General features: G+C 50.0%; 1 protein-coding gene and 1 long non-coding RNA gene across 2 annotated transcripts; both read left to right on the top strand.

Moving 5' to 3' along the window:
* The first annotated feature begins 47,862 nt into the window (after window positions 1–47,862).
* LOC128901744 (uncharacterized) lies at window positions 47,863–55,462 on the top strand. The gene is made up of 2 exons (XR_008463520.1): window positions 47,863–47,999; window positions 55,298–55,462. It is a non-coding gene; the product is annotated as an uncharacterized LOC128901744 (long non-coding RNA).
* A 3,251-nt stretch (window positions 55,463–58,713) lies between these two features.
* Window positions 58,714–115,567, top strand: LOC128901743 (leucine-rich repeat and fibronectin type III domain-containing protein 1-like protein). The gene is given in 4 exon segments (XM_054183894.1): window positions 58,714–59,130; window positions 98,718–99,870; window positions 99,872–100,113; window positions 112,972–115,567. Coding segments are annotated over 3 exon segments (1,887 nt in total). The 5' UTR covers window positions 58,714–59,130; window positions 98,718–98,736; the 3' UTR covers window positions 113,483–115,567.
* Window positions 115,568–142,644: the final 27,077 nt, after the last annotated feature.

Here is a 142,644-nt window from a genome sequence, read left to right as displayed (position 1 = left end):
ATGATCTTCAAGGTTCCTTTCCAACCCAAACCATTCTATGATTCGATGTGGTTTACCATTAAGTATGTGAGGAAGCACAGAGCCGCCAAGCTCCCATGGGACCGTTTCCCACCCAGCCCAGCCAAATTAAGAGCATCTCCCAACTCCACACGAGCTGCATTTCTCGGCCTGCCAGAGAGCGCCCAACGAGGAGGGCAAGGGATCCAGGTTCAGCTAACAGAGAAGGATGAATTATTACTCGCATGCACCCTGATAAAAAGAACACAAATAGAGCAGAAATGAGCTGGCTCACTTAGGGAATGGAAAATTCACAGGGCAATGCTTCCATTTAAGTTTTCAATTTAGGATTTAATTTGCTCCTTATACGCGGGAGCGGCAAATTAGTTGCCGTGATGGAAAATTTGCTTATAGCAACAAACCGCTGTCTGGTTTTCCCCCTAAATATCTTGCCAAAAGGGATGATTGACTCGGATATTCCTGTGTCTGAAGTCTGCCTGCACCTGTGTCCCCTTCGCATATTTAGTGGGGGGGGATGAAATTTTAAGATATCGTTGCTCTGACAGGTATATCATACAACCCCACCCTACCAACACCACCATCCCAGCAAACAGTCTGAGACCTAAAAACTCCCTTAATTCAGGATTGCCGGGCAAACGTGGCAAGAAACGAGCTCCGCATGCTCGCCGAAAATTGGTATTCAGTTTACAAGTGGCTGCGCACTGACTGGCTTTATTAACATTTAATTATTGACTAGCCCACGTTGCCGTTGCCACTTGCTAGCTTGGGACTCTGCTCGGCCCAGCCAGGTTGGGTTTTAGTAGTGATGGAGACACGTGATGTCAACCTACAGCATGGAATTCCCTTTTTAAAACCACTTGCCTCCAAAAGGTACGGTGCAACCAAAACTATCTGTCTCACCCATAAGAGAGTCTTATTCAACCTATGAGGTCCATATAAGCAAGCCTAAAGATAAGATTCCGGTTCTCCTCGCCCCCAAACCCCTCTCTCACCGCGGAGGCAACTCCGTGTGGCCAACAAGTGAGTCCCAAAGCACCTACAAGAGGTCTCATTGCTCCAGATGGCTACCATAGCATGAGACAAGGATCTCTCCGTCCTTATGTCTCTCCTCTTGGCTGAGCTGAAAGCCGGGCATGAGGTCTCCGGCTCCTCGCTGGACCCAGAGATGTCCCAGTATACAGAAGGGATGGCAGTAAGAAACGCCAACCAAAGTCTCTGCCCAGGACTCTGTCCCACCTCTTACCCCAAAAGAGGTGCCTCCTACAGCGCAGTTCTTTTAGGGCAATAACAAAAGATCCATGAAAAAGTCCTTTCTCTCCTCCTTTTGTGCTGTGCCTGCAAGTGTCCAGTCCTTTCTGAAGCCGCCCTGAGGCACTAACGGCTCAAGTGAACCCGAAGTCCACAGTTTTTAAGCAAGAGACCTCCCCCTGAAGGTGCCCACAATATCTCCTAGGCCATCATCAGCCCTTAGCACACCTTTGAGCATCGACGGTCCCTTCCAGGCTACGGAAACAAGGAGGAGAGCACGGGAACCCTCGCACACTTGTGTGCGGCAGCTGTTAATTGCCCAGGTGCTCCGTTAAATGCAAGCGAAACTGCAATTACAGCTCCTGTTTCTCCTGCAAGGCCAGCGCTCGAATCCGTAATAACCTGTCAGCTTTCAGAACGAAATCCTGGAATTTTTTTTCCTCCGGTACAAAATAACATTTCATTATTTCACTAAAAGGGTTTTAATTTCTTACAATAATTGCTGCAGCAATCCAGCCAAGAATTTTTTCCCTTTTTCTGTAACCTGAGCTGATGGAAAATTGCTTTCATTTAATTTAATTACAGCTGTGGAATAATGCATTAAATGTGTGCTCCCTTTGTGTTTACTCTTATATTCAAGAGCTAGAATTAATTAGTCCTTAACTTTGAAAAATATCTGCAGCTAGCCACTATGTAAACAGCACAAACACTTCAGCGACTAAGTGTCGAGGGCTCAACACACACACACAATTTTTTCTCCCCCTGACTCCAAAGGAGAAAAAAATAATATTGTCAAAGTATTCTGCCTGAAAAGCAATCACATCAACGCCGGGCGACGCAATAGCACAGGCCCACGGACGCTCCCTCCAGCCCACTGCAAAACCGATTAAAAAAATAACAACAGTAAGAAAAAAACCCACCAGCTGAATACAGAAAAGGGAGAATTTCTAGCTCTTCAAACAGGCGTTCACGGGCCCTTTGTTTATCAAGAGTTTCTACTTGCATTATGCTAGGACCCAAGTAAGAGGTAGGCATAGCACGAGACAGCAAAAACCACCCCAAAACCAGCTGTGGAGCTCGGAGGCAGCTTTTAATGGAGGCACCAACTCAACCCTACGCGCGCCGGCTGGCGCTGTGTCACTGTCCTACACCAAGTGTCGGGTCGCAGAGGCTGCTGTGCTAAAAAAAGCCAATAAAATGTCCCCTCAGAGGCCAAACCACGACCTTTCGTGCTGGGAAAGTGAGGTTTGGGAGGAAGGGGAGGTGACCAAGTGGCTCAGAGAGACTCAGTGCTTCAGCTCCCACCTCTGCAGTGATGGGACATCGGGTCCAACGTTGGGGTTGGACACCTAACACTCACCAAACCGCATCTGGCACCAACCCAAGACCACACGAAAGACAACCTTATGTCCAAACTCTCATAGAGCTTTGACCACTGACAGCACTGCAGCTATTGGATTAATTAATCCAATGATTTTTTCATTTTCCCAGCACTGTGCCCAAAAGCACGCACTCGGATGTCTTCTAGAAGATGCTTTATTTGATCTCTCGAGCTCCTGAGCTTTTCAAACTGAGTTGGTTGTGCCTCTGGGCAGCCCCAGCTCCATTAAAAAACACCTTTTTTCCCCTTTCAAGTTTGTCTTGCTTTATCTTCCAAATTGTCAGATCCTGCTGTGTTTTCCTCCAGCGGGTCAGAGGGCTCTTTACACAATATTTTCCCCCTCAACTTCAAGCCATTCTGGTTTTTTTTCTTTTTTTTTTTTTTTGTTGTTGTTGGTTAAACAGATGGCGTTTCCGTCCATCTCTCCAGCCGTTTCTGTAAGCTGCCATGTCATGTTGGTGTTTCTTCCTTGCACCGCTTCCAATTTTTTCAGTATCCTTCTAAAAATGTCACTTATGTGCCAAGTGCAGCGTTCAGTGCTCAGGCGGTAAAACCACTTCCCTCTTCTCATCCGCTCCCGCCCATCACAGACAAGAGCTGCGCTTTTTATTCAGGTTTCTGAGATTTTTTTTAACTCATCCACTGCCCTTTCTCCGGTGCATGAAAAGGAGAACGGAGAAAGCCAGTCCAGAAAAAGCGGCTTTCAGGCAAAATCAGCACTACTTCAAATACCATCTCTACCTTAGTGCACACCGGGAACAGGAAACACGGTCATACATTATTGCTTAATTACTTACAAATGTCTGTAGACACTTTCTATTAACTCACTGTGCAATTTAGCCAAAGGCAATAGGGTTTACAAGGAAGGCAAGATACTTACCTCTTCCAATTAAAATCATCCTTCAGCAAAGCCCAAAAAACTTTGTAATTTGGGTACTGCTCCACTATCACCAGATGCAACCTACAGGCCACTAAAAGAGGGTGAAAAAAAATGCTTTTTTCTATATTAACAGAGCCCACAGACCATTTTTTTCCCCTTCGCCAACAATTTGCAGATAAAACAGCAGCTAGCAGGGGGTTTATTGCACAAGAGCCGCATATGCGGCGTCTCATTAATCTAATCAAAAGAGGAAACAGCAAAATACCTGCTCGAATGCGTCTTGCAAACTAAAATAGTCCAACAAGACTAATGGCCCCAAAAGACCGAACACACCAAAATAATTCTATAATGCTCAAAGCCCCGTTGGGTTCACTGCTCTAAGTTACTGGGAGGCAAGCTCTCCGCCCTTGTGGCAATGTGATATTTTTGTAAGTGCTTCTAATTGTGGCTGGGCAGAGGCTGCTAATTCAGTCGACTTCTCGGGCACTGTCAGCTGGACTCGATTTCAGAGTCAAACTAAGAAATGTCCCCTTCTGAGAACCTCGTGATGATACGTCTACACCGGCAAAGGATGCAAGTCAATAGGAGCCATTCTATCGAGCCAGAAGTACCCGTCCTGCATGGTTTATTTCACACTACTCTGACCCCAGTTGGGTCCGTGAACTTGGTGTCCATCAGCACTGAGGAGCACGTCTTCTGGTGTAGTCTCATCTTGAAGGACCCTCTCTCCTGCACCAGGAAAGGACACAAACCCAAGACACCCCTGATTTCTCGGTCTCTCCCTATTCACTCTTAAAACAGGACCAGAAGGACCAGGCGATGGGTCTGTTGTTGTAGAAGGAGCTCTTGGCACGGCAAAAGCATCGCTGCTACATCTATCAAACTCATGACCACAGCAACGTGGCTGCTGCTTGACATTTATGGCAGCAAGAAGTTTCCTGCCCGAAAACAGTGGGTCCTTGCTCAAAGCCGGTGGGTCCTCACCCAAAAGACAGTGGGTCCTCGCCCAAAACCAGTGTGTCCTCGCCCAAAGACGGTGGGTCCTCACCTTTGCCTACCTGTTGCCCCCTCCTTGAGGGGCACCTTGCAGGTCCTGTGGCTTTGTGACCTCCATCCTGAAGGCCTGAGATTAGGACGGCATTAACGGCCACATCGTCACGACCCTCCTGGCTGGTGGGAACAGGGGGCAACAGGCGGGTGGCTTAAAACAGCTTAGTCGTGGGACATGGCAGCAATGGGGACAGAACTAATGCTCCCCAGGATGCCACCAGAACTGTAGCGAGAGGGCATATAATTAGCCCACTTGGAAGAAGTTCAGTTGGGAGGATGAGATGCTGAAGGACGAAATTAATTGCTTCGAGATCAAACAGAAAGGAGCCGGGATGGGAAGGCGTCGGGCGCATTTGAATGAGTTGGAGGTTAGCAGCGCGTACCCCCCGAGAGCACGAGAGCCGAGCGTTTGCCGAGAGAAGCTTGCGTGCCAAGAACAAACACGAAGCCAGCCTCCACCTCTCGCTCTCCTGGGGGAGAGGAGCCTCAGCGCTGCCTGCGATCTGGCAGAGGCAGCACTGCAGCGGGAAGGCGGAGAAAAAGCTCTGCGGCGGAGCTGGTAAACACCACCTCATGTCTCAAAGCATCCGAGTTCAAGGGGAGAACCGGCCACCAGGTCGCCCAGATGCTGCTTCTGCACACGGCAGAGCTTCGCACCCCCAAAGAGCGTGGTTTTATTCTGCTTTCCAGAGTATTTTATTCTGCTTGTCAGTTTGGAAGAAACTGTTTGACAAAGCCAAAAAAAATCAGTGAAAAAAATCAGTGCCCCATAGCACAGCTGCTCACAGATCTGAATCCAGGGAGCAGAATCCATCCCAAATCTATGTCGGAGCAGGGAATGGCTCTTGGCATCTTTTCTGAAGGCTGGTGGAGCCTCCTGACCTCGGCCAAACTCAGACGTGTCCATGGAGGATGGGAAAAAGAAACTCATCGAATCTGTATCTGCTTTTTTTTTTTGCTTTTCGGAGAGGCTTTTGTCTTGTATCCCAGAGGTGATCAACCGAGCACGAGATTTCTTTGTCTGCTCGCAGCACCCTGCCCAGCCTGGCATCGTTGGTGCCGTGGGCTTTCCAAAGATGAGTTTTACACCCAGAATTCAATTACAGCTCTACCTAAAACATGGAAAAAAGGCTTAAAACTCAAAGGTCTGTGCCTTCCTTGAAGGAAGAAGAGAAGCTACGCGTGCACATCCACTTCGGGGCATGCCACCCAAAACACAGCTTAGATCTCGGGCCAGCTAGAGCTCCTCAATGGTAGTTGAGAAGAAAATCTTCTGCACCTTCCTCGTGCTGTCGTGTCTGCGGGCAGCCAAGCCTGAAGCAGAGATAACGCTTGCGCTGGAGCAAGCCTCAAGCTACAGAGATCTACCAGCCATAAACGCTGGAGCTGCTGTAGAGGATAATATCGACTTGTATTAGGCAAGGGAGCTGCAAATACAGCCGACGTCTCGCAAACCTTTACAGCTCCTTCCTTGAGCACTGAAAAGTCCCTGGGTCTGGGCGACAAGGTCGGGGTCCAACAAGAAGCAGGTTATAAACAGGCAGCATTTGCAAGGCAGCCTGAAATACCGTTGCAATAAGCAGTCCATCTTCAAGGCGATTAAACATGAGCTGACGTTTGGGGTAATATCTGAGGCTTGATCAATGTGGAGCTGCACTGCAGAGTAATGCTGATTTTCTTTAAAGGGGTTACACTGAAAATCCTTGTTTTAACGCGCGTCTTGCCTTTACATTAAAAATCAACAACAACAACAACAACAACAAAAAGCCTGCAGAGCAAGAGATAACCCAGCTACATGGTTTATTTCAGGCTACCCCGACCCCAGGTGGGTCCATCAACTTGATGTCCGTCAGCGCCGAGGATAAGAGAATAGGATAAGAGAATAAGATAAAAGAATAAGAATAACAAATAAGAGAAGGTACTTGCTAGAGACCCCAGCCCTCGTTAGTACGAATTCATCCAAGGTCCTCAAGCACCTTGAGGAACCATGGGACCAGACAACGAATGAGAAGGGGATTTTTTCTTTTCCCCCCTGCAGCTGCTTTCCCATCTGCCTTGAAATGCCCACAAAACCACGGACTGATTCCACTTCTAGCTGCAGCTTACCTATTCCTGGCTGATTTCAAGATGAGAGGTAACACTGCTGAGGGGAAAAACAAAACAAAAAAAAAAACAAAAAAAAAAAAGAAGGAAAAATAAATCGATGAGGGCCAGTATGAGATGCTGCAGCAGGTCCAAGAGGCAGTCTTGCAGCTTCGAAGCAAATTAAGGGAGAATGGATCTTTTCATTACCTGATTGACACATACTTAGCGGTGCCATAGACCAGCACACTGATTTATTTTCAAGCGGCTGGAGCAGCAAGACAGCAAGAAATGGCTGCTCTTCCCATGGGAAAAATTGAGTGCTACCCTCACCCCCTTCCCGTTGCCCCCGCCCCCGCCCCCGAAGACGCGCGAGATGAAATATCCTTGTGCCAATTGTTATGGTTTTGTATAACCCTGTTCAAACAAAATGCCTTTCTAAGCCCACTTTCTGCTCTGATCGGGAGTCTGCACCCCCAAGCTCGGCTGGGAGACGGTGTCACGCTTGCATGGACCCCCTCTCCCGTACATAGCAGATGGGGACAACTGGGCGGTGGATATTGTCCTACGAACACCAGGTGAAGCACCCGCGTAAAGAAGCGGTTTGGAGGACGCACGACGCCGAGCTCTTATCTAGATGCTATTTCCTTTGATGATAAGGGTTTTACTCTGTTGATATCACCTTGCGCTGGCTCTCGGCAGAGTTTTGCGAAGCTCATCACAACGTTTCCTCAGGAGAAACGAAAGTGGCACAGTCCAACATTTAGAAAAAATGACTACCACCGGATTAGGTTATGCAAAACATACTGTTTGGACAAAAAAAACCCCCATGAAATTACCCTGCGAGGCTGACAGATGTATTGTTAACCTTATTTTACGGCTTGGGAGCAGGAGCAGAAAGCAAACCCTGGACTCCCGAATCCCCAGCGCGTTCAACAGCTTAGAGGAATTATTTTGGAGAGGCTGGGTCTTTGAACTGCCAACTGCGGCAGGCTGCCTGACATGCAGCATTGAAAACACCAAAAAGCCTCCTTCAAAACATCTGCGTGCTGTGGCAACCCCCCCAAAAAAAGCAACTTGCCCCCCTTGGAGCCCTCCTATATCTAAAGGAGGGCTGGGGAGGTGGATAGACCTTCAAGGAGACGTTCAAGGTGAGGTCTGCAAAGATTGTCACCCAGAACAGGCTGCCGACAGCTTCCGCACAACTGCTATTAATAAGTCTTGCATTTTATACGCTAGTTAAAATGCTAGCTTTATTTCTTTTTTTTTTTTTTTTTTAAACCTACACAGGAATATGGTGTGACAAACAGGCACTGAAGACCAGAAAATTATATCAGCATCTCTGCTGTGCCTTGTAAGAATCATTCCTTCTTTAAATGTGCTCCTGAGGACAATATTTATTTAGAATTAAAAGCCAGCAGTAGATATTTCTCAGGGCTTTTTTTGCGGTATTGATTAAAAGCCTGTGTTTAAGCTGAAATGGGACAGGTACTATTTTCCGAGACAAAAATGCCGAACTCCAGAAGTATCGGTAGAAACGAGGCAACGTTGGCACTCGAAGATGTGTCCCAGTACCTAACAACCGTGGCATTTCTCATCCCAGCCTTTGAGTGGTTTCCAGGCGCTTGCCTCAAAGCTGGCACAGAACGCTCAAGGTTGGGTGGGACCTCTGGAGGTCACCTGGTCCAACCCCCCTTGCTCAAGTAGGGCCACCCAGAGCCAGTTGCCTGGGACACTTTTCAATGTCTCCAAGGATGGAGACTCCAGAACCTCAGCAGTGGCCTTACCAGTGTTGGGTCAAGAGGAAGGACCACCTCAACCCGTTGGCAACCCTCAGGACACTGGTGGTCTTTGCCGCAAGTGCACATTGGTGACTCGTGGTCAACTTGGTGTCCACCAGGACCTTTCCTCCAAAGCTGCTTTCCAGCTGGTTGCCCCCAGCACGTCCTGGTGCGTGGGGCTGTTCCTCCCCAGGTGGAAGAGGAGGAACATCTTCAGAATATTTGACCCTAATTCCAAACTGAATTCGCCACAGCAGCTTTTCCACACGCCTGGCAGGTCTGGAGCGGATTCTGAGAAGCACAGAGAAGGTGATTTAATCCTTTTTTTTTTCCCCACCCTAACCCTGTGGGAGTTTATTATTATTTACAATAGATTCTCTACGTTAAAGATGATTTTAATCTGAATCTTAGAAAGAACAATAAAAAGGCTGTTAGAACTCTACCAGAAATTCAGAGTTGCATTTAATTAATTTGCTGGGAGTTAGTACTATAACCGTTTCAAGTGCGATCAGAGTTCTGCATAAATACGCACAGAACTTGCTGGAATTCTCCAGAGAAGATTTAAAACCAGATTTAAAACAAATACATTAGCACTAAAAGCAGAAGAAATTGTTCTAAGCGCAGCTTTCGCCTCCTGCAGCCAACTCCGTAAATCTCACGCAGTTTCGTTACCAACAGACAAAAACTCAGCCTGTGGAAGACACCCTCCCAGCTTTCTGGGAGGGAAATAAAGTCCACTTAAAGCCTTGCAGAAGTGGGATGGTCCCACCAGGAGGGTGAAACCGAGGTCTTTCAGCTTCCACTTGGTTCTTAACATTTCCCGCTGGAGACCAGAAGCATCGACTGGTTTACGACTCCTTGCCGCCGTCGCTGGCAGGCACGCTCAGTTATTTCATGTATTTGTTATTTGTCTTGATCTATTCCTCACCTCTGCTGAATAAACGCATTAGGAGCAGGGAAGGCAGCGTGTCAGGCAAGCCAACTAGCTACCAAAGGGCGGCAAGATCAGTTCGGGTTTAATTATTGTGTTTTCGCATGCAAATTCTGGGACGCTGCAGGCAGGTCTGCAGTTTTGAACAGCCCAGAGAGAAAAAGCGCTGAAGGGCAAGGATTTGAGCACCTGCTTTTAGAAGGAAGCCTCGCATACAAAAGGTGTGAGCGCTATTCGGCACAGATACCCAACAAGCACTCGGCAGAAAAAAACAGCCAGCCGCCCGGTCATGCTTTGATAATTCTCGCTCTCCTTTCTGCCGGTAGTCTGTTGCCTCCAGCCCTTGGCAATAAGCAAACACATAGAGTTGTTAACGGTGAAAAGCCCATTACCTGCTCCATCGGTAGCAGCTATAATAAGCAACTCCAGAGCCATGGCAACTGAATATCCAAAAAAACTCGGTGTCACGCACATAGGTGCTGTTATTACCAGACGGCACCCACAGCTGCGAACGAGCGGCGTGACTCACGTGCAAACCGACGCATTCGTCAAGGTTACCGCACACCGTTTTGAACAGTGACCTACATACGCCCTAAAGTCGGGCAAAATCACCCTGTTCCCCAAGGGTTTTTGGAAAGCATGACATGCCATGCTGGTTTTGCGGTGGGGTGGGGTCTTCTCAGATATTCCAGTCCTGGCAGAGACACAACCCACCCGTGCGTCCAACCCACCCTTCCAGCAGTCCTCCCCAAGCGCCGGCACTCCTCCAGTAGAATCAACCATTTAAAGGTTGGAAGAGACCTTTAAGATCACCGAGTCCAACCGTTAACCCCGCACTGCCGAGTTACCACTAAACCATGTCCCTCAGCACCACATCGACACGTCTTTTAAATCCCTCCAGGGATGGCGACTCAACTGCTTCCCTGGGTCGTACCTGCCCAGCCATCTGTGCTCCGCCAATTTGTTCTTACCTCAAACCCGTCTCACGGTTCATTTTGTCCCATCTGTGTTGCAGCAGGTTGGTGGCTCCACCTTTGCAAGAAGACCTCACATAGGCATCCAAAAACCCCCCAAAACCTCTTGAGGAAGTTCTTAATTTTTCTAAGTTCAAAAGTAAGTCGAGAAGGCACCAAGTGTCCTTCGCTAGAGGACCTGGTTCAACTGCAGCAGCTCTGAAGTCCAGCTGGCACAAGGCGCAACAGCAATCCTCACCCCGTAGCAAGAGATGAGTTTTGGCTACCTCCGGTTCTTGAAGTTTTTAAAGCCGTGACCACCCAAAGGCTTCTTCCCATTGGATCTCAGAGCGCAAAGGCTTGCACCACAGCTTATTGGCCAATGCTCCCCCTTAAAGGGGAGGGCAGGCATTCATAAGGGTGATGTGATGTGCCACAAGTGCCAAGGCAACTCCCAGTCTCACTGGGAAGGGTGAGTGTCCTACAGCATCCAGACGACGACAACCAGCTCCCACACCTAACGAAGATAAACGACAGTATTCATTTAAAGTGCACGAATGGGGCTGCATCTGCGGTTCAATTCAACTGAACAGGCCTCCTGTCGTCGTCGGTACAACGTCTTCTCTAAATGATTCTGTAGTTTCAAACCCAGAATGATTAATTTTAATTTATTATTATTATTATTATTATTATTATTATTATTATTATTATTATTATTAAAAAACTCACCCAAGACTTGGAAATTAGCATTGTCTCCTTGTCTGGAACGAGGTTTTACTTGGTAGAGGATGCAAGTAGATCAGAAAAAACTCGGGAATGTCTTTAACCCAGGTGCTTTGGCGAAAGCAAGGGCCTTCCTAAAGAGGTGCAGCACTGGAGACACTCAATTAGTAGCACCAACCAGACCTCAAGGTCAGAAGCTGCGTCACCAAGAAAATTAAAATTCCAAGATAAGGCAAAGTAAAGACAGTTATTTACTCCCTCGATGCCAGAATTATTACAAGCAATATGGAAAAAACTGAAGAATGGTTAGACCTGACCACTGTCTACCATGCTGGATGCAAGAACAGCTAAAGCTACCCCAAATGCAGAACCTCATGTTTATCCTAGAAGAAAACTACCCAGACCAAGGCAGTTTCTCCTCCTGTCCAAGGAACAGCTCTGACACCTCCTGTATGATACAGCCACACCACAGCAGGCATAAGGGTAAGCAGGTTTTTCCTGGAGAGGTGCGTACTAATGCCTAAAGGGCATGAACTGATGGAGAAGTTGCCGTCCAGAGGGACCTCGACAGGCTGGAGAGGTGGAGAAGTTCAACCAGGCCAAGTGCAAGGTCCTGCACCTGGGTCATGGCAACCCCAAGCACAAATCCAGGCTGGGAGGAGAACGGCTGGAGAGCAGCCCTGAGGAGAAGGACTTGGGGGTGTTGGTGGGTGAGAAGCTCCACACGAGCCGACGACGTGCGCTGACAGCCCAGAAAGCCCCCCCTATCCCGGGCTGCATCCCCAGCAGCGTGGGTAGCAGGGCGAGGGGGGGGATTCCGCCCCTCTGCTCCGCTCGGGGGAGATCCCAGCTGGAGTACTCCCTCCAGCTCTGGGGCCACTAACATCAGCAGGACATGGACCTGTTGGAGTGAGTCCAGAGAAGGCCCCGGAGACGATCAGGAGCCCCTCTGCTGTGAGGACAGGCTGAGAGAGCTGGGGGGGTTCAGCCTGGAGAAGAGAAGGCTCCGGGGAGACCTCGGAGCCCCTTCCAGTCCCTAAAGGGGCTCCGGGAGAGATGGGGAGGGACTCTGGAGCAGGGAGGGGAGCCATGGGACGAGGGGGAATGGCTTCGAACTGAAAGAGGGGAGATTTAGGCAAGATATTAGGAGGAAATTCCTCCCTGTGAGGGCGGTGAACCCCTGGCCCAGGTTGCCCAGAGAAGCTGTGGCTGCCCCATCCCTGGAGGGGTTCAAGGCCAGGTTGGAGGGGGCTTGGAGCAACCTGGTCTGGTGGGAGGTGTCCCTGCCCAGGGCAGGGGGTGGCACTGGGTGATCTTTAAGGTCCCTTCCAACTCTAACCGTTCTATGCTTCTATAAGTTTTCCATCCATCAGCAGAAGACTCGTCACCAGCCAAATCCTGAAACGCACGTCACGCGAGGAGCAGGGGCCAGTGTTTGTCTTGGCCCCCATCAGGAAAAGAGAACCAGGAGAGCGTGTGGTCACCAAAAGGCACAATCAAAGAGACAAACCTCCACCTTCGTTAGTATTCCAGGAGCATGCTTGCACTGTTTATACTAAACACTAATTATTTCATTTACTCAAGGATGACTGTGTAATTAATAGAGGAAGAATAGGCTTGAGAGGCAAGTAACAGGGAGAGCTGGCAAATAACAAGATGAAGAACAAGCAGGAGGTGCCGACCCCAACCTTTTCACCTCCCCACCCTGAAAGAGGGAACCCAGCGAGAAGAGCAGCGTATGAACACGTCACGCCAGCCGCCGGGAACTGTCTGCCGGGTGGAGACACATCACACCTACAAGGAGGCAGAAAGGCAAAGGACAGCCGTCCTTTGCAGACCTCCCTAAAGACACATTTGACACCTCTTTTATGGTCAAAGGAACCTAACGGCAACCTCCAGGCAACCTTCTCTCCTTCTGTGACCCTCAAGATCCCTGCCAAACCAGTAAGAAAGGTCTCCACCCACCTGCCAGCCATGCAACGACTCACCCTGAACTTCAGCAGCCCTCAGGATCCAACTTACCATTCCAGCCATCCTGGAAATCTGCGGACCGTACTCTTCCTAAACTGATGCAAAATCTGAACCTACTGCCCTTGCACCGCTGCTGCCGCCCTCCTGTCCCCAGGACCAGTCGCAGGCACTGTGGAGGCTCATCTCACCCAAGGTCACTGGGCAAAGCCGTGGTAGGCTGGTACTACCTCCCTACAGCGTCTCAATTTGGGCTTCTCGGTCTTGCACTGGGGCAACGTGCTTCGCTTTTTGTGCATTTAACGGGGAGGGGAAGGCGCTGTGTGCCGCTTGCTGCTCCGCCTGCGTTTGCTCGTGTAACTAAAAACGGTTGGAAAAACGAGAGATTAAGAGAAAGTACCTTAAAGGTAGGCCTGGAGGGGAAAAAAACCCCAAGCCCACAGTCAGCATCAGGCAGCAAGAATACTGGTGGGATGACACAAGTCCCCTTGTTCCCAGCTCCTTTTTACATATCTAACACCAAATCAGGCACCTCACCCACGAGCGCTTCTGCTGCGGCAGATGTGGCTCCGTTTAAGATCTGCAAACGGAGGGGAAGAAAGTAGGTCAGCATTACTCGAAGCTCCGTCCCCAGCTGCATCGCTTGGGATGGCGGAGACGCGGGGGGTTGTTAGCATTCCTCTTTTACGCATTCGAAACGTTAAAGCCCGATGCTGCTCGTTAGAGAGCGAGTCGGAGGCTGACGCTGCTCAGCGCAGCTCACGAGAAAGCCACGTTTCCTAGGGAGATAAACTGCAGTCTGGTGCCCCGAGCAATAGAAATAATGGGATAAAACGTCCAAGAACATCAGTGCGGGTGAACGCTGGCTTCCGTCTTTATGCTTCCCATTGGCCGTGACAAAGTCCTTGGCCCCCACAAGGCAACGAACAGGCCGATTTATTCCCACGGCCGACACCACCGCTAGCCACAGCACGAGTACGGGGTTTCAAGCCGGCAATAAACAGCCAAACAACACCCAGGAGCCCTGAATTTTACATTAGCTCCTTCCTCGTGTTTGAGGATGCACTGGGATCACTGGATGAGTAATCTTCCCTATATCCCTGCGTAGGGAAACTGCAGAGAGGGCACTCAATGCCGTTTATCGCGGCCCTTCCAGCAGCAATTCCAAACCCAGCTCAGACTCCGTCCAGGTCAAAGACGATCCTTTCCTGCAGATTTCCCTAATTCCCAGGGCGCTCGCAGCAAGCCGGCTGCTTTCTCCTACTTTCCCCCCATTTATACTCTATCCAAGTGCCTTTTCCCTTTCCTCTCTTTGTCCCTGCAAGATCCCCACACCTGCGGCAGAAAAAAAAAAGCATCCTCTGCACTTTCAGTCAGAAAAAGGTTAAAGAGCACCTGAAAACTACACACTCAAGAGATCTAATTTATAGCCGTGGTTATCAGACCAGAAGATGCAGCCAGCTGGAAAAAGGAAGAAAAAAAAGTAAAAACACTTGGCAAAGCAGGTTCAAAAAGTCTGAAAGTTGGCCTTAACTTCTTCTACCGCAAGGTTAGGAGAGAAAAGGCTGATTTTGCAGAGCAAACAGAAGAAAGGTAGAGCGATTGCGGTCCCCGTAACACCGCCATAAGCATTTGGAAATCTCCAAGAAACCATCCCAGGTTTTGACTTGGTCTGCGGCGCAGAGCTTTGTAACAGAAGACAACCTCCAGGTAGCCTTGGGAATCAAAATGCAAGGAAAACAAGATGATCTAACTCAACTGTCCCCCCAAAAAAGTCTTTTTGAATGCCATAAACCCTCAGCAGGCAGTCGCCAGAAAAAAGCACACACTCAGCTCAGCCTGTGAAATAAAAAAGCAGCCCAGAAATGAAAACAAAACCAAAACCAAGCTGCCAGTGAACCACCAATCCAAGAGAAATATGACTCTCAAAATTTATTTGCGGCTGGCTGTTTGCCCAACAGCTTCTGAACAAGACAGGGTAAGAAATCTGAACAACACGGCTGTTTTATTCTCTAGGCTACGGCAGCCTGAAAACCTCAGCCTTCACTTTGGGAACGAGGAGACTGTCCGTGAAGAGGCTGGGAAACCGCCAACGGCACGCTCCTTAAATTAAAATATCACCAGCCAGCCCCAGGAGCGTGGCAGCACCCTTTCCATTAACTCCTTCCTCTTTTTTAAGTCTCTGAAGAGAAAAACGCTCCTGCCCTCAGCCAGACCACGCAAGGCAGAGTCTAGCCCCAAATTCTACGCCATCTCTTTGACTCCTATTTTTGTTTTTGCACTGAGCGTAGAGAGAAAGAAGCGACAGCACTGCCACGTAAGAGCGCTTACAGTCAGGCCCCTCTGTATCCTGCTGCCAGCTCAGCACATCAATTTTCCGTACGATTCGCAACCCAATCAGCTCCCCTGCGCCTTACGTAGGTCATCGGGAGTTGTCACACCCGGAGACGTGACACAGGCATAAGACGTACAGGTGTACGAGTACCACTACATACCACTCTGAGCCCGAATTAGAATCACAGGATGGTTAGAATTGGAAGGGACTTTGAATACCATCTAGTTCCAACCCCCCAACCTACCTTCCACTAGACAAGGTCGCTCAAAGCTCCATCCAACCTGGCCTTGAGCACCTCCAGAGATGGGGCATCCACAAATTGCGTGAACATAGAATCATAGAATGGTTTGGGTTGGAAGGGACCTTGAAGATCACCTAGTTCCAACCCCCCTGCCCTGGGCAGGGACACCTCCCACTAGACCAGGTCGCTCCAAGCCCCGTCCAACCTGGCCTTGAACACCTCCAGGGATGGGGCAGCCACAACTTTGAGGGATGGGGCAGCCGCAAATTCCATGGACAAGGCATAGCTGGAGTTGCAGATTTGCAACAAAATCTCATGAACTACAGACAGGGTGCAAGGAGGAGATCATGCTGGACGTACCAAGGAGGCGACCTGAGCTCCTTTGAAAGCACCAGAGTCCAAAAGCTTGACCTCATCAACAACGGATGCATAAGCAGAAAAACACCGAGAAAGCATCAGAATATAAATCAACAGAGGAGTCCTAAATGAGGCCAGCACAGCACCTCTTCTAGCACGCAAAAGCAGAAGCTCAAAGCACCACAGGAGAGACTTTCCTCCATGATATTGGGAGAGCTGAGCTGCAAAAGCATCTCTGCAGCAGTGGACAACACTGAGCTGAAGTCCCAGTAAGTGCACAGGTATTTTAGGGACTAATCGAAGGGGTCGACTGGTCTGAAGACGGACAAAAAATATCAGAAACAACCAGAAGTGGGTGCAGGGAGTCAAAAAGTCTTGCGTGAAATGACTCATTGCTGCCTCCTCCCACTCTGGAGGGTCAAGGTAGGGTTTGGGATTGGGAATTCTTAGTTTGCCTCAATCTGTTTTGTGGCAGAGGGTCCCCGTCCATGGAAGACACCCCAAAAGAGCAAGAAAAAAGAAGGGGGGGGGGTGGGAAAGGGAAAGGAAAAAAAAAATGTCTTTCACTTGAAAACAGGACCTTTATAGGAAGAACAGAATCCAGTTTCAGGCCCACATTCAATTCTTCCCCTCTCCTTTGAGTGCAATAGCCTGGGCTGGACCGAGCTCTCATTTCAAAGGTGTTACCAAAAGAGTAATGCCAATGCGGGTTGTGGTTAAGCCTCCCCATTCCTAGGCTGAATTAAGCCAACGTAACACGGAGAATTTGATTTGCCCTAACAGAGAGCCTAGACAGGAGCTTTATCTTATGCCGTGTGAAGGCGCTGCGTTAATTTTTGTGCAGGATCCAGAAAAAAAAAAAAATTAAAAATAAAATGAACTTAAGCCAAGCTCGTACTTCTGGGCAAACTGCTCCACGTTGTGAAGTCACCGGCGAGTTGCAAATATCACTGCCTGGCATGGAGGCATCACCATCTGCCGCTTTGCTGAGGAGGACCCTTGACTGAATGAACAGAGAGAGGCACGGCAGGAATTTGCCTACTCACCCGTGAGCGCGAGGGCCGTGCCAGCGTGGCAGGAGGCACGGTCCCGACGGGCAGCCAGGTCCAAGAGGCATTTAATAGCCTGGCTGTGCTGGCTGGCGTGGGACGGGCTTGGCACGGGCTACTCTGCTCCGGCTGGAAGAAAAAGCGACCGCTTGGTCTCCGTGCATCGCGCAATTCACCCCGAGGTACCGCTTAAAGAACGAAAGGTCTGCAGATAAGCATCAAGGTCAAAAGTCAAGTTTAAATGCACGGATAAGGATGTTATCCTCAGGTCTTTTTAAGAGGCCAGTAATTAAGCAAAACTGCTATTTCTCACCATCACCAAGCACGCCTCACCGCAGTGAGAGCTTTGACAAACACCAACACACGTACGCAGGGAACAAACAGATGGCTGCGTCCCAAGGAACAGCAGCCCAAGGTGAACACCAGAGCAGACCAGCGACGATGAGGATCATCACACGGGGGTTGGACAGAGGTTTTTCCACTTTGCTACAGCCCTGGGGCTCGCAAACCTCTGTTCTTCATCCTCCAGTGAAGCTCACAGCATTATAGACTGGTTGAGGTTGGAAGGGACCTCTGAAGGTCATCTGATCCAACCACCCTCTCAAGCAGGGCCACCCAGAGCGAGTTGCCCAGGACCATGTCCAGACAGCTTTGAGTATCTCCAAGGATGGAGCCTCTCCAACCTCTTTGCAAGCGCAGATCAACAGGGCTGAGGTCAGGGTCTGCTGACAGGTCCTGTGCTAGAAGACAAGAGACAGGTTATATTAATTTTGGGTCTCTTCTACCAAGTAACAGGTGACAGGACAAGAGGAAATGGTCTCAAGTTATGCCAAGGGAGGTTTAGATTGGATATAAGGAAAAATTTCTTCTCTGAAAGGGTTACCAAGCATTGGAACAGGCTGCCCAGGGGAGTGGTGGAGTCACCCCCGCTGGAGGGCTTTAAAAGATGGGTGGATGTGGTGCTGATGGACACGGTTGAGTGGTAACTTGACAGCGCTAGGTTAACAGTTGGACTTGGTCTTGAAGTTATCTTCCAACCAAAACGATTCTACGATTCTATGATTCTAATTTCATTCTCATCCGCTATCACTCATAAAAGACGCATCCTCAACACTTTGCACATCTTCTTGCTTTCCCAAAAGCCAAAAAAGTGTGCACTCACCACCCTTCCCAGTTGCTTCACGCGTTCAGTACAAGCCAGCCTTGCTAGATATGGCTCCACTGCTGTAGCCATGCCAATGTCACACCACCACCTTCACGCCACCAGTTCGTCTTAGACCTCTCCTGCTCTGATGAGCATCTCCATCATGACACAACGTTCTCCCCAGCCCACCACCCAACGGGGGACGCTCCCTTTGCTTCCCCCTCTCTGATCAACCAAGCTTCTCGCTAAGATATGGGTCAGGTGGACTCAGGATTGGGAAATCCCCTTCGAAGGGACCCCTTTGAAGACTGTGGCTCGGGATAGATTTTGGGCGAGCTGCTGGATGAGTAAGATTCCCTGAAAAGCGAAAAGAAAGAAGCCTGGGTACCCCATTGATAAAATTTCTGTTGGTATGCTAAGAAATGGTGTTATCTGTGCGCGTACCCATGGGAAGATCATTTCAACCTCTCTTGAACTACTCGAGATTCACGCTATCTTGGTGTCCCCCCCATCCAATTTACGTCATGAGGAACCGCACACCAGGACTCGATTTTCAGCACCTATTTAGGACCGATGTTGCAGAGGCAAATATCTACCTTTGGCAGCTGCCTTTTAAGCCTACACCCCGCGGGTGCAAACGGCAGAGGAGGGAAGGTGAAGCGTCGCGGCTATGTCCCATCTGCGGAGAGGCACCTGAAGCGCACGAAAATTTCCCAGGTACCCACGACGTGACCAACATTTTTTTTCAAGGATAATGCGATTTTTCTCTCGAAGCTTCGGATGAAAGCAGACTTTCCTTGCCTCGGGCAGAAGCCAGTCAGGTGGAAAGGGACAGAAGGAACAAACCAACGGAGCAGAACATGGCTTGGAGAGAAGTTCAGGGTTTGGTATAGAAAAGAAAAAAAATAGTTTCTTCTCACTGAAAGCAGACAGATGCAAGCTGTTAGGCTCGCTGTGCTAGCCCAGCCCTGCATAAACCACCACCCCCCCCTGTCTGATCGTTTGGTCTCATGTTTATCAAAGATATCAATGGCTTTAAAAAGGCAGGGCCTGACAGCTTAGCTCTCCTCTTGCTCATCTAAGCCAAGCAGGCGATTCCTGCTTTGCACTAAAAATAACAACACCCGAGTCCCACACGTTTAAACTTTCTCTCGCTCAGGTCACTTTTATGAGCTGAGGACCGCAAGGCAAACTAGCAGAAGCAATCTTTTTTTGTGAATCCCGCGTAAGGGTGACACCAGATGAACAGTTGTGTTTGCTGTGAGCACAGCCCTGGTCAAGCTGGTGGGAATCTCAGCTTCTAAAGCAGCTCCACAACGCAACAGGCGCCAAGCAGAGCCACAAGCTCTTTGGTGCCAGCTACACCCTCGCATCTACTGGCACCTCAACTGGTGACCCTCAAGGAGAAGAGATGGTGACCTACCTCCTTTCAGCTTTGTCTTCTTGGCTTTGACCGAAACTGTTGAAGTAGGAAGACCAAAAACCCATCCCTGGAGACATCCAAGGTCGGGTTGGATGGGGCTCCGAGCAACTTCATCTTGTTGAAGATGTCCCTGCTCATGGCAGGGAAGGTTGGACCGGATGGCCTTTAAAGGTCCCTTCCACCCCAAATCCTTCCATGATTAGACATCATCTCCGCTTCATACCTAAAATATTTTGCTTGGAACAACCAAAAGCTGCGAACCAGTAAATAAAATGAAGGACACAGGAGGGGGAAAAGGGAGCAAGACACACCAAGAGACACGAGCGAAAGACATATTGCCAGTTAGTAGGAGCAGCGGTAACAACTTGTCTGTGCCGTCACTCATGTTTCAGATTTCTAGCCTTCTCCTGATTTTTTTTTTTTTAATTAAAAGTGTGACTAGTTCCCTAGCTGCTACCCAAAGAAATAAATAAAGCTGTTGCTGACAAATAGGCTACAGCAAGCAGAAGCTGCTGGCTCAATACAAAGCCCCTGAGTGAGGTCCTATGACCCCTAACAGGTCGATGTGGGGATCGTCACACTGCTGCTGCCCTGAAATACATCTGCGGAGTTACGAACACTGCTCATTTTGTCTTTTTTTCGTTTTTCTCCTGCCTTCTGGACACCTCATGCACATTTGTTGGGCAGCTGAGCCCAGCACCCCGCAACAAATCACCCTGGGGCGTCTTTCCTCCCCGGCTCCTGCCTGTGAGTCCCTCCTCCGAGAAGAGGGAGAAATCCTTTCATCGCCAAGGAAAATTGTCCCCGAAGCTGGTTTCAGTCTGGCAGGGAGCAGATTAATCATGCGACGGGGCTCGGAGCAATGACAGCAGAAGCCAGCTAGTGTTTCGGAAGAGGTAGCTCCAGGGCCACGGCCTTCTCACGGAGCATGTGGGTCTAGTGCTAAGCCCTTCTATTTACAAAAAAAGGCCTTTTTTTTTTTTTTTTTTTTTTTACATAAAACAATTCCTCAAAACAAACAGCTCGTTACGGAAGGATGTGATGAGGGGCTACCCAGAAAGCCTCTGCGTACCATAGGAATGTGTTAGTGAAAACCCTACAGCTCCATAAAAACGCTATGACATAAAAGTGCCATCTGTTTCTTTGCATTTGCCTTCCATCTGGGTATTTTATTGAGAGATTTTATAGCCTTTTGCACTTTTATAAATCTTTTTTTTTTAAAAAAAAAAAAAAAAAGAATAATAAAGGGGCAGGATAGCCATTCAGAGCTAAGGACAGGAAGGTGGGGAGCCTGGGAAGGGATGAAGAACTTGGAAGATATCCTTGAGACGTTTCAGTTATCAAAGACCGACACCCCAGCAGCGCTGGATTCCTTCCTTTTGCTGTTTTTTTTTCATTTTTTGCAAATGGCAGGTGACTTTACAATGAAATACAATTTGTTCCTCCTGTTTAATACACCCTCTCCCTCCAGCTGAGCGAAAGAAAGGATAAAAGAAGCAGCAGCTGTTTGGGATTTAAAGGAGCATTTGAAAACTTAAATCCTGCTGGAGAGGGCAGAGAGGGGGCTCTCATCTCACGGCACAGCGAGGGCGCCGCGACTATGACATTCTTCCCACCACCAGACGCAAAGATAAAATAATAAACAAGACAAAAGGACGGCAAGTCTCCTTTGTGCCGGCGTTGTGCTGTGCCAGCACATCTCCAGAAAAGCCTACAGGCTTGCGACGCCATTGTACTCACTTTTTTCCCCCTGTTTTTTTTTCCTCTTCCTGGAACTGCAAGAGAAAAAAAAATAAATAATAAAAATAATGCTATTTGAATGCAGTTCACAACTGCCCCAGGGCAGGCACCGCAGTGTCACGACGAGACACAGAGGAAACCAACCCACTGCTCTCCCCCACGTGCAAAATCAAAACCTCACATCAATACTTAAAAGTTGCCCCCCCCCTACCCCCCAGCCAAGCTCATACAAGTATTTCCTTAAGAGAACTGGATCCTTCGGTGAGCTACAAACGCGGTATCAGTAAAAAAAATGATGCCGCAACAAACCCAAGGGGGATAAGCAGCCCGACACGCCGTCTTCTGACTCCTCTTACGTCCTCAAACAGTCATTGACGGACACACGCAGAGCCAGAAACCCTGAAATCTCTGTTCAAACGGTGCGGCCGCGACACGCTTCTCCGTGTCCACCCACAAATGGGCTCGAGCTCTCACGCCACCTCTCACGCTGCCCCCACAAAAGCAAACACACCCTCCCCCCGCCATCTTTCATTTTTTTGGCCTCCACGCTGGCATAGGGATCGATAATTCCAGACGCCGTGATCCTACTTCATGCCTAGTCATTTAAAATCCTTTATTCAGGGGCTTTTCTCCCATGTTTCTCCCAAGGAACTTATTACTATAGCCATAACTAGTTGAAAATAGTTGAAAATAAGGGGCAACAGCTGAAAACAGGGGACAACGGCTGAGACCAGGGGGCAACAGTTGAAAACAGGGGGCAACAGCTGAAAATGGGGGGCAACAACTGCAAATGGGGGACAACAGCCAAAAGTGGGGCAACGGCTGAAAATAGGTGGCAACGGCTGAAAACAGGGGGCAATAGTTGAAAACGGGGCAACGGCTGAAAACAGGGGGCAATGGCTGAAAATGGGGGACAACAGCTGAAAACAGGTGGTAATAGTTGAAAACAGAGGGCAACAGCTGAAAACGGGGGACAATGGCTGAAAACAGGGGGCAACGGCTGAAAACATGGGGCAATAGTTGAAAACAGGGGACAACGGCTGAAAATAGGTGGCAATAGTTGAAAACGGGGCAACAGCTGAAAACGCCGCAAGATATTACGCAAGGAAGAACTTGTATTAAAGCAACGCGGGGCTGGATCCAAAGAGACAGCAACGGTAGACTCGGAGCTTGATGACTGACAGCTGTCACGACTATTTCCTCCAGGACAATCTGGCAAGTAATTAGAAGAAAAAAGACAGGCACTTCTTCAAAAGCGGAGTCCTGACTTCCCAGCGGGGTGCAGGGAGCTGGAAAAGTCACACTCCCCACTTTATAACCCAAGGTGACAAGTGAAGTTGCAGGAGGTGGCCAACGGGAGAGTTTCTCTTGCCCCGATGGGTCGCTTGGCCACTTGAAGAGCAGCTGCAGAGCCATCCTTGTCCTGCCACAGCAGATTAAGATAACTCTCCAAGCTCCTGGCGCGCCTAAAAGACGCTCTCAGTTATCCCACTTGCCCACACGTGTCGGCTGGTGAGGACCAAACGCTAAGGGAGATCAAGAAGTGATGTGGTCACCTGGCCCTGCAGGAATACGGAGGTCATCTGGCTTTGGCAGCGGACATCTGTGTTTGCTGCTCGGCAGAGGATGCTCCTGCGGCCGTGCTATAAGTCTTATAACACTTATAAATACTTCCAGAGGGAGTGTCAGGAGGACGGGGCCAGGCTCTTCTCAGTGATGCCCGGGGACAGGACAAGGGGTAACGGGCACAAACTTGACCATGGGAAGCTCCACCTAAACATGAGGAGGAGCTTCTTGACTTTGAGGGTGGCAAAGCCCTGGCACAGGCTGCCCAGAGAGGTGGGGGAGTCTCCGTCTCCGGAGACATCCCAAACCCGCCTGGACGCGTTCCCGTGCCACCTGCTCTGGGTGACCCTGTTCTGGCAGGGGGTTGGACGGGATGATCTCCAGAGGTCCCTTCCAACCCTATGATTCGATGATTCTATGCCTGAAGTTAGACAAGAACGTGCCAGCTCCAGCGATGCTTCCTCTACTCCCCCGTAACATCTGTCCTGAGAAGATCAGCGCTTTTAAGGCTGAAACCGCACAGCTTGTAAAATGCATGGATCACCTCATTTCTCTTGGGATAAGCCTGCCGACCCCTCTTTTAGGTAGTTTTAGCACTTTATTAGAGCTCCGGGATTATTTTTCTGTAGGTTCTCTTCTACAACGCACCTCTACGTGGGCAAAGCTGACATCAAAGTAGAGCCTCCTGCTTTTGGCACGTGGAGGAAGGAGAAAGGAGGCGGTTGAAGAGGCAGAACAAAGCCACGTCCAGGCACCAGGCTTACAAAAAAAGCCTTTTCTGCTTGGATGTGAAGAATGTCACCTGCACCATTTATCACACAGACAACCCAGAGATGACTTGATTACAGCGCATAGTATCTTAAAGAGGAGAAAATACCGGGTATTAAAGGATCTTTAAAACCAGAGGAAGGAGCTGTGTTGCAAATCAATGGCTAGAAGCTGCGGTCGGTGATTCAAATTAGTACCCGAGCTCACGCTCTTAACGATAAGCAGGACTGAGCTTTGCAGAAAACTACTGCGGGAGTTAAAGGATTTGCCGCTCGTGTCTCGATACCCAGATGAGGTGTTTCTGGAAGAGTTGTTGTGCTCCAATTTATTTTTTTTCAGAGACAGCTGGCTGTCATTTAACAATCAAAGGGACAAAAAGCGTCACCTGGGAACCCCCCTTTGTCATGCTGAGGGTCGGCGCTGGATCCAGTCAAAATTTAAGTGGGCTTAGACAAAAGGTAAACCCCCGCTTTGAAAGAGCGAGCACGCTATAAGGAGGCATTCAGTAAGAACGCTCAGAGGAGATGCCATTCAAATGCAAAGAAATACCACGTGAAATGAAGCAAAGCCCTTACCCAGAAAGGTATTTCAGGTGGGAACTGACTCTTCGTGCAATACAAATGACGAACAGGTTTTTTTTTACCTTCAAAAAATGGGAGTTCCAACTGAAACGCCAGGCGGGTCAATCTGGAAGACTGGCCACAGGTAGTAACACGGTATTACCTACTTTTAGATCCCAAAGGAGAATCTTGCTCGTGAGGTTAGTGATAAGTAAGCTCGGAGGAAGAACCCCTGATTTTTGCAGTTGTTAATATGGCAGATAAATCAGTTGGTTTTAATTATCCTTGGGAAAAGCTAAATCAGCTTATAATAAGTGGGAGCATATGGTCTTTCCTTGTCCTGTAAGCACACTTAATTAAATTCCATTAAAGTTATCAACAAACAATCAGATTTTAACACAAAACTTGGAAACGGACATGAATTCCCATCCACTCTCCAATGCAAGACGCGGCAGCCAATTCCCATTTACACCCTGAATATTTTACAGACGCTTAAATACAGGGTTGCATACCGGGGGAAAAGGCGTGCAAACTCCTCTGGAACTAACGGTTCGGGTTTGAAGTATATCCTTAAAACACTTCTCTTTGTCATATTACGGTGCCTGTTGCCTTTAACAGTCTCTGTATTAAGCTATTTAAGCAATAAACCACCATAACCTTACACGGTAAGAGCTTTTGAGTAAGAAATAAACATCCATGTCCATGTTTTACCCCTGATTTGGAAATCCATTTCCTTTTAATACCATGACAATCAGAAAGCAATTGATTTAGGGGGATGAAGATATGGATTTTCAGCTCCGTATTTGCTGTTTGCAAATGTCCTGGACTTAATTCAGCCACGTGTGGACGTTCTTGCCGGGAATAAAACTGAAGCGAAACAGTTATTTAATACTGAACAGTCAGTAAAATTGCTGATTTCCCAGGTAGCAGATAGACCAAAGGCTTTTATGCCGTAAACAGGCTAAAATTGTTCAGGAATACATTTCTGGTCGTCATTTGCACAGGAATCCAAGCTCCATTACGATGCTACAATACCAAATATTAAACAGACAAAAGAGCAGAAGTCAAATATTTTGATGAAAACCAGCTAAGGGCAAAAAGACACCGGGATAATAACAGCCCAATGAGCTTTCATCCATCGTCCAAGCCATCACTTACTTGCGGAAAACCATTTTATAATAAGTCTGACCCTACAGAGCTGAAGCTCCCTTCAAAATTTCTCATTTTCATCAGGTTTGGGAACTTTTTTTCCATTCGAAAAACGTTACTTGCCACCCCCGACGCCACGTAGCTGCACCGTGGGCGGCTAACCTGCCGCATCCCCCATCATTTCCCAAAGTCAATGAAAATCGACGCCTGCTCCTAAATTCTTGCTCTTTCCACTCGGCTTGAATATTCATGGCACAGCTGATTTTTTGGCTCGTGGGGAATCTCAACCCTGGTAATTATGCCAGAGACTCTATACATGATGAAAAATTAATTAGATTTTCTACTAGTTCATTTGATGTTTTTACTTTTTTTTAAAAAAAAAAAAGCGCTCTGATAGAAAACCATATTCGTTAAACTGTCGTCACGTGGGGAAAAGACATAATTACTCACAGCTACTGCGCACCGTTCAACACCAAAGCCTTTGCAAAGCCTTTAAAATAATTTGTAATGCACTGGAGCGTGGAAGAAGCTTGGACTCCAGTATCCAAAGTTAAGATGAGTAATAATATAAAGAAAATACAGCGGAAGTAGGAACTAGTTTACCCAGTGAAAATGCCAGGAAGGGGGAAAACCTTCAGAAAAGTTCAATAGGTTCCCCTTGCAAAACAGCTCCTGCTGTGTGAGCAATGTAACCCTTTTGTTAGTGTTTTGGAAGAAAATCCAACCAAAAAAAAAAAAAAAGTCAGTATCGCTATTTAATGAGGAAGAGCCCTAAGCTTTTAAATATTGACGGTACAAGTTCAGAAATGAAATTAAAAATGTATTTTGCGGATGGCAGTAGAGGGAGGAAGGGGGGGAATGGACATAAATAGCTCAAAGTCCACTTGGAAATTCAGCAACAGCCCAAATCGCTTTAAGTAAAGAACATCACGCAAATTCCTCATCAGCTTGACTTAGACACCTCTCTTCTTTTTGGAGGACGAGGATGAAAGCAGAAGACCACCAGAAGGTCTTTCACTGTTGACTGCTATGAGAGACCGTCAACCCAACGTCTACAAAACACAGGACTTTAGGCCCCATTATGAAATTTCAGCGAACGTGGTAAAAACTTGTAGCTGTCGAGAGAAGGACACGTCATCCCTCAAGTCTTGAAGCACCCGGGGTTGTCGGGTATTCATTTTGAAAAGCAAGTTTGGTCTTATATGCAGGACCTTGGCCAGACCTGGTGACCGTTCCTGTCCTACCTGTCTCCCACAACAAGGTGTTTAATCCCTCTGTATGAAAAGCTAATTAAAATAATCCAGCTGGTTACATCCAGAAAGCGCAATATGGAAACCCTTGCGCTTTTAATCCTAGTTGTAAATCTAATTTTACTTAAACCCTACCGGAAATAAAGCAGGACGTCTACGTAAGTCGTGCTCGCTTGACGGAACTATCTAATTAACCTAAGCGATAAGCGGTTGCTGCGTTATTACGGTGAAGTTGCCTCTTTTAAATTAAGGAATAAGATATTAATTTTAATTTTTTTTTTGTATTTTCCGTTCCTACTGAAACTAACTTGCTTTTAAGTTTATGTAACGCCAATAAAAGGGGCTTTGCCCTGCAGTGGTGTGCTGGGAGGATGTGCTGAGTGGGCTTTTTCTGGGCATGTGAGAAAGTGGATTAATTTACCAAAAAAAACCCCCCACTTTTCTCAGCCCCCTCCCTGCTGCAGTTCAGCTCAGGACAGGCCGTTTTCACAGACCATAGGATGCTTCTCTGTATCCAAGGGGCGCTCAGCAAAAAAAAAAACCAAACCCAACACCAAAACCCCGCGATCTGCCGAAATATAAAGATATTCTGTGAAAGTGGGCGGGGGTAGTGGGAATGAGGTTTGGGATGCTTAACGCTGCTATTACAGAAAGCCCAGTTTTTACAGAAACAGTACGAAAAAAAAAAAAAGATTTTTCTGAATATTGGCAGGAGTTTTACATCGGTTTGGCCACTTCATTTCTTTGGGCTACACTGTCACGCAGGATTAAGATCCAGGCTGTCTCTTCCCTAAGTAGACAAGACCATCTAGTCTTTGTAAGGCACGGAGAAAAAAAATAACAGGCAAATAGAGCTCACACGCGCTCATGCCGGTGTCTCAAAGCCGCTCAGAAGCTCCGACGCCGCATTTTTTTGAGCATGCAACTCGCAGGAGACGGGATATGCACTCGCTATGCCTGCCCTAGTTTTCATTCCCTTTACGTTCCATGGCTGCGAACGACGTGAAAAGGGTTTGGTTGTTTTTTTTTTTTTGGCATGTCCGTGTTCTTCATCGACCATCCAGTAGACCCCCTTTACTCCATCCTCTCGAGGCCGAGCATCGCTCCCGCTTGGCGAGAGCAACATTAAAACTTCCACGGGCGGAGAAAAATAAACCCAAGAAGTTGTTGCCCGTGTTAATCCCAGCGAGAGCCACCTTCCTCCTCCTCACTGTGCTTATCTTGGATGAGTTATCAAGCAATAAGATGGAAACACTAAATAAAACCCTCGAGGAAAGAGACGACAGGGTAAGTGTTCAGAAAAGAGCTGTAAATGCTGTCAAAATAATGTATGTCAAGAAATAGAGCCCGGTCTGGGGTATGTCTTGCTCCTGTCAGGTTGTGATTTTTCTTGGGTTTTTTTGTTTTTTTTTTTAAAAGCCTTTCTTTTAATTGATATTTGGAAGGAAATATTTTGTAGTTTATAGAATTTACCTCTCCTCAGGAAAAAAAAAAAATAAAAAAAAAATAGTGCAGCAGCAGGGTGTTAAAAATAGAATAACCTTCAGCATCAGAGTGAACGCCTCCTGCATACAAATCGAGCCAGAAGAGGCAGATTAAGAAATGGTTTGTGTATACTTCGTTTATCAGGAATCTGTTCCTAAAGCTATGGCCTATGCGAGTGCCGTAAATTTCCTTCTAGACTCATTTCCTTTGGAGGGAATCTTCATGTTTACCGTCTTAACAATGAAAAACAAACCTCACGCGCTACTCATTTTTTTCGACCATCCTGATTCTGTGCAGACCGTTATTAACTCTGGATAAAAAAAATGGCTCAGGGCTGTATCGCATCACCCAGCAAACCTGCTACGTCAGCAGAAGCATTTATTAATTCCCACGCAACGTGTAACGAACACGAAATCAGACCAGGGACGACTTCAGTGTTCTGGGTCACGTCATAGGCTCGTTGCACATTTTATTGTAAAATGAGATTTAGTTTAATCAAATTTTACTTTAAATAAGTCTTATTTTAAGCAAATCTTATTTAAAATAAAATTCAGATTTCATTAGAAGGCTAATTTGAGCTTTGTACGCGGATACACCCAAATCGAAGTTACCTGTAATTGAATTTCTCTCCTGCAATTGCGCAGGACACCAAGAGAATATATGCCGGCTTCCCCCAAAATGATGCAAAAATTAAAAGCTGGGAAAAGGGCGGTGAATAGATTTCTTCCCATCCTGACCTTCCTACTGGATTTTTTTCCCCCCTCGTTCGATTGATGGTTTTTACGTACCACCTCCAGACTGCACACGTGCACGGCGCTCACAGACTTCAAATGAAGATCCCTGGCAAGGAATTAACGCAAACATCTGCGGCTCTGCGGGTTTTCACGGTCTAAATTTCAAGGACCAACATTATGAACACTGTTCTGGTGATGTGCGTTGGTTTTTTTTTTTATTAGTATTTTTTTTTTCTTTATTTTTAAACTGCTTGAATAAAAGTACATTTCTTCCACATTTTCAGGTTGAGAGTTTAACATCTGACACTGAGGCTGAAGCGTTCTCTCTTTTGTGTCCTTAGAGAAAGAAATATATTATTTTTCCATTGCTGCAGAAGGCACTCCCCCCCTCCTCAGGTTTTCTCCTTCATTAACATCAAAGAAAAGACCTCGTAGCCCGGACATAATCCAGCCGTAGGACTGACATACCAATGAGATGTTCTGGGGTCCAGGAAAAGTTACTGACGTTGCTCTCTAATTCAAGAAAAAGACCAAAAAAAAAAAGTATGTGCACGCGCGTGTGAATCGATATGCATATTCACCCCCCTGCTTTTGACAACTTCATGACGAGATAAGCTGGGGAAAGCCATCCTGAAGAACACGTTATCATCAAGCAAGCCTAAAATCCCTGGACTTCTCCATCCTCCTTTGATGCCTCCCCAGAGCCGGCCTACAACATTTGATGCCAGGTGGACGCTTGAGAGCCAAATGCCTCATACAAACACCTCAGTCAAAGCAAGAAATCTGTGCTGGAGGCCAATGGCCAGCAGAACCTACTCTGTGATGCCGCGAAATGCTGAAGTTAAGACTCCATAGCCTCTGTGACTATTAAGCAGGCATTCTTTATTGCGGCGCCGGGCGCAGAAGGGATCGCTCCACCCAATGTGCGCACCGACCGATTCAGACGTACAGTTTAAATACATACTCTGTGCGCGCATTCACTAGTTTTCCAAGAAATGACTACCTATTCGTTAACTCGTTATTACAGGTTGCTGCCCACTCCCGCGCGCGCACTAGAGTCTCTCGGTGGTCTTCAGAGACATCCAGTGATCGTTTACGTCCTCCACTCCTCTTCATCGTTGTGACCTTCTGGGTGAACTGCAGGCCTCTAATTTTTTATTCCTGCTGGTGCATCAGAAGTGTTAATTTTGACTAGTCTCCGCATCCCTCAGTAACCCTGGGCCCCTTGTTTTGAGAGATAAGCTTCTACTACAAGGTTGTATTGACCTAAAGCATTCTTTGCTAAAAAATAGAAGTTCTGACATTTAGTACTGCAACTGTTGCATCTGCTCTTTGCACAGCCTTAAGGCACCCAGTCTCCTAAATTAAGCTCCTACTCTAATTTACCATTCTAATATATTAAGCACCTACTTCAATTAGTTTACAGCTTTAATATATTAAACCCTACTTGACCTGCAAGACATGGAGCACGTGCTGGTCACTCAAAGCCCAGGGTGTGCATGTCTCCACCAGGATCTGAAAAAATTTGGAATCATAGAATCATTTAGGTTGGAAAAGATCCTTAAGATGGAGTCCAACCATAAACTTGACACTGCCAGTTCCACCACTAAACCATGTCCCTAAGCACCACGTCTACATGTCTTTTCAGTGTTTCCAGGGATGGTGACTCCATCCCTTCCCTGGGCAGCCTGTTCCTATCAAACACTGTGACTATGTTTCGTGGACTTTTAACGTCTAAGCTGAACCTACTCCCTTCATCCTGTGGCAGCAGATGCCACTGTTGTCATAACTCAAGAGCTTCTTTGGGCACTAATGACAATTTTTGCACTAGGGGATTCAACTGCATCTTCACCATGAGTCATTCTCGCCACTGGGAGCATTCACCCTTGAAGACTTCAAAAGGAAGCCTCTTCCAGAACGTAGTTGTGGACCTCTTCCACCATGGAGCAAATCTTTCCCTTCTTCCCATACGTACAGGAATACTGTAGCTCTGTAGTCACGCCACAGACCGCCTAGATGTCTGGATTCCCTTCTCCTGCTTGGATTATTTTGGAGACATTCATGTAATTTTGTCTTCACAAGGGCGGGCAGTACATTCTTCCTTCACAAGGTATATGCTCCCTGCTTTGCATAAGCTGCTATTACCAACTATTATACAAATTACTTAAGCTGCAGCTATTAGACTAAAAATACAAGATGATCCTAGCTATAATGATAAAAGAGCAAGGAAAATATCTCTAGGGCATCAGACAGTCGCAGGAAAGGGAAGCTTTACAACTCTATTTTCCATTGCTCCTTCAACTAATGCTCATAATTAAGTAAAAAGGGGGAAAGTCTTTTTGCTCTGCGTTTCTCTTTCTCTCTCCCCCATTAAACTATTTCGTTAATCAAGTTGCTTTCAAAGTCAAACTACAACAAACAGTCTCCTCTAGGAGACGCGTGACCCATTACTAGTCCTTACTTACGCACTAACCAACTGAAAAGCGGCGAACAAAGAATGCTGGAGGTCAAGTTGTACATACGTTTATGTAAGCCTGGTCCTTGTTCATTTAAGGACCCTGTTGATGAACACTGGGGAAGAGTGGAGCAACCCAAATCTAGATGCAAGAAGTCTAATTTAGGTTGGTTAGGGCCTTTTACATCATTCCGGCAGCATAAAAAGTAACTAAACCGTTGTGCGCTACTCATTTTAAAGGTGAGAGTGATATAACATTATCTTCACATCCAGAGAGTCGAGCAGCCCTACGCTCACCAGGAACTCAAGAAAAATGCACAGTTTCCTCCAGTAAACTCCTCTCTCTGTTTCTCAGGACTTCCCTCAGGCTTCACTTTTGCGGCTGATGTAACTACAACCAGCGCTTTACGTGCAAGTCGGGGTTCTGAAAAAATCTGCTGATTGAAAAGTCTGCCACAAAGCTCTAATTTTACCAGGAACATGAAAAGGGTCTTCTCACTTCTGGACTGCAGGTGAGTGGCTAAATTGAACAGGAACCGAACAGTCAATATCTCTCTCTCCAGTGAAGGAAAAAAAAGCGCACTTTCAGTTCACTTTCAAAGGTCTTACACCGTGTTAACGTGAATATTCCATGAATGCACAGAAGTCACGTCGCTGCTGCAGCCAAGTGAGGTGTAACCATCACCCTGACTCTGACTGTCCCCAGGTGGTCCTGAGGGACTTGAGTACTGGTGTCTCTGCCCATCCCCACCCCATTTCGACCTGAACCAGACAAGCGTTGGTGTTATTGAGCACAAGTGGAAGGGAAAGGGCGGAGGTGGCTTTTCTCCGTTTGCTCTTGCTTGAACTCACAAGACTTTAGCAAGATGTGTTGCCTGCTGGATGGCATCCTATCCCGCCCCGGCAGCAAGCTCTCACTCCCACTAGGTATTTTTATTGAGGGAAGTCGTGGCTAATGCTATTATGCCCATTTCTAAGCAGATGAATAACAAGATCATCAACGGGGAAAAGATTTCCACAAAGCACCATTGGCACTGCTGCCTTTTCTCCTTATCATCAGTTGCACAGGTTTTTCTTCATTTTCTACTGATCATTACAGTTTCTTCTCAACTGCTGCCCCAGGAAAGCCATTTTCCAGAACCTCCCCTAGACCAGTCACTGCATGGCTTTGGGACCTGCATAATATGAAAATGGTTTTCTTTGTCCCCAGCTGCTGGTTTTCTTTGGTTCTTTGGATGAGAGTGAAGAGCAATAAGTGAGACATAAGGCAACATAAGAAGGACAACAGCAGAACAACATGGACCTGTTGGAGCAGGTCCAGAGGAGGCCACGGAGATGATCAGAGGGCTGGAGCCCATCTGCTGTGAGGACAGGCTGAGAGAGCTGGGGGGGTTCAGCCTGGAGAAGAGAAGGCTCCGGGGAGACCTTAGAGCCCCTTCCAGTGCCTAAAGGGGCTCCAGGAGAGATGGGGAGGGACTCTGGATCAGGGAGGGGAGCCATGGACAAGGGGGAATGGCTTCGAACTGATAGAGGGGAGATTTGGGCGAGAGATCAGGAAGAAATTCTTGGCTGTGAGGGTGGCGAGCCCCTGGCCCAGGTTGCCCAGAGAAGCTGTGGCTGCCCCATCCCTGGAGGGGTTCAAGGCCAGGTTGGACGGGGCTTGGAGCAACCTGGGCTGGTGGGAGGTGTCCCTGCCCAGGGCAGGGGGTGGCACTGGGTGATCTTTAAGGTCCCTTCCCACCCAACCCATTCTATGAGTCTACCACAAGAGGCAGGGATGCACAGCGCACATTCATGGCAAACCCTAAAGCCTTAAACCTCACTCTTCAACAGCAGAACCACCATCTCCCATTTTCAAAGGAATTCAAAAGTTTGCTCGTAAATTCTCTGGGTTTTGGGGTTAAGCTCATGTTGGAAAAAACCAAAACCAAACACCTCCAAAGCAAGCAGTTTTGTATTTCATGGAAGGAAATCATGGGAGTTTTTTTTGGCCTCTGTTACAGCAAACTGACAGACCGTAATATTAAATGATATTGTGTTACACAATCCCGAAACTGAGCTCGTTGAACATTATTTCAACTCCTCCTAAGTCTCCACCAGCCTGTCGTTTCCATTTGTGGCAAGTTTTTGAGATGTTTTAATAATTAAAGTCATTCTTTCAACACTTTGTTAGAATGTGATATTCAAAGGTGATGATTGAGGCAGCACAAAAAGCGGGCAAGGGACAACATACAACCAAGTGACGAAAAATAAAATAAAATAAAAGGGAAGCCTCCAGGAAAGGAAATTAGTGCAACTACGGATTTAGCAGAAAAGGAAAAGCAAAATAAGCTTAACAAATGGCCCTGCAATTTCACTTGGTATAACTTGCCAGGAAGGAAAATAATCTGATCTTTAAAATATTAATACAAAAAAAAAAAATCCGAACCCCTGGAACTGTAGTCCAGCGCCTTTTCTGAGCACCAGTCAGTTAGTAATCTTTGGGTCCATGTTCTCTTCTAGCCCCAATCATTGATAAGACAAAAATCACAAGCCTACCTCTCCAGAGCTTTTCAATACCATGCAGAATTTTTCCACGTCATGATTTTCTTTCTTTTCTCCAGGAACGGTCCCCATCTCCTGACCGCGGGAGGTTACATCCCGGAATATTCCACTGCTGGCTAGAGTACCTCCATCCACTCCACAGCAACCCGTTCCTAAAGCGACTTCTGCCCTGTTCAAAAAGAATAACCAGGACTGAATCAACAGTTTCTCCAATTATTCCGGCATATTACTGTAAAGAATGTGAACAGTAGCACAATGCATGCGGCAGTTAATACCTTAAACGCTTACTTGATTGGAATCGCTGGCACAAGCCGTGTTTGCAATTACTTTCCCTAAGTGTTACTTAAATACCGAAGCCACAATATGCCACCACCAGGCCCCCAACCTTGCCTTCTGAAAGAAAAATTAAAACAGCTTCCACTGAGAGGGAAGATTATCACTTCAAAATCCCATTTAAAGACAATTCCACCTGCTCTAGGGTTGATGCATGAGCCTGTAAATCCTTCCTGACCGCTTCAGGGCAGCATTAGAGAAAAATTCCAATGCACAACGGAATTTATTTTGGGCAGCACATCTGATAATCAAGACAAACTCCGTGATATGGCAAATAAAACCCATGAGAGTCAGTAAAAACGGTGCTGCCTGTGAAGGAGCCCATGCTATTTCCTCCACCAGCTTTAAAGGGGTGACTCGGATCAGAAGGGGAATAAGGTGCTTCTGTGTTGACCGATGCTGTTTGCGGCAGGACACCCTGCAGAGGTGACAGAGGCAAGTAACCCCGGCGTATTACTAAAATCCCGGGGGTTTTGTACACATACAGCAGAGCCTGATGCTTGAAGACTTGGCCTTAACCACCTGCATTGCACCCTCCCGGGAGACGCGTTAGATGAGTTTCCACTTCTCGGATATTTCACTGCAGCAGAACGAAACTCCCAAACATCATGTTTGCTGCTTCCCCTGCTCCCTTTGAAATAAAAATCTTGCTGCCAGCCACGATGCGCTAACTTTTACCGCGTCCTCCGAGGCTGCCCCAGCATGAAGACGTGTCAGGCGCTTTCATGGCTTACCATCTTGAACACCTGTCCAAAGTCACCTCCAATACATGTTTGGGTTTGGAGAAGAACTTAATGGGGGTAGAAAATTTAAATATGAATGTTAGGGGCACAAACGCTGCTAGTAAACATACTCCTGCCTCTCTTTTTTTACAGCCTGGGGAAAATAAACCCGTTAATAGTGGTATAGCTCAGGTACTTCGGGGTGTACTCATAGCCAACAACAGCCTGAATGAACATTAAGCAACAGCTGTTAGCAAAGAACCACGAACAGCACAATCCTGTACTGATGCAGTTTTTATTAAAGAGAATCTGAAGTCACCAGGTGTGATTTTATTATGAAGGACACGTCTTACAAAAGTCAGGCGAGTAGTTTGTCAAGTCAACCTGAGCGGGCAGCGTGTAGCAGCACAAGCAGCAAATAGCCCAGCTGGCTTTCAAGGGAATTAAAAACTCAACTTGATGGAAAAAGCGCCAAAAGCCGTAGCTGTTGGCCAGGGTCAACCCACAACTTGTTATTGCCTTTCAATAACAAAAGGTCAGAAAACTTAGTCCCATTGCATGCAGAAGTGTTATTCATCACGTACGGACTTCACTGCTGTGCGCCGGGCTACAAGCAATAATAGAAGATTAATCCTGATGCCACCCATGCAGGTGGAAGTGGCTGGGTTGGGCACTTTTTGGAATTTAATAGGAAAAAGTTCAGTCAACTCTGCTATTGAATTATTTCCTGACTTTAGAAGAGAGTTAACTAGCAAAGTTCCAGCTGTGAAACGAGAAATCCCTGCCAGCATGATTGCAGATGTTTGCTTTGTTACCTACAAACTACACAGGCGTCGCTACACGAGCACAAAGACGCAACGTATCACGTCTGAGCAAATGCGAAAGGAAAATGAACTCAATTTTTGAATAGCAGGCAAAATTTAAAAAATAGTTTAAGCTGAGGGGGGGGTCTTTTATTTCCGCTTTCTGGATTTCAAGTGTTTGGAATAGGCTAGACTGGACAAGCCTTTAAGTGTCACTTATTATTTCAGCAATCCCACCGAAACCAAGGACCACAGCAAGACGGAGTGTGCAGAAAGACAGAGCTCCCATGAACACTGTCTCCTTGGGTGGAGATACATCTTCTCGTGGGTAGCTAGAACAAGGCCAGAACACAAGTGAAGAAGAGTATTTCATTAGCAGAATTACCCGGGTCTTCTCCACCTCCAATCTCTGCATTCCTTCTTCGGTTTGTTTTGCTTCTGCGATATTAAACATGTTGGGTCGCACGGTCATGATCAAAAGCCAAACGCGGTTGTGCTTGCACATACTGCTGGGCAAATTAAACAGGGGGAGATGACTAATTCAATTGAATTTAATAGCACTAACAAAGGAAGTCAGGCACTTCCCGCTGCTCCCGTCTTCTTGGCATCTTGGCCATTATCTTGGGGCTGGTTACGTGGCAAAAGCCTTTGTAATGAAGCGACAGGGGCAAATGACCCAGACCCCACAGATGAGCTTTGATACAAGAGACGCCGCAGACTGAATGCTCAGCACGTTGCTGCTAAGTGGTGCTCACCTGCCTCAGATATCACTCAGATGACCCTGAGAGACCTAATTTGATTTCTAGAACAAAACCAAAGCCTAATCTTTCCCCAGCAGGTCTTTTCCCCCCATCCCAGCAATACGCAAAGAGCCAAAATGAAGAGGAAACACCCAAGACCTAGCCAAAATAAAAATGTGCAGCACCTCAATGAGACAACTTGAGGGTGCAAGTGGTGGGTCTTCTCAGGAGACCCCACTGTCACTAACAGCTCTACATAAATCCCTGGCAAACCAACGCAAGTGTCATCTAACCCACGTTAGAGTGTTTTCAAAGCCTTGGGTCCATATTTACCTACATCACTACCCGCAACAGCTTCTCCAAAGAGGCACGGACAAAGAGGATCACACGTGCATGCAGAGATTTTGCCAATTCGGTCTTCATATGGCATTGCTTCCCCTTCTGGCAAATACTGCAGTTCCCTACGAAGGAACACAGCAGAGAAGAAATAAAACTCAAAGGCTGGATATAGAAGCAACCCTCCACCAACATCTGAGCATCCCCAGGAAGAAGCAGGCTCAGTGCAATGAAAGAGCGGTGGCAAGCGAGATCAATGGACTTCATGTACCTACCTTCTCTCCTTTCAATAGGGGAAAAAAAAAAAAAAAAAAGAAGAAAAAAAAGGATCATTCGGAGGTTGACATGGTAACCAACTGCAATGTGGTATGCATGTGGCACTTCACAAAGGGACAGCCCCTATTGAGGCAAATATACGCTGGAGTCCGCAATGCAGCCCCCACGTGCGTACAGCAGGACGGCATTAACTTGTAAGGTCTTGAAAGTTGAATTTATTTAAGTCCAAGATGAATTTTGTTGTTTGGTTGGTTGGTTTTTTTGCAATAACTTCAAACTGCAACATATCAAAAAAGGCAATAGAAAAATACCGAGTTCAAACCAAAAGAATGGAAAGTACGTAACAAATCTCAACATGAGAGAAACCGAGGAGAAAAATAAAGACAAAGAAAAATTTAAAAAAAAAAAAAGAGCATCCTAATAGCGTGAAACAGGTTGGAGAGGGTGCCAGCACCACAGCAAGGACTATGGGGAAGGCTAGAAGAGCATGAACGTTTTTTGGGGGATCTAAAGCAGTTGGATGTAACGGCTTTGCAGCATCACTGTCACACCCTCCCACGTACCAGAGCAGGGGCCAGTTCTCAGAGGCAAGAGCTGCCTCCCAAGAGGTGTTTGTGTCTACTGAGCCACATTCCTACCCTGGACCAAACACCTCTACTCTTGTTAGCAATTATTTCATTCGGTGAGGAGGCCTCTGACGGTAGAGGAGTCTTTTGGAAGAAAACACCCCCGTGCAACCTGAGGAGCTAGCACCATTCCAGGGTGGTGTTGATTCCACAGCTCTTTGGGACTCTCAGAGTTGCCTGGAGACTCAAAGCAGCCATTGGGTTGGGTCAGGAGGCCAGTCCACATCCAAAGTCGGTTCCAACAGGAATCAGTCCTTGGAGAGGAAAAGAACAGGCTCAAGAGATGGTGAACGAGGGAAGATGTTCTCAGCTAAACATATGCCCTTGTGGCCAAGGCGGCCAGTGGCATCCTGGCGTACATTGAAAAGAGCGTGGCCAGCAGGTTGAGGGAGGTCATCCTCCCTCTCTGCTCTGCTCTGGTAAGGCCACAGCTGCAGTACTGTGTCCAGTTCTGGGCTCCCCAGTTCAAGAAGGACAGGGGACTACTGGAGAGAGTCCAGCAGAGGCAACAAAGATGATCAAGGGACTGGAGCATCTCTCTGATGAGCAAAGGCTGAGCGATCTGGGGCTGTTCAGCCTGGAGAAGAGCAGACTGAGAGGGGGTCTCATCAATGCTGATCAATATCTAACAGGCGGGTGGCAAGAGGATGGGGCCAGATTCTTCTCAGTGGTGCCCAGTGACAGGACAAGGGGCAACAGGCACAAGCCAGAACACAGGAAATTCTGTCTCAACATGAGGAAAAAACGTCTTTCCTTTGAGGGTGCCAGAGCCCTGGCTCCACAGGTGGTGGAGTCTCCTGCTCTGGACATACTCAAAACCCGCCTGGATGTGTTCCTGTCCAACCTGCTCCAGGTGCACCTGCTCTGGCAGGGGGGTTGGACTAGATGATCTCCAGAGGTCCCTTCCAACCCTGACCGTTCTGTGATTTACTTCTCAACGTGGATAACACCGACCTCAGCAAGGCTTCATTAGCTCATTGCAAAATAACCCAAGATCCTCCAGAGAAGGTACAATGTCATCTTTTATGATTGTTTGAATGGTCACCTGGTTATTTCTTCCAACATAGGAAGAACCTTTTCTAAGGTCTTCTTGGAAAACAGCAACAAAGAAAAATCACTAGCTACAGAGAGACACCTCTAGACCTACAGAGCAATCGAATTATTAGACTGAACTGAAAACAGCATTTCTAAAAGTAAAGACATGCCCTCACTTAAAAGAAAAGCTTCGCAAGGAAGTGACATCTTGAACCAGCCCCACACCAACCCCTGCCTCCTCCTAGGAGGAAATAAAACACCAGGTCAGCAGAGAAGTCCTCTCATCTGAAAGCAGAGAGGCTCTGCTGGGGCCAGGAGACGTGGATGTGGTCAAAAAGGAGACACTTGAGGACCAAAAGGTACATCTTGACCTCCTTATGTTCATAAAGAGCCACCAGAGGAAGAGGAGGAGTAGGGAATGTTGGCAATCGACTCGCCCAATATCATTCTGTCTTGGTAATATAGAATAAAGACCCCAGGACTCGAGGTAAGAAAGGATTAACCAGAAATAAAGGGAACTAAGGGGCAGATGACAAGATTAGGATGTGGGCAGGCGCTTTAGAAAAACCCTCAGACTCTTGCTCTGGCATGCGAGCCTCTAACGTTTAAAGGCTGCCGGAGCCTTAGCAGGGAAGGGTGCTCTGATCTGCGATGATTCATAGCGTGCGGGAACACAGATATGATATCCAGCCATCTCTAGAAGGAGGTGTCACAATGCATTTCCAAAAAGCCGCTCTCAGTCTGTTATTAGCTCAAGGAGACAGCCCTGAAGGCATGGCAACAAGTGTTGAAATACATTATTTCACTGAAAAGACTCGCCAACTCTTCTTTCCTGAGCTTCAGAGAGTTACCACACAATTGGTTATCGCAGTGACAATTCCGGCTTGACGGAGAGTGGGCGCCGAGGGGATGAGTTAAACCTGTTATTCAACCTGGCTGTTTGGTCTAGACGGGCATCAGAAGAAGCGACGAGATGCCAATGGTCCTTCGTCAACCTGTCTGGGGAAGCACACATCCCCTTACGCAGCAGGGAAAGGTGTATTGCCCCTGGGATTTAGATGGGATATCGGGAAGAAATTCTTTGCTGTGAGGGGGGTGAGCCCCTGGCCCAGGTTGCCCAGAGAAGCTGTGGCTGCCCCATCCCTGGAGGGGTTCAAGGCCAGGTTGGACGGGGCTTGGAGCAACCTGGGCTGGTGGGAGGTGTCCCTGCCCAGGGCAGGGGGGCTGGAACTGGATGGTCTTTTAAGGTCTCTTCCAACCTAAACCATTCTGTGATTCTATAAAAGCGGCCACAGAAGTCCCTCTTGCTTTATTTTACAGGTGCAGAAGGGAGTTTAAACCAGCTCGTGTTCAGCCTCGAAGACTGAAGGCACAAAGGTCCTTCCACTGTGTGTTTCAGAGCTGTGCCTCTGAGGGTCAGATGCAACCAGGTATTGAAATGAGACATCTGAAAAATGGAAGCCACTTAACACCCACTCAAAAGCCTTGAAAAGGAAAAAAAGAAGCAAAACTCAAGAAAAAAACCCCAAACCCCGTTGTTTTTATTGCAGGTATTCTGAACTGCAGAAATTTCCCTTTCGTAGCGGGAACGCTGATGTGCTTTTACCTCCCCAGGTCTCTACAGCAGGGCACCTATTTTGTTTCGAGTGTTACAGCAAGAATACCTTGCTTACTTGTTCCTCCATCAAAGGATTGTTTATTAAACCAAAGGGCCTAATTTGCAGTTTTCCACAGGCAAGAACCAAGCTGACAGGTATTTAAGGTTTATATTGGATACCTGATGCCAATGGAATATTTTGGGCTGAACAAGGCATTTGAAAATCCTGCGCCGCCTTCCTCCCGTGCAGCAAAAACCCCCCACCTTTCCTCCAGACGACGAGCTCCAAATCCATTATACGGGAGCCGCAATTGCGATTCTGCAGTGTCTGCTCTCCTCCACAAAGCCAATAACCGCTTCTAATTTTGAAGTCATCAGTGATGCAAATAAATTCAGATTGCAGCTCTGAGAAATACGGTTCTTCCCAACTTCAAATGCCTCCAGCCTACAGACATTAACAAATACATATTTTCTTGAACTTATTCTAGGACAACACACAACCGGAGAGGGGAAAGAGCTGGCGGCGCTCCCATCAGACAGCATCCGTAAAGCCGAATCCCGACCTCACCGGTTCCAAAACAGGTCAGCTGGGCTGCGGTAACCAGGGATAAGCGATGTAGGGGGCAAAGCCTGACTCCGAAAGCAACCTGAGCGCCTCAAAGCTACTGTTTAACTTTGCTACCTTCAGCCTCAAAGTCAATCGGCCACCATGACGTACCTTAGAAATTGGAATTTTTCACTGAGTGAGAACAAAGAGCTATAAAAAGGGTTAAAAAGGTCTTGTGGAGTTGCTAACGAATATACCCTTGAAGAGGAACAGAAGGCTGATAACAAGGGAACATCCCTCCGAAGGATGGGTTTCGGCCAAAACTGGCCGAAAACCGCTGGACTGCTAAAAGAAGCATAAAGTCAACAAAGATCTGCGGTAACTGGAGGAAAGGTAAAGGCGGCAGTGGGAGATCTCGACCACCAACTCAATTAAAGACTGAACAGACCTTTATCCCCCCCCACACCCCAACACTGTATTGGAGCACGCACACATCAATCAGAGGACACTACGTGAAAGCCAAAGACTGTACTAACCAACGGAAATGGTTAAGAGACGGCACTAACCAATAATTGCAATTAAGGGTGCGCATTTCTGTGTTTGGAACCGTATAAATATCCCGAGGAGGTTGTAGGCCGCTGCGCCAGCTTCGTGGCTTACCACCTAGCACCCACCTCTGCAGAAACGACTTCAACAGGTACCTCTGCTCTGCGCGTACACTGGCGTCTTGCACGCCGGGTAAACGACGTCCCGCTTTGGGACAACATCCACAAAAAGCTGGTTCAGGTTCAACAGGGAGGCTGGCTGTACATTTTACAAAAAAAGATCACCAGCGTCAGTTGGAAAGGATTGCTCCTCAGCCTGTAGTAATCAAAGATTTCTAAAAATAGAATTTAAAAAAAAAAAAAATAAATATAACCGTGAGCTGTAAACCATACTTGGATGGCAATTTGTCTCTGCAATTCATAAGTTGTATTTTTACATCCCATTGTGTCTAGAAGTCCCTTCTGTTTTCTTCCCTTGGCATTTTTCCTACCTGGATGCTTATCACACAGATGTTTGCGCTGCTCGCTGCCAAGGCCCTGGATTTGACACGTGCTCGCTTTCATCGCCGAATTCACGCGGTTATGCCGTGGCCAAACAGCAATCCCTGCTGAAGTTCCTAGCGAGTTTTTGGCAGGCTGGTAAAGGCGGTGGCAAGCGCCTCATAGCATCGGTAACAGCGTGACACCTTCCCATATTATTCCAGGAATCAGAGTAGTGGATGCCCTTTCTCGTCGCGCGATTCCATATGCATCCAAATACCCTCATTTGGAGATTAGCTCTTTGAAATCAAGAGGGCCTGAGACCCCGGACTTGGGCAGAAACTTGCTGCACACACTAAAGAAGCCAAAACCCAAATTGCTCTGATAAATCACGTTCTCCAAGGCATTCATAAATACGTAGAGGTGGGCAGTTATGTTGTTTATCTACACAATTGCATTATAGACGGTTAATTATTTATACTCTAGCTTTCTTCTAGCAGATTCCTGATGGATAGAAACCACTTGTCATAGCGTCAGCCTAGAGCTGCATCTGAAGATACATCAGGATCGTGCACCCCAGTTTTGGAGGTGAGCTTGACACCAGGACCTCACCAAAGTCTTGGTTCCTCCTGGAACTGCATGCACCAGGCTCATATTGACCATAGTCAGCTGGCCCAGGTTGCCCAGAGAAGCTGTGGCTGCCCCATCCCTGGAGGGGTTCAAGGCCAGGTTGGACGGGGCTTGGAGCAACCTGGGCTGGTGGGAGGTGTCCCTGCCCAGGGCAGGGGAGTGGAACGAGATGATCTTTAAGGCCCCTCCCAAAGTAAACCATTCTATGATTCTGCGATGGCGATCCCGTACTCCATGGGACCAACACAGCTTGGTCCTAGGGCGATTCAGCAACACGTCTTAGCTGCTTTCTGGTCCAGGTTTCTGCCACAGTGTGGGTCCACCATCACCCAGTACCTCCGATTCAAGCCCGGCCCCGCGCAGGATGAGCTAAACACAGCCATGAGCTGCCCCAGGAGAGAGACCAGACACCACCAGCTCAGGTAGCCCGTGGAAGAAAAAACCAGTTGAGGCTTCCATTTCTGCAGCCACCACACACACAGATTTTCCAGAGGCCCTTTCAGATCCGCCCCAAGAAGTGATTGTGCGCTCTCCACATCGCAGCGTGGGATTACCCCCTTAGTTTTCAGAGACTTCACGGCCCACAGCAATAACAAAGGCCTTTCACCGAGCTTTAGCACCTGGAAGCAACATCCGATATGAGCACAGACCTCCTGGGATTTGCTTGGCAGGAGCAGGGAAGGAGTCAAGAATGCAGAGCTGGTACCCACAGCATCAGGCGTCCCGCGATCTTAAAGACCAGGAAGAGAGAGAGAAATGGTGATGTAGGAAGGCCTCAACATCCTTTTGTTATTTTGGGGGTGGAAAATACAATTTCCCTCTCTCACCCCCTTGTCAGCTTTGGTATCAGTGTAAAAAGAAGACTCTGCTGGTGCATGCCCCCTTCAAAGAGCAGTGTAGGATCCCACCAGCTCATGTTGCGCACGTGGAACGTTACGTACTGTGGAATTCTTGATTTTTTTCCGTGAAAGTAACGGTTCTTCAGCAGCGTTTTGTCTCCATGCATGATTTAACGATGATCCCCTGCACAGTCAGGTCAGAAACACACAGATGTGCATAGACACATCTACCGGTCAGAAAAATCCCTTTTTCCAACAAAAACAGGGCTCAATTTCTCTTCAAAATATATTTCAGTATAAGAACTATGAGAATTAGGAGCTGCAGGAGCTCTGCAGGGCAGAGAACAGAACCAGAGCTGATCATGGGTATTATAGTGCTGGAAAGCTCAAAACACCTCCCAGGGATCTCCTCCGGGAATCACAGAGCAGTTAGCTGGAAGGAACCTTGAAGATCACCCAGTTCCAACCCCCTGCCCTGGGCAGGGACACCTCCCACCAGACCAGGTTGCTCCAAGCCCCCTCCAACCTGGCCTTGAACCCCTCCAGGGATGGGGCAGCCACAGCTTCTCTGGGCAGCCTGGGCCAGGGGCTCACCACCCTCACAGGGAGGAATTTCCTCCTAATATCTCATCTCAATCTCCGCTCTTTCAGTTCGAAGCCATTCCCCCTCGTCCCATGGCTCGCCTCCCTGATCCAGAGTCCCTCCCCATCTCTCCTGGAGCCCCTCTAGGCACTGGAAGGGGCTCCGAGGTCTCCCCGGAGCCTTCTCTTCTCCAGGCTGAACCCCCCCAGCTCTCTCAGCCTGTCCTCACAGCAGAGGGGCTCCAGCCCTCAGAGCACCTCCGTGGCCCTTAAGCCATGAAGATGACAACTTGGGCTGTCACCACCTCATGCTGCTCCTCACCCAACAAAGCACAGAGCACATGGGCAAGGACCATCACAGGTCAGCCCCGAGCACGCCGGAGACCTTCAGCTTCCAGAAGAGGTCAGGAAGAAGAGTCACGGGGTCCAACTAATTTTTGAACGCCCAACCCCAGCCCTCCCAGATAACGCCTTACGTCTTCACTTCCACACTTGCCAGCGTAACCTGAATTTCCATCTGAGAAACCGGCTGCTTCATCAAGACAAAAATACCTGGAGGTACTGCCCCGGAGAGGTGGGTCACCAAACTCTACCTGCCTCGTCCCTTCTTTCCTTTCTGCTGCACTTATCACAGACCCAAAGGGTTGAGACTGGAAAACAGTCCCACCCCCATCTTATCAACTTCTCTTCCCCACCTTCCAGAGAGATGAATTATTTTTGCTGCTCCTCAACAGGTAGCCCATTCATTTCCTCTGGCATTTGTATTTGTTATCCCAGGTAACATCGTTTACTTTGTCAAGGTCCTGCGGAGAGTGATCGAGCCAGCGGAAATTGCTCTGGCGTTAATTACACCCAGGGTCCTCCGTGGCAGTCACTCCTAATGAGACAGCCCCACACGGCAGATACGCCACTGATTTAGTGAAACTTTCAAAAACTCGAGCAAAGTGCTTAAAAAGGAAGGGCAACCAAGAGCCTGGTCACAGTCAAGCTGTTGTTGCTCCATACCTGCGTTTAAAGCTCTATATTAACAGCAAAAAAAAAAAAAAAAAAGGAATTATAGTCCCAGGTTTGCTGTATTATCATGTATTATCTCTCCCTTGAGAAAAATCTGAGGAGAAATTGCCTCACCCCTGCCGCTTGTACGCAATTTAAACGAAGACTGAGCATCCTTGGCCAGAAGCCCCATGGGATGATCATCACGGGATGACCATGAAAGGCACCTCAGTCCTGGGAGCACACGATCCCTCCCATAAAATTCCCATCCTGGGAACAAGCAGATGCAGAGAGAAGTGGCTGAGGAGCATCTTTAAAGGACACCCAGTAAGTTCACGCCTCTATCGTTGATCCTGGCCCACGGAGGCAGAAATACTCATACCCAGGTGGACTAAAAAAATTCCCTGGAGATGAAGCAGGGAAAGGCCTTTGAGTTTCAGAGGGAGGTAGAGGAAAAGAGAAAGAGAAGACTCCTTACCACTCATTAATACAGAAATAATGCTGCAGAGCAGTGGGCTATTCCCAGAGAAGCCAGAATACAGTCCTAAGGCCGTAGCTGTTAAAAAAAAATATTTTTTTTATATACATATATGTATATATTGAGAGGCTGCAAAAGTCTACTAACCCAGAGGTCTCTTACTGGATGGAAAATTAAGCACAAGAGGGGAAACGAAACCCAACAGCTTCAACTTCTTGACCCACCTGCTGTATCCTCACCTCCCCTCTGGCAAATTCCTTCCTAAAAACTTCGGGAGTTATTAAAGAATTGCCACCAGAACCCACAAAGTGGCTTAAAACCTGCTGTAAGACACTGGTTGGATAGAGATGATCAGTGGAAGGTCCCCGCAGGAAGGAGGAGGTGGAGGCACGAGCCCCTTCACGCTCTACCTCCTGGAATATTCAATATGGAAACTAGAAAATGACTCGCAGCCACAATTTAATCAGATGCAATAAGTATTTTCCAAAGAGAAGAAGCCTCAGACCCAGTTTTCTTCCACACATACCTACCTGGGGACTTCTCATCTCAGCCCGAAGCTGCGCTCCCCATGCAGTTATTAACATCAGGCATACACAGATTAGAGTCATTAGCATCTCTACGTGGAAAACGTTGACGTGCAAGCACACGGCTACCTCTCATCACGCAGGGGAAGATGCTACTTGCCGTAAATATTATAGTCTGCCCTATTCTGGCCTCCTCAGGAGCATGAATCACGCCTCCAGATATTTTTTGTACTTGGTATTATCGAGGCATGAGTCACAGGAGAGTAGCGATACCGCAACAATTCTCATTCCCCAAACCTTCCACGGGGCAGGCTGAAATCCGTTTGGATTCCTGTGATGAAGTTATTTAGTAGCCCAGTCCGCTTTGTGGAAAGCCATTATCCATGTCAACAGAGAAGGTATTGTCTTAAAACAAAGAAACCCCCCCAAAACACAGTCTTTACACCCATTATGCTTAAAAATCCCATGGGACGAAGTAAGGAAGGGGAGAGTTTGCTGTTGCTTTGACTGAAGATTCCTCCAGCACAGCGAGGGGAGGATTTCACAGGGTGTTTTTCCCCCTTGCTTCCATGGATTTCACCACCTGCTCCTACATTTTACACCCGTGAGAGCGGGAGGCAGTTTCTCGCTACGAGAAGCCACTTCTGCAGCTTGAGGAAAAAAAGCGCGGCAAGACCCTGGGTACCGGGAGGGGGGAATCCGCTCAGCATCCCACCCCACGGATGGGCCCACAACGGCACCGCACCACACTCGTGCTCCTCAGGGCAAATAAAATACAAACCAAACCAAAATAATCCACCGAACCCAACGTGACCCGATACACGGGGTGGTCCAAGACCCACCAGCCTGGCCCTTCGAAGCCCCTGAGATGCTCTGCATCAGAGTAGGATCATAGAATCATTATTCAGCCTGGAGAAAAGAAGGCTCCAGGGAGAACTTAGAGGCCCTTCCAGTACCTAAAGGGGCTCCGGGAAAGACGGGGACAAACTTTTAAGCAGGACCTGTTGTGAGAGGACGAGGGGTAATGGCTTTAAACCAAAAGAGGGAAGATTTAGACTTAGCTACAAGGAAGAAATTTTTTATGATGAGAGTGGTGAGCCCCTGGCCCAGGTTGCCCGGAGAGGTGGGAGACACCCCATCCCTGGAAACATTCCAGGTCTGGTTAGACAAGGCTCTCGGCAACCTGGTCTGGTTGAAGATGTCCCTGCCTGTGGCAGGGGGCTTGGACTAGGTGACCTTTAATGGTCTCTTCCAACCCAAACTCTTCTATGATTCTAATCATTTTGGTTGGAAAAGACCCTTAAGATCATGAAGCCCAACCATAAACGTGACACTGCCAAGCCCACCACTAAGCCACGTCCCTCCGCGCCACATCTCCACATCTTCTAAACCCTTCCAGGGACGGTGGCTCCACCACTGCCCCGAGCCGCCTGTTCCAAGGCTTGACAACCCTTTGGGTGAAGAAAAACTTCCTAATACCCAATTCAAACCTCCCCCGGCGTGACTTGAGGCCGTTCCCTCTCATTCTATTACTTGGGAACAGAGACTGACTACCACTCACTGAGGCATCCCCAGTACCTAAGGAAGGCATTTAACCCCCCTTTTACCTTTTATTTCCTTTTTTTTTTTTTTAAATATCTGCACCTGCCAGTGCTTTATAATTAACAACCAATTAACAGATACCCCTAATTCCTCACCTGGCCCTGGTTGCCCATCACCGAGGGCGGGGGGGGGGGATGCTGGTGCTCTCCAGCCCACGGGGAACGGGATGCTCTGGGGGTACCCACCATGGCGGGGGGGGACACACACACACGACACCGCGTCGACCCCTCCCCGTCACCGCACCGGGGCTGCGACCGTAGGGCGGGGCGGTGCCGCCTCCTCCTCCTCCTCTTCCTCTTCCTCCTTCTCCTCTTCCTCCGCCGCCGCTGGGCGGAGCCGGGGCGGGGCGGCCCCTGCGGCAGCGGCTCTGCCCGGCTCCGCCGGCGCGGGATGTTCCGCCGCTGCGGGATGTTCCGCCGTTCTCCGGCAGCTCAGCCGGCCATGGAGGGCGGGGGAACGGCCGGAGCGATGCCCCTTTAGGCTCGCCGTGGGAGAGGTGAGCGCTGGGGATGGGGGGGTTTCACGGAGGGGGTGGTTTGGCGGCTGCGTCGCCGGGGGAAGGAGCCGGTGGGGTGCGGGATGCGCCGATCCCCCCCCCCCCCCGGCATCCTCCTTTTACCGGCATCACCGGCGGGCTCCCACCTCCCCCCCCCCCCCCCGTTTGCCCTCCGGACTTTTTGGCTTTTAACCCTCTCAGCACCGTGTAGGGTATGAACAACGCGCGGAGGGACAAGCTCAGGGCGACGGTTTGGTGATTTATTATTATTTTTTTCACCCCCCCCCCCCCCGGAATAATTCTTGATAAATTGAAAAATTCCAGGCCAGGTTGGTTGGATGGGGGCTTGGAGCAACCTGGTCTAGTGGGAGGTGTCCCAGCCTATGGCGGGGGAGGGCGGGGAGGGGGGGGGGGGGGTTGGAATGAAATGATCTTTACGGTCCTTTCCAACCCCAGCCCTTCTAGGATTGTATTCTCTGAAATTGCAGTGTCATTGTCAGATGTGCCTCCCGCCGCCGCCGCCACCGGGCTGGCTTTTAAGGCTTCGCCCCGAAGAGAGAGGTAGGATCCACCCTTCCCGCCGCAGGCACGCGTGGATCCCGCAGGATGCCGCTCGAGCCACCGCATTTGAAGCGCGAGGTGGCTGGAGCGGATTTTTACGGGGCAGAGAGGTTCCCAGTGGGCAGTTCGGAGTCATCGGAATGATGGTTATTAATGCTTTCATCTGGCTTTTTTGCAATTTTTTTTTTATTTTTAATTTTTTTTTCCCCCCCCTTCGCTTCTGGACGGCGCCGTACGCCTACTGGCGTTCGCAATCCCATTTATTTTTTTTTTTTAATTTTTTTTTTTTTTTTTTTTTTGGCGGGGTTGTGTTTCCTTTACGCGGTGCCACAGCCCGAGGACGGGCATGTTGCGGCCGGGCGCGAAAGGCCACGGCGAGCTGGCCGTCAGCAAACCGGTGTTTTAACGTCGGGAGCGAAACAACCCTTTTAGGCTGGTTCGGTCCCCGGCGTGGAGCGCCGGGCGCTGCGGTTCCAGGGGAGCGGAACCTGTCGCGGTCGGTCGTGGCGGGGTGACAGCGTTGTCATTGAGACCGGTTAAGGTGATTCTCTGCAAGCCAAATAGCGAAAAGACTGCATGGACCGTGGAGCCGGACTGAGTTTGCTCAAGCAGGAGGAAACCTCCTCTGAGAGCAGTAGAGGAATTGGGGGAATCAGTTGGAAAATGGGGTTGTGTTTCAGCAAAGGAAGATTTGGTTCTAATAGAGCCCTAAAATCTCCTCTCGTACCTGAATTTTTTTTTATTTATTTTTTTTTCCTTGCATTCTGCAGCTGGAGGTATGCAGGTGAAAACTCTCGCTCTGAAGCGTGTTGGGTATTTAATCTATTTTTAAACCTTAAAAATACCTTCTATAGTCTTAAATAAAAAAAGCAGTAGTGGAGAGTGGTTGCACTTAATGCTCAATTTTTTAATGTGCCTGGATGATCATAATTCACAGGCAAGTGGCCATTATTTCCCCCTCCCGTCTTTTAATGATTTAGGAAGAAATTATATGTTTTTAATCTTCTGTGTGATTTTCCAGGTTGGTAACCCGGGCGATTCGGAGATTGCCAGCCTCGCCGCAGGCAGTGCAGCATTTTTTTTTTTAATTTTTTTTTTTTTTTTCCCTTCTGATGCCGTGGCTGGAGGATGTTTCTCCAGCACAGCGCTTGCTTGCCGCGCTTGCCGCGAGAGGGCCCATTCCACGCCTGGTTTTGGGGACGTGCACGTGGGGACGGAGCGGGACGCTGGACCCACGCTTTCCCGGGGTTGGGGGGGGGGGGGAGGGGAAAGGGCGTGTGGCATCTTATCCCCAAACCTGGCGTTCGCGCTGCCGCTCCTAGGGCTGGTGGATCCGTGCTGGTTTCAGAGCTGTCAGGATGTTTTTAGAAGTGGATTGTGCTATGGGAGGTGTGAGGAGGACGTGGACCTGTTGGAGCGGGGCCAGAGGAGGACCCGGAGATACTGGGAGGGCTGGAGCCCCTCTGCTGTGAGGACAGGCTGAGAGAGCTGGGGGGGTTCAGCCTGGAGAAGAGAAGGCTCCGGGGAGAACTTAGAGCCCCTTCCAGTCCCTAAAGGGGCTCCTGGAAAGCTGGGGAGGGACTCTGGAGCAGGGAGGGGAGCCATGGGACAAGGGGCAATGATTTCAAGTGAAAAGAGGGGAGATTTAGATGCAAATTCTTGTCTGTGAGGGTGGTGAGCCCCTGGCCCAGGTTGCCCAGAGAAGCTGTGGCTGCCCCATCCCTGGAGGGGTTCAAGGCCAGGTTGGACGGGGCTTGGAGCAACCTGGTCTGGTGGGAGGTGTCCCTGCCCAGGGCAGGGGGTGGCACTGGGTGGTCTTCAAGGTTCCTTTCCAACCCAAACCGTTCTGTGATTGTTATAACCCTAATGCTTGTGGCGGAGCAACGAATTGCTGGAAAAAGTCCCACGCTCCTGTAGCTGGGGTTGCCAATGCTTTTGTTCAACACCTTCTATCGGAAACGAGCGGCGTGTTTAGGATGCACGTTGTTGCCATGGTAGGTCGTGTCCTATTTGGAGCTGGCAGGTGTGAGCTTAACAGTGAGTTATGGGCATCATTAAGAAGGCATTCCTGCCGGCGGGTTGGCGTGCGATGTTTGCGCTTCCAGTTTGCCGGTCGCGGCTGTGCGCCGTGGAGTTTTTGTTCTTGCTCCAAATGAGGCGTTCAACATGGGGTCATCAGGGCCGGGGGAGGCGGAGGAGGAACTGTTAGATTAGAAAAAGGACTGTTACGATCATCTTGTCTCTCCTGCTGCCAGAAAACTCCACCAAACAGTTTCTCCATCAAGCTCATTGATGCTGATGAGGGTGGAGGACTGCTCTTCAGAAAGAGATCCATGATCCTGGTCTGCAGAGCAAGGGAGAGGTTCCAGCGTGTCCTGTGGTGCCAGATGCTCCTGTCGACCTGACAAAAGGCCTGGATGGCTGCAAGACAAAGGTCTCCAGGGGTGCTGGGCTGTGGATGCCAGGAACTTCGCATGGCAGCTGGTTTGAAGGCTAAATTAGTGACTTTACAGCCTGAGGCATAGCTGGTGTTGGCTCCTGGCAGAAGCAGCACATTCAACTCTCTTGTTGGCCTCAAGAGCAGAACTTTCTGCTTGGGTAGAGCAGGTTCTGCCGTTCCTGGTAGCGACACGAATAGGCCGGGTTGCTTCTTGGAAACGTGCTCCCAAACAAGCACGGACCATTCTCACGTCGTGTTGTCTCATTGTGTCTTGGCCTTTTTGGTGATGGAAGGTTTTGGGTTCTCTCCCAAGCAGATGGTTTGGTGTGGGTTTTTTTTTTGTTTTGTTTTTGGTTTTTTTTTTTTTGGATGTCTGAAATTCAGCTTTGCAAAGGAAGCGGTTGTACCCACCAGCGTCCCCCACCTTTGGACAGGAAAGTTTGTTCCAGAGGGTGGTTTGTTCCGAATCAGCCCTTTTCCACCACTCCGAGGAAAAGGACCCCCATAGCTGAAGCTCCTGGTATGGCTGAAGGGAAGAAATTGCAGACTTCTGTTACTTCTTTTTTCCCCAAAATGGAATTTACTGAAAATTACCCTGTCCTAACTCCTGGGTTTTTGTTTTTATTTTTTGCGTCTTTCTTGCGAAAGCTTCTTTTTCGTTAGAACATCCAAAAAAATCAGGCAGGGGATTTCAAGCTTTTCCCATCTCTTTTCAACCAGCTCTACTCCCCAGTTCTGGCGGTGGGCGTTTGGAGTGGGTTTTCCTACAGGCTGTCAATGAAATGCCGTGGTGACAGCTTCTTGGCCCATCAGGCTGATCAGGTTACTCCTTCCTTGATTAAAAAGTCATACAATTTGCTCGAATTAATTGGGTATTAAATGATTTTTTTTTTAATAGCTATATTATTTCCTCCTCCCCCCCCAATATTTTCAGTGCGCACCAGCTTGGGAGGCTGCGAGGAGACACTGAACAATCAGATGATGCAGGTGGCTTTCCAGGTGGGCTCCTTGTTTGGTCTTTGGATGACGTAGGAGGCGGATGGACAAAAGCGAAGCGCTTCCTCTTGCATCTGCGGCTACAAGACCAAGACCATCAGCCTCAGCTGATCCCTGCTCCCCATCACAGGAGAGTTTTAGGGAACGATGGTCGTGGTTGAAACGAAGGTGAACTTCACAGCGCGGGCCAAGTAGTATTTTATTTGCTGCTTGAGCTCCACTCGGCTGCAATGGGACTCCTACTTGTTGCTCCTGCTTTTGCCGTTGACTGGGAAGGGTTCGCGTGTTGGTTGTCCCTTAGAAGGGATAAAAATCAGGCTTCTGGCAGAACACGGCAAGACGAACCCCTCTCCTTGGGGTTCACAGACAGGCCACGCAGCGATCCAAAATTGTGATTTCTGTTGATAACTTTTTTCCCCCCTTCCAAGTGCTGGTTGCCAGCCTGCTCCTAGGTTGCCTAGGGCAGAGAGCATGAATTCACAGCAGATGTCTCTCATTTCATTTATTTTAGAAGTTGGGGGGGGGGGATGGAGGAGTGGGAAATCATTCTCATCTGCATGAGACATTTCTCATTCACGTAACAGGGGAAACGTTCCCGTGGATTGAATAAAGGGAGTTTTGTTGCAGTGGGAAGTACTGGACAAAGGAAAAGGCTCTGTAATCTCAAAAGAGAAGAAAGCCTTGCTGATTTTCTTAGAGTTTTTTTTTAAATTTTTTTGTAAGAAAGAAAATCTCCGCTTCTCTGATCCAATGCTAAGCTCCGTGTCCTTTTCTAGAAGAGCAATTAGTCTGGGAAAAGTGGCGACACTTGGCCCCAGAGTGACAGGAGTTCACCGTGAAGCAGACTGCCTTTGAAATACGTGCGTATTCTTTTTCTAATGAGTAACAATCACACTTCCAGACAAATTTCAGGGATCACTGAACCTCTGCTGAGCCCCGCCGTGTGCACTGAGCACAACCCTGCAAAGACCTAATCTCTCCTCCGTTCGCTGGCGTTTCTGCTTTCGCTTTTCTTATTCAAAGCTCCACTGTTAATATTCTTATGGATGCTCCGCGACACCCAGCTGGCTTCCACCAAGCTTTGTGGTATAAAAGTGGGAAGTTTTTGTTAAACTTCAGCCTCACCCAATCTTAGCAGCTTGTTATTGTCTAAGGTGCTTGCATACCCTTTACAGGGTATCTAAAGGAAGGGTTTTGTGGTACCTTTGTGTGATTCACATCTTTAAGTTTATCGAAGCGATTGTGCTTGACTTCGTGACTCTCCTTAGCGTTCCGAAAAATCTCAGCAATATCAGAGCAGGTTGTGGTACTTGGGCACATCACAAGTTGGATGTTTCCTGCTAGGCTGGTCTTTCAAGAGTGCAGGTGAGGTTGACCTCCACTTGCCTTTGAACTTCACGAGTTGGGAAGTTCTGGAGTTGCGGGAAGGAGTGGGAGTGATGGGAGGTGGGAGGGAGACAGACAGGCAGCTTATTAAAAAAAAAAAAAAGAAGATTATTAAATTGCTATACTAAAAGAGTTAATAGCTTGTGCCCCACATCGCTGACGGGTTGTTGGTGGTTTTTTTTGGTGTGTAACGTGAGGTGGAATCAACTCTTAGACACATGTGCTCTGGACTTTGGAGGTGTATTTGCCCGTCTGTTTTCTGGGATGAATGCTGGGAGCCCTGGCGGTGACGAAAATAACGTGTATTGATTGGAAAATATCTTCTGGGGTCCAATTTAGCAAAGTCGGCAACTTGATTTCAAGCACAAGTGAAATCCGCTTACCACGGTGGACAAAGAGTAAATGAAATATGTGTTGGTGCAGAGACACGTGTTCTCAAAATGCACCGAGCGGGAATGTTTCTGTGGGAATCGGTGTCTTTCTATTCATAGTGCCTGGAAAACACCTTCTGTCTATCCCAGTAAAATGGTGATGCAGCTTCTGCTTTGACTCTATATCTGCAAGATAGAGATGGAAGGTGAAGCCTGACTTTTGTATTGGAGGACGACCTTCCATGTTTGTGCTGAAGTCTCTCTCTCTGTGTTGCTGGCTTAGATTATTTTGCCAGATGACCTTTAGGCTCAGAAAGAGCTTCTTTCTCCTTTTTTCCCCCTCTTTGAAAGTGGTTCAGCTTTAGCCTATCACTTTAGGTCATGCCTGAAGCCAGAGAGAAGCACGATTTGGGGGTTGGACTTAGATGACTCTTGGAGGTCCCATTCCACCCTAAGTCATTCTGTGGATTCGTGGTGTGTAACAGCCATTAAAACTTCAAAGCCGTTAAAAAACCCGTTTTCTTGGCGCGCGCTGTGCTAGGCTTTTATAATTCTGCATAATAAATAACGATGGGAAACATTGCTTTTTGCGATGCGTTTGCCTGTCCGTGCTGGTTGCAAGCCAAGTCTGGGCAGGAGGTCGTGTAACGACATGATCCGAAACTCAACCTGGTGTGACAAAGAGTGTCCCCGAGCATGGTGCTGGCTGGGGCTAGGACTGCCCCAACCCCGGCTGGTGGGTCCTGCTGGGAAGCTGCTTCGCATCCTTCCGCTGTGTAACAGGGGGAGTCCTTAAAACTGGACTTTGTGAGCGTAAGCCCTGCCCCATATATTGGTTAAACCTGGAAAAAGGGCTGAGAAAATGGCATTTGGCACCAGCTGATAACCTCCTGCAAGCCTTGGAACTGCTGCCCTGTTGTGCCTGGAAGTAACGAAGGTTGTTCTCCAGGAGAAAACCCCGCAAATAAAGGCCGGGGCCACTTGGCAGGAGGTCTGAGGTGGTTGCAAAGCAGCTGAGCATCCTTGGGGAGCTGCGAAGTTCAGCAGCAAAAGGGCAGCAGGTTCCCCCCATTGGGGCCTCGCAGGCGTTTCTTTGCTGTGGAAAAAAACCAACAGGGTCAAACAACCACATATTTCCTTTTCTTTGTGGTTTTAAAACACTCATCTATTTCGACTCGTTGCGAGAATCGAACCTGTTTCTTTCTACTCCCTCCGCCACCACAAGAGACGTGAGGTGTGGAATCGCTCTTCATTTCCAGCTGGAACGAAGCACGGTTCCTGGCACGGGTTCCCTGGGTGACGTTCTCACGGATTCGGAAATAGCCCCGCTTGGAGCCGCCGCCGAGGCTAAAATACGCACAAACCCTCGTCTTTTCAGTGCGAAGAGAGCATGGGTTCCTTCCTGCTGAACATGCTTGAAACAGCGAGGCTGCTTTGAGTGGTTCTTGTTCCCCTGATGGCATGTCAGGAACACTATTTTCTTATTGGACAGGGGTCCTTGGAGCAATGCGATTTCCATTTTTTTTTTTTCCTTTTTTTTTTAGGCTGAAAAATGAGGCGGGTAGGATGAACTCCTGTATGTAGAGCTCCACGCTACCCATCAAAGGCATCGGGGGTAATGCTGTCTTGGAGAAGGCTGTTCCATCTACCAGAGGCTGATTATTTTCGTCGCTTCTAATGATTCATTAAACCAGAGCTGGAATTTAAGAGGAAGTTGTTTGGGAGTTGGTTTTTTTTTTTTTTTTTTTGGTGGGTGTATTTTTTTTTTCCAGTGCTAATGGGAACTTGCTCGAGGGTTGATGTCTGCGTGAAACGCAGCTTCACGCTTTCTTCAGGCAAAGTGGGTTACAAATGCTTTCGGTCTTCAATATCGGGTGTATAAAATCACTGAGCAACACAGAAGAGCGTGGCTCGCTCCTTCTTTCCTGTGAAATACCTTCTAAGCGTATGGAGAAGGTGGATGCATTTTTGGGCTTGTCCTTTCAAACTGACCAGGCGCGTGGCAGCCTTCGGATGCGAATGGAGCCTCTTAGCACCTACAAAAGAAGACAGATTATTTAGTTGGGTTTTTTTGGTTGTTTCCCCCCCCCACAGCTCTTCCTTCTCTGGCTGTAATTAGAAGCCATCTCTGCGTCTGAAATTACAGACTCTTCAATTCACAGGAGAGCAGATCCCTTTCGCTGAATTCCCCAGGATTATTTATTGCCGTCGGCGATGGAGAGAAATCCTAGAATAGTGTTATTGCCTGGCACTCTGAGATTATTACAGAGCTACGGAGTTTGCTGTGATGGCACATTTTTCTTCTTATTTTTCGGTCGTGAAATGCAATCTCCATAAGCGATGCTAAGCCAGGTCAGGAGCATTGAGTTGTCTGTGTCTGTGCCTGCTTAGAGCTGCTTTTCTTTGTTATTTTAAGCCCAAAGTGTGTGTTCTTAGTTTCATATGATTTGTTTTGGGGTTTTGGTGGGTTTTTTGGTGGTGTGTTGGGGGTTTTTTTTTTGTTTTTTTTTTGTTTTTTTTGGCATCAAAGGTGTGGTCTAAGGTGGCTAGATTATCCTTATTGAAGAGGAATTTCAGCTAGATGGATATAGAGGTTGAATTTGTGGGTATTTTCTTAATAGGCTGAGCACCAATGAGCAAATAAACGTTAGAATTTCTTATTTATTATTTATTAGGCCCAGTGCTTCCATCTAAAACACAGCCCCGTAATCCTTTGAATTCCCTCGAATAGCAGGATGCCCCAGGGCTGGATGTGTACCTACATGGCTTCCCCCTGGTTTTGTATTTCCCAGGGATATTATTTGCATGAGAAGGAGTTAACAGCCCAGCATTTTTGTGCCGGGATTCCTGTGCCAGAATGAATTGGCCTTTATTCAGCGGAGGAATGCGAAGAAAAAGGAGAGCCATGGCTGCTTTCGCCTGGCGTTGAAAAAGCCAAGGCCGTTTGACCGTGGTCTTGACCCATTGTTGGCTGGGATGTGTAGGAGAAGGACCTTTGGCTGCGCCTGCCCTGCTGCGCTGAGAAAGCCGTTGCCTTTTCTTGCAGCTTCTTTACCTTTTGGCTTCTACTTGCTTCACCTTTTTGACCGAAACCTCCCAAAACTTCTTGCTTACGGATGGCCGCAAGCCAAGCGTGGCACGGCAGCGCTGCCCGACCGCGCGTAAATGTTTGGCGCCCGTTCCGAAATACTTGGAGCCGTTTCGTTTTTGCCTTAATGCCTCACCAAACGCTCAGGTTACCGCATCGCAGGTCTGAGCGTCCGTCTTTTAGATCAGGTTTTACCCCTGAAATACTTTTCTGGAGTTGCATTTTAGGATGGCTGATGTCAGCAGCAAGTGATTTGTTGAATTTTGCCTTTTTTTTTAACGTGGAGCGCCATCTAGGTCAGAGGGTTGCTAAGCTGGATGTGTTGCCCAGAAATTACTTGTATTAAGGAAAAAAACCCCACACTTATAATAACGAAGAAAAAAAAAATAAATAAAAAGCTTGGTAAGGCTTTGGTTCTTCATGCCACCACTCCTATTCCAAGGTACCTTCAAGGGTCTCCTCAACCTGCAGCTTGAGGCCCTTGTGGAGGTTTAATTCATTCTCATTTTGAAGACTTAAATTTGTTCCTTTCCTCCAATTCTTCTCTTTTATTTTTTATTTTTTCATTTTTTAATGAAAGCGTTCTTCCCTGAGTCACCGTAACTAAGATCTGAATTGCAAATTATGTTCCATCAGAGAAAAAGAGGGGGTTCCCCAACCCCCCTGACTAATCATACCCAAGCAGAGGAAATCAGTAGTGCTATTAAAGGAGCCAGAATGGGAAAAACAAATGAGACTGGGTGCTTTTCCCGCATTAATGTAACTGAAAAGCAGGGCTTAGCTCGCTCACTCGCTTTTCTCTGAAATAAAATGCCTCTTCTAGGAATATTTTTATAATAGCGCTGGGCTGCATGCAGTTTCTGAACTCATTCCTGTTGGCTAATTTCATAATTTCTTCCCCTGAACTTCCAATTTAGCACCCACACCTTACTAATTAGCAGCACTGTGAGCGCTGACGGGGAGCTCTTTGGCAAACTTGGAGATTTCAGACAAGTGTTTGGCTGAAAGGGGCGGAAAAGTGGAGGATGCAGAAAACGGAGGTACCGTGAATTGTTCAAATGGCATTTAGGGGTCCTATTCCTCCTCCTGCGCTTAATTAGAAATGAAATCTGCTTTTATACCACGTATGTTATGTATGTTACTTATATATGCACCACTTAAGTGGTACCTTTCTCTGCCAGAAGGTTACATGTCACTTAGCAAGCCACCTTGGTTATTATTTTGCAGCAAGATAAAAATCCCCCAAAACGAGCTAGGGACGATGACGAGCGGCCCCCAGGTTGGAGAGAAGAATTCAAAATCTGAGTTTTGTTTGGGGGAGGATGGGCACAGCGAGAGCTGGATACAGGCGGTGGAGGGAAAGAGCCTGTGGGGTGTATCCGCAAGAATCGGCGGTTTGATCTGTTTGACCTTGTGGCTTTAAAAACGTAGATTGGCCCCGAAGAGTGAAAGCTTCCGTCCTTGTCCTGCTGGGTTTGGGGGAAGGGCTGGGGGGGTTTTGTGGGATTTGGATTTTTTTTTTTTTTTTTGGGGGGGGGGGGGGGGGAGGTGTCCCTTTTTTTTTTTCTTTCCTTAATTTACTTCTCTTTCTTTGTGAGGATGTGTTGGGTGTGCAGTGGATTTTGGGGTTGGGTTTTGGGGTCGGGTTTTTTCCTATTTGTTTGTGGGGTGGTTTTTTTTTTGGTTGGGTTTGGTGGGGCTTTTTTTTTTTTTGTGGTATGGGTGTTTTTTTCATGTTTGTTTGTTTTTTTTTTTAATTATTTTTTTTATTATCTATATCTGCAGCTGCCCTACATAAGCTGCTTAACTTTGCAACCAGAGGGTAGGCTGCATCTTTCCCCGGCAGGGCCTGGAAGCTGCCTATGTCCGGCCACGTATTTGTTTCTTGAAGGAGGAATGAGCTAAGTTTGGCTTTACCACTTCACGTGCTCCCCAAAACGAGTAAAGCTACTCCAGGTCTGGTTCCGCTGTGCAACGCGGCGTGCTGCAGAAACCTCAAAATTATTTCTGAAGCCAAGTTCAGCTGTGTCAGCGTGCCGCTGGAGGTGAATCAGCCCTGACGGAGCCAGAAATAATTAACCTCGGGTGCAGAGCTGTGCTAACGCAGCTGCACCTCAGTGAATTTACGGCGTGAGCAGCTCTGTGCCTGAAGAAGATATTTTCTAGCCCGTTTGGACTTTGCGAATCCTGTGCTCCGCCGGGGCTGCTGGAGACGTGCTGGTGAAGGAGGTGAGGTCTCGCAGGAGATGCTGTTCCCGCTCAGACCTCCCCACCCCAATTTGAAAGGAGGTAATGCTGCTCGGATGGCCTTGTGTTCTTTGGAAAAGTCTTTCTGCACCAGCAAGCGTTGGCCAAATGGGAATTATTTGGCCCGTTGTTTCCGAGTTTGGTGGTAGGAGGAGAGGGAAGATGTTGAAGCCATTGGCGTGATGGTCTTTGAGCAGTGACTATGCGAGACTGCTGCAAGTGGAGATATATAATATATATATATAAAATCTTGCAAACTTGTTTGGGACCTGGGTGGCTTCTACACTTGCCATGGTGCTAGAAAAACATAATGTTACCTACAGAGTGTCAAAGTGGACCTTCAAAGCTTTGTTCATGTATCTGGAGACCTTGGAGCACCCTTGCTTTGCTGCTTGGCATAGTTCATGGATGTACCAGGGCAAACTGAATGTGCCAAACCAGTGGTGATGCGAGACTGGGAGTGCGTGAAGGCATATTGGTGGATCCTTAGCCACCTTATCAGTGGATAAGGAACTGGCTGGATGGCCGCACTGAAAAGTTGTAGTCAGCAGCTTGATGTCCAAGTGGTGACCAGTGATGAGTGGCGTTCCTCTGGGGTTCCTCAGTGGGATCAAGGGCACCCTCAGTGAGTTTGCTGATGACACCAAGCTGTGTGGTGCGGTCAACCTGCTGGAGGGGAGGGATGCCATCCAGTGGGACCTGGACCAGAGGAACCTGGACAGGTGGACCTTGAGAGGTGGGCCAGTGCAAACCTCGTGAAGTTCAACAAGTTGTCGCTGCCCCATCCCTGGAGGGGTTCAAGGCAGGTTGGATGGGGCTTGGAGCAACGTGGTCTGGTGGGAGGTGTCCCTGCCCAGGGCAGGGGGGTTGGAACTAGATGATCTTTAAGGTCCCTTTCAACCCAAACCATTCTATGACATGGGAATGACCTCAGTTGCCACTGCAAGGTTAAATGAAGGGGATGATGCTAAATTTCCAGAGAAGGCTCTTGTGGCCGCCTTCATACCGTTCAATGGAAGCAGAGTGCGGTCTTTAAATGATTTTGCCGACTTTTTCTGCTGCCTGTGAAAAATGTTATAGCAAATGAAACATCCGAACGTTTTGTTTTCTCAGCAAAATTAGATATTGAAAGGTAAGCGGCTCTTGGGCCAGGCAGTCAGAGACCCAATTAAATATACGGCTAACAGATTGTATGGCCTGATAGCACACCATGGGAGGAAATAATGGGCATCAGCAGATGTGGTCAGCTTACAGCTAGACATGTTAAAGATTTTGCCCTCTGGGAGGAAGTTGGGTAATATTTCTTCTGCGGTGTCTTTGTTGTGGCTTTTTTTTTTGGGGGGGGTGGTGGTGGTTTGTAGGTGGGTCTGGGGTTGCACACAAGGGATGTGCAGGCTTGGAGACCAAAAGGACGCGTGTGTCGGTGGCACCTGGAGCATCCCACTGAGGTGCACTGTATAAATATGCAAATAGCTCGCGTGGGTGCCGTGGAGAAGGGCAGGTGGAGACGGGCATAGGTAAAGCGGCTCTTCCTGTAGGTATGCCGTAGGTAGCTGGGAAAAGAGTTTATTTTATGTGGATATGTGTCTTTCTGGTGGGTGCTGTGGGTCTTGTCGCTGCTTTGTGCTTACTGGGTGGACGCTTTCCCTGCACGTTTAGCAGGAAATTTCCTCTGTCATAGAATCATAGAATTGCTGAGGTTGGAAGGGACCTTTAAGATCATCGAGTCCAACCTTTAACCTACCCTGACAAAAGCCACTTCTAAACCATGTCCCTCAGTGCCACATCTACCCTTCTTTTAAACACCTCCAGGGATGGTGAATCCACCACCTCCCTGGGCAGCCTATTCCAATGTTTAATAACCCTTTCAGTGAAAAAATGTTTCCTAATATCCAATCTAAACCTCCCCTGACATAACTTGAACCCGTTCCCTCTCGTCCTATCACTTGTCACCAGGGAGAAGAGGTCAGCCCCCATCTCTCTACAACCTCCTTTCAGGTAGTTGTAGAGGGTGATAAGGTCTCCCCTCAGCCTCCTCTTCTCCAGGCTAAACACCCCCAGCTCCCTCAGTCGTTCCTCATAAGGTTTGTCCTCCAGACCCCTCACCAGCTTTGTAGCCCTTCTCTGGACACGCTCCAACACTTCAATGTCCCTCTTGTAGCGAGGGGCCCAAAACTGAACGCGGTACTCGAGGTGGGGCCTCACCAGTGCCGAGTACAGGGGGATGATCACTTCCCTAGTGCGGCTCACCACACTATTCCTGATACAGGCCAGGATGCTGTTGGCCTTCTTGGCCACCTGGGCACACTGCTGGCTCATATTCAGCCGGCTGTCAACCAACACCCCCAGGTCCTTTTCTGCCGGACTGCTTTCCAGCCACTCTGCCCCAGTCCTGTAGCGCTGCATGGGGTTGTTGTGACCCAAGTGCAGGACCCTCCGGAGTCTGCAAGGACATCTCTGGAGGGAGTGCATTTGACAGGGTAGTCGTTTTCCGAAGCGATGTACCCCTCTCCTGGAAGGCGCTTGGCGTCAATCCGCCACGGCAGACCTGAGGATTGCAGGGCTTTCTGGTGTTTTGCCGGGAATGCTTTGAAAAATAGCCGCGTTTGGTAGCGGAGGCAGGGAGAAGGGCCGGGAGAGGCTTATCTGGACTGGCAGGTTGCGAGCTGCTGATGTACCTTTCTCCCTCATCTTGTGACGGGGTGAGAAATAAGTCCTGTTAAGGTGATAACGCTACTAAACCCAGACATGTCAGCACCTGGGGAAGAGGCCGGAGTGTTTATCAAAATGCGCTTAAATGTTGTCAGCCTCCAGCCTCCGCACCACGGTATTGGAGAGATGCCTGCCGGTAATTCCGCATCTACAGAATTTGGACAGCCCATAGGCGCCGTGAGTGACGGCTTACGGAGCCTATTAATTACGCAGAAACCAGATTTGCCCTCTGGGGTTGATTTGTCTTTGGGCAAAGCTCGTGTAGGAGGAATTCATTCCTTCAGAGCTTTTTGGAGCCAACCAGCCAGCCGTGAGCGCTGGCGGTAGAGGTGTGGGCATGGAGGTGGCGTCTCTTCACCTGGTCTGGTGGGGTCAAGGCGTAGGGAAGCCCTTGCACGGTTCATTGCTTCCTTGGGTTTCCAGCAGCCGTGGGAAAACCGCTTCAGCCCTTTGGGTTTGCCAATAAGATCTCCTGAAAGGGGGAAAAGGGGAAGGTGCCGCGTCGCTTGGCAAAGGCAGCGACTGGGATCCAGTAAGGGCTACGGACACTCAGCAGAAAATCAATTGTACGAGGAGCATACGGGAAAGATGGAAGCAACGAGGCAATAGCAGGACCAAAAAAATTCAACGGGGGCCGTGCTGCGTCGTTGTGCAGCCCCACAAATGCTGCAGAGGAAGCTTTCCGCGCGTAAGTCTTAACCTGCTGGAAAAGTGGCACAATTTTTCTTCTGCTTTAGCGGTTTTTTTTTGTGGGGTTGGTTTTTTTTTTTTTTTATTTTTTTTTTTTGGCTCGGCACAAGGCTTACCAGCTACAGTCTTGGGGAAGATTGTCGCTTTGAGAATAAGGTCAGTTCAAGAGGATTCTGGCTGTTGAAATGCAGCTAATTCAGTCAGACGCGGCCACCCTGGGGTATCAAGAAGCTTCAGCTCTTGTATGGTAAATCTCAGTGTCAGAGTCTTCATTACTTTTTACTCACTGGAATATAATCCTCCCCTAAAATGCTCTGAGAGATAAGATCGTGCCCAGACTTTCAGGTCTGCTTTTACATTCGCATTTTCTCTGTGGCATATGCTCTATCAGGAGCTATTTGCCTTTGTCTGGGCGCTTTTTGGGGGGGGGGGAAGACTTTTCTGCATCTCAAAGCATATTTGACTTTAACAAGAGGATGGTAATGCCTTTCCTGATAGATGCTGCATCTTTTAAAGTTGCTTTCTTGCGTGTATAATAGTCATTATTTCTCTATCTCATTTTCTTTCTTTTCAGCTGTTTGCAAGGGTTTTTACAAAAGCTGATTCACCAGCGGCTGCCATGTAATACAATAGTTGCTGCCTTTTAGATGGTGTTAAAATGAACCTTTAAAATTGTGCCTATAAAACACCAATTTATCAAATCCTCCTGAAAAAGAGACTGTCAAAGCAGGGGTTTTTTTTTTAACATGTTTATTGTATTATTATTAAAAGCTTGCAGAATATATGTTTATACTGGGTGCTTCTAGCTTGCATCCGCATCCCTCAATAAAACGTCTGAGGGAATTTCAGGGATTTTAAATTTTTTTTTTTTCCTATTTTTTCCCTTTTAGATTCCCTCCCTTTTTTTTTTTTTTTTCCCCTCCTCCTTTCCAATCCGTTTTCTAGTGGCGTTCGTGCGGCTTTTGCTGCAAAAATTCAGCACTAGGAGTATTCTGTCAAGGTGCTCGTTAACCTTTGAAGCAGGATGAATTCTAAGGGGAGGCGGGGAGTAAGTCACGAGCTGGGACCCAGAGGTTGTCGCCAGCTGCAGAGACTAACCAGGCTTGGCGCAAGCGGGATTTTGTTTGCAAGCGCGTTGCTTTCCCTTCCTAGGAGGGGAGAGAACAAAACGCGACGCCGTTCAGCAACGCGTGCTTGCTGCGAGCGTTCGAGCTATTAACTGTGGTAAGCGTGGAGTGAAAAGCGTGTCTTAGACTCCCTGGAAAAGCAAAAGGAAATAGTAGAAGTAGTTTAATGGTAACGGCACAGTTGCCGGAGACCCGTCGGCTCATCCAGCTAGCGAGGATGCAAGACTTGTCAGCTCCCCGAAGAGGACGACTCGCATCCTGATGGTGCAAAACCTTGCCTGGGGAGAGGTCTTCAGAGAATGGTTTGGGTTGGAAGGGACCTTTTGAAGGTCATCTAGTGGAACCTCCCTGCCCCAGGGACCTTCAACTAGATCAGGTTGCTCAGAGCCCCGTCCAACCTGGTCTGGAATGTTTCCAGGGATCTATAACCTCCCTGGGCAATCCGTGCCGGTGTCTCACCACCCTCAGCATAAAACACTTCTTCCTTAGATCTAATCTAAATCTTCCCTCTTTTATTTTAAAACCGTTACCCCCTGTCTTATTGTAACAGGCCCTGCTAAAACGTCTGTCCCCATCTTTCCCGTAGGCCCCCTTTAGGCACTGGAAGGGGCTCTGAGGTTTCCCTGGAGCCTTTCTCTTCTCCAGGCTGAAAAACTCCAACTCTCTGAGCCTGTCCTCACAGCAGAGGTTTTAAAATAAAGAAACATAAGGACTGCCACGAGTTTCCAAAACGCTGGGGGGAAGATGGAGCTGGAACTTGGGCTACAAGCGCATCCTACGGCTGGTAGGGGACTTAGGGGCCTGTCAGTTTTTACGTGAACCCGATCAAGAACTTGGGACATCATCCCCTTTATGGTCTTCTGAGATGCGCAGAGCAAGAGGGCGGCTTTTGCGGCCGTAAATGTCCGAGCCAGCTTTCCTGGTTGTTCTCCGGCCGGCGCCATGGCTTGGTGCCGCGCATAGCTTTGGCAGCAGAGCCGTCCGACAGCAGGATGCTCTGATGGCCAAGTTGGGGGGTGCACGGTCTCCTCGCCACGCGCGCGTCATCTCTCCTGGCCTTTCTCGCTTCCTGGCTCAAGGACGATGTTAGCGAGCATCCTTTCCTTAGACATGCCCTTTCTTACCGTTTACGGGACGTCTCTCGGTGCGTGCGGTTGCGTATCAAAACGCAATAGAGAGTTCTCCAGTGGTTTGGGAATGACTGAATTGAGTCAATCTGCACGCAGGGGGAGGAGAATGGAAAAGTTTGGTATTTTAATAAGGTAGATGGGAATAACGGTCTCAACTGGGTTAATGCGCCAGGAATTTGGGTTATATTGGTAGCTTTGACACGAAATGGTGGATGTAAAGCAGAGGTGGAATGGCAGGGCTGCTTCTCTCGATGCGAACTTATCTTGCTTTGCAACGTCAACTTTCACAGCTCGGCAAATCACAGTGATTCCCATAGAGGTTAGCTGTTTTCTTTGGTCACGTATATTTTTTTTTTTTTTTCTTCTTAAGCCAACAGCTTTGTGGCATTACCTAATTGGCTTTAACTTTGAGGGAGTTAAAGCAAAATAAATCCCCAAATGGATGACTTTGTTCAGAATGAAAATGCGTTCAGTCATTATAGATGAGCGGAGTTGGCTAATCCTGATTTGCAGCCCCTTAAATTGGGATTAAAAGTGGTCACACGAGGATTAAGTGCAGTTTAAATAATCTACTAGGAATGTAATTCAGATTAAAAAGCTTGTGTTGTAAAGGCAGTGTGTTTTGGGTTATGGCACCCCTGCGTGGCATGCCCTTCCCTTTGCTTTTCAGAATGAAAAGTAAAACATTGCTGTAAGTCACAAACTGAGTAGTCATTCCCTGGCAGCTTTTTGTCTTTTGTATTTTTTTATTTATTTTTTTTTTTCTTTCCTTTTGGATTGCGCTTTGTGATGTGTGTTTAAGGCATTCCACGTTTCTCTACATTGTAAAAAGAAATCTGTAAAGAAAACGTTCAACCTATTAGATAATCTGAAATCCAGCCTTGGTTGGGATGGAGAAAAGTAAATAAACTAGGAAAAAATTATTTATTTGTTCTGTGTGCTAGAAACTGTGTTATTATTCAATAATGGGACATTACTCATCCACACAGATGGTGAAGTAAGATGAGAATAGCAAGTGTTTTGGTACTGAATGGGGATAGAATTGCTGAAGATGCCTTCTAGTGGGTTTGCTGGGAATTCAGACTGAGAAGACCTTCCACATTGTCATTCCAGCTGGAAAAATATCTCCTCGCAGGCTCCGGAATGGATGTCATGTGGAAGTATTCAATTCCATAGGCATATTTTTTTCACTTTCCTCCAGTGCAGCGACTTTTCGTGTGCCTCAGAACTTCTCTCCTGTATTTCACGCGGAGGGATGCTGTGATTGCTGATGCTGACACATACGCTGAGAGCCTAAACTTGCCTTGGTGCCCATCTAGTACACTTGGCAGCCTCCTGAATTGTCTTCTGATTCATTTTCGTGCTTAGGATGTGCTGGTTCTAAACCAGCTTCAGAGATTTGGGGGTCTGGGCAACAAGGATAAATCGTGATGCCCTACAGTGATGTGTTGAGAGACGGCCAGATGATGCACCAGTTTGTCATCGTGTTTTTTCAGAGGAAGCTTGCTAGCTTGCCAGATTTATGATGTGTGTCAAAACTGTGCAGTCTCTCCATTTTTGAGGCAGCCCCTTTCAACCCCAGCGGGTCGCGCTTGTCACACGGACGTGGGCTTGGAAGAGACCTTGGTTTTACCTTGCCACCTCAGTGTAGGCTTCAGCTGGTACCACGGGGGAGAGAGTGATGGTCAAGAACTTAGATGGCTCTCATTCGTCACTGTCGTGGGTTGTTGGGTGAACTGACATGTCCTTCAATGACAAAGAGAAAGGATTTAGCTTTACCTGATGCACTGTTTTCTCTGCCTGGGAGAACAGAGGAATTTTGCTTCAAGGGTTTCATTAACACTTCTCAAGGTGATATAATCATTTGTGTGAGAGCAGGAGAACTTGCTAAAGGGCTTTTAATGAGCCCTCTCTCCTGTAATTTCAGACTGCAGCCTGGATAGTGCTTTCCACGTGCTAAAGCAGCGCTCTCGATCCCAAATTAGCACCTGGCTGTGAGCTGAGGGGTCATTTTGCACCACAGCGAAATAGCAGAGGAGCCCCCAGAGCTTTCCGGCAGGTGACATAGGTGTTACCTGTGGTGTGGACTCCCCTGCTGAGCGTGGGCAGTCGGGTGTGGGTCTGTCACACTTGTCACATACTACCCTACAGCGTCATGCCCTTCTCTTCCCATTTATTGAGCCTCCTTCAGCTGTAGCACCCTCCATGCACTCCAGGACTGTTGCTTTGCCCTCTTCATGTGCTCGTAGCCTTGCCCTCTTCAGCTGCCGTAATTATACACCACAAATTGCAAATTGGGACCTCTCCGCTGTAGTGCATGTATTCTTTGCCTCGGTCGAAGATGTGACTTGGATGCTTCTCTCAACAGAATGATGAGAGAGCGTCTATGTGTCCTGCTTCGGCCTTTGAACTACCCTCTGCTTCCCGGATCATTAATCCATTATAGTATTTAGATAATTCATCTCGCCCTTGGCAGTATGATATTAAATATTTGACGCTCTCAGAACTGAGGACACGTAAGCATCGCTCAACAGAGGGACGATTTCTTTGTCAATGCAAGAAAAAATGTGCCTTGCGTGACATTCTGCAGCGGGCTTGAGATCCAGCATTGGTGGCACGCTCCGAGTGAAGCCCTACCCAAGAGCAGCAAAGCTGCACTGGTATCTCTGGTATCTCTTTCCCAGTCAACGTCTGGCTTTTGCCTTTTGGAAGCTTGATAGCAACCTGCGTTGCACGTGTAGCAGGCGCTCTGCTTCCCAGCAAACCAGCTGAGCTTACGGTAGCCCAGGAGCAGGAGAAGAGTCTTGTGCCAGTTGTGTCCTGAATGACTTGACGTTGGAGATTTTAGCTAGGTCAGCCTCAAACTAGGGTCCACCAGGGATCTCACAGAGTCACAGAATGGCAGGGGTCGGAAGGGACCTTTGGAGATCATCCAGTCCAACCCCCCCTGCCAGAGCAGGGTCACCCAGAGCAGGCTGGACAGGAATGCATCCAGGTGGGTTTGAGTATCTCCAGAGCAGGAGACTCCACCACCTCTCTGGGCAGCCTGTGCCAGGGCTCTGGCACCCTCAAAGGAAAGAAGTTTTTTCCTCATGTTGAGATGGAATTTCCCGTGTTCCGGCTTGTGCTCGTTGCCCCTTGTCCTGTCACTGGGCACGACTGAGAAGAATCTGGCCCCATCCTCTTGCCATCTGCCTGTTAGATATTGATCAGCATTGATGGGATCCCCTCTCAGTCTGCTCTTCTCCAGGCTGAACAGCCCCAGGTGTCTCAGCCTTTCCTCGTCAGAGAGGTGCTCCATTCCCTTGATCATTTTTGTAGCCCTCTGCTGGACTCTCTCCAGCAGTTCCCTGACTTTCTTGAACGGGGGGGGGGGTGCACAACTGGACGCAGTACAGCAGCTGTGGCCTCACTAGGGCAGAGCAGAGGGGGAGGATGACCTCCCTTGACCTGCTGGCCATGCTCTTTTCAATGCACCCCAGGAGACCACTGGCTTTCTTGGCCACAAGGGCACACTGCTGCCTCGTGGTCAACTTGGTGTCCACCAGAACTCCCAGGTCTTTCTCTACAGAGCTGCTCTCCAGCAGGTCAGCCCCTAACCTGAACCAGTGTATGGGGTTATTCCTCCCCAGGTGCAGGACCCTGCACTTGCCCTTGTTGAATTTCATTAGGTTCCTAACCTCGAGAGTGGACAACTTGTTGTCCTCTTTCTGCTGAGCCCACAGTCAACTGGATGGCGGTTGCAGTTGGATTTGTGTTTTGGATGAATGCTCCCCCCCCCCCCCCCCCCCCCCCGCTTTTTCAACATCTGTATCTTGTGGAGTTGAGCTTAGTTAGCCCTGAGTCGTCTCCTCTGACTCTTAACCACAGGGAGATGTTCGTAGTATTATTGTGCCAAGTGCTTTTCTGGTTTGGTTTGGTTTGGTTTTTTTTTTTGCAAAGGATACTGTTAGAAGATAAATGTTGTTTAGGAGATATTCACTGCAATTAGAACTACAACAATAACCTAGATTTACTGGAGCGGTGCAGCCATTTATTAAGCCTAAGTGTGCAGGTCCTTAATTTCCTGTTGGGGTTTTGTTTGTCTATCGTTCTGTTTGTGCTCGGTGTAATACCAGGAATGGGTTCTCTGCCAGAAACGATTCAGAAGATATAGTGTTCCATCCATGAAAACTTCAAAGAAAGGGTGTTGGTTTTTTTTCCCCTTAAGACAAAGTACTTGGTGAAATAGCCCCTGGTTTTCTGAGAGACGCATTTGAGTGTCTAAAGATGTGATGAAAAATGTCTGATCTTGCTTGATCTTCAAATTGCAGTAACTTCATTTTTCCTCATTGAGACACGAGCCTTCAGACTAATTTAGTACATCTCGCTCCCTTAACAAGCTACGCTATTATTACTTATTTTGATAGCGCCGTGGGGTTCTGCTTGCCTATGCACAAAAGAGACGGGCCTTGAAGGTAAAACAAGGTTATTGCAATGCAGAAGATTAACCCAAGCGTTTTTCCATCTGAGCAAGGAAGGGGGATAAATACCTGTGCCATGCGCAGGACTCGAGCACCTGAGTGGTCCTCCAGTCTGAGATCTCTAAATCATCTCAGTGCAAATTTTTACAGGTCACATCCAGCAAATATTATCTCGAGATCCTCAGGAAACCTGCTAGCCGTGAAAGACTTGGGTTCCTAATATTAAAAGTTTGTATTCTTATTTCTCTGTCCGTCCCCTAGTTTTATCCTTGCTCCTCGGGATCATCTAGTTTGACAGGTAGATATTTTCCTCTACATTTTAAAACTTGGGGGGATTATTGCTTACCAAAGTAGAAGACGGCCAAGAACATGAAATCAGTTGGCTTTGAGAAGTGTTTTAGTAGCACTTCGACGCATAAAGAGCTGTAGGTCTGAAGATCGTGTGCCGAAGGAGCATGAAGTCTTGAGCGTGTGCGACGTTTAGGGGAGGCTTTGTTGGGTGCTGACCGTTAATGGAATTTCAGACTTTCTCCACAATTTCTGCCTTCTCTTTGTGTGCCTGGGTTGCTGTGTCTCCCATAGAAGAGTTTTGGATGGAAATCGTTATTTTGGATAATTCTATTGGTTTACTTTGACCGTCTTAAATCTTTGTGGTGCTCACAAAGGATGACGCGTTAGTGCAAAGTATTTCTGGACTTGAGTATGACTTTCGGGAAGGAAATCACCTTCAGTGCTACTTAATTCCTCTGTAATCTCATCTCGCTGTGGACCTCAAACTCAGTATATTTTTCTCAAGCTCTTACGACCTCTTCATCTGAAACATTTCATTTTTCTTGCTGGCAGTCAAACGATTTGTTTTGTGTGAGTCTTCTTGCTTCGTTTTAATCCTTTTAATAGAATTAGAGTCCGGGTTCTTCAGATCTACAGAGCTGTTACAAGCCCTTGTAACCTTGCGAGTCCCACCTAAACAGTTACCAGTAGTGGACAGCAGAGACCAAATGTTAACGGCAGACATAAAAATGAAATATAACTTTTGGGAATTAGCACAGAGGATGTGCAGACGATTTGCCTGTGGTCTTGGGGGATAAACTAAGGATAACTCTTTCCCCCTGGATGTGATCTTAGAGATAACTGTCATTTTCTAGAAGGTGACTTGCGTTTTTTGGGTTTGCTTAGCTTGTTCACAAGCAGGTTGGGAAATGCTGCACGCCACGCGTTTCCTGCCGACTTAATGAGCTGCGTCGTTCAAACGGTGATTTATTACAGGCTCTGTAGGTTTGAAAACGACGAACAAATATAATTTTTTGAACCACTGCTGGTAGTAAGGTGAAGTTTCGGTGGGGTGTAATGCACTCCCCTCTCCACGAGCTGTAGCGATGCCACGGTACAGTTGTCCTCCAGCACCTTGCTATTATCAAAATTCACATTAGTGTCATTGCCAAGCACAGATGTGGAGGAGTTGGTGTGCTTGAGGCATCCTGGCTCTGCTTTCTCCACTATTTCATCCCCTTTATTGATAACGGTCAAACCAAGCAATAAGGTGATGCCGTAGATAGGCGTATTTTTGATTATTTTTTTTTTGGAGTCTGCCTTCCTCTTCCTGATTGTCCTGGTCTTGTTCGTTCTTCTGAATCTTGGACTTTAAATTCTGCTGCTGCTCGGTTGTTCCCAGCTCAGGCCACCCACTGCAGTTCATTGGCTTCCTTGGCAAGGCAATTAAACGGTCTGTCAGCCTTCGAAAAGGCCGCCGCTAAAATTTCACCCTGTTCAGATACGTCAGGAGTTTTGAGACCGGCAGATTATTGTTTTGTTTTGGTTTGGTTTTTTTTAAGACGTTTCAAAATTCTTCCGCATTTCTTGCCTTCCCTGTGGCTGTGGTTTATGTTGCCATCTAGCTGTTGACTCGTGATAACCCTTTCTGCATCTGCTAAATGGTGAAACGTCGAAGTTACATTGCAATTAAAAAATACGCAGCAGCCGCTCAGTGTCGGGGAGCGGCAATAGGGCTGAAAGTAAGTTCAAAATTGCGACACTTAATGCATCTGTGGTAATGATCCCCTGCAGTGGTATCTTGACGCTAATTAACCTTGCATTGAACTCACATTACTGGCAAAACTCTAAACCAAACCAAGAGACGAAGGGCGCAAAATCCCCGATGCGGCAGGAGGCTGTCGGCAGTTTTTTAGGATGGAAGTTTCCTTTTTCTTTATTTTTTATTTTTTTATTTCTTGGGGCTGTTTTGGTTGTCTGGGCACCTCCTTCCCAAGAGAATGGATGCCCCATCCCTGGAGGTGTTCAGGGCCAGGTTGGACGGAGCAACCTCTTCTAGTGGGAGTTGTTCCTGCCCAGGGCGGGGGGATTGGAACGAGATGATCTTTAAGGTGCCTTCTAACCCCAACCGTTCTGTGATTCTGTGATAGTAGGAAGAAATTCCTTTGCTGTGAGGGTGGTGAGCCCCTGGCCCAGGTTGCCCAGAGAAGCTGTGGCTGCCCCATCCCTGGAGGGGTTCAAGGCCAGGTTGGACGGGGCTTGGGGCAACCTGGTCTGGTGGGAGGTGTCCCTGCCCAGGGCAGGGGGTGGGAACTGGACGATCTTTAAGGTCCCTTCTAACTCTAACCATTCTATGAAAACAGACAGGATCAAGGCTGTTGTGTGCTTTGCTGAACCCTGAAAGACCTGTAGGACCTGCCTCTGCAGCCCTTTGGGGTTAGGATGATATTTGGCAATTGACTTCTACTTTTGGACAGTTTTTGGTTTATTAACAGATTGTAGATGTTCAGAACCATGATTTCTACCACCCCTGTCCCATAACGATGAAGCACTGGAGTTTTTCTTCAAGTTTCTGGCCCGTGTATGTTCTCCTGGAGAACTCTTCATTTCTGTAGTAGCATAAAACTAACAGAATCACTGACTAAATTCCCAGAGTTATACGCACAACAAGATGAGAAGGAAAACAGCTTCCAGGGTCCATAAATAAAAGTGAATCTCTCTTGCTGCGCTGTAAGATGGTGAATGGCTCTGTCTGCTGGTGGCAAGGTGAAGATTTTTGTTGCCTGCAACAAGCGCTAAAATCTCGTTGCTTGGCATCTCCCTTAGTACTGATTTTAAAGCAGCCCTCGCCAAGCATCAGATCATTAATTCAGCTAGTAACTTCCCACTTTATAACCCTTAGGACATTTTTTTTTTTTTTTTTTTTTTTATGTCGCCCTACCAAGACACATGATGCGAAGATAAATAAAGCAGAGGGATGAGCTCTGTTTTTTTTTAAATAACTTCAAGGGAAGCAGGAAGGAAGAAGAACCGGAAAAGTGGGAAAGAAATAGGGAAACTGTTACGTGCTGTGAGTAGTCCCCAAAACCCAAGTCACCATTCACACCATCAGGTCCAGGTGTGACTACAGCCGCCCATCCGCACCGACCACTTGTCCCTCAACGGGAAGGAGAAGGGACAGATTCTTTTGCACGGAATTGCAGCTAAACGAGGAAATTCCCACCTCGAGGGCCGCTGCTCCGTTAGAAACCAGCTCCGCAGAAGTCTCGAGCATGATTTAATTTCTGTTAAGTAGGTACAGCGCTTTAACTAGGCCAGTACTTCTGGATTTTGGGGAACGTTGGTCCAGGTTTGCTGTCGAACAGAATATACTACTTCCGCGTGATACCTGGCGGGATGCTGAATTTTGGACCAGAGAGACTCCAGCACTTCTCAGGTGTTAAATTGGACGGATTCTCGAGGGAAATGCCCAGGTACTGGTTAGTTTGAAATATAGTCAATGTAATGGGGTTTTGTACGGGCAGAATAAACAATATAATTCCTGCTAATGGGAATGGGACCTATTAATAGCCTGGCATTCGGAGCTGGTTTATGAGTGCTGGTGTGCATGGTGTGGTAGATCTATATTCATTTTATCTCCTTAGCTTTCTCCTTGGGCACTTGGGGTACGTAAACTTGTTTTATGTAGGGCTGGAGGGGACCTTTGAAGAGCAACTAGTCCAACCCCCCTGCCGTGGGCAGGAGACATCTTCAACTAGATCAGGGTCGCTCAGAGCCCCGTCCAACCTGACCTGGAATGTTTCCAGGGACGGGGCATCCACCACCTCTCTGGGCAACTTGGGCCAGGGTTTCACCACCCTCAGCGTAAAATATTTCTTCCTTATATCTAGGCTAGGTGTTCGAGCCTGTATTGCTCTATCCGCAACTCTTAATTTCTGGAGAAAAACAGTCAACAATTTTTGGCTGGTTTAGAAGAGGAGCTTCTATGAAGATTACGCTGAGATTGGGTACCCTTTCTAATTTGCTGAACCATTCGGTGTTCAGTCCTTGCAGCTGCTGCCTCCGCTGCAATCTCGACACTCCTAATGCTTCCGACAAAGTGCAATTCTGGAAGAGAACACAACCTCTTAATTTCAGGATGGATGGCCTCTTCGGTATGTCCATGGCACTGCGTTGTGAATCTGAATGGATTCTCCATCACCTTGAGGACTCTGTATTGAAGTGAACCACTAATCAGCCTCTCCCTTATGAGGGAAGGCTGAGAGAGCTGGGACTCTTTAGCCTGGAGAAGAGAAGGCTGAGGGGAGACCTTATTAATGTTGACAAGTATCTAAAGGGTGGGTTTAAGGAAGATGGAGCCAGACTCTTTTTGGTGGTTCCCAGGGACAGGGCGAGGGGTAACGGGCACAAGCTGGAACATAGGAAGGTCCGATCAAATATAAGAAGAAACTTCTTTATGGTGAGGGTGACGGAGCACTGGAACAGCCTGCCCAGGGAGGTGGTTGAGTCCCCGTCCCTAGAGGTATTTAAGAAACGTCTAGATTTGGCACTTCAGGGCATGCTCTAGTGGCAGAGATTGTAGATTGGTGGGGTTTTTTGTGTGTGTATGGTTGGACTCAAAGGTCCTTTCCAACCATGAAGATTCTATGATTCTGTGTGCTCTGGGCAATCCTGCTTTAGCAAGGGAGTGGGACTAGATGATCTCTAGAAGTCCCTTCCAACTCTGAAAATTCTGCGATTCTGTAACGAAAGTGCAGGAGACTCCCAAAAAGCAGCACAGAGTGGTACAGGTTCGACGCTCAACTTGAAGGTCACTTTGAAGGAAGAAAAGCTTAAGCCTCCCCCCTTTCCATTACGATAGGGGCCCTTTTATATTTAATTTAGGTGTTAGAGCTGTGTTCTCCTATTTGGTCTTCCACACAAATTAAAATAACAGTAAAATCCCCCTTAAAAAAAAAAAAAAGTTTCCACTGTTCCGAAACTACTGTCTCTTCAGTTTCCAGGGATGGGCGTTTCACAGTTAAGTTCATATGAAAGAAAACAATCTCCCTTTAGAGCAAGAAGGCAATTTTTGGAGAACCGGGATGTTGACCTAAATAGCAACTGGAACACACAAAGCGCTTCAATTAGAAAAGGCAATAGCCACCACAGCCAGGATGAATAGTCCCCTAGACTAATACTGTGTTAAGGTCATCTACACCTATTTTGTTGCCATCAGGTAATGAGATTTGGCATTTTGTGTTTTAATATTTGCTTTCTGTGCTCACAGCGTTGCTTCGTTTGGCAGCGTGGGTTTTTGGGAAGTTGTCAGTAGGTTTCGTGGTGCAGAAAATGGCTTTAAAAAAAACCCTCCTGTGTTCTCCGCCGGGTATGTTGGGCAAACCTTGCCCCGGCGTATGCAGGTCTCCAAGGGAAACGCCGCTTCGCGGCGAGCAAACGGGCATGGTTGCAAGGGCGCTTTGTCAGCGGTGACACGAAACTGTGTTATGTACAGTCCTACCTGCCTCATCTTGGGTGCGGATATTGTAATTCTTCGGGAAAGATGCTCCAGATGTGGATAGAAGGCGGCTGAAGTCAATTAGAGCAACCTGCAGCAGAAATTCCAGGAAAAGTTCATGCGTCCAGTGACCGAAATGGGTTGATATTTGGACTCTTTCCCACCTTCTATTTTTACTTGCGTTTCTGGGGGCTTTGTGTGCAAAGGATTTACACGCTTCTCTGGCACGCTCACCAAAACCTGGGAGGGTGTACGTGTTAGGTACCGCAAAGGAATTGAACCATGAATAATTCAGTTTGTTATTCATCCCTTACTCCAGTTTGGGGTAATCAATTCACCAGAATGGACTTCATTTTACAAAATCGTCTCAATAAACCACCAGAAAAATTACTACCCCGGTACTGTCTGTTAAAAATCTGCGATCCTGCTAAAAATCTGCAATCCTACAAGGTTTGGAACACCCCTACAGAGCGTTAATGAAAGAGGAAAAGTTTATGCGTTCTTAGAGGCTCTGGTCAGACGTGGTACCTGCAGGTCACATATTCCATCCGTGAATAAAATATACCTACAAGTTTCGCGCTGGCAGTTGTTGCAGAAGTACTGTGTCGTTCTTTGGATTTTCATTTCAAAGCAAGATGGATCAAGGACAAATGAATTAAGTGAGAGAAAAAGACAGCAATGGATTCCTTAAGCTTATTCCCAAAGGAGCGCCCCACACTTCACTGCGTTTGGCTTTTTTAAGTTGCTGCCGCTGCTACTTTTCTGACCCTGGGGAGCGCGTGTTGCTTCAGTTCCTGGTTCTTCCTCCAGTTAAATCTCAGCAATTATGCATTTGTTCACCGCTTCTAATGCACTCCGTATTTCTGCTCTGCAGAGAGGGTTAGGAGTGGTTTTTTAGAGCCTCCAAGACCACAGAGTGTTAAAGATTAATTCATCAGCTGGTTTGGGTGTTTTGTTGTTAGCCGAAACTCTTGAGAATGTTTAGGAAATTTAGTTAGAAACCTGTGATAGTTGGAAACCTGCATAAAAGCTTAATTTCCTAATGTCTGCTAAACTAGAGTTATCTGGACTAGCACAACAGAATTGTACGTGAATAGAGCAAAAAGGGGCTGGAGCTTTCTGATTGTTATCTCGCAGCAGTGAGCAGCTCGGATTTCCATAACGCTTTTCACAAAGTGGAACATCTTGTAGTGCTTTGCAAAGCATTTAATTACCAGTGATGCTGACGCTTCACTTCTCTGGCCTGGCGTTTAAAGGTGGTATCAGAAAAAAAAACAACACTATTCTTTATGTTTTCAGTAGTAATGTTTGGAAAACTTTGAGCTTCCAAGAGCCAAGCCTAAGCTTCTGCAAGGTCAAAAAATCCCAGAGGCATTTGCGGTTGAGTTCAACCATACCCTTGTATTCCTCTAGCACTATTTTAATTAGGGGAGGAAGGTTATGATGAAGTATGCTTTTAACGGCCAGTCTCTGAAGTGCTAAAACACTTCTGCGGGAAAGGGGGTTGTGTTGTCTGCGCTTTTCCCTTTTCTGCTTTCCAGCGTGAGGATTAAGAAAGCGGTGGCGTAAATACAGCAGGCAGTTTGTGCTCAAAAAAAAACCCCCAACACCACCAAAGTGTTGCGCTGTAAAGCCATGGAAAGGAGAAACCTTAATTCGGCATTGGGATCAAAGAATCACAGAATGGTTTGGGTTGGAGGGGGACCTTTGAAGACCATCTTGTCCAAGCCCCTTGCCATGGGCAGGGACATCTTCAACTAGACCAGGTTGCTCCGAGCCCTGTCCAACCAGACCTGGAATGTCTCCAAGGATGGGGCATCTCCCACCTCTCTGGGCAACCTGGGCCAGGGGCTCACCACCGTCAGAGTACGGAATTTCTTCCTAATATCTCATCTCAATCTCCCCTCTTTCAGTGTAAAACCGTTCCCCCTCATCCTATGGCTCCCCTCCCTGATCCAGAGTCCCTCCCCATCTCTCCTGGAGCCCCTTTAGGGACTGGAAGGGGCTCTGAGGTCTCCCCGGAGCCTTCTCTTCTCCAGGCTGAACCCCCCCAGCTCTCTCAGCCTGTCCTCACAGCAGAGGGGCTCCAGCCCTCTGATCATCTCCGTGGCCTCCTCTGGACCTGCTCCAACAGGCCAATGTCTTCCTTATGTTGGGGGCCTTCTATTTCGACCCACTCCAACAGGACCATGTGTTTTCTGTGCTGAGATCCTGCTCATCTCCATGTGGAATATAGCCAGGAGAGGTTGAACGTCTCCTTGGAGGAGGCAGAGGGTCCTGCTGGTCTCTACCACCCCGCTGGTAAGATCTGGTGTGCTGCCGTTGGCTACGCGATGGCGTCAAGAGCGGTGCAGAGAGGTTTCCTCTGATACATGAGGTTTTGAAGGTAAAAACCAACACCTGTCAGGAATGGTTCAGGCGTAGTTGATCTTCCCCATGCATAAAACCAGACCTTGTCAGCGAAATAAAACATTTATGGGGAAAGGGAGAGAATTTACAAATACCATGAGAGCCATACAGCAGCGTACTTAATGGCCGAGAGGTGGGACAGACCTGCTGTGCGTTATATGGCGGGCAAAAGAGTGTTTCCCAACGAATGCCAGTTCCCTGTGGGTGGGAAATCTACTAAATAATGATGCCTGCGGAGCCGGACTCGCTTTTGCCTGCCAGATGCTGGAGAGAAAATAGAGCTTCCTGGTGCTTATGTGGTCTTTGTGTGCTGGACAATTCCAGATCGTCTTCTGTTTTCCATGTCAATCCACGTACCGTAGAGTCTTTTGGGAGAATGAGAGTGTTGAGACCCTCATTCAATATTTATAGCGCTGCTTGCTCTTGCCCTGAGACAGCAGCTCATTTTCCCCTTGGATTAGGTAAGTTCTTGACATGGGAAATCATTGTGTATTATTATTTTTTTTTAATGTTGTGGATTATTTTTTTTATTTTTTTTTTTGGTGGTGTTGACTACCTCTTCCGATTTAACTGGAATAAGGTGTTTAACGGAGATGACTTAGATGTACTCATTTACGCACAACATAAACAGCTTTAAGGTGTACCTACAGCTAATTTCTAGAAGAACCAGGTGGGGCATGATGTAACCGGGGGATGTTAAGTGAGAGGCCCTCTCCATCTCCTTTCTGAGGCGCTGGCTTGACCTCAAATAAAGAGAAGAACTATGTCGTGTTTAAAAAAAAAAAAAAAAAATAAGTAAGTGAAAGAATAAGCCTGTATTTGGATACAAACACTTGTAAACCACGTTCAGACAGGCTCACTGAGCACTGATTAAACATTCACTGCCGACGTTCAGCAGCGCGCTTCTCATTTCTATAAATACTTTGTCTCCAAGCGCTCTCATTTAAGGAATTTCTCTGGTGGTGGTGGTGGTGGGGAAATAATAAAATAAATCCCTTTTAGCTACACCGGAGCTCTGCAGAAACAGCTACTGTAGATGGCGGGTGATTAATTAACCGCTTGAATCCATCCCGTGCTCCTGCGAAGGGTGGCGATCAAGCGGGTTTCAGTCGGCGTTTCTTAGCCCTGTTCTGAGATGGAAGCTTTTTTATTTGTTTATTACCGCTCGGGTCGTAAAGACAAACTACCTCATCGCGGAGAGGCTGCCGTCCTCTGCTGCAGAAATCAAGATAAGCCACAAACCCAGAGTTAATTTGCCCTTGTAAATAGTCTTCCTTCCCTGGCGGCTCCTGTGGTGCGTATTGTGCACACCAGCAGCAAGAAGACATTATGGAATTTTATAATCCAATTTGAAATAGTTTAAAAAAACCCAAACAAACAAAACAAAAAAACCACAACAAAGCCCCCAACAAAACCTAAACCGCAGGTTTTGTTTTGCCTTTCTTTCTTTTTCAAATCCTCTTCCCGCTCCTCTCGTTGTTTTTAATTCTGGTAGTAAGCAAAGCTCTGGCAGACTAGAGACAACACGTATCTCCTGCGTGATAAAGTCGGATTTGAGACCGGTCTTTTTCTGGCTGCTCTGGAGTAAATTTTGCATTTCAGTAATTTATTTTATTTTAATTTTTTCCTCCCTCCAGTTTTTGACGTTGTTGGTAGGACCCCGTTGCCATCTTGTCACATTTGCAGGACGCAAACGGACTTATCGTCTGGCAATCTCGACTTTTACCGACGTCTCTCTCCACTTCAGTCCTTTTTGGAGGAGCAGGAGCATTTCGCACACGAGAGGCTCTCTAGGGGCCAAGAGTGAGTTGCTTTTCTAGCCAGCGTTGGGTTTTGTCTCCTCTAGAGCAGATGCTCGTGTGATTAGAGAGGCTCGTTCCCTTTCTGTGGAAGGCAGCAGATCTTGCCAAATGTCTGTCCATCTGTCTTGTCAGAGCACTCGAGTCTTCTTGTGTAGGAAGAAAGAAAAAAAATAAAAAAATAAAAAACCCCACAGAAAACCCCCTCTTAAATCTGCTCTTCAGCTGCAAAGCCAAAAAATCAGCATTGTATCTGAGGGATGCTTAGTGGTCAGGAATTAACTGTGATACAGACCTGTCGCCTCTTCTGTGGTAGGGGGGTCATTTGCATGGGATTCATATTTCAAAAAGGAAAAGAATAGCCTTTTAAGCAGATTATTGTCTAATTAAATATTTAACATTTATTTCTGAAGGGAGCGGTGGTAACTTCTGACGCTCAGTTTGCCACAGCCTTTGAGGAGCTTGATTTTTTTTTTTTTTTTCCCCTCCCCCAAATGCTTCCGAATCCTTTATCTACAAAGGTCAAAGTGACACTTCACATGCTAGTTTCTTTTATTTCCCCACTCTGCTGTGTCTTTCGTGTTTCGAACAAAAATGTCAGTCTAGATTAACTTTTGGCATCCTCTTTGTCCTTCAAAGGAGGCTTGTTAGCGTTTCAACATGCTTTGGCCAGTGACAAATGCAGTGTAAGCTGGGACGAAACTCACGCACGCCACCCGCGGGGGAACATTAACTACCTTCTTGAAGGTTTTTAGTTTGTATGGATGTCTGAAGTGTGTGTTAATTGCCTTCATAAATTTTTCAAACTAATATATCATAGAACGGTTAGAGTTAGGAGGGACCTTGAAGATCACCCAGTGCCACCCCCTGCCCTGGGCAGGGACACCTCCCACCAGACCAGGTTGCTCCAAGCCCCCTCCAACCTGGCCTTGAACCCCTCCAGGGATGGGGCAGCCACAGCTTCTCTGGGCAACCTGGGCCAGGGGCTCACCGCCCTCACAGGGACGAATTTCCTCCTAATATCTCATCTCAGTCTCCCCTCTTTCAGTTTAGAACCGTTCCCCCTCGTCCCATGGCTCCCCTCCCTGCTCCAGAGTCCCTCCCCATCTCTCCCGGAGCCCCTTTAGGGACTGGAAGGGGCTCTGAGGTCTCCCCGGAGCCTTCTCTTCTCCAGGCTGAACCCCCCCAGCTCTCTCAGCCTGTCCCCACAGCAGAGGGGCTCCTGATCATCTCCGGGGCCTCCTCTGGACTCACTCCAACAGGTCTATGTCCTGCTGATGTTGGTGGCCCCAGAGCTGGAGGGAGTACTCCAGCTGGGATCTCCCCCGAGAGGAGCAGAGGGGCGGAATCCCCCCCCTCGCCCTGCTGCCCACGCTGCTGGGGATGCAGCCCGGGATGGGGGGGGCTTTCTGGGCTGCCAGCGCACGTTGTTGGCTCGTGTGGAGCTTCTCACCCACCAACACCCCCAAGTCCTTCTCCTCAGGGCTGCTCTCCAGCCGTTCTCCTCCCAGGCTGGATTTGTGCTTGGGGTTGCCATGACCCAGGTGCAGGACCCTGCACTTGGCCTGGTTGAACTTCTCCACCTCTCCAGCCTGTCCAGGCCCCTCTGGATGGCATCCCCTCCCTCCAGCACGTCGACCATGACACACAGCTTGGTGTCATCAGCAAACTCACTGAGGCTGCTCTTGATCCCACTGTCCATGTCGCTGACAAACACGTTGAACAGTGCCGGTGTGCGTGTTCGTGGGTGTATATATGTCTCCAGCAAGCTCCATTTGGATCAAATTGCTTCCATGCACATCTTTGCCTCCTGCAGCAGCCTTGCTACAAGGATTTTGTATCTGCGGCACAAATATTCTTCTTGAGCACCATCTCAGTTATTAGGGCAAATTAAGAATGCTGATAAAGGCCGTGCAATACGTTCCACTTGTAGCATGGGCCGATTAACAAGCAGCACACTGGATCATGAACGGTCTCTATAGCCTTACGTTAATCAAGGGAAATACTCCGTCGCTTCATGGCACGGTGCAGTTAGGTGGTGAGATGCACTTAAACGCAACAATTTTAAAGGACTTTTTGATGTCGGGCTGGTCTGAGGCAAACGGCAAAGTGCCGCGTGTAGGAGAACCGAAGAGGTTTTCATTCCGGCCATCCCGGGACAATTGCTAGAAGGTATTCGCCAACCCTCTGCGGTTTTGGGCTAAAGCATTTGGCAGTTGAGGAGAAAATAAGATGAGTGCGCAATTATCACAAGGGCTCCCCTTGCGCTTTTATAAGTCTTAATTTTAGACTTCTGGGTAGGGGACAGTGTGGTGCCGGTATTCGTATCTGCCCTATGTCCATGTTTACAAGGAGCTTGTTTCTTACTGCTGTGCTGGTTGAGCTGGCATCCCCTGACACGTGTGCTCAGCCAGGAGTTTTTCCTACAGATTTCAGCTTTTTGCGGCACCTGCAGCTTTCTGATTTGCTGCATTAACCAGGGAAGGTGGTGTGAGAGAGAGAGAGAGATTCTGCTTCAAGCTCATAGAAGAAATCGTGAGCCAGGAGGAACGGAACACACCGTAAGCATTGCACGATTGTTCTCAACAATTGCAATTTAAAAAAAAAAAAAAAAGAAAAAAGGCGTTAATCTTGACGCAGAGGGGTTTATAAGTCTCTTTGGAAACTGCTGCGTGCTGGGCAAGAATGCTTGGCTTTGTGATAGCGTTTCATTACTTTGTGCCGCACAGGACCAAGATGGGCTTTTTGTTTTCTTCTCCCAGCTCTCCTGCCGATTTCAGCCCCAACAGAGGGTAGAGGTGACGGGGAACCGCCGAATAAAGCCCGAATGTTGCGCTTGTGTTGGAAAAGCGGAGTCCTAATAACATGTTGCGTGCGTTTTGCCGGTTATCCTCCACCCTGCCTTGCCTGCCGCGCTCTCTGCGGGCGGTGGATTCTCTCTTCACGGCGGCAGTAGAGCGTTGTGGGGCAAAGCGAGTAGGAATTTGGGGTGCTGCTTTGATAAAGACGTTATTACGTGGTTTTCCTTAAGCAGAAAAGGAAGACGTGGAGTGGTACAAACTAAGCAGTCATCTGGCTTATAGTCAAAATCTTTGCTTGTCTCTGGGCCGGTCGTGCCTGGGCCGGGTCCCAAAGCGAGGTGCACCCAAAGCGAGCACCCGACGTTCAGAGGAAGGTGCTTCGCTTCTACCTGATACCCTTTCCAGCCCCCAACAGTGGTTCTCTCTAGATACTGCCTCCTCAGAAATGCTCAGAGATAAAGGCGGGGGTGCGTGCTCTGGAGGGATGCAACAGCAATTGAGAGGGAGAGCAGGAACGTAGTGCTGCCGGTGTTCAGCAGGAGAGACTTCCCGGTGGCTAACGAAATGGCTCTCAGCGATGCGTCGCAGGGATCCGCTGATAAAGCGCGCTTCATTGGATCGCAGGAGAGCCTTTCCATCCCCCTAGACTGATTTTTTTTTTTTTTTTTTTTTTTCTCAAATATACCCCTGTCAGTGCCAGCAACAAGTGAGTTGTTCAAATGCATCAATACTAAACGAATCGGAACGTTCCCATAAATTCCTCAAATGCAAATGCGCAGGACCGCAGTGTAAGCGTAGGAAATTTTCTTCCCTTTTAGGCAAAGACATTTATTTAAAGTCTTGCTAAAATGGTTTAAAGCAGCCTCCTTGTTCTTAAGGACTAAATTTTGGCCACCCACAGAGGGGTAACTTGATTTATTTTGCAGTGTGTAAAGATGAAAGGAATTGCATAAAGGGGAAAAAAAACAACAAACCAAACCAAAAAAAAACCCCAAAACTTGATGTTATGTTGATGTCAGCTCCCAAGTCCGGAGTTGGGACGGAGGAGAGTTATTAGCTTTACAACCATTGCACTGAGATCCATTGCTCAGTGACTAAGCTTCCATCAGCTACTGGGAAGAAGGGAAGTTTGGGAAGAACGGAATATTTCTGTGGAAAAAGAGACATCTTTTCCTATGCAGCCCGCTTTCTTCACATTGAACCAAAAGGTGATTTTCATCTGAATATTATTCTTTTGTTAACGCACTGTCTACAAATACTATCATCTCTTTGTCAGAGTAATGACATACCTGCCTGCGTACGTACCGAGCGTGCAATTTTATGCTTGTTAGACTTTGAATGGTGGGAACGGTGGTGGCATGGGATTTGTAATGAAATTATTGTCTGCCAGCCTTGTTATAAGTGTCATTAGCTGTCATCAATTGTAAAACATTTTGGGCTGGTTAAAGAGTTGAAACAGTGGAGTTGGTAACACTTCGTGTGGAACATCTTCCCGTAGCAAATGCCTATTAGTAGTAGGTGGACACTTCATTACTTGGTGTTTCGCTTCATAAAAATCCCACTTTTCCCTCTTTCAGTAATGCGAGAGAGAAGGGCTGATGCGTAATGGTTTCTTGTTGAGCAGGCAGCACCGTGACACCTACTATCACAATCCGACGTTGATTCAACAGTGACTCAAAGCGAAGAGCGCTCCAACCTGAGTCATCCGCAGCATCTCCTACAGCCGATCCTTATGTTCATCTCGGTGGGTTCCCATGCGCGCTTGGCCGCCGGACAGGGCTGTTTGGCTTGAGGTTGTAACTCACGTGGCACGGACGCCGTGCTGACGCTTTAAGGGGACGCTGGGAATTACTGAGAAATGCTTTCTAAGTAGAGGCAGCGGATGGCACTGGGAGAATTATAGAATCGGAGGGTTGGAAGGGCCCTCTGGAGATCTTCTAGTCCATCCCCCCTGCCAGAGCAGGGTCACCCAGAGCAGGTGGCACAGGAACGCGTCCAGGCGGGTTCGGGATGTCTCCGGAGACGGAGACTCCCCCACCTCTCTGGGCAGCCTGTGCCAGGGCTCTGCCACCCTCAGGGTAAAGAAGTTCCTCCTCATGTTGAGGTGGAACTTCCCATGCTCAAGTTTGTGCCCGTTACCTCTTGTCCTGTCCCTGGGCACCACTGAAAAGATCCTGGCCCCATCCTCCTGACACCCCCCCTTTCAGTATTTATAAGCGTCGATAAGGTCCCCCCTCAGCTGTCTTTTTTCCAGCCTGAAGAGACCCAAATCCCTCGGCCTTTCTCCATCAGGGAGGTGTTGCAGTCCCCTCAGCATCTTGGTAGCCCTTTGCTGTCCCCTCTCCAGCCGTTCCCTGTCCCTCTTGACCCGGGGAGCCCAGAACTGGACCCAGTGCTCCAGGTGCGGCCTCCCCAGGGCAGCGCAGAGGGGGAGGATGACCTCCCTCCACCTGCTGGCCACGCTCTTCTTGATGCCCCCCAGGATGCCATTGGCATTCTTGGCCACGAGGGCACATCGCTGGCTCATGGTCATCCCGTTGTCCACCAGGACTCTCAGGTCTCTTCCCACTGAGCTGCTCTCCAGCAGGTCATCCCCAACCTGTCCTGGTGCGGGGGGTTATTCGTCCCAGGTGCAGCACCCTGCACTTGCCCTTGTTGAATTTCGTAAGGTTCCTCTTTGCCCAAATCTCCAGCCTGTCCGGGTCTCTCCGTATGGCGGCACAGACTTCCGGTGTGTCAGCTTTGTGTCATCGGAGAACTTGCTGAGGGTGCGCTCTTGTCCCTTCATCCAAGTCATCGATGAATCTATGGAAGAGGACTGGACCCAGTACTGACCCCTGGGGAACACCGCTCGTCGCTGACCTCCAAAGTAGATGTTCTTCTCTTCCCAGCAGCAATTGCAGTTTATAGTATCTGTGATGCAAAAAGTGGCTGGGACATGGTTTAGTGGTGGACTTGGCAGTGTTAGCTTTACAGCTGGACTCAGCGATCTTAAAGGTCTTTTCCAACCTGAATGATTCCATGACTCTGTGATGCTCCAGGATTTTTAATGCCGCTGAAGGGGCCCGCAAGTAAGGTCAGCGTTTTTAGTATTCCATTCTCAGTCCGTCGTAGTATCATTTAGGGTGTCAGTCTTCTCCAGATCGTTTGCTTAACGTCGCAGCTGAATATATTTTCAGATAATAGCAAGTCACACGATGGCCGTGCTCTGGTTAGCGCGAATTAATGGCCCGTAATGATGACAAGAATGGGAAAACCTGCAGAAGCGGTTTCAGAAAGTCGCATTATGTGGGGAGAAATTGCTGTGGCATGTGCGGTGGGTTTTGGTGGTTTTTGTTTAGTTTGCATTTCAACGTTGCGGTATTATCTGCAATATGAATGTTTATACGAGTAGTAAGCAAGTAAAGCCAAATTCCTGGTATTTCTTCTGCTTTATCCTGGAGCAGTGTCCTACTGGGGACCACATGCGTGTTGTTGCACAACTGTAGCTGCACACCTGAGGTTTCATCTTAGGGTCGTGTAACACAGCCCCAGAGCACAGGCACAGCGCAGCCACTCCCAATCGCGATGCTAAAGCTCTTTCCTGTGCAGGAGGTTTTATTAATTCAGAATCGTAGAATTGCCCAGGTTGGAAGGGACTTTTCAGATCATAGAGTCCAACCATCAACCCAACACTGCCCAAACCGCCGCTACCCCACGTCCCTCAGCGCCGCGTCTGCCCGGCTTTTCAGTCCCTCCAGGGATGATGGCGACTCCACCACTGCCCTGGCAGCCTCTTCCAATGCATGACAACCCTTTTGGTGAAGAAATTTCTCCTAATATCCCATCCAAAATCACGAATTATCACTGGAAGGGAATTATAATTGATAGAGGACTTAGTGTGATGAAATTCGTCCTTTAGAATAGCTCACAGAAGGCCTAAGTGCTATCAAAATCCCACAATTAATAAGTCAGTCCTTTGAGCGTGGTTCGGTGAACAGTAAACGCATTTTTCCATTTGTTTTGCAGAGAAAATGGGTAAGTTCTTGCGATTTGAAGAATTGTCTCATATTCAAAGACTGAGTATTACATTTCTAATAGCTTTTTTTTTTTTTCCCCCCTTCCTCACGTCTGACATTCTCTTGACCTCCTGCCACTGCTTGTTTCCACTCTTTCATTAAGACTGCTTTAAGGGAATCTGTGAGTCCCTCTAACAGCGTAATAGAGCTGTCTCAACGTATTTCCTCCTACAGAATATTTTAGAAGAGTGCGTAGCTTTTCAGTGGCAATACTGTAATTACGAGTGTGTAGCAACCCCAAAGGAAAATGCTGCTCCAGCAGTCTTGACCGACAAGGCGAGATGACCCAAGAGGTGCCGGGAAACTTAAGTGCTGGGGCAACTTCTTCTTGCGACCAAGATTGGAGTCACATAAGCTTTTGCAGTGAGCTGTTAGAGTATTTGGTTTTGAATCTTTGTCTAAAGTTCTCCCTGGGTTTGTTTGACACGGAGCGGCGCAGGGGGTTGTTCCTCCCCGGGTGCAGGACTTTGCAATTCTTCCCCTTGATGAACTCCATGAGAACTGTCACCCTATTTCTGCAGCCTGTCAAGACAAACAGCCAGTTGCGCTGAATTAATCGACACAAATGTCAGAATTTGCTTTTGTTCTGTAATCGTCTTTTGGACTAGAGCAGATAATCTCATAAAGGGGAAAAAAAAACCCCATAAATAAGTTTCTTAATTATTTTTTGAAGGACTACAATAGTCTTATAGTCTAATATAGTAAGCACCCAGTGAGTTGTCCTTGCTGATAATTTTGTGGGCACTTTCACTGATAAACGCACTAATATCAGACTTCGGAGGTCTGTGGAAGGAAGCCGTCCCTCTGCGTCAGATCACAGAGCACGGCACGATGGGCACTGTGTGTGTGGTTTGTGGAAGGTAACGGAAGTGATTTTGGGGGCATTTCATGCAGGTTTGGCTGAAACGGTCACGAGGCAGTTATAATCCCTCGCAACGGTTGCACACCCCTCTTTGTGGTGTTGACATGGAAGAAGGCGGCTATCCATTATGGTTTGAGGAACCCACAACAATTTATCACCCTTTAGACGATTCTTCTATCACCGGATGACCCCTCCCCGCCCGGGAAGGGCAATCACAGAAAAACCAAGGAAACCCAAGGGTTGAAATATAAACAGATTTAATGGAATAAGACTAGGTAATTAACATTATCAATACTAAAGAATCAGTATTGATCCCGATACCAATAGAAAATGCACAAGGACTATTCCCAGCCCATTCCATCAGCAGAAGCCGTGCACTCCCCGCAGGGACAGCCAACGTGGGACCCTGCAAGCGCTGCGGCTTCGGGAGGAAGGGAAGGGCTCAGGGCTCTGGCACCGGGGCGAGGAGTTCTCAGGATGGCAGCCATCAAGGGAGAGAGAGAGAGAGAACTCCTCAGCAAACTTCCTAATTTCTACTGAATGTGCCATTCCTGGTACAAAATAGTCTTGTTGGCAGCTTGGGTCAAGTGCCTGGGTCTCGCTCCTCCTCATCCTCGCACCCCGTGAGCTCGAAAACATTGAGACCTTGAAACCCGCATGCTCTAACTGGCAAGAAAGTAAATTTTTTCACAAATTCAGGCTCTAGAGCCTTCTAGAAGTGCAGTTTTCCCAGGCATTAGAAGAGAAATTAGCCCTGTATCGCTAAAACCAGGACACTCTCACCTTCTCGTTACACCGGCGTAAGTAGGAAACGCGAATGCAATGCGAAGAGTTTTGTCGCACAGTTCTTTGTCTAAGGGCTGCCACAAAGTCCAGTTGGCTGTATTTCATCCAGCTGCTGTGTGGGGATTGCTTCAGTGGAAGTCAGAAAACCTCGTCTTTTTGTGCAAAGCCGCGGTATCTGGCTTTGAAGCCCGCGGGGAGACGCGCCGTCTCTCGCAGGTACGCTTATCGGGATGCCGCAGCTCCCGGCACTGCGGCACTTCGGCAGCGTGCCATTCATAATTGGCCCCTTTTTGCTATTTTTAGCACCGGCGCCTTTAGATCGCTGGCTTCTATGCAGAGACTCATGGAGCTTTGGGCAGTCCCTTCTCCCTCTGTGCGAAGAGCAAGTGCATTAACAAAGCTTCATGCCGGGGGTTTTACATACACATGCAACTCTGCATACCTTTTTTTTTTTTCCTTTCTTCTCTCTTTTTTTTTTTTTTCCCCCTTCTCTTTTTGTGATGCGATACCTGCTTTGGTTTAATTTTGTTCTATCTAGCGCACATCTCTCCGTATCCATATTGCAAAGCCTTTATGAAACCTGCAGGTTTAGGTAGCCCAGCTGAAGCCAGGGCACCCCGTTCACAGACGTCCGCCGCTGGGGATTTAAATCATTGCAGACCTGAGGGCAGGCCGAAAGTCATTCTCTTTCCTAATTTTTGTGATCCCGGAAGCTTACTCTTGGAATGCGCAACCCTAAGGATGATATTTATTTGCCTGGGCTTTTTTCCCTGCAGAGAAGGACCTGGGAGTCCTGGTGCACAACAAGTTGCCCATGAGCCAGCAACGTGCCCTTGTGGCCAAGAAGGCCAATGGTCTCCTGGGGTGGCCAGCAGGTCGAGGGAGGTCTCTGCTCTGCCCTGGTGAGGCTACAGCTGCAGTACCGTGTCCAGTTCTGGACTCCCCCCGTTCAAGAAAGACAAGGAACTGCTGGAGCGAGTCGAGCGGAAGCAGCGAAGATGATCAAGGGACTGGAACATCTCTCTGATGAGCAAAGGCTGAGAGACCTGGGGCTGTTCAGCCTGGAGAAGAGCAGACTGAGAGGGGATCCCATCAATGCTGATCAATATCTAACAGGCAGATGGCAAGAGGATGGGGCCAGATTCTTCTCAGTGGTGCCCAGTGACAGGACAAGGGGCGACGGGCACAAGCCGGAACACGGGAAATTCCATCTCAACATGAGGAAAAAACTTCTTTCCTTTGAGGGTGCCAGAGCCCTGGCACAGGCCGCCCAGAGAGGTGGTGGAGTCTCCTGCTCTGGAGATACTCAAACCAACCTGGACACGTTCCTGTGAAACGTGCTCTGGGTGACCCTGCTCTGGCAGGGGTTTGGACTAGATGCTCCCTTCCAACCCTGACCATTCTGTGTTTCTGTGATCTGGAGACTGGGATGCAGTGAGACATGAAATCCGTGGAACTGAAGGGCTGACAGCAGGCTACAGGGTGGTAAGGAGCTGGCAGGGGTGGGTCAGCTCAACAGCTGGACGCGAGTGCTGGGACAGCACGGGCTGTGACAGCATCTGCCGAGCGTGGTCCGCAGGGAGGAATCCGGAATTCTGTTAACAACACTACCCACCATCTCCCAGAGCATCTTCTGCGGTTAAATACCTCTCCAATCAATTTGTAATTTTCCACATATGGTAGGATGCTGGAATTGGGTTTAGATGGAGGAAAGGTCATAATTGGACCTCTTTTATATTTTGTACCGGGTGCTGTTTAACACCTTTGTCAGTGACATGGACAGTGGGATTTAGGGACAGTGAGTTTGCTGATGACACCAAGCTGTGTGTCATGGTCGACGTGCTGGAGGGAGGGGATGCCATCCAGAGGGGCCTGGACAGGCTGGAGAGGTGGGTCTGTGCGAACCTCGTGAAGTTCAACCAGGCCAAGTGCAGGGTCCTGCACCTGGGTCATGGCAACCCCAAGCACAAATCCAGGCTGGGAGGAGAACGGCTGGAGAGCAGCCCTGAGGAGAAGGACTTGGGGGTGTTGGTGGGTGAGAAGCTCCACACGAGCCGACAACGTGCGCTGGCAGCCCAGAAAGCCCCCCCCATCCCGGGCTGCATCCCCAGCAGCGTGGGCAGCAGGGCGAGGGGGGGGATTCCGCCCCTCTGCTCCGCTCTGTGAGACCCCCCCGCAGTGCTGCCTCCAGCGCTGGGGCACCAACAGCAGAAGGACACGGAGCTGTGGGAGCGGGTCCGGAGGAGGCCCCGGAGATGCTGGGAGGGCTGGAGCCCCTCTGCTGGGAGGACAGGCTGAGAGAGCTGGGGGGGTTCAGCCTGGAGAAGAGAAGGCTCCGGGGAGACCTCGGAGCCCCTTCCAGTCCCTAAAGGGGCTCTGGGAGAGATGGGGAGGGACTCTGGAGCAGGGAGGGGAGCCATGGACGAGGGGGAATGGCTTCGAACTGAAAGAGGGGAGATTTGGGCGAGAGATCAGGAGGAAATGCCTCCCTGTGAGGGTGGTGAGCCCCTGGCCCAGGTTGCCCAGAGAAGCTGTGGCTGCCCCATCCCTGGAGGGGCTCGAGGCCAGGTTGGAGGGGGCTTGGGGCAACCTGGTCTGGTGGGAGGTGTCCCTGCCCAGGGCAGGGGGTGGCACTGGGTGGGCTTTGAGGTCCTTCCAACCTAAACCATTCTTGTGATTCCATGATACCGGGCAAGGCATGAATTGGCAGACTACAGTTGCCAGCTTGTTTGGAAAACTGTTTCAAAGTTTGTTGTGATGATAGGAAACTAAATTAACCTTAGAAATTAGGATTATGCTCAAGTCACCAGGTTAGGCCAGAGTGCTGATCACACAGGGATGGTTTTTGGTGCCTCAGAATACTTGATGTTGAACAGCTGAGCGGCAGTTGACCATAATGCAAATATTAACTGTCCGTATCAGAATGAAGTCATATGGAATGGCGAATTAAGACCCTTGGCTCATCTTCCCTTTCTCTTTACCCCGAGAAGGATATTTTATGGCATTTTATGTTACTGAGGTTAAAGTATGTTTAGAAGCTGTCCACAAAAGATCTACCCAGGCCCTTCTTACGAGATGACTCGTTTCAACAGCAAAGTTCCCCTTTTCAGGGTCATAAAGAGCCATTTGTGTTTTTATAGTCTTGTAAAATATGTCGCCAAATTGCTTCAAGACTGTGCTAAAATAAAAACTCCAACAATCTCTTTGAGGAGTTGAGAGAGTCTTAAAGCTGGAGCTGCAGTTTTCTGCGGTGGTTGGCGCATGGTGTTTGACAGAGAGTCTTCTGCTTCGACCATGCCTCTTTTCCCGAATTTCCAGACACTTAAAGGGCACTATTTTTGCTTTGATAAAAGCCCTCAACTTTTCCGTCTCCTGGTGGGAAGTTCTGACCAGGAGCTGTTTTCTAATACAAAGCTACAAACTTCTGAGGATTTTGCTGATATTAATCCACCGATGGGGCCAAGGACTTGTTCCATCAGGGATCTAATTTGCCTTTCCAGAGTAAGAAGGTGTGACCTAAACTATATTTTCTGCTGTGATCAATGAATCTTTCCCTCAAAGGAATGTTTTTTAATAGCGCTGTCCTGGTCTTAATTGTGCTTGTCTGTTTATCGTGAGAAATCAAAGAATCAATGTCCAAAAAACCCGCGTGTTCATCTTAAATTCACTGTCCCGTGGGAACGATGGGGTTCATGTATTTTCAAGAGTTTTGTTGTCAAGCAGGGGATGTCAAAAGTCGGATAATCTCAACCAGTCCTTGCGCAAGTGGGAATTACAGGAAGATTCTCTGCGATTCTCACAGATTTTCAGAGGTGCCCGGGGGGGGCTCCGCTCCTCCCCACAGAGCGTCACCTCCAACGCGAGGTTCAGATCGGCTGAAGGCTGGGGCTGTTTGGGCACCAAATTCCCCAGTACGAGCAGCGGGTGGTGAAGGCAGCGAGGTAAAACCCGCTCGATTTTACGCGTTAACGAACACTTCGCTGGGTACGATGTGCTAGGACTTGGTGGCGGGACGCGTTTCAATTCATAATAGGTCTTCCAATAAAGAATGAATGCTTCTAATTGCTAGTATTGGCTGGGTCCGAGTGTAGCCACTGTGAAAGATATACAGCACGGCTAAGAATAGCTCGTTTATCAGTGTGGTAACTCTGAAGTAGCATTACCTCCGGGCTCCCTGCACCAGAAGCTTTTCTGTCCTTAAATAAAACATCAATACATAATTCACCCTCTGCTTTTCATCAAGTACATCTTCAGGAGACCTTGGACCATTCATCAAAACCCGCGGGAGCTATTTCTGTTTCCTAATTTACATCGCCGCCCCGGCCACCTCAACCGTAGATTAAATGGCTCCAGTTCAGGCTTTTCAGTGGGGAAAAAGAGCTCGTCGTGAGCTCTTTGGCCCTTAGAGACAGGAGAGAGATAGAGGGAGGGAGTGCAGATATTCACACAATAAACCCGTAAAGCATTTAACCTTTTGGTGCTAATTCCTTCCACACCTTCTTCAGAATAAGGTATGCACTAAAGTTTAGAAAATGGGACAAAATCCGTGTGTGTGTATATTTTTTTGGGGGGTAGGGGACATACAAAACCAACAACAGCCAGAAAACCCCAACAACAACAACAAAAAAAAACCCCCATAAACAAACAAAAAATATTTTGAGGCCTGCTAACGCGCTCGCCGGGGGACTTGGTTTAGGAGAGGCAAAAATGAACGTGGAGGTGAAAGTCAGCGCGGTGCTTTTGCCTCTGGTTTTCTTATTCTGCGCCTCTATGGCGCAAGTGGGAAAGGGGATTTTTCCGTGTTATAACCACGCTTCCCCGGTGTCCGTCCGCTTGAGGAGTGGCAGGCATTAACCGCGCACAGGTGGGTATTATCTGTGCCACTGTCAGATGACAAAGAAAAAGGCAAATGAGTTCACTTGCATAGTTGACCTGTCTGAGGAATAATGCCAGGAAAAAGAATCAATATTCTGTATTTTGTCATTTTTAATATCAAACGGTTTGGTTTTCCTATTATGCTGTGAACTAGATTACTAAAAAAAAAAAAATAATACCAAAAAATCCTAGTATCAATATCAATTATGGGGATTTGGGCTCGGAGAAATGCTGGCTACCGGATTTGCAGCTAAGCCGCTCTGTGCCCGAGAGTATCGAGAGACGTACCCCCACTGGTCTTGGAAAAGAAAAAAAAAAAAAGAAGGAAAATGAGCAAGATAACTCTTTAAACACGTATCGGTAGCGTTTCTTGCTTATTTACAGGAGAGGCAAGCGACACTAAATTAAGCACGTCATTTATTCTTGGTAAATTAGTTTTTTTCCAATGGGGCAGCTAATTCTGGATCAGAAAAGGGTAATAATAAAGCCTCCCTCCAGAAAAAGCTTTTTTTAATTTTTTTATTTTTTTTTCTTCCACGGGCGCAGATGGCGAGCACCTGTCTCGTGCAGTGAGCAGGTTGTGGCGGCAGTACGGACCATCAAAAAAAGCTGCGTTTGGAATACGCAGGAGCACAGTCCGTTCCTCTCGGCCAGACGCCGCAGCGGATAGCTTGGGAAAGCTTGCATACCACGTTATTTAATTTTTCTTTTTTGCTTGAAAAGCAGTGCTTGGGTGGATGAAATATCTCGGGTTGCGTTTCTCTTTGGTGAGGGTGCAGGAAATAAGGTACGAAATAGCCGTTTCTGATACCTATATCTATTTGCCACCCTCTGTACATCAATATTTCTGTGCTGTAGGGAGCCAAGGTCTCTTTCAGAGAGACCTGGGGACGATCAGGACCCAATTCAGTGGAGAATGAACCCAAAAAACGGAGGCAGCCACATCCCTTAAGCACCACCGAATGACGGGGGTGAACACCGAATAGGTGCAGCGTATACAAGTATAGGCTGGAAACCACGCGCTTGGATATATTTTGCTAATAATTCCAGGAAAATGAATAGCAAGAGGGGGAAAGAGATGACGTTGAAATAAATGCATGTTGTACTGGAGAAATGTGCCGTTCCCTCGCAAAGGCGCTTGGCAAAGGACCATTTGCTGGAGGACGGAATTCCTTCCTTAAAGCTGGTAAAATAGTATCTTTACGCATCATTATTCACACGGAAGTGCGTGCGTGTCTTGCAGAGTGCTTCACAAGAAATCTCGAAACCAGAGCATCAATTTAGAGCTGTTGAAAATCTGTTTTATTTACAGCAAAGGCAGCCTGAACTCTTCCCAGCAGAACAAAGCTAAGAGGCCAACAGCTGTGACTTGTTGGAATTAAATAGCCCTTCCTTTAAATATCCTTTTGACTACAAATGATCGGGAAACGAGTAATGCTTTGCGGTAGCAAGACACCAAAAAACCCCGGTCTCTCTGCACGTAGCTTGAACGTGACCCCCCCGTTGTCGGTCCCTCCCAACTGGAGCTATTCTGTTCTATAAGTCTTTATTACTTTGGAATTAAATTACTACCTCAACCATTTTTTTTTTTTTTTTTTTTGGCGTGAGCTTTAAGCTGCAACCACGCAGACGGTAAATGGGGAAATAAGTCAATAAGCGACGGTTCAGAGAAGTTTTTTCCCCGTGTTCCTAGTCTTATAAGCACAAAATTTACTTCTTTCACTGCCTTCTGTCGAGGTGGTGTGGATTAAAGTGCTTTCAAAAATACTACTGTGTTATCGTGCAGTCAGATATGTTCCTGATGCAGTTTTTAGGTGATAGTGCTAAACCTAGCAAGCTATGCGGGGGGACCGTGGTAATTCCCTTTTCTTTACGAGTCACAATTTCCTTGCGACTGTTCCATAGTTTGCAAGAGTAATTGCGCTGTGTTCATTGTTGGCTCTAAAATCATTAATTTTAGTGCCGTGGTTTCACATTGGTAACATTTAATTATTTTTTAACAGAAAAAGGGCTTAAGTGAGGTGGTTTTGTACTGGTTTCTTACAGCACAGATGGCTGTTAATCCATTAAAATTGCATTAATATTTGCTAATGACGAAACAAGGGAATTACAATATTGCACAGCGGCCCGTTTTTGGATAATTGCGCATCCGTTAATCACTTGTACCTAGCAGGAGTAGAAAGATGGAGCCATTAGAGGCAAGAAGGGTTCAGAGTGCAGGATGGAGCGACAGGAGAAATGGGTTTCTTTAAAAAGGAAATATTTGAAAGATGAAGCTTGTAGTGCACTATATTAAATATCATGGAATCACAGAATGGTTAGAGTTGGAAGGGACCTTGAAGACCATCCAGTGCCACCCCCTACCCTGGGCAGGGACACCTCCCACCAGACCAGGTTGCTCCAAGCCCCCTCCAACCTGGCCTTGAACCCCTCCAGGGATGGGGCAGCCACAGCTTCTCTGGGCAACCTGGGCCAGGGGCTCACCACCCTCGCAGTAAGGAATTTCTTCCTGATCTCTCGGCCAAATCTCCCCTCTTTCAGTTCGAAGCCATTCCCCCTCGTCCCATGGCTCCCCTCCCTGCTCCAGAGTCCCTCCCCAGCTTTCCTGGAGCCCCTTTAGGGACTGGAAGGGGCTCCGAGGTCTCCCCGGAGCCTTCTCTTCTCCAGGCTGAACCCCCCCAGCTCTCTCAGCCTGTCCTCACAGCAGAGGGGCTCCAGCCCTCCCAGCATCTTCGTGGCCTCCTCTCGACCTGCTGCATCTGGTCCACATCCTTCTCATGTTGGTGCCCCAGAGCTGGAGGCAGTACTCCAAATATCCTAAAAGCTGTTGAGGAAAAATGATCTGGAGGCAAGACATTACTAAGATGATGCTTACTAGAAAACATTGGAAACATCGTAAATATAAAGCGAACTAGCTTTGTGCAAACTCTACTGCAGGAGTTGATTTTCTTAACACAGTTGTTCTTAACAGCAAATTTATTGTGTTCTACGTAGAACTGACACTCTCAAATAGAAAAAGTGATGTTCAGAATTGGAATTTGAAACCAGCACTAAAAATCAGACAGTAGAGGCTACGGTTTGTGGAGCTACAGCTGAAGTGAGAAAAATGTGGAGGTACTCACAGTTATTAGGTCATAGAATGACACAGACGGGAAGAAGCCTCAGAGGGTCTGTAGAATCGTAGAATCATCTAGGTTGGAAAGGACCTTTCAGATCATCAAGTCCAACTATTAACCGAACACTGCCAAAACCGCCACTAAACCATGTCCCTAAGCTCCATGTCTACTCATCTTTTAAATACCTTCAGGGATGGCGATTCCGCCACTTCCCTGGGCAGCCTGTTCCAATGTTTGATAACCCTTTCGTTGAAGAAATTTTTCCTAATATCCATCCCAAACCTCCCCTGGTGTAACTTGAGTCCATTTCCCTTCCCCTTCCAAAAGCAGGGTCCGCTCTGGGCTCAGGGCTGTGTCCCGTCACCTCCTCCCAGAGCAGAGATCCCACAACCTTTCTGAACAACCTGCTTCACGGTCCTTGCCATGGAAGGGGTTTTTCCTTGTATCCGGCTTGAACCTTGATTTTATTTATTTCTTCCCTTTGTCTTTTCATCTCCCATCACGAATCACAGTGAGAAGCCCAGCTCCACCTCCCTGATAAAATCCTTGAAGGCATAAGAAGGTTCCTCCTGTGGGGTCCACCAAAGCCTTCTCTTCCCCAGGCTGGGGATTCAACCCTGTCCTCTCAGCCTCTCCTACTGTCTGTGCTCTAACTATTCAGAGGTTTTGGAGAGCGTTTGGTTGATTGGTTTGTCTCTTTCAGTTGTTTTTTTGCAAAATACTTTGCAGGGACTTGTTCAGAATTGCACACAACTGAAGATTACCCTCTAATAAGTGAATGCGTAGCATTGGTTAAAAGGTTTAGAGTGAGTTTCATGCTCTCCAAATTGAACTAATACTAATACGTAAGTGATGGGTTGGGTTTTTCTGTGGAGCTTTAAATTTGAACTAACCAAACTAATTTCCAGACTCTGCAAATGTCGTGCTGTGAATCTGTATCTTAAAGATCTGTTGCCCTGTAAATCATAGAATCGTAGAATTGCCAAGGTTGAAAGGAACCTTTAAGATCATCGAGTCCAACCATCAACCTAACTCTGACAAAAGCCATCACTAAACCATGTCTCTAGGCACTATGTCTACCCGTCTTTTAAATGCCTCCAGGGATGGTGACCCAACAGCTTCCCGGTGCAGCCTCTTCCAATGCTTAGTAACCCTTTCGGTGTAGAAAGTTTTCCTAATATCCATCCTAAACCTCCCCTGGCACAACTTGAGGCTGTTTCCTCTTGTCCTATTGCCTCTTCCCTGGGAGAAGAGACCGACACCCCCTGGCTACCCCCTCCTTTCAGGGAGCTGTGGAGAGCGAGAAGGTCTCCCCTCGACCTCCTCTTCTCCAGGCTGAACACCCCCAGCCCCCTCAGCCGCTCCTCACCAGACTCGTGCTCCAGACCCCTCACCAGCTCCGTTGCCCTTCTCTGGACTCGCTCCAGCCCCTCCATGTCTTTTTTGTGGTGAGGGGCCCAGAACTGGACACAGCCCTCGAGGTGGGGCCTCACTGGTGCTGAGTGGAGGGGGAAAGCAGTAAAGGAGCTCTAGCTCAGGGAAACCACAAAAGTAAAACAAAACAAACCAAAAAAAACCCAACCCCAAAACGAAGCAAAACAAAAAACCACAAACAAACATACCGTAAGAATATGTTGACTTCTGGCAAATTGTGCCCTTTTAATCAAAGGTTTTGGCAGTCTCTTTTAGAGATAGCTGGCTCAGCAGATTACGCTGTTGTCCCCAACTTTGTGCTAAACCGAGGACCACGTCTTACCTGGCACTTCTTGTTCTCAGAGGCAGTAGTTGGTTATTTTTACACTGCTTTTACGCACTAGGTGAAGGAATTGTCACGTGAAACGAAAAAAGCTGTGATCTCTAGCGTGCTAGAGCTTATAGGTGAAGTAAAACTACATGCGCTCCTTTGCAGAAAGATCACCACCCTTTTTGTGGAGTAGGATTTGCCAGCTGGAATTTGGAATTGGGTTGTACCAGGACGCTCGCCCGAAACGTGCGGTTTGAGTCCTTTACGTGGCAGATTGGGAGTTTCAGTCTTTGTGGTTGCTTGAGTCACCACGCTTCATGCTTAGCAATTTTCCAACCAGCTGGAGGTGAAGTAGAAATGAAAATCTACCTTTGGTATAGCAGGCAAGCACTTCGGATACAATGGGAAATAACCTGGCGTCCACAAGATTTCACAGAGATAATTTCATTGGCCAAACCCATGTGCAATTATGAAATTTATTTTTCTAAAGCTGCTACCTGTGCTGCACAGAAAAAAAATATGTACCTGCTTCTCTGACTGAACATAGCCTTGCTTTTCAGAAATGCCTTTGAAGGTGTCTCTCCTTCTTATTTGCTGTAGAAGTTTTAGACCCCTGCCACCTCCTGGTAAAAAAACCAAAAACAACCCACCTTGACCTTAAAACATGCATTTCTGCAAAAAGCTCGCTGCTTGGTATAGGTGAGGCTGAGGAGGGGCACAGACGAGCTTGAGGGGTAAGCTAAAATCATCTAGAACAGCAAAAAAGTGAGGGGAACATAATCACAAAGTAATGAAGTGAGGTTGAAATGAGGTTCTAGCCCAAGCAAGCCATCGGATCTGCATAGAGTTCTGTAGATGGCACTTTTAACCTAAAAAAAAATCTCGTATTTGCTTTTTCCCCTCACGTTCCTCTCACCAAGTATCGGCTTCGCGTCTGACTTTGTCCCACCTATGAAAGTACAACTGTCAACACTGTTGGTTGTGAAGAGCTGCTAGTAGGGAGATAAACCTGTCAGCGCATCCCGGAGCAGCAGTTGTGATGGACTGTTGCCTCACAGTCAATCTAACGCGTTGCCGTCAGGAGGAGAGTGGAGCCAAAGTAGCACAGAACTAGAAACTCTTAGCTCTAAAAACACCCAAGTTAATATTAGCAGATAACTCCCTTATTGCCTCGGAAGTTGTTTCCAGTTTGCACAGGTGGCCTTACGATGAAAACTTCAATGTAAATCTATTTCTAATGCCCGATTAAAATATATTTACATGGATTTCTTCTTTTTTCCCCCTCTTTAGGTCTGTTATTTTTCTTACGATGGAAAGGCTGGTTGTCTATCTACTGGTTATTAGCACAGCTGTGAAGGCCATGATGTGTCCCAAAAGATGCATGTGTCAAAACCTGTCTCCATCCTTCACGATTCTCTGCACGAAGACGGGGCTTCTCTTTGTGCCCCCCAGTATTGACAGGAGAACAGCAGAACTAAGGTTAATGGATAACTTTATCACTACACTTAGGAGAAAAGATTTTGCAAACATGACTAATCTAATTCATTTGACACTATCGAGGAATACAATAAGTCAAATCATGCCTTATGCATTTTTTGATCTTAAAGGCCTTCACGCCTTACACTTGGATAGTAATAGACTGACTTACATCAACGAAGATCATTTCAAAGGTTTAATTAATCTTCGGCATTTAATACTTAGTAACAATCAATTAAACTATATCTCTCCGGGGTCATTGGATGACTTTATAGAAACAATTGAAGACCTGGATCTGTCCTACAACAACCTCGTTAACGTTCCTTGGGAAACAATTGCCAAACTTTCTAATGTCAATACGGTCAGTTTGGATCATAATCTCATTGAGTTTGTGCCAGAGGGAATCTTCTCCAACCTTCACAAACTTGCCCGCCTAGACATGACCTCCAACAAGTTGAAAAAGATCCCCCCTGATCCTTTGTTTTCCAGAATACCCGTGTACGCCAAGTCTAAAGGATCTCCACTGTCGTCCCTGGTGCTTAGCTTCGGCGGGAATCCTTTGCACTGCAACTGCGAACTCGTGTGGCTGAGACGTCTTACCAGAGAAGACGATCTAGAAACCTGCGCCTCTCCACCAGAACTGATGGGCAAATACTTTTGGTCTATTAAAGAGGAGGAATTTGTCTGTGAACCTCCGATGATAACACACCGAACCCCAAAACTAACAGTGACAGAAGGCCAAAGCGTCTCTTTGAAGTGCAAAGCTGTTGGCGATCCAGATCCCTATGTTCGCTGGATCTCGCCCGATGGGAAGCTGGTCTCTAACACTTCTAGGACGATTTCTTATGAGAATGGTACTCTGGATATTTTGGTTACGTCTTTGACTGACAAGGGCACGTTTACCTGCATAGCATCAAATGCTGCGGGAGAGTCGACGGCACCAGTCGAACTCCTCGTTACCCCCCTACCCTAACCTGGCTAACAGCACCAACTGCGACAAAGACGCGGAGCCTGGCCCCTCGGATATTCTCATATCTGCCAAGTCAAGCTTTCCGAACGAAACGAAGGCTCAGCAGGAGAAGGCGGTCGTGGTTGCTGAGCTGACATCGTCCTCTGCTCTTATCCAGTGGCCTTCTCAGCACCACCTCCCCGGGATTCGAATGTACCAGATTCAGTACAACAGTTCTGCCGACGACATACTAGTGTACAGGTAACGCCGCTCCCATACCCATGCTCATCCCTGCGTGAAGTAGGTAGTGGAAGTCAGGAAAAAGGATAGCACAGTTTGATGCGTTCTGTGCAACGAGAGCTATCTGGCAAGCAGTAACTATCAATGAGGGGACGAGGAGTCAATGGCTGCCTTAGACTTTGCTCGTTAAACTCCCATTGTTGAGGAGTTACGCTATTAAAACTAATAATACATCTGCTTCTGTGCCGCCTCTTGAGGATCTCTAAACTCTTTACGGACATAATTAAGTTTCATAGTCCAGTTTAATGGAGCAAGCGAAGCTGATGAGCGGTCTCTTAGTTGTTAACATTTAAGGAAATTGAGATGGAGATTTTAGTTACATTTTATGCTGATTAAGTGTAACTATTTTACTTAAAAATTTACTTAAAAATTACTAAATTACTTAAAAAAAGAGAGAGAAAAAACCAAGATACCCAAAGCTGTGAGACGCCCAAAGCAACATTCTGCCTGTGTGGTCACGGCCTTACCGTGTTATGGCAAACCTTCAGCCCGTGTTAGTAGCTGCATTCTGCCTTTTCTCCACTTTTGTGGTGTCACGGGGACAAAACTCACTGGCGTGAATTGGAGACGGCACAAAAAGTTCCAGGTTTCTGTATTTTGTATGGATTTCGTGTTTGTCCGCTGGAGTTTATTTGGTAAAATTTACTTGGGAATAACTACTTGATATTAAGTCTCAGTGGACGACATGGAGATTAAGTTTAGAGCTGCTCTCCCGTGCAGGGGTGGTGGAGTTTCTGATTATCTGCCTTTCTTTTATAGGCTTTTGTTTGTGATTAACTGGGGGTGGAAGGGATATGGAGGGGCAGAATTACTTTAACGTGGGAGCTAGCATTTGATTCAGATTTAATATTTCATAGTTGTGCACTTCGTAAGGATGGTAACTTCTCTAAACTGAGCCGATAATGTTTTTTCTAATGTAATTCCACTGGTTGCAGTAAAGTTTGGAGTGGAGTAAGCGAAAGGAGAAAGACATATAATAGCTTCAGAAATATCCCCTAAAGTTTGGGGTTAGCAGTCCCCTCAGGAAAGGAATGCAGGATAGTTCTTCTGCTGGGATTCCTATTTCAAAGTCTTGTAAAAAAAGGCAACTCAATATGAAAAGTGTGTGAGGATTTTACAGTCACTTGGGATTTTCAGAAGTCTCACATTAAAATGCCCGTCCCCAGAGTCCCTTCGAGGAAGGATCATCGAATCGTAGAACAGTTTGGGTTGGAGGGCACCTTAAAGACCACCCAGTTCCAACCCCCGGCCCTGGGCAGGGACACCTCCCACCAGCCCAGGTTGCTCCAAGCCCCCTCCAACCTGGCCTTGAACCCCTCCAGGGATGGGGCAGCCACAGCTTCTCTGGGCAACCTGGGCCAGGGGCTCACCACCCTCACAGGAAGGCATTTCCTCCTGATCTCTCGCCCAAATCTCCCCTCTTTCAGTTCGAAGCCATTCCCCCTCATCCATGGCTCCCCTCCCTGCTCCAGAGTCCCTCCCCATCTCTCCTGGAGCCCCTTTAGGGACTGGAAGGGGCTCCGAGGTCTCCCCGGAGCCTTCTCTTCTCCAGGCTGAACCCCCCCAGCTCTCTCAGCCTGTCCCCACAGCAGAGGGGCTCCAGCCCTCCCAGCATCTCCGGGGCCTCCTCCGGCCCCGCTCCCACAGCTCCGTGTCCTTCTGCTGTTGGTGCCCCAGCGCTGGAGGCAGCACTGCGGGGGGGTCTCACAGAGCGGAGCAGAGGGGCGGAATCCCCCCCCTCGCCCTGCTGCCCACGCTGCTGGGGATGCAGCCCGGGATGGGGGGGGCTTTCTGGGCTGCCAGCGCACGTTGTCGGCTCGTGTGGAGCTTCTCACCCACCAACACCCCCAAGTCCTTCTCCTCAGGGCTGCTCTCCAGCTGTTCTCCTCCCAGCCTGGATTTGTGCTTGGGATTGCCGCCCATCCTCCCGTTGTCATGGCTACGAGCTAGAAAGGAAGCAGGAGGACTCAGTGAGGGTAAGCAAGGGTCTCTGAAGAGGGGGTGGGAGGATGCCTTGTTGGTATCTGTCAAGGGATGGTGAGGAGCTGGCAGGAAGATGAAGCCTCATTTAATTGTCAGCTGTGAGAACATTTGTGACATTGCTGTTTGAAAGAACTGCAAAGTAGCAAAAGAAAGGGAAATGTGAAGCAGAGATGCCTCGGTAGCTGTGACTGGGGTTTCTAAGGGGATTTTCTTCAATTCTCCCACTAGAAAGTAAAGTGAAGTGAGCAAAGTGAAAAGCAGGTAGAGCCAGTGGGTGCATCGCAGGCACAGCCGGTGGTACAGGAGAGTTCTTTAATGGGAATTTTCATCCTTGGCCACGACGGCTGTCAGCTGAGCTGGCAGCCTTCTTACAATTGCAGCAATTCATTCCCAATGAGTTTTAAACTTTCCAAAGTCTTTAGAAATGAGTGACTGGCGCGGTAGCTCGTTAATAAATCTGTAGGGCTGAATTCCGCCTTGTTCCTAAAGAAGAAATGGGGAAGAAAACTGTGTTTCCGTGCCCCTTTCTCAGCCCACGTTCCTGTTATCCGAGAGGCTCAGGTTAGTTACGAAACGGTGAAATTCTCGGTGCTTCAAATCACAGAGCAGCGATTTCAAATACTGCAATGTAATAGACCGTAGTATAATGGGCCTCTCAAAGATGAAAATTCATACATTCTCGTTCAGTTCCCACAGAGAGTAATCGTCAAATATAGATCCTTAAAGGAAGTTTTGTGCTAAGTGAGAGGAATGGTAATGGGGCAGCCGTTTGGCATTTGCGGTTATCTGAACAACTGGTACTTCAGGTTACGCTATAAATGCTGGAGTGCTTTAAGTTGACCACATTAACGTGCGCTGGAGAAACAGGAGTCCCCGTATTCGTTTGCTGACCCTTTGCGTGGTTAGGACCCCTCTCAGACTCCGTGTTTCTGGTAAGGTACATGAACATCCGTTTCGCGGAGCCGGTCTGTTGTCACATGAAGATGTAAATCGGGGTGTAGCAGCGTGCCCAGCAGCGGCAGTGCTTCAGCCCTGCCAAAGGAGTTTTACAGAAGGTGAAAATCTCCCTTCCGCCTAGAGCACGCCGCGTAATTTATTTCTGGCAGGCCATAAGCTCGTTGCCTGGAAAAAAAGTATGAAGGATGCATCAGAAACCTGCCGCTTCCATCAAGTGGAGCGGTACCGCGGGAAGAGCGGTTGCTATGGCAACGTTGCGTTATCTTGAGAATTTAACTTGCTCCCTTGACTGCTTTACTTCTCCTCACCTTTCCATTTCCTTCTCCCCCTGGGTAGGTATTTGTCGATAAGTGTGCGTTCATCAGTGTCTGTGCTAGGAGCCTGTGGAAGTAAAGCGAGGGAGATGATATTCTTCCTAATTTTCCCTTTGGACTGCAATCAAATTATCCGTTCGTGCATGTGAGAATAACGTACGTGCCCTGCACGTGGTTACTCCGCCTGCGTACGCTTGCACCTAAGGGCACCAAAATTGCTCCTTGTCGTTCCCGTTTGGGAGATTGACAACACGTAGCCACGCAGCGGTTTTCCCAGTGGCGAGCAGGGAAAGGAAAATAGGAGTGGTGCTTCTGGCGCCGCTGGTTACTGTGTTGTCCTGGGTGAGTCGCTTAAATCCTCTCCTTCGTTCAATAGAAACTGTCCTACTGGCTTGTCTCCTGGCGCAGGGGTGAAGAACGGTGAGGAAAACCGAAGGCAGGCGTTGGTTATGGAGAAAGCAAATTGCATCAGAGCGAAGCATCTGGCAAGACGAGTAGCAACAATCCAGAATCAGTAAATTAAGGTGCAGGCAGCAACCTGGGGAAGGCATCAATATTGAAAGTAAGAGCCTCGTTTGCTTTCAGAAGAAAGGTCGGGAACCGTTGCTCTACAGCCACGTATAGAGGGAATCAAGAATCGTAACAGCCACTTTGTGCAGCTTTTCCTTCTCTGAGATAGAAATGGAGCTGTATTCTTTAAACAACTTGCAGTCTTGATGCTGATTACGGTTCCTGTGCAATTCGGACTTCACAAGGCTATAATTTTAGTTTAACTGTTGTTGCTCAGGTGTCCTGCCCAGGTTTCTAGTACTAGTCTTGGGCAAGAGACAGCAGCAGAACTGACTTTTGGATACTAAAATAGTAGCGGCGAGTATTATACAAGCTTTAGAAAGCAATAATTAATCTGGGAGAGAAGCCACGCTATTTTATTGGTGCTTCCTCATGGTGCGCACGCATGTTCGTGTGTACTTATAGAAGAAAATGCACCTCTTCTGTATGCTGATATCGTTCATGTGCCTCTTGATGAAAACGACTGCTTGTGTTAATTATTATTTATTGTTAAAAGGCTCATCTCCACCGGACCCTGGGCCACTTTTCTCTTGTAGCCTCCCTTGGTGTGCAAGAGAGAAGCGGGGCAGGAACTGATGCTCAAAATGCCCTGAAGGGAACTGCGGGTGCTCCTGGTTTTGTCTGCCGGCACTTCCTCAAACAGCCAACAAATTAAAAGAAAGAACAAAAGAAAGAAGAAAGTGATTCTGTATTTCCGAACTAGGCTGGGTAAACTTCAATTTGTACCGCAGTTGACAGAAGCAGCAGCAGATTACTAATGCTTCATAACAATCTGACTGATGTCCTCGTCAATTAGAAGCTGGATCTCGTAACATCAAAGGCAATAGTCTCCTAAGCATTGAATTCAATCTTTCATAGCTAGTGATAGCTAACTTTAATTAGCTGCAACTACATGCTATAAATTGGAAGATGAGTATTTAATAGTGATGCTTCTCTATAGATAATTGAGAGACTATACATTGCATAAAACTGCTGATAATAACGTCCTTGTTTCCTCTGTTGAGAGAAAAACTGAGAAATTGAGAGGCAGACTGCTTTTAATACGGAGTACAAAGTACCGTTGTTTAAAGGGCAGAGCTGTCACTCTTGGGGAAAAGGTGATATATTGCCAGATCAATATAGCAATGATTACATCTGTTGCGTGAAAGGCAGTTGGAATCAGCCACGCTACGTCTGCTCAAAAATTCTTAAATTAGTCCAGCGCAGCGCAATGGAAAGCCTCAGGACCACGCTAGATTTCGAACGGTGAGGTTTGAGAGAGGTTTTTGTAGCTCGTTATCGATCAGGCACGTGCCGTAAGACTTTGTGTTTCCTTTCTGGGCGCCCTCGACACACCGGACCCTGTTCGTGCGCTGTATGGATGGACTCGGGTTGGCAGGTGGGACGACGTGCATCTCAACCGGTGGAGTTGCCGCGTGGGTGTGCAGTGACTGTCGTGATTTTGGAGTGTGTCGGGATTGCCGTGGCTGTCCAGCAAGTCTGCAGAGGAACGGTGGCTGTTTGTCAGGAGGAAATCTTGGACAAATGGTCACGTTTGCGTTTCTTCACCTAGCCAGCAGTCATTCCTCAAAAAGGAGGACATACCAATGGAAGTCCAGAAATAAGGGAGCCATCTGACATCTGTAAATACAGGGGATTGCATGACTTATCACTCTTTGGCTTTAATTTTGGTAGCTTTTTTCCTTACCTTGCAGTGCAGCAGTTGTGACGGCAGTTTCCAAGCTTCTTCAGGAAGTTTCTCCTTGGAAACCTCTTCTTCAGGTTTCCCTTTATGGGGAAAAGCCCTCCATTCTCATAGCTGACTTTATGCTGAGTTAATCGGGATTGCCCTTACAAAGCTGGATTCCTCAGACCTCAGAGGTCACTTCTCCATTGTCATTCCCCTCCTTCCCACGCCCCCGTGATCTTTGTTAAAGAGGCTGCCCAGTGTAACCTCTTACTTGCACACCGATTGTGGCTGGAGCATGGTTTGGAAAAAATAATACCTTGCAAATGCAAATGATGGGTGGTAGTTGTTGCACGATGCATTTTGTTGCATTTGTTTCCCAAATATTTAAGACACTGTGCTCATGTTGGAGGAAGAAAACATAGACTCATTTAATGGTTTAGCTTGGAAGGGACCTTAAAGACCATCCAGTTCCAACCCCCTGCCCTGGGCAGGGACACCTCCCACCAGACCAGGTTGCTCCAAGCCCCCTCCAACCTGGCCTTGAACCCCTCCAGGGATGGGGCAGCCACAGCTTCTCTGGGCAACCTGGGCCAGGGGCTCACCGCCCTCACAGGAAGGCATTTCCTCCTGATCTCTCGCCCAAATCTCCCCTCTTTCAGTTCGAAGCCATTCCCCCTCGTCCATGGCTCCCCTCCCTGCTCCAGAGTCCCTCCCCATCTCTCCCGGAGCCCCTTTAGGGACTGGAAGGGGCTCCGAGGTCTCCCCGGAGCCTTCTCTTCTCCAGGCTGAACCCCCCCAGCTCTCTCAGCCTGTCCCCACAGCAGAGGGGCTCCAGCCCTCCCAGCATCTCCGGGGCCTCCTCCGGCCCCGCTCCCACAGCTCCGTGTCCTTCTGCTGTTGGTGCCCCAGCGCTGGAGGCAGCACTGCGGGGGGGTCTCACAGAGCGGAGCAGAGGGGCGGAATCCCCCCCCTCGCCCTGCTGCCCACGCTGCTGGGGATGCAGCCCGGGATGGGGGGGGGCTTTCTGGGCTGCCAGCGCACGTTGTCGGCTCGTGTGGAGCTTCTCACCCACCAACATTCCTGTTTCTTTTTGTAGTGTTGATACAGATGTATGGGGGTTTTTTTAAAATACTATGTGAAATGTGCTTAACTGATTCGTGTCAGTGTGGAACAGTGTTAGGGCCACAGGGTGAAGTGTGACCTTTGATTGTTTTGTCTGTCTGGCCGCAGACGAGACGGTGTGTGTCGTGTCTGTGTTTTGCAGGAGCCACCTGGCGAACATTCTAGAATACCAACTTAAACCGGTCCTGTTGTTTTCTGCATAGTGACCTGTAAGAGGGGGGATACACCCATTTTTGGCAAGGGCCAACCATTTTAGAGGCAGTTATGAATATGTATTACTATAGGAGATATAAACCAAAAATGGGGTCTGTAAGGTGTGTGTCTTGGTTGGGCAGAGACTCCCGGCACACCCAGCGCTGTTTGCTTGCCTTTATTCCTTTAATAAATTATAAATTCTAATTGGAATCCTGTTTGCGATTAAATCATTTGTCACACTATGAATAAGAATCAATTGCTGTTGTTGCCTCTATCGAAAATTTTGGCTTGATTTGCGTGAAAGCTCTATAAATAAGAAACTCGCCATCAATGCTTCATAACTGTCCGTATCTTCGGGTGCGTGGTCATTTCATTTCCAGACTGTCGCATCAACTATGTGAAAATAATTATTTGGAAAAATGCAGCCAGTAGCCTGGGTTCGGTAACGGTCTGGGTTTTGTGCCGTCTTAGAATGGTCTTTGTTGTTGTTGTTTTTCCCTCCACAGATGTCATAGATTGTATTTGAGTGTCGTTGAGTGTTTCTGTGAAAAAACCCCGACTCTATACCAGTTGCTTTTTGATCCCTTTCATCAGCTGAGTAGTCTGGGTGCTCAGGAGTTTGTTGACAGAATCGGTTCAAAAAGACCTCCTGTCGCTGGGGTCCCTCCAAAACCACAAACTTCCCATCCCTTCCTTTACCTTCCCCCCTCCCCTCCCACCCGAACAGCAGAAAAGAAGTTCTGCGTATCGAACCTTTGAAATGGTGGCATTGGACTGGGGGCAGAGGGGTCGGCCAGAGGAAAAGTGATTAATTTGAGGCAGTCTGGCCACAGTACGACATTTTCTGACAGGCAGCATCGTTACCAATTAGACCCCAAACAAAAGACTCCAGCTCCGGTTCGGGCTGCTGGGTTTATTTTGTTGTTGACGACGTTGCTAGGAAATACTTCCAGTCTCAACAAGACGATGTTTTGTCAGAAGTTTCGTGAGCGGATTTCACAGTTGAGCTTTCACCAAAGGGCTTTACTTGCTACTGGCTGACTGCAGACGGCAGGGGAAACGCTGGCACGGATTAGGGTTTACAGATGTTCGCGCTCCTAAACCAGTTATGTTAACTCATTTAAATCGTTCAAAGATACCGTTCTGCTGCTGATCCCTTTGAAAGATGGTGCTTGTGGGCCAGCACCAAGCGTACGCAGACCCTGTAACGTTAGAGAGGTAAGAGAAAAGGTAGCAGAATTTCAGCTACAAAAAGTGATTTGCCAGAATTGTGTCTAAAAGCCACAGTTTCAGCAGCTTTTGTAGGTAATAGGAAGCTAGTCCTGATGAAACTCTGGTGTAAATGAAGGGGGTTTTGAGAAAAGACCGATGAGTAGTTATTGTGAAATAAAATTATGACTTTTCTTGACGAATTAAAAAAAAGACCCAAACCCTCCAAAAGAATAGCCAAGTAAAAGGTTTTTGCATCCCCGGGGATCTGAGAGTCTCCTGGCAGACATCGTTTTTTGGTTTCTGTGTCGCTATTGTGAAATGTCTTTCATGCAAACTAATTATTTAAGTAAATGGCTTTGATTGCTGCAAGCTCTGACTTGGAGGTGGAATGATTCCACGGGGAGGTTGATAAGCTTTACCCCGCTTAGGATCACGGTGCCCCTAAATCCCAGTCACTGGGGTTGTCAAGGATCATGCGGCGTCCTGAATACGTTCCGTAACAAACCTACAGTCTCGTCAGTGGTGCTTAAACTGCTATGAGGTCAAACTAAGTGCTAACGGAGATGTTTCTTCTGAAGACGCCACGCTCTAAACCGTAGTCTGTGGGTTCTGGTAGAACGATGAATGACCGCTATTCGTTCATTTATAGCATTACGGAAATAAAGTAAATAGGGTACAGGGAAGACTGTATTTTACGGCAGAAGGAAATGTTCTGCAGGCATAACCGAGGTAACACGCAGAGGTTAACTACATGGCTGTAGGCAGATTGCCTGCTCGGTTGTGAGCTGTCCTTACTCATTTGTCGAGGTTTCCTTGAAACTTCCTAAATGTGCCAAAATAGCTACCTTTCCCGGGAGACGTGTCTGTGAATAACTGCTTAGCCAGTGTGAAGAAACCTGCTCTTTTACCTTGTCAAGACTATACGCTTCTCCTTATTCACGGCGTGGAAAACAGCCTTGTGTTACCAGAAAAGCTGGTGGAAATCCAATAGATGTTTGGTCTTCTTGAACATTGGTACAGATGATTTGCACAGGAGATCAGAAAGGCCTTCATTTGGAACCTCCTCTTTTTGATGACAGTAACTATAAGAGTATTTCAGCAATAGCTGGGCGCGCTGTAATGCAGCGCACGCTCTACACAGCTTTCCACGGTAATTAGTCAGATTTCAATACCGAACTCTCCGTTGAATAATCCCGACAGTGATGCAATGCAGAAAGTCGCAAGAAGGAAAGTGAGCCTCAAAGGCTGCTGAAGAAGGCAAATAATACGGACTTTAAGCTAGAAAACAGTACTTTGCATAATTTTTGCAATTACACCTCCCTCTCACAGATGGGCGGACTAGAAAGATGCTTTCTGTATGGTTTTTCCTTTCTCCTTCTGTTGCTTAGCTGGTCTTCTGAACAGTGCCACCTTCTGCAGAGCTTATCCATGGCACCCCTTAATTTTTTGCAACCCCGGGGTTCGGTGACAGTTTTGTTGATGTCAAGCAATTTTGGGCTCTGTGCCATGGTTAGATGTGGTCGCCAGCAGTATTTTTCTGGGAGGCATGACTGATTTCAGAGCCTTTTAGTGTTGAAGGAAGGCAAATAAATTCTCCCACCTTCTCAGTCGCGTCCCTTTGTATCACAAGCAAGAATCATCCGCTTAGTTTCGGCGTAACTCGGTGTTTGGACTGAGGGAGGAATGCAGTCCAGCCTGAGCCACAGGGTTCTCTTGTCCTGTTTAATTAGGTATCTGTCTGATAATTGATAATGGCATATGATTTGGGAAGGTGAATGTCAAGCTGAGCAGTGCTCTGCGAAGCACCAGCCGCATCTGCCAGCTGAGCATTGAGGGCCACCTTCCCTCGGGGAGTGTGGGACAATCACTGGCTGCACACTACCAAAAATTGCACCTGAAAAAGCAAAGGATGGATGAACTGCTTTATGGAGGCCTGGTCCAATGAGACAACACAGCCTTGGTGTTTTCTTTGACGTGGCGTAATGTTACATCACAACATCACTGAGATAAATTTGTTGAAGAAAGGAATAAGCAAGGAGCACGACGTATTTAGAGGATTCGGTGGTCAGCCGGAATAGGAGATGTATAACTGTAAAGCAACAGTCACGACAAAATGCTTGTTCCATAAAGGAATGCTTCCAGAAAGGGATGAGTCTGTTGTTAATGCTTGCAGCTGGGAGACCTCATTCTGCATTGCCTGCCCTCTGAAGGAGTGACGGTGGCCATGAGCAATTTCAAGGATTTGTTCTGCTGGTCTGAAGAAGTTGCTAGCTTTCCGCGTTTCCTCCTCCATTGATGTTAGATTAAATTTCTCACTACGTACACGCTAGGGGTTGTTTGGGTGTTTCAATGCGACAAAGGAATTTCTGTGTAGATTCTTGTGGTAGTTCTCGTGGTAGTAGTGGTGTGGTCGGCACGCTGGAGGGAGGGGATGCCATCCAGAGGGGCCTGGACAGGCTGGAGAGGTGGGTCTGTGCGAACCTCGTGAAGTTCAACCAGGCCAAGTGCAGGGTCCTGCACCTGGGTCATGGCAACCCCAAGCACAAATCCAGGCTGGGAGGAGAACGGCTGGAGAGCAGCCCTGAGGAGAAGGACTTGGGGGTGTTGGTGGGTGAGAAGCTCCACACGAGCCGACAACGTGCGCTGGCAGCCCAGAAAGCCCCCCCCATCCCGGGCTGCATCCCCAGCAGCGTGGGCAGCAGGGCGAGGGGGGGGATTCCGCCCCTCTGCTCCGCTCTGTGAGACCCCCCCGCAGTGCTGCCTCCAGCGCTGGGGCACCAACAGCAGAAGGACACGGAGCTGTGGGAGCGGGGCCGGAGGAGGCCCCGGAGATGCTGGGAGGGCTGGAGCCCCTCTGCTGTGGGGACAGGCTGAGAGAGCTGGGGGGGTTCAGCCTGGAGAAGAGAAGGCTCCGGGGAGACCTCGGAGCCCCTTCCAGTCCCTAAAGGGGCTCCGGGAGAGATGGGGAGGGACTCTGGAGCAGGGAGGGGAGCCATGGGACGAGGGGGAATGGCTTCGAACTGAAAGAGGGGAGATTTAGGCAAGATATTAGGAGGGAAGCTGTGGCTGCCCCATCCCTGGAGGGGTTCAAGGCCAGGTTGGAGGGGGCTTGGAGCAACCTGGTCTGGTGGGAGGTGTCCCTGCCCAGGGCAGGGGGTTGGAACTGGGTGGTCTTTAAGGTCCCTTCCAACTCAAACCATTCTGTGATTCCCCTCAAACCCTGTTTTTCCTGCAGTAAAGATCTCATTAGCCTTAAAACCCAGCAGCATTCTATGGAGGTCGTGAAGCTGCTGTTATAAACTAAAGCTGGGGCAATGGTTGTCAGCGGTTTGGTGAATTCGAATTGGACATTAGGGGAAAAATGGCTACTAGGAGGGTAGTTTAGTGCTGGAATCATGCCTGGAGAGCTCATGGAAGGTTGTCAGGTGTTGGCTAGGCAGAAGTGTGGTTGACCTGATCTGCTGTTTGTGACAGTCCTGCTCTGTGCGGGAAGCCGGGCTAGAGATCTCTGGAGGGTCTCTTCCTTTAGTGTTTCTGTGACTCTGTGATGGTGCAGGTACATCGACAAGGGAGTGTTTATTTTTTCATAGTCACAGAAATTCAGTTGTTATAAATGAAGTGGTAGCAGCCACGCATTCGGAGAATGTTCTTTTGAAGGTGTGGCTCTTCCTTCTTTCCCCTCTAAGCATTGTGTGGTCCCTAGTCCCGTGGATGACTACTCGGAAGAGACTGTATGACAAGTGGTTAGTCTTCTCCACTGGTTAGTCTTCTCCACCGCCACCTTTGTGGCCAGGAGAACGCCACATTCCCACCCACTATAAATGGATGTCATTTCACCGAGTCCTCTGCAGCAGTGCTCCTTTACTCCAGTGAGGAATCCGAGCCAAGCGTAAGGAGAGCTGGTCTCCAATGAGATACTGTGATTCCTACGGTCATGACTGGGGTCTGAGGGAACTTGTAACAGCGCATATAGCTCTTCTTTTGGGATCCTTCTCATCCGTTGGTTTAGTACAAATGCTGCTTTGTGGTAAAGGAATATTTGGAATTGACGTTGAACAATCTCAGTGTCAGGGTTGCATCAAGGCAAGGAATTCAAACGGTCTCAATATTGGGGTTGCATCAAGGTAAGGAAGTCCGCACGTGCTGTTCTTGGGCTACAAAAGACACCACGTAGTTGCAGGTGCATATACTTTGCTCTGATTGCTCCTACTGGTCACCTGCTTACAAGACACTGAGCATCACTGAGCTGTTAGAAGATGGAAATAAGGTTAATCTGTGAACCAAAGGTTTGAATTCACCCTTTTCCCTTGATCTTCAAAATGTGCTTCCTGTGGGTGTAAAATTACCAAAATACATTTTTAAGTGTTGAATTTCATCCTTTTCTGCCACCTAAGTCCTTAAGTACGTCGCTTCAGTTCCTTTATGTTTTTTTTGAAGGGCTGACTGTATTCCATTCTGCTCAGGGCTTGTTATGCCCTTTTCTGCGGAAACTGTGGAAATTTAAGATAATGCAGATCAAAACAATAGCTCAACGATAGTGACTTCTCCGCTGGCCATTGGTAAGCGTGTGCATTCTAGACCGTGTCTGTTTGAAACGGTAAAGGTATTGTCATTGCTAAAATCTGTATCTTCCATCCCTACCGAGTAACCTAGGGAATGCCAGCTTTCTGCTGCTTGCTCCAGTTGCCATCTTCATCTTCTGCTCTGTTAGTTTCCTTACGGTGGCATCGATAGTCAAAAGATCTCTCCTTAGGCTCGATCAACGTGGACGTTTACTGTACTTATTTTCTCTTCCAGGATGATTCCAGCTGCTAGTAAATCCTTCTTCTTGACTGATCTGGTTGCAGGACGTGAGTACGACCTCTGTGTTCTTGCTGTTTATGATGATGGATTGACATCTTTGACCGCAACCAGAGTGATCGGATGTGTGCAGTTCACGACCCAGGAAGAATACAAACAGTGCCGATCCCTTCATGCGCAGTTTCTTGGAGGAACCATGATCATCATTATCGGGGGTATCATTGTGGCTTCGGTTCTTGTTTTCATCTTCATCCTCCTCATGAAATATAAAGTCTACAACAACCACCACAAAAATAAAACTACTAAAGTTAATAACGTCTGCTCTCAAACCAATGGAAGCCAAAGTGGTTCGATGGCTCGATCCACTTCTAAACTTTCAGAGAGGCGGGAAAGTGTGCACCAGGAATGCTCGGGCTCTTCCATCAAAGGGAAAACTGTTGTAGATTTGGATTGTGAAAAAGTGACTCCAACCAACACAACCTTTTTAACGACTGACGCATTATCATAATGGCCGTTTGATGGAACAGGACACACCAAGGTGGTATCGCTTGAAACATTTTAATGCGAGTGGTTGTATTTTAAGCTTCACTACTATTGTCTATTTTTAAGATCAGATGGTTTAAAAAATATTTTTTTAATCTGTATACAGTTCTTGCATTCTTAACTATTTTGTTTCAATATATTAAATATAAGTGTGTGATTTACAAGATTTTTTTACTGGTTCTTTTATAGCATACACCTCTGGTATCAAGGCAGCAGCATAGCTAAATTCTACTAGGTTTGTCTTTGGTGAAATGCACTATTTTTTCATTCGGTTACCAACCAGCAGCAAAATTGTACTCTCAGGATCCTCGGACTTCCTTTCTCACAGCAGAGTCGCTTCGCAGCTTAAACCACTCAGCTTTTCGAGGAATGATTTGTTATAAAAAATTACTAGCTTCTCAGTACTGGGTTATTTTGTTTGCTGTAGGTGTGTTGTATACATGCTGCTCACAAAAGAAGTTGAATCAGTAGAGGTTCCCCACTAAAAAAAAAAATTTAAATTAAAAAAAAAAGATAATGGAAAGTCCTTTAGCATATTCTCCTAATTATTCGGTGGCACAGAAAAATGAACTTGTATTGTTTGCTTTGTAACAGTGGTTATCTGTCGAGGCTGTGCCTTTGAGAAACCTCCTCTTGTTCTTGGTAGTCAGATTCACCTTTGTTGGGACAGGAAGAAGACCTGGGTTTGTTCTTTCTAAATTGTAAAACTTCACAAACCGGTTGAAATTAGATGTGTTTCGCGGTGCACGTTTTTGCTATGCTGGAAACCATGCCATAGCCTCCCCCTCTGAAAGCGTACTGCTGAAGGTTTGTTGGTTTTTTTTCCTTTTTTATTGATAAATTGGTTGATTGAAGACCCACAGATCAAAGCTTCCATGTCCTGAGGCACGTTGCACTCTCTCACTGTGACACTGCATCTTCAGATGGCTTTTATATCAGTCTCTTATTCCTGTAATACTGCATGAAGTGTAATGTAAGTGGCTGATAGACGAATTATGTGAATGTGTCTGGTCATTTTAACACATCATATCGAATAGTGAAATGTTCCTTTTGTTTCAAGGGATACTGTCGGACCAAGACGGGCCCAAAGTTTAGGTTTTGAAACAACTTTTACAAGGCCTGCGGGGAGCTGGTGACCTCAACGAAACAGTGTCCCCTCGGCCATCCTCATCGGTTGCTGATTTTGGGTGGTGTTTCGATACCTTTTACCAAACCTCAAAAAACGGAACGCGAAAGCAATCGACAGGAGAGGCTTGCAAGCCGCGTGGCTGGCTTGTGTCTTCCAAGGCGATTGTGTCACGTCTTTGCAATGAACAGGAGGGGAAAAAAAAAAGAAAAAAAGTATTTTTCCTAAGGTTGTCCCTTTAACAGACTCAAAATACTTCTCCTGTTTGGATATGACAGAATAGACGACGGAAAGTTACCTGGCAGATGGCCAAAAGCTGTTTAACTACACAGCAATTAAGTACTATATTTTAATATAGTTAGTCTTACTAACTGCCAAAGTACGAGGCATTTTTTTTGATGTTTCTGTGATGCACAGATTTGCTGAGGCCTCTGTTCTGTTTTGATTCTCAAGCATAAGCGGCGGAAAAAGGAATTTGAGGGATTATGTTATATTTGTACCAGTGAGGCAAGACTATGCAGCTACACTCATGTTAGTTTTCTTCTAAAAAAAAAAAAACAAACCCAGAAAAACAAAAACCCAACAAAAAACTGTATGTGCAGCTGTGCAAATGGGTGGTTCTTGTGAGGTAGATGATGGTGTTTGTGCTTTCCAGGATTTTCCTCTGGCTTCTGTCTGCCTTCCAGGGACGGAGGCTCATCGCTCGCCCTCCTAAGGCACAACCACCTGAACCCGCCTACGGTCACTGATTTGAAATGCCCTCGCAATCCCCACCTCTCGCAGAGAGCAAATTCATTCATCTTTGGCCAGACACAAAATTCAGCGCTGGAAATTGAACACGGTTTTCTTAATTACTGCGGCCTGATTGCTATGAGTATCATGAATGGCTCAACCCACCTGTACATTAAATCTGTTTAATGGTAATATCCTGCCATTTTCTGCCAGTAGCCATTTCTGTCATGCCCTTTTATTTGGTTCCTACGTATGAAAATGACGTATTTTGACACTTCGTAGGACCTAACATGGGTAGCACAGCAGCCTAGCCTGCTGCTTTTGTTGGCCTGCGGACCACGGGCAGACACGGCGTGTTAGTCCATTCTATAACTGCTCTTCTGTCGGGTTCTCAGGTTGTCCATCCTACCGTCAGGGGAAAAGTGTCAAACCAGTAGCAGCTGGGCCAGCATCATCCTTCCCGGCAGGCAGCTTACTGGATTTAAGTATTTCTCCCTTGGAAAGGGAATTGGGGTTTGGTGCGTTTCTCCAGGTTGTTGGAATGGGTGCAGAGGAGGCCCCGGAGATGCTGGGAGGGCTGGAGCCCCTCTGCTGTGAGGACAGGCTGAGAGAGCTGGGGGGGTTCAGCCTGGAGAAGAGAGGGCTCCGGGGAGACCTCGGAGCCCCTTCCAGTCCCTAAAGGGGCTCCAGGAGAGATGGGGAGGGACTTTTTACAAGGGCATGTAGTGATAGGACAAGGGGTGATGGCTTCACACTGGAAGAGGGGAGATTTAGGTTAGATATTAGGAGGAAATTCCTCCCTGTGAGGGCGGTGAGCCCCTGGCCCAGGTTGCCCAGAGAAGCTGTGGCTGCCCCATCCCTGGAGGGTTCAAGGCCAGGTTGGAGGGGGCTTGGGGCAACCTGGTCTGGTGGGAGGTGTCCCTGCCGAGGGCAGGGGGTGGCACTGGATGGTCTTTAAGGTCCCTCCCAACTCTTACCGTTCTATGATTCTATGAGGACGGGGCTCTCCACCTCAGCCCCACGAGGCGTGCAGGGTCCAGCCGCTGCAGGTGGGTGAGTGAGGGGCCCTGTCGGTGTGGGCAGGGCTGGGGCCAGCGAGCGCACCCTGCTCGACACCAGCATCACGTTTTCCCGGCACGGCACGCCGGCAGCAGGGCTCCCATGGGGGGTGGGCATGAAGCTGCCCGAAGACCGGGGCTGCTCAGGGCTGGGAGCTGGCCCCAGCACAGCCTCTCCCAAGGAGGGAGAGAGCAGAGGGGACGCAGCTCCTACGCCGCAGCACAGACAGCAAGGGACAGCTGGGGGGGCAGGAGGGTGGATGTCAGGAGGATGGGGCCAGGCTCTTCTCAGTGGTGCCCAGCGACAGGACAAGAGGTAATGGGCACAAACTCGAGCATGGGAAGTTCCACCTCAACGTGAGGAGGAACTTCTTGACTTGGAGGGTGGCAGAGCCCTGGCTCAGGTTGCCCAGAGAGGTGGTGGAGTCTCCGTCTCTGGAGACATCCCAAACCCGCCTGGGCGCGTTCCCGTGCCACCTGCTCTGGGTGACCCTGCTCTGGCAGGGGGTTGGACTGGATCATCTCCAGAGGTCCCTTCCAACCCTCTGATTCTGTGATTCTATGGGATCCAGCTGCACTCAGACTCCTCTCTGAGAAGGAGTTTAGAAAGAAAGGGGGCCCTTTCGGAACCTCTCAGGGTCTCCCTGACAGCTCTGTCTGACCCTGTCCTCTGTGCAGTAAATAACCAAGGGTGCCTTGCCATCCAATCTTGTTAAAACACTTGTTGCACTGACTGTCAGACTTTGTGAAATCCCTCTTTAATATCCGTACATGTGTCAGTGCTGCTCTCGCCGAGTGAAGCGCGTCACCTGCGGCACTTTCCCACCCTCATCCCTTTGTCCCCTTCCTGTGGGCCCGGGCACATCCAGTGCCGCGGGCTGCTCTGCACGCAGCAGATTCTCTGCCCTTGGGTCTCTCCAGGGCACTGTGGGGAGTTCAGATCCGTCTCCTGGGCGTGAGAGGGACAGCAGGAGCCAATGGCACAACTCTTTGTCTTCCTTGCAGATCCCCAAAGCCATAGACACCACGCTGGAGAGGTTGGTGCTCAGCTGTCCTGCCTCCAGATTCAGCAAGGTGCTGCAGAATATCTTCCAGGTGTGGCACGTGCCAAGAGTGGGCTTCAGAGGGGCTGTTCCTCACCCTGGGGGGAAGGGGGGACAGTCCCCACCCCAGTGCCCCACAGAGCCAGCACACCGCAGGGAGGGTGCCCACCTGCCTTGGGTAACCAGGGGCTGCCCCCCAGGCTCTTCCAGAGCACAGTGGCCGCAGAGGGTGGCATCTGCCTTCCTGCCTGGCCACAAGGAGGGCTCTGCAGAGGCATCTGCACAGGCTGGATCGATGGGCCAGTGGTGTGAGGTTCAACAAGGCCAAGCGCTGGGGTCACAACAGCGCCATGAACGCGACAGGCTGGGGGGGAAGAGTGGCTGGAGAGCTGCCTGGTGAAAAAGCTGCTGAATATGAGCCAGCAGTGTGCCCATGTGGCCAAAAAGGCGAATAGCGTCCTGGCCTGTATCAGCAATGGTGTGGCCAGCGGGACTGGGGCAGTGATGGTGACCTGTACTGGGCAGCGGTGAGGCCCCACCTGGAGGGCTGTGTCCAGTTCTGGGCCCCTCACCACAAAAAAGACATGGAGGGGCTGGAGCGAGTCCAGAGAAGGGCAACGGAGCTGGTGAGGGGTCTGGAGCACGAGTCTGGTGAGGAGCGGCTGAGGGGGCTGGGGGTGTTCAGGCTTTGCTTGAGATCAGAGGAAGCCTTAATGGCCTGGAAAAGGCTGAGCTCCACGTGAAAGAAGACGAGGCCGTGTTGAAGGCCGTTCTGCAGTGGATTGCTCATGACGGTGCCCAGCAGCACCTTCTCTGGGCTGGTGCCGGGCCTTGTTCCTCCCCAGGGGCAGGACTTGGCCCTTGCTGACCTTCAGGAGGTTCCTGCTGGCCCCGTTCTCCAGCCCACCCAGCTCCCCAGGCCCCAGCACACCCACTGGGGTACAACCCACCCCCACCCCCCACTTTGGTGGGTGCCAGCGCGCCCCACTGGGTCGGGCGCTGAGGGGGTCGCTGCCCCAGCTGCAGGCTGGGAGGATGAACCACAGCACCAGGGGTAGAGAAAAACGTTTATTTCTGCCACATTTCAGACGGGGGGAAGGCCGGGGCGGGTCCCGGCCCCACGCCCTCCGGGGAACGCTTTCTCTTCTGGGCCTAGCGCTGCCACCGCTTGCAGGCCTGGCTGAAGCAGGGGAGCCGGCAGCGGCGCTTCCACCAGCCCTTCAGGCAGCCCCACAGCCGGGCACAGCCCCGCTGCAGGCACCGTCCTGCCGGCCACAGCCCCGGGGACGCCTGCCCGCGCTCCCTCTCCGTGCCTTCGGAGCGCCAGAATGTTTTTTTCTTCCAGGCCTTGAAAGTCTGCCTGTCTGGGAGGCTGCTGGGAGGCAGCTGCATGTCTCGGGGCTGCTCTTCCCCGTCCCTCCCGTGCGCAGGGACCCACTCTTCCTCGGTCCCTGCCAGCAGCTCCTCTGGGGTGCCCTGGGGACCAGGCAGCGTCCGGGGGTACAGGGATCCGTCACTTCCCACGCGATTGAGGGTGTGGAGGGAGGGAATGGAGCCCTGCAGGAGCATACGTTTGCGCTTTGTCGTCTCTGGCTTCACCCTGCAGAGGAGGAGAGAAGGGGACCCGCGGGCTGCACCCCCTCCTGGGCCGGCAGGCAGGGCTGCCCAGCGCAGGCAGGGCACGGGGTGAGGGTGTGGGGCAGGATCTGGGGGTCTTGCCCACACTCACCGCTCCTCCAGTGTCAGCCAGGGCTCTGCTCCTTCATCTGCTGGTGCAGAGTCTGCGGAGGGAGGAGACAGAGTGAGCAGCCGGCAGCCCCCGGCACAGCCCCGGCTCAGGGCTGCCGTGGGGTGTTGGCCGTTTGCCGGGTGCTCGGTGCCGGGGCCACTCACCTCTCCGCTCCTCCAGCCGGGCTCTCTCCGCACTTGTCTCAAGCTCCGACTCCTTGCAGCAGCTCTGCAAGTACCCACAGGAGCAGTGTGAGACGGGAGCAGCTCCCTGCCCCACACCGCAGCCCCCTATGTGCCGCAGCCGGCAGCAGCCCTGCCACAGGCACCGTCCCGCCCTGCACGGCCCCGAGGTTGCCCGGCCACATGCGGGCTCTGGGCTCTGCCAGGGAGCTCCTGCCCGTGGCAGCAGGAATCATGGAATCATAGAATCTTCAGGGTTGGAAAGGACCTTTGAGATCATCGAGTCCAACCAGACATAATCCCCAATGCTCCCGTCTGGCCCCGTTTCCGAGTCCTTGGCCTTGCCCTCACCCACAGCCTTCTCCATGGTGGGGCTTGGACCAGACGACCGTTCAAGGTCCCTTCTCAAGCCCACACATTCCATGTTTCTGTGATTCCATGTGTCCCCCCGGCAACTCTGCTGCAAGGCGCTGGGGCCACCCTGGCATCCCAGCGGCCCCGGCTGCTCCTGCTTCTCCATGCTGGCAGGGGGTGGGACCCGGTGAAGGTCCCACCGCAGGCCCCCAACACCCCCCACTGCCCCCCGACACCTCCCGCTGCCCCCCACCGCTGGGCCCGGACAGCCGCCACATCCGGCAGCGCTGCTCCGTCTTTACCTGGGTGTCCTGGTCGGAGCAGGCAGGGTCCTCCTGGAAGCGCACCCTCTTGTCCGTGGCCATGGGTGGTGCATCACGGGGGGGCGGGTGCACATCCACGCGGACCTGCACTCGGTTGGGCCGCGCCGGCAGCTCTGGTGACTGCTCCTGGCTGAGGGCCGGCCCTTTCTCCTCCACCTTGTTGCCCTGGTTGGTGGAGGGGGTCCCGGGGCCATGGGTGGCCGGCAGAGGCATGGAGTACAGCAACCCATCTTTGCCTCTGTAGTAAATTGTTGGCTGGGAGGGCAGTGGAATCCGCGGCAACAGGCGCTTGGTCTGTGACGCCTCCGTATTCGCCCTGCAGAGGAGGAGAGAGAAGAGACCCCGCTGCACCCCGGACGCTCCGGCAGCACCTGCGGGCAGCACCCCCTCCTGGGCCGGCGGGCAGGGCTGCTCAGTGCAGGCAGGGCACGGGGTGAGGGTGTGGGGCAGGATCTGGGGGTCTCCCCTACACTCACCTCTTCTTCTGTGTCCGCCTGAGCTGCTTTTCTCCTCTGTCTGCTGGCTGAGAATCTGCAGAGGGAGGATACGGAGTTATCAGCCGGCAGCCTCTGGCACAGCCCCAGCTCAAGGCTGCTGTGGGGTGTTGGCCGTGTGCCGGGTGGTCGGTGCTGGGGCCACTCACCTCTCTGCTCCTGCAGCCGGGCTCTAGACGCTGCCTTCTGTCTCGTAGTTTTCTTCCACCACCTCTGCAGGACCCAAAGCAGCTTGGTGAGACGGGAGCAGCTCCAGCCCCACACCGCAGCCCCCAAGGCCATCCCACGCCACCACGCGCCGCAGGGCAGTGCGGTGCGGTGCAGCAGTCACCTACCTGTAAACGCTTGGTCTGCAGCAGACCCCAGAACATGTTCAGCACCATCACGAGAAGCAGCAGTGGGGCCATCTGAGCCACATGGGAGCCACTGGAGCGACCCATGGCACCGGCTCCTTTGTGACCGTGCTGCTCTGAGTCACCAGCACAGATCCCCAGGGTCCTCCTGGGTACCCAGTGATGGGAACGCCAAGATGGCTGGGGTGGCAGAGGCCGAGGCTGCAGTCTGCCCACACGATGCCAGACTGCAGTGCCCAGTGCCTGCTGCCTGCTCCTGCGGTGCCCGCACCCCCTTTTATAGGAGGGCAGGGAGCCACACCCCCTTTTGTGACATCACAGGGCCATCAGAGACCCCGTTTGTGACATCACAGAGCAGGGTAACCTGATGGGCTGGGGCAAGAGGCGCTGGGCTGGGACAACTGATGCCGGGCTGGGGTCTTTTTCTCCCTCCTGGGATCCTGCCGGTGGAGACAAGGCCCCTTCTTTTGAGTTTGTGGGAAAGTAACATGATTTGTATCATTCATGATTTGAGAAAGATTAATGATGTCATGACAACAATGGGAGCACTACAGTCGAGATTACCTCCGCCTACTATGATACCTATGGGGTGGGAAATTGTTGTAATGGATTTAAAAGTTTGTTTTTTTACCATCCCTCTGGCAGAACAAGACGGAGAAAAATTTGCATTTACTGTTCCGTCTGTACCAGCTACCAAAAGATATCAGTGGAAAGTGTTGCCACAAGGTATAAAAAACTCGCCTACAATTTGGCAATGGTTTGTAGCAAAAGCGTTGAGTCCAGTACGTGCCCTGTTCCCATCTGATTACTGTTACCATTACATGGATGATATTCTGCTAGCGGCTGCAAGACCGCAACAGTTAGAAAAAATGGAACAGAAAACACGGGAATCATTGTGTGAATATGGCTTAATAATCGCCCCAGAAAAGGGACAAAGGCAACAACCGTGCTTATACCTGGGAATGAAAGTATTAGCTCAGAGAGTCATGCCACAACCTATCCAACTACAAATAGAAGTAAAAACGTTGAATGATGTACAAAAATTAGCAGGAATGATTAATTGGATTCGGCCCTATGTTGGTATTCCATTTTCCAAATTACAACCTCTCTTTGAGCTATTAAAAGGTGACACTAATATTTTAGCCCCACGAATGTTGACTGAGGAAGCGAAAAAAGTGGTAGCTGAAATAGAACCAGCTATTAGTAGTAAACACGTATGGAGACTTGACTTAGCGGTTTCGGTGCAGGCCTTTGTGTTAGTAGATCAATTAGTGCCATTTGCTGTGATTGCTCAATGGTGTGAACAATGGGATGATCCCTTACATGTTTTAAAATAGATTTTTTTGCCTAACAAGACGAAGAAAACAGCCCCTGGTCTATTTGAGCTAATAGCACAAATTATTATAAAAATTAGAACTCAATGTTCAGAACTGATGGGAAGAGACCCCGAACAGCTTGTAGTCCCTGTCCAGAGGGATTATTTTGAACGGTGCTTAGCTAATAGCACTGCCCTACGAGCAGCCATGACCAATTATACAGGGCAGGTGAGCTACCATTTACCTTCACACCCGCTGATCAAATTGGGCACCCAAATGGCCTTTGCACAGAAAAATCTCACTCGCAGAAACCCAGTGGAGGGCCCCACGGTGTTCACAGATGGATCAGGAAAAACTGGAAAAGCTGCCGTTGTCTGGAGACAAGGAACACAATGGCAGCATAAGATCGAACATGAAGAAGGTTCGCCCCAAGTCGTAGAATTACGGGCGATGACCACGGTGTTTCAGAACTTCCCCAGCCCTGTCAACGTTGTGACAGATTCGGCTGATGTGGCTGGACTGGTACAAGGTTTAGATAAGGCTGTTTTAGGTAATGTAACCAATGAATTGCTGTTTGGTGTATTGAAACTGTTACAGATAACAATACAAAAGCGACAGCAAGAATATTATGTGATGCATATTAAAAGTCATACCCAGTTGCCAGGATTTATTGTAGAAGGCAATGCACAAGCTGATGCTTTAGTGTCTGCAGTGGCCCTGGGACCTGTGCCCAATGTTAAACAGCCAGCGACAGCATCGCCTAGTTTTTATCATCAGGGATATCGTGCTTTAAAACGTCAGTTTAATCTTAGTAACGCTGAGGCTCGCAATATTATTGCAGCCTGCCCCGATTGTCAAGATCAACATGTACCTATATATTATGGCACCAATCCACGAGGATTACGTGCTTTACAGCTTTGGCAAACTGATGTCACACATATTACTGAATTCGGCCGTTTGAGGGATATCCATGTATCAATTGATACTTTTTCTTCTGCCCTCGTTGCCACTGCTCACGCTGGAGAATCAGCTCGGGACGCCCTACGCCGTTGGCAGCGTGCATTTTCTGTTTTAGGTGTCCCACCACAGATCAAAACTGATAATGGTCCTGCTTATGGATGGCAAAAAATAGCTTGTTTTTTGCAACTCTGGGGCGTGACACATGTCACAGGCATTCCCCACTCACCCACGGGTCAGAGTATTGTTGAGCGTGCGCACGGTACCCTGAAACGCCTTTTACACAAACAAAAAGGGGGAATGCTAGGGGAAACCCCTGAAGCACGATTAGCTAAAGCTGTATATGTCTTGAACTTTTTGCAGCTTGCTGATGATACTCCTGCTGTGATGCCACCCCTCCTTCAGCACTTTGGTTCTCTGGTGACCCAGGAACGGGTGGGTCCTGGAGCAAAAGTGCTGATGCGGGACCTCAGGACAGGACAGTGGTTGGGCCTGCATGACTTGATCACGTGGGGAAGGGGTTATGCTTGTGTTTCCACAGATCATGGACCACGGTGGGTGCCCGCAAGATACGTCCACCCATATTTGAAGATAACCAGGACGGGGGAACAAAGCGAACCGGCAGGATGAGTCCGGCTATCTTGCTCACCATCTGCCTTAACATATTTACTGCACTCTCCTCAAGGGTTTGGATTCTACCTCAACCAAAGAATAATGTATGGGTCACCCTGGCTAACTTAACGGGCCAGGACACGCTTTGTTTGTCAACCTCATCACCGGAGAATCCCTTCTCAACCTGTCTGGTGGGACAGCCCTTAGACGCCTGGCCTGCGCCGGAGTCTCTGCAGCACTTTGCAAAAGGGGGTGAGGTAGTTGATAATTGGGATGCTGGGTAACCTGTCTGCAACACAGTAACCTCGGACCGCAAGAACTAGAATTACTGGGTTCTGTTGAAATAGATTACTGCTTATGTTTTAATTACAGTGGCAAAAATCAGTCAAACATTCATTGTGTTAATTCTAGCCTGATTGTTTATAGAAATGAATCTGCTTGGTGCAACTCCACATCAACCAATATCTCTAAATCTACTCATCACCCTCTTCACTTGCCAGCAGGAATCTTTCTCATCTGCGGAGATAGAGCATGGCCTGGTACCCCCTCTCGTATTAAAGGGGGCCCCTGTAGTTTAGGAAGATTAACCCTACTAACACCAAATATATCTATGATTGTGCAGCACTATAGGCGCCCAAAACGAAGTGCTCACGCATTCAGAAACAGCTGCGATGACAATGTACAATTTTGGAACCCTGGAGAAATAATCGCAGCATCTTTTTTAGCCCCCGGGGTGGCATCAGCTAAAGTGCTCGCTACGCTTAACGAGCTTGGATGTTGGCTGGCTGAGCAATCTAATGCTACTTCTCTAGTTTTGAGTACTTTACTGTTAGATGTAGACTCAGTTAGACATGCCACACTGCAGAATCGAGCTGCAATAGATTTTTTGTTGCTGGCTCAAGGTCATGGCTGCCAAGATTTTGATGGGATGAGCTGCATGAACTTATCAGACCACTCTCGATCTATTCATGCACGCATACAAGAGTTGATGGAACGAACGAAAAAGTTAAAGGAAGAGGATGGGTTCTTCTCTCTTGATCACCTCTTGCAAAATTGGGGACTCTCGGGATGGCTGGTTTCAATAGTCAAAGCAGGATTAATAATATTGTTGATAGTTGTAGTTGTGCTAATGATAGTGCCAAGTCTCATCTTCCTACTGCAAAGGGACCTGCAGCAGGTGATGGGGGCGGCATTTGTAGCACAAATACAAAAAGGGGAAGTTGTTGGGGGATACAGTGGGTCTGCAGACCCCTTGACAGAAGAGACAGAGATTGCAGTGTACCCATAAGAAGGCCGTGAGTTGCGTCATATAAGGACAATGTAACAAAAAGGAGAAAGAAGAAGATTGCTTCAGAGAACAAGGAGAGTTAGGCTGTGAGAAAGCCAGATTTTGAGCAATGTGAACAGGATTTCAATAAGCAATTGTATTGTAGCTATGAGCGCGTGTGCTATGTAACCTAACCAACTGAAAGCGTAGAAAGAACGCGTGAACGGAGCGTGAACAAAAGATTAGATATATAAGAAAGCCAAGTTTGTAATAAGGAGAGAGCTTAACTTAACCCTTCAAGGAGAGTCTTGTCGTTTGTCCGTCTCAACTGAAATGACAGCCCCACTTCGAGGGCTGTGTCCAGTTTTGGGCCCGTCACCACAAAAAAAGACATGGAGGGGCTGGAGCGAGTCCAGAGAAGGGCAACGGAGCTGGTGAGGGGTCTGGAGCACGAGTCTTGTGAGGAGCGGCTGAGGGGGCTGGGGGTGTTCAGCCTGGAGAAGAGGAGGCCGAGGGGAGACCTTCTCGATCTCCACAGCTCCCTGAATGGAGGGGGTAGCCAGGGGGGGTCGGGCTCTTCTCCCAAGTGACAAGCAATGGGACAAGATGAGCCAGGGAAAGTTTAGGATGGATATAAGGAAAACTTTCTTCACTGACAGGGCTGTCAAGCATTGGAACAGGCTGCCCAGGGAAGGGGTGGAGTCACCATCCCTGGAGGTGTTTAAAAGACTGGTAGGTGTGGTGCTGAGGGACACGGTTTAGTGGTAACTTGGCACTTTTAGGTTAGCGATTGCACTTGATGAGCTTCAAGGTTTCCTCCAACCATATCAATTCTACGGTTCTATGAGCCTCAGGTTGGCCCAGGGGATTTGTCCCAAGCGGGCAAGCTCCCCCAGGGCAGGAACCCCACTACAGGCTTTGCTTGAGATCAGAGGAAGCCTTAATGGCCTGGAAAAGGCTGAGCTCCACGTGAAAGAAGACGAGGCCGTGTTGAAGGCCGTTCTGCAGTGGATTGCTCATGACGGTGCCCAGCAGCACCTTCTCTGGGCTGGTGCCGGGCCTTGTTCCTCCCCAGGGGCAGGACTTGGCCCTTGCTGACCTTCAGGAGGTTCCTGCTGGCCCCGTTCTCCAGCCCACCCAGCTCCCCAGGCCCCAGCACACCCACTGGGGTACAACCCACCCCCACCCCCCACTTTGGTGGGTGCCAGCGCGCCCCACTGGGTCGGGCGCTGAGGGGGTCGCTGCCCCAGCTGCAGGCTGGGAGGATGAACCACAGCACCAGGGGTAGAGAAAAACGTTTATTTCTGCCACATTTCAGACGGGGGGAAGGCCGGGGCGGGTCCCGGCCCCACGCCCTCCGGGGAACGCTTTCTCTTCTGGGCCCAGCGCTGCCACCGCTTGCAGGCCTGGCTGAAGCAGGGGAGCCGGCAGCGGCGCTTCCACCAGCCCTTCAGGCAGCCCCACAGCCGGGCACAGCCCCGCTGCAGGCACCGTCCTGCCAGCCACAGCCCCGGGGACGCCTGCCCGCGCTCCCTCTCCGTCCCTTCGGAGCGCCAGAATGTTTTTTTCTTCCAGGCCTTGAAAGTCTGCCTGTCTGGGAGGCTGCTGGGAGGCAGCTGCATGTCTCGGGGCTGCTCTTCCCCATCCCTCCAGTGCACAGGGACCCACTCTTCCTCGGTCCCTGCCAGCAGCTCCTCTGGGGTGCCCTGGGGACCAGGCAGCGTCCGGGGGTACAGGGATCCGTCACTTCCCACGCGATTGAGGGTGTGGAGGGAGGGAATGGAGCCCCGCGAGAGTATACGCTTGCTCATTTTCGTCTCGGGCGTCACCCTGCAGAGGAGGAGAGAAGGGGACCCACGGGCTGCACCCCCTCCTGGGCCGGCAGGCAGGGCTGCCCAGCACAGGCAGGGCACGGGGTGAGGGTGTGGGGCAGGATCTGGGGGTCTTGCCCACACTCACCGCTCCTCCAGTGTCAGCCTGGGCTCTGCTCCATCATCTGCTGGTGCAGAGTCTGTGGAGGGAGGAGACGGAGTGAGCAGCCGGCAACCCTTGGCACAGCCCCGGCTCAGGGCTGCCGTGGGGTGTTGGCCGTTTGCCGGGTGCTCGGTGCTGGGGCCACTCACCTCTCCGCTCCTCCAGCCGGGCTCTCTCCGCACTTGTCTCAAGCTCCAACTCCTTACAGCAGCTCTGCAAGTACCCACAGGAGCGGTGTGAGACGGGAGCAGCTCCCTGCCCCACACCGCAGCCCCCCATGTGCCGCAGCCGGCAGCAGCCCTGCCGCAGGCACCGTCCCGCCCTGCACGGCCTCGAGGTTGCCCGGCCACGTGCGGGCTCTGGGCTCTGCCAGGGAGCTCCTGCCCGTGGCAGCAGGAATCATGGAATCATAGAATCTTCAGGGTTGGAAAGGACCTTTGAGATCTTCGAGTCCAACCAGACGTAATCCCGAATGCTCCCGTCTGGCCCCGTTTCCGAGTCCCTGGCCTTGCCCCCACCCACAGCCTTCTCCATGATGGGGCTTGGACCAGACGACCGTTCAAGGTCCCTTCTCAAGCCCACACATTCCATGTTTCTGTGATTCCATGTGTCCCCCCGGCAACTCTGCTGCAAGGCGCTGGGGCCACCCTGGCATCCCAGTGGCCCCGGCTGCTCCTGCTTCTCCATGCTGGCAGGGGGTGGGAGGGGTCCCGGTGAAGGTCCCACCGCAGGCCGCCAACACCCCCCGCTGCCCCCCGACACCTCCCGCTGCCCCCCACCGCTGGGCCCGGACAGCCGCCACATCCGGCAGCGCTGCTCCGTCTTTACCTGGGTGTCCTGGTCGGAGCAGGCAGGGTCCTCCTGGAAGCGCACCCTCTTGTCCGTGGCCATGGGTGGTGCATCACGGGGGGGCGGGTGCACATCCACGCGGACCTGCACTCGGTTGGGCCGCGCCGGCAGCTCTGGTGACTGCTCCTGGCTGAGGGCCGGCCCTTTCTCCTCCACCTTGTTGCCCTGGTTGGTGGAGGGGGTCACGGGGCCATGGGTGGCCGGCAGAGGCATGGGGTGCAGCAGCCCATCTTTGCCTCTGTAGTAAATTGTTGGCTGGGAGGGCAGTGGAATCCGCGGCAACAGGCGCTTGGTCTGTGACGCCTCCGTATTCGCCCTGCAGAGGAGGAGAGAGAAGAGACCCCGCTGCACCCCGGCCCCTCCGGCGGCACCCGCGGGCAGCACCCCCTCCTGGGCCGGCGGGCAGGGCTGCTCAGTGCAGGCAGGGCACGGGGTGAGGGTGTGGGGCAGGATCTGGGGGTCTCCCCCACACTCACCTCTTCTTCTGTGTCCGCCTGGGCTGCTTTGCTCCTCTGTCTGCTGGTGGAGAGTCTGCGGAGGGAGGAGACGGAGTGAGCGGCCGGCAGCCCCTGGCACAGCCCCGGCTCAGGGCTGCCGTGGGGTGTTGGCCGTTGGCTGGGTACTCCATGCCAGGGCCACTCACCTCTCTGCTCCTTCAGCCGGCCACTCGACGCCTTCTTCCGTCTTGTAGTCTTCTTCCACCACCTCTGCAGGACCCAAAGCAGCTTGGTGAGACGGGAGCAGCTCCAGCCCCACACCGCAGCCCCCAAGGCCATCCCACGCCACCACGCGCCGCAGGGCAGTGCGGTGCGGTGCAGCAGTCACCTACCCGTAGACGCTTGGTCTGCAGCAGACCACGGAACACGGTCAGCACTATCACAAGAAGCAGCAGTGGGGCCAGCTGAGGCATAAAGGAGACACTGGAGTGACCCATGGCACCAGCTCCGGTGTGACCGCCTGCCCTGCTCTGAGTCACCAGCACAGATCCCCAGGATCCTCCTGGGTACCCACTGATGGGAACGCCAAGATGGCTGGGGTGGCAGAGGCAGAGGCTGCAGCCTGCTCACACGATGCCAGACTGCAGTGCCCAGTGCCTGCTGCCTGCTCCTGCGGTGCCCGCACCCCCTTTTATAGGAGGGCAGGGAGCCACGCCCCGCTTTGTGACATCACAGGGCAGTCAGAGGCCCCGTTTGTGACATCACAGAGCAGGGTAACCTGATGGGCTGGGGCAACAGGCGCTGGGCTGGGACAACTGATGCCGGGCTGGGGTCTTTTTCTCCCTCCTGGGATCCTGCCGGTGGAGACAAGGCCCCTTCTTTTGAGTTTGTGGGAAAGTAACGGCAGATCGGCGAGGAGGAGTGTAAATACGCTCCAGTGACTTGCAGCTGGGGTGCTGGAAAACGCACAGAGCACACCGATTGTTGGTCAGTCTTGTGTGCTTGCAAGTAGGACGTCCGCACTTGGATAACTGTAGGGTGGGAGGACGAACCCCAGCACCAGGGGGAGAGAAAAACATTTATTTTTGCAACATTTCAGATGATGGTGCAGGAGTTTGTGCCTGTGCCCAAGTCCCTGTCCATTGTCTCTCCTCCTTCTGACCCTTCACGGAGAGCATCTCTTTGTGTGGCCAAAACCAGGGCTTCTCTCTCCACAGCCTTGTCCCTGTCACCACAGGCTTCTCCACCGCCCATTGGTGCGGGCAGCTCCGTTCTGTCTTCGTCTGGATGGCCTGGCGAGCGCGCTTGTCCATGGCTGTGGCTGCTCCCTGACAGGGGTGGCAGGGGGGGCCAGGAGTCCAAGGGGTCCAGGAGGGACAGAAGGGAAAGGGAGTCGTCACTGGGCAGGTGGTGGAGGGAGGGCTGAGGAGCCTGGTGGTCCGGGGGGTGCAGGGACCCCAGGGAGCTGTTGGTGCCGAGGTGTGGCAATGGCGGGAGGGAGAGCGGGAGGTCCCAGGGGACTGGGGGAGGAAGAGGGTACATGGAGCCATCCGTGCTGAGGTGGTCTATTGTTGGCAGGGAGGGTAGGGAGCTGTGGCGGTCTGGGGGGGACGGGGTACAGGGAGCTGTCGCTGCTTAAATGATAAATCATTGTCAGCGAGGGCAGGGAGGCCCGCGGGAACAGGCACTCCCTCCTCCACGGCTCCGTATTCGCCCTGCAGAGGACGAGAGAAAAGAGACCCCGCTGCACCCCGGCCCCTCCGGCGGCACCCGCGGGCTGCACCCCCTCCTGGGCCGGCGGGCAGGGCTGCGCAGTGCAGGCAGGGCACGGGGTGAGGGTGTGGGGCAGGATCTGGGGGTCTCCCCCACACTCACCGCTCCTCCAGCGTCCACCTGGGCTCTGATTCTTGTTCTTCTGGCCGAGAAGCTGCGGAGGGAGGAGAGGGAGTGAGTGGCCGGCAGCCCCCGGCACAGCCCCGGCTCAGGGCTGCCGTGGGGTGTCGGCCGTTTGCCGGGTGCTCCATGCCGGGGCCACTCACCTCTCTGCTCCTCCGGCCAGGCTCTCGCCACCCTCCTCTCTCGCTTGGTCTTCTTACAGCAGCTCTGCAAGTGCCCCCAGCAGCAGCGTGAGACAGGAGCAGCTCCCGGCCCCACGCCACAGCCCCCAAACCGCTCCCCACCACCCCACGCCACGGCGCAGCGCCGCGCGGTGCAGCAGTCACCCACCCAGAGCCGCTCAGCCAGCAGCATGGCAGAGGCCATGCAGCGCCTCACCACGCGCATCAGCAGCGAGAGCAGCCGAGGCGCTGGGGGGACGTCGGAGCGCTCCATGACACCAGCCCCGGCGTGGCCGCAGAGCTGAGAGTCACCCACGCAGGCCCGCGATGTGGGTCCCCGGTGACCTCCCAGGTGACGGGACACCCGACGGTGCTGGGGTGGCAGAGGCTGAGGCTGCAGTCTGCCGGGTGTTGCCAGACGCCGGTGCCCAGGGCACATCCCCCTTTGTGACATCCCGGGGCAGTCAGGGACCCCCTTGGTGCCATCCTGGGGCAGGCAGAGCCCCCCTTGGTGACACCCAGCGGCCCCCCACGCCCTTCCCCAGCTGGTCCCGGCGGATGCGAGGGGCTCAGGAGGGGCCTGTGATATCAGTCTGGGGACAGTGGGGTCACGCTTTGTCCCAGGTCAGTTCCAGACACGCCTGAGATTATATTAAGAAATATTTCTTACCTCCTATTTTAATACAGAACCCCGACATTTGAATGCAAAGCTATTTCGGTTTTTTGGTTTTTTTTTTTCAGAAACGAGCTTTTCAAAATCCCTATTTCTTTGCCTCTCCTCGCCATGCTCTTTTCATATCTCTGATAATCTCAAATACTACAATTTTTTTGTAATAACGTCCAACAGCCTCTGGCTAATTACGTACCCAGTTATGAACATACACGTTTTAGCCAGATGATAGACAGTCATGCGGAGGGGAAAAAAACGGCCTTATTCTAGGGGATTTAAAACTCAAGAGATAATACGTAGGAGCGAGGAGTGGCATCAGAAGGCCCCCAACCTGGAAGAGCCCGGTCCCCGTGCTTAAGTGCTGGGACTGGAAGAATTAATTTAAGCTCATAAATAATCTTTGGGGGATCTTGGGTCAGAGTCTTCAGTTTAGAAATGGAGGGAGAAATAAAACCAAGAGAGGAATGTTTTGTCAAGAACAAGATGGCAAAATGTTTTAAGTTGGATAAACGCCTTGTACTTCAAAGGAAAATGTTGTGGCTTTAGTTTGGATCCAGCTTTTTTGTTTGTTTTTTTTTTTTTTTCCCCCTGGATCCACTTTTTTTTGTTGCTCAAAGCCAATTTTTTGATTTACCCAAGAAACTATCTCAACCATCAACTCACAGCCCCTCGGTTTGCGGAGGCAGCGTGCACGTTGACCGCCATCCCCCAATGAGGAAAAGTAAAAAAAAAATAAAAAAAAAAGGACAAAAAAAATACGAGTAGCTCAAACTCTGCCGGCGCAATGCACTCGCTGTTCCAGAGGTTCATGCTGCTTAAAGGGATTCCGTACTGGATCTAGAAAACCTTTCAAAAGCTTTCAGTGGCTTGGAATTCTGACAAATATTCTACAAAAAACCCCAAAATGCATCCTATTGAAATAATAAAGTAAAATGCAGATCGGTATCTGCTTTTCTCCCTTCTCTGGATATTACACTATACGTGGCACAAGGAATAATACGAATTACTGTTCCATCCTCGGACTGTGAAAAAGGCCGCCTGCCACAAGCCACTCTGGCGTGACAAAAAGCCCGTTTTTTGGGTTTTTTTATTTTATTTTTTTTTGTAAAACAAAGATTCTTTCTTTCAGAAGGTTTCATGATAGGTTTGTCTCCGTTTAGAGATAAACCCAGATTTAGAAAGGCACGGAGGAAAAGCAAGCCCCGCAAGCTCCTGCGCCGCCCCGGGGTGGGGGGGGGTGGCGAGACGGTGGGGTTCCAATGGCGGAGGGTGATCTGGGGCGGGGGGGAGGCGGCTGAAGTTGATGTAGGGGGAGCGCACCCCGAAATGTGCATGTGTGTGTGTGTGTGTGTGTGTGTCCCCTCCTTGATTTCGCTCGTCCTCGCCACGGCGTGGGGACACTGCGAATGCGCTGGACCGCGGCAGGGGCTGGTGCAGGGCAGCTCTTACGCCCGGAATCGCTGCCCATTCCAGAAGATTTTTCCCCTGGTTTTGGCGGGGGGGGGGAGGGAGGGGGCTGGGGCTGGGGTTCTCCCTCCTCTCCAGCCCCTCCCTGCTCTCGGGGGAGGGAAGGGGGGGGTGCAGCCCTGTCCCCGAGGAATCGAGTAAGAGGAGCCCCCCTGTTGTTCTTCAGGAGGGGGTCGGGAGTCCTGGGGGTGCAGGGACCAGAGGCCTCGAGAGCGCGGGTGAACTCCTGGAAGCGCTGCTCCACGGCCGTGGCCGTGTGAGGGGGCAGCTTAATGTACCCAGGGCACACTGGACCCGCTCCTCCATCTCTGGAGGCAGCTTCCCTGGGGCGTCCAGGCTGAGGTCCGGCCCCCGCTCCCGCACCAGCCCCCCTTGGCACCACGGATTAGTCCCGAGCAGGCGAGTGCCGCATGCCACGCTGGACCAGGGCTCTGGGAAGGAGGAGCAGGACCCCCGGGAAGAGGAGCCGCTCCCTGACAGGGTGGTCCCGTTCTCCAGCTTGGCCAGGGAGCACAGGGTGCGCTGCCTGTTACGGTGGTCCAGGCAGGGCCGGGCGCTCAGGACAATTAACAACGCGTGCCACCAACCGCTCTACGTGATCTTGCAGCTCACGGCACCGCTCTGCTTGAACGCTAATTACTTCTCGCACAATCACCTTTGCATCTTGTAAACTCCTGCTTTCCAGTTCCCTCACCTCACTACGTAACGCAACAACTTCATGGTCAAGAGCTCCGAGTCCGGTAGCTAAGAGCCATCCCAATCTCCCCACTAATTGGCCAGAATTATGCCATGCCGCTTTCCATGGCAACCCACGCATAGCCATTTCAATTGCCTGGGGGGGTAATCACCGCCCCATCATTTATTTCGGGCCAAGCCTCTGGCAGAGCCAGTTTAGCCAGGAAAGTGGCCACCGGGGCTCCAGCGCTCAGGACTAGGCCACCTCAAAATAGGGGGAGGCAGCATAGTGGCCTCCCTAGTTGCCAACTTTTTATCAGCCACGGAACGGGTGTTCCTGGCACTGCCGACCACGCCAAATGTATGAGTCGATGCAGGAAGGACTGACCACAAAACCACAGGAGAAAGGCAAAGAAGAAATTTAATCTTGACGCCTCGTGGGTGTCGGAATCTCCAAAGCAGCACCCGGTGCAACGCGTAGGTGACTGCTGCACCGCACCGCACCGCACTGCCCTGCGGCGCGTGGTGGCGTGGGATGGCCTTGGGGGCTGCGGTGTGGGGCTGGAGCTGCTCCCGTCTCAGCAAGCTGCTTTGGGTCCTGCAGAGGTGGTGGAAGAAAACTACGAGACGGAAGAAGGCGTCGAGTGGCCGGCTGAAGGAGCAGAGAGGTGAGTGGCCCCGGCATGGAGCACCCAGCCAACGGCCAACACCCCACGGCAGCCCTGAGCCGGGGCTGTGCCGGGGGCTGCCGGCCGCTCACTCCCTCTCCTCCCTCCGCAGTTTCTCAGCCAGCAGACCGAGGAGCAAAGCAGCCCAGGCGGACACAGAAGAAGAGGTGAGTGTGGGGGAGACCCCCAGATCCTGCCCCACACCCTCACCCCGTGCCCTGCCTGTGCTGGGCAGCCCTGCCTGCCGGCCCAGGAGGGGGTGCAGCCTGTGGGTCCCCTTCTCTCCTCCTCTGCAGGGTGAAGCCAGAGACGACAAAGAGCAAACGTATGCTCCTGCAGGGCTCCATTCCCTCCCTCCACACCCTCAATCGTGTGGGAAGTGACGGATCCCTGTACCCCCGGATGGTGCCTGGCCCCCAGGGCACCCCAGAGGAGCTGCTGGCAGGGACCGAGGAAAAGTGGGTCCCTGCGCACGGGAGGGACGAGGATGAGCAGCCCCGAGACATGCAGCTGCCTCCCAGCAGCCTCCCAGACAGGCAGACTTTCAAGGCCTGGAAGAAAAAACCATTCCAGCGCTCCAAAGGCACGGAGAGGGAGCGCGGGCAGGCGTCCCCGGGGCTGTGCCCGGCAGGACGGTGCCTGCAGCGGGGCTGTGCCCGGCTGTGGGGCTGCCTGAAGGGCTGGTGGAAGCGCCGCTGCCGGCTCCCCTGCTTCAGCCAGGCCTGCAAGCGGTGGCAGCGCTGGGCCCAGAAGAGAAAGCGTTCCCCGGAGGGCGTGGGGCCGGGACCCGCCCCGGCCTTCCCCCCGTCTGAAATGTGGCAGAAATAAACGTTTTTCTCTACCCCTGGTGCTGTGGTTCATCCTCCCAGCCTGCAGCTGGGGCAGCGACCCCCCTCAGCGCCCGACCCAGTGGGGCGCGCTGGCACCCACCAAAGTGGGGGGTGGGGGGTGGGTTGTACCCCAGTGGGTGTGCTGGGGCCTGGGGAGCTGGGTGGGCTGGAGAACGGGGCCAGCAGGAACCTCCTGAAGGTCAGCAAGGGCCAAGTCCTGCCCCTGGGGAGGAACAAGGCCCGGCACCAGCCCAGAGAAGGTGCTGCTGGGCACCGTCATGAGCAATCCACTGCAGAACGGCCTTCAACACGGCCTCGTCTTCTTTCACGTGGAGCTCAGCCTTTTCCAGGCCATTAAGGCTTCCTCTGATCTCAAGCAAAGCCTGAACACCCCCAGCCCCCTCAGCCGCTCCTCACCGGACTCGTGCTCCAGACCCCTCACCAGCTCCGTTGCCCTTCTCTGGACTCGCTCCAGCCCCTCCATGTCTTTTTTGTGGTGAGGGGCCCAGAACTGGACACAGCCCTCCAGGTGGGGCCTCACCGCTGCCCAGTACAGGTCACCATCACTGCCCCAGTCCCGCTGGCCACACCATTGCTGATACAGGCCAGGACGCTATTCGCCTTTTTGGCCACATGGGCACACTGCTGGCTCATATTCAGCAGCTTTTTCACCAGGCAGCTCTTCAGCCACTCTTCCCCCCCAGCCTGTCGCGTTCATGGCGCTGTTGTGACCCCAGCGCTTGGCCTTGTTGAACCTCACACCATTGGCCCATCGATCCAGCCTGTGCAGATGCCTCTGCAGAGCCCTCCTTGTGGCCAGGCAGGAAGGCAGATGCCACCCTCTGCGGCCACTGTGCTCTGGAAGAGCCTGGGGGGCAGCCCCTGGTTACCCAAGGCAGGTGGGCACCCTCCCTGCGGTGTGCTGGCTCTGCGGGGCACTGGGGTGGGGACTGTCCCCCCTTCCCCCCAGGGTGAGGAACAGCCCCTCTGAAGCCCACTCTTGGCACGTGCCACACCTGGAAGATATTCTGCAGCACCTTGCTGAATCTGGAGGCAGGACAGCTGAGCACCAACCTCTCCAGCGTGGTGTCTATGGCTTTGGGGATCTGCAAGGAAGACAAAGAGTTGTGCCATTGGCTCCTGCTGTCCCTCTCACCCCCAGGAGACGGATCTGAACTCCCAGAGCCAAGGGAGGACTCCTGCGCTGCCCCGCGGTGCCCTGGAGAGACCCAAGGGCAGAGAATCTGCTGCGTGCAGAGCAGCCCGCGGCACTGGATGTGCCCGGGCCCACAGGAAGGGGACAAAGGGATGAGGGTGGGAAAGTGCCGCAGGTGACGCGCTTCACTCGGCGAGAGCAGCACTGACACATGTACTGATATTAAAGAGGGATTTCACAAAGTCTGACAGTCAGTGCAACAAGTGTTTTAACAAGATTGGATGGCAAGGCACCCTTGGTTATTTACTGCACAGAGGACAGGGTCAGACAGAGCTGTCAGGGAGACCCTGAGAGGTTCCGAAAGGGCCCCCTTTCTTTCTAAACTCCTTCTCAGAGAGGAGTCTGAGTGCAGCTGGATCCCATAGAATCACAGAATCAGAGGGTTGGAAGGGACCTCTGGAGATGATCCAGTCCAACCCCCTGCCAGAGCAGGGTCACCCAGAGCAGGTGGCACGGGAACGCGCCCAGGCGGGTTTGGGATGTCTCCGGAGACGGAGACTCCACCACCTCTCTGGGCAACCTGGGCCAGGGGCTCACCACCCTCACAGGAAGGCATTTCCTCCTGATCTCTCGCCCAAATCTCCCCTCTTTCAGTTCGAAGCCATTCCCCCTCGTACCATGGCTCCACTCCCTGCTCCAGAGTCCCTCCCCATCTCTCCTGGAGCACCTCTAGGGACTGGAAGGGGCTCCGAGGTCTCCCGGGAGCCTTCTCTTCTCCAGGCTGAACCCCCCCAGCTCTCTCAGCCTGTCCTCACAGCAGAGGGGCTCCAGCCCTCGGATCATCTTCGTGGCCTCCTCTCGACCCTCTCCAACAGGTCCACGGCCTTCTCGTGCTGAGGACTCCAAAGCTGGACCCAGCACTGCAGGTTGGGTCTCACCTGAGAGGAGTAGACGGGGAAGTAGTCACGTTTCTGTTGCCTCAGTGTGTCTGTTGCACGGAGGTAGTCCAAGGAACCCCCAGTGAGCCCAAGGAACCCTGGAGCAGCCCTTCTCTGAAAGCCCAAGAGGTGCCATGGAGCCACTGGCCAGTGTGACCACGCTCAGGCACCTTGAGAGCTTTGCTCTGCCCGAGCCGGCTGGGTGTGGGCATCTGGGCAGCCTCCTTGAGGGCACATGGGCAGAACTAGGGGCAGGACGGGAAAGAGGTGGATAAGGACGAGTTGTCTTGGAAATTCCAGATGGGGGGTGGCTGTCTTTTTGTCATCAGAGCCCCTAAAGACCTGATCATTTTCCCTTGCAGTTCCCTCAAGCCAGACCCCTCCTCATACGCACTAGTCCCCTCTGAACCCCTCTGTGGTCCTGGGCTTGCCTCAGCCTGACCCAGTAGCCTCCACGGAACCTCTCAGCACCCCAGTGTGCCTTTTGATCTTCTCTCGAGGCCTCAGTTTGTCCCCTGGTCCCTGCAGCACCCCTCTTTAGCCTCCTGGCCCCTTCCCCCTGAGCCTCAGGAGCCTTCGGGCCCCCCTGTGGTGGCCTCTGGGGGAGGATGGCACCCAGCAGGGTGCAACTCTAAGGGCCACAGTCCTCAGCGTGCCAGGAGCTGTTGTCTTCCAGCACGGCACTTCTGGGAGGCCCTGTTGGCCTGTGGGGCGTGGCGGTAGCAGTCGTCTTCTGGTGCAGCCCTGCTGTGTTGGTGCCCAGGATGTGCCAGGAGCTGTAGCATGGAATCATAGAATGGTTTAGGTTGGAAGGACCTTAAAGATCACCCAGTGCCACCCCCTGCCCTGGGCAGGGACACCTCCCACCAGACCAGGTTGCCCCAAGCCCCCTCCAACCTGGCCTGAACCCCTCCAGGGATGGGGCAGCCACAGCTTCTCTGGGCAACCTGGGCCAGGGGCTCACCACCCTCACAGGAAGGCATTTCCTCCTGATCTCTCGCCCAAATCTCCCCTCTATCAGTTCGAAGCCATTCCCCCTCGTCCATGGCTCCCCTCCCTGCTCCAGAGTCCCTCCCCATCTCTCCCGGAGCCCCTTTAGGGACTGGAAGGGGCTCCGAGGTCTCCCGGGAGCCTTCTCTTCTCCAGGCTGAACCCCCCCAGCTCTCTCAGCCTGTCCTCCCAGCAGAGGGGCTCCAGCCCTCCCAGCATCTCCGGGGCCTCCTCTGGCCCCGCTCCTCTGAGGGGAACGGAGGGTCCCGTATGCAGGCCGGACCCTTCCCACAGGGAGGTCTGCTGCCTCCCTGGGGCCCGTGTTAAGGATATAGCCAGGAAGCTTCCTGGCCTGATACGGCCCTCCGATTATTACCCTCTTTTGATCTTACAGGCAGACAGTGAGGAGCTGGAGAGCAGAAGTCTGAGGGCAATGGAGAAAGATTTCAGGGCCTTGGGGCGGCTTGTCAAGGCTTCGGGAGCACAAACTGTGTTCTCCTCTGCCCTTCCAGTTGTGGGGACTGGCAAATGGGTAAACAAGAAAATCGGACAGATCAACACCCGGCTCCAGAACTGGTGCTACGAGCAGGGCTTTGGGTTCTGTGATCGTAGTTTGATCTGCAGGACGCTGGGCCTGCTCGCTGAGAATGGGAAAAGCCGATCCCGAAAGGGGAAAAGGGGACTAGGCCAAGAGTTAGCAAGGCTCATGGACAGGGCTTTAAACTCGAATGGAAGGGGGAAGGGGATAAAACCAGGCCCACTAGTAACGAGCCTAGGGATAAAGGGCCAAGGATGGGGGTAGCTCAGCTCAAGCGCATCTACACGAACGCACGGAGCATGGGCAACCGACGGGATGAGCTGGAAGCCATTGTGCAGCACGACAGCTATGAGGTAGTGGCCATCAGGGAGACCTGGTGGGATGACTGTCACGACTGGAAAGCCGCCATGAATGGCCTTAAGCTCTTCAGAAGGGACAGGCAAGGAAGGAGAGGCGGGGGTGTGGCTCTGTACACCAGGGAATGTTTTGATGGTATAGAGCTAGATTGCAGTGATGATAAAGTCGAGTGTTTATGGTTAAGGACGAAGGGGAAGGCGAATAAGGGAGATCTTGTGCCGGGAGTGTGCCATAGACCACTGGCGGGAGAGCTCACCAAGCCTCTCTCCATCAGTTATCAACAGTCTCGGTCAAGAGGGGAGGTAGCAGATGACTGGAGGGTGGCTAATGTGACGCCCATCTACAAGAAGGGTGGGAAGGAGGATCCGGGAAAGTACAGGCCTGTCAGCCTGACCTCGGTCCCAGGAAAGATCATGGAGAGGATCATCTTGAGTGAGCTCTCACGGCAAGCGCAGGGCAGCCAAGGGACCGGGGCCAGCCAGCAGGGGTTTAGGAAAGGGAGGTCCTGCTTAACCAACCTGATCTCTTTCTATGACCACGTCACCCGCCTTCTGGACGCGGGAAGGCTGTGGACGTCGTCTGTCTGGACTTTGGTAAGGCCTTTGACACCGTCCCCCACAGCATTCTCCTGGAGAAGCTGGCGAATCCTGGCATAGACAAGTGTACTCTTCGCTGGGTGAAAAACTGGCTGGATGGCCGTGCCCAGAGAGTTGGGATTAATGGGGTGAAATCCTCTTGGCGGCCCGTCACCAGTGGTGCCCCTCAGGGCTCAGTTTTGGGGCCAGTTTTGTTTAGTATCTTTATCAATGGTGTGGATGAGGGGATTGAGTGCACCCTCAGTAAGAGTTTGCAGACGACACCAAGCTCGGTGGGAGTGTTGATCTGCTTGAGGGTAGGAAGGCTCTGCAGAGGGACCTGGACAGGCTGGATCGACGGGCCAAGGCCAACTGTATGAGGTTTAATAAGGCCAAGGGCCGGCTCCTGCATTTCGGTCACAACGACCCCAAGCAACGCTACAGGCTTGCGGGTTATCCTTTGGTGTGTGCGCGGTTGGACTCGATGATCTCAAAGGTCCTTTCCAACCATGAAGATTCTATCATTCTATGATTCTAAGCGGCGGCTCCCTGCCCCCACCCCCGGTAGCTCAGGGTGGGCATGGCTCCCCTGGCATGGAATACCAGGGAGAATTAACCCTATGCCCGCCGGAACCAGGACAGCCGACTACGCCAAATGTGTGAGCCGACGCAGGCAGGACCGACCACAAAACCACGGAAGAAAGGCAAAGAAGAAATTTAATCTTGACGCCTCGTGGGTCCGGGAATCTCCAAAGCAGCCCCCGGGCAGAGGCACGCAAGCAGGGGCCGCAGGTACCGCGGAGCGAGAGAGTCCTTATGAGCGAGAAAGTCCTTGTGAGCGAGAGAGCGAGAGCGCCCGGACTCCCTGTTCTTGCCGGTAGTTGAAGGGTTCCAGCAGGCCTAGTTTCCCCCCTGCGCTTGCATCTTCTTCAACAACCGGGCAGGATTCTCAAGCGGCTGGGTAAGGTGTCCCTGAGTGCACCGCAGACTTACGTTATCCAAGTGCGGACGTCCTACTTGCAAGCACACAAGACTGACCAACAATCGGTGTGCTCTGTGCGTTTTCCAGCACCCCAGCTGCAAGTCACTGGAGCGTATTTACACTCCTCCTCGCTGATCTGCCGTTACTTTCCCACAAACTCAAAAGAAGGGGCCTTGTCTCCACCGGCAGGATCCCAGGAGGGAGAAAAAGACCCCAGCCCGGCATCAGTTGTCCCAGCCCAGCGCCTCTTGCCCCAGCCCATCAGGTTACCCTGCTCTGAGATGTCACAAAGGGGGGGTCTCTGACTGCCCTGTGATGTCACAAAGGGGGGCGTGGCTCCCTGCCCTCCTATAAAAGGGGGTGCGGGCACCGCAGGAGCAGGCAGCAGGCACTGGGCACTGCAGTCTGGCATCGTGTGGGCAGACTGCAGCCTCGGCCACTGCCACCCCAGCCATCTTGGCGTTCCCATCACTGGGTACCCAGGAGGACCCTGGGGATCTGTGCTGGTGACTCAGAGCAGCGCGGTCACACCAGAGCCGGTGCCATGGGTCGCTCCAGTGGCTCCCAGGTGGCTCTGCTGGCCCCACTCCTGCTTCTTGTGATAGTGCTGAGAGTGTTCTGTGGTCTGCTGCAGACCAAGCGTTTACAGGTAGGTGACTGCTGCACCGCACCGCACTGCCCTGCGGCGCGTGGTGGCATGGGATGGCCTTGGGGGCTGCGGTGTGGGGCTGGAGCTGCTCCCGTCTCACCAAGCTGCTTTGGGTCCTGCAGAGGTGGTGGAAGAAAACTACGAGACGGAAGAAGGCGTCGAGTGGCCGGCTGAAGGGGCAGAGAGGTGAGTGGCCCCGGCATGGAGCACCCAGCCAACGGCCAACACCCCACGGCAGCCCTGAGCCGGGGCTGTGCCGGGCCCTGCCGGCCGCTCACTCCGTCTCCTCCCTCCGCAGTTTCTCAGCCATCAGACAGAGGAGCAAAGCAGCCCAGGCGGACACAGAAGAAGAGGTGAGTGTGGGGAAGACCCCCAGATCCTGCCCCACACCCTCACCCTGTGCCCTGCCTGCACTGAGCACCCCTGCCCGCCGGCCCAGGAGGGGGTGCTGCCCGCGGGTGCCGCCGGAGAGGCCGGGGTGCAGCGGGGGTCTCTTCTCTCTCCTCCTCTGCAGGGCGAATACGGAGGCGTCACAGACCAAGCGCCTGTTGCCGCGGATTCCACTGCCCTCCCAGCCAACAATTTACTTCAGAGGCAGAGATGGGTTGCTGTACTCCATGCCTCTGCTGGCCACCCAGGGCCCCGTGACCCCCTCCACCAACCAGGGCAACAAGGTGGAGGAGAAAGGGCCGGCCCTCAGCCAGGACCAGTCACCAGAGCTGCCGGCGCGGCCCAACCGAGTGCAGGTCCGCGTGGATGTGCACCCGCCCCCCCGTGATGCACCACCCATGGCCACGGACAAGAGGGTGCGCTTCCAGGAGGACCCTGCCTGCTCCGACCAGGACACCCAGGTAAAGACGGAGCAGCGCTGCCGGATGTGGCGGCTGTCCGGGCCCAGCGGTGGGGGGCAGCGGGAGGTGTCAGGGGGCAGCGGGGGGTGTTGGGGGCCTGCGGTGGGACCTTCACCGGGACCCCTCCCACCCCCTGCCAGCATGGAGAAGCAGGAGCAGCCGGGGCCGCTGGGATGCCAGGGTGGCCCCAGCGCCTTGCAGCAGAGTTGCCGGGGGGACACATGGAATCACAGAAACATGGAATGTGTGGGCTTGAGAAGGGACCTTGAAAGGTCGTCTGGTCCAAGCCCCACCATGGAGAAGGCTGTGGGTGGGGGCAAGGCCAAGGACTTGGAAACGGGGCCAGACGGGAGCATTGGGGATTATGTCTGGTTGGACTCGATGATCTCAAAGGTCCTTTCCAACCCGGAAGATTCTACGATTTCATGATTCCTGCTGCCATGGGCAGGAGCTCCCTGGCAGAGCCCAGAGCCCGCATGTGGCTGGGCAACCTCGGGGCCGTGCAGGGCAGGACGGTGTCTGCGGCAGGGCTGCTGCCGGCTGCGGCACATGGGGGGCTGCGGTGTGGGGCAGGGAGCTGCTCCCGTCTCACACCGCTCCTGTGGGTACTTGCAGAGCTGCTGTAAGGAGTCGGAGCTTGAGACAAGCGCGGAGAGAGCCCGGCTGGAGGAGCGGAGAGGTGAGTGGCCCCGGCACCGAGCGCCCAGCAAACGGCCAACACCCCACGGCAGCCCTGAGCCGGGGCTGTGCCAGGGGTTGCCGGCTGCTCACTCCGTCTCCTCCTTCCACAGACTCTGCAACAGCAGATGAAGGAGCAGAGCCCAGGCTGACACTGGAGGAGCGGTGAGTGTGGGGAAGACCCCCAGATCCTGCCCCACACCCTCACCCCGTGCCCTGCCTGCACTGAGCACCCCTGCC

Source organism: Rissa tridactyla, chromosome 27 (assembly GCF_028500815.1).
Source record: "Rissa tridactyla isolate bRisTri1 chromosome 27, bRisTri1.patW.cur.20221130, whole genome shotgun sequence".
In the NCBI taxonomy this organism is placed as follows: domain Eukaryota; kingdom Metazoa; phylum Chordata; class Aves; order Charadriiformes; family Laridae; genus Rissa; species Rissa tridactyla.
Note: the sequence above shows the minus strand (reverse complement) of the source record. Positions and strands in the feature narration are given on the sequence as shown.